This window comes from Phoenix dactylifera, chromosome 3 (assembly GCF_051530095.1).
Source record: "Phoenix dactylifera cultivar Ajwa chromosome 3, Ajwa_hap1_PhDact_Kaust_v1.1, whole genome shotgun sequence".
Classification (NCBI taxonomy): Eukaryota; Viridiplantae; Streptophyta; class Magnoliopsida; order Arecales; family Arecaceae; genus Phoenix; species Phoenix dactylifera.
In genome coordinates, this window is record NC_143192.1 from 11,454,217 (window position 1) to 11,598,395 (window position 144,179).

A 144,179-nucleotide genomic window follows, 5' to 3' on the forward strand; every position below is an offset into this window, starting at 1 on the left:
CCAACCTCGACTTGCTGAAGAAAATCAGGGAGCGAGCTTAGATCCGCATGGCGGCATACCAGTTGAAAGTAGCTCGGTCTACAACTCAAGGATCAAAAGCAAGCTTTTCTAACTTGACGACCTTGTTCTGAGAAAGGCTGAAGCATCCCGACTAGAAGAACTCGGCAAGTTGAGCCCAAATTGGGAAGGCCCATACCGAGTGACCGAAGTTGTTCAACCTGGAGCATATCGACTGGAGCAACTCGACAATACTCCAATTCCATGGATATTGAACTCTGACAACCTTCGCGTCTATTATCAGCAAGATCCATTGTAGTTTGAGCTCATCTCTAACTAAAGATCATCTTGTTATATTTCTATCTCCAGATTGGACAATCATGATAAGCATATTCTACTTGGGACACCCCGGAGATGCTTGGGCCCTAATAAAGAAGATGCCCTGTGGATGCCTGGAATCTCCCTAAACAAAGCTCGCTCGGAATTCCTTCGAGACCCTAGTTCGGAGATGAGAAGACCGAGTCTACTTGGATTTTCTCTAAGTAGACAATCTGAGAGATGCTTCCGTAAGCATACTTCGGAGATAAGAAAACTGAGCCCACTTGAATTTTCTTTGGGTAGCCAACCCTAGAGATACCTACAGAAGCATACTCCAAAGATGAGAAGACTGAGCCCACTCGAATTTTCTCTAAGTAGCCAACCCCAAAGATGCCTCTAGGAGCATATTTCAGAGATGAGAAGATCGAGCCTACTCAGATTTTTTCTAGGAGCCCACCCCAGGGATGCCTTGGAAAACATACTCTTGAAATGAGAAGACCGATCACTGCGCCAAAGGCTTGGCGAGTCAACCGACCTTTTCAAGTCGATAATGGTCCGAGCAAGAGAATCAGACACCGTGTCGAAGGCTTGGCATGCCAACCAACTCCCTTAGGTCGATAATGGCCCAAGCAAGAGAATCGGCTGCCGCGCTGAAGGCTCGGTGTGTCAACTGACCTCTTCAAGTTGAGAATGGCCCGAGCAAGAGAACCGGCTGCCATGCTGAAGGTTTGGCATGCCAACCCATATCTTTAGGTCGATAATGGCCCGAGCAGAAGAACCAGCCGCCGCACCAAAGGCTTGACATGCCAATCAACCCCTTTAGATTGATAATAGCCCAAGCAGGAGTACCGACCGCTGCACCAAAGGTTCGGCAATACCAACCGATCTTTTCAGGTCGAGAATGGACCGAGCAAGAGAACCGGCCGCTGCATCGAAGGCTTGGTGTGCCAACCGACCCCCTTAGGTCGAGAATGACTTGACCAGGAGAATTAGCTGCTGCGTCGAAGGCTTGGCATGCCAACTAGACTCTTCGGGTTGGGAACAGCCTAAGTAGAAGACCAAGCCCACTCAAAATTTTTCAGAAGCCAAACTTCCAAAAAATCAGTCGAAAAGCCCAAGACAAGCTAAAGCTTCACGACTAGGAGGGTTCGGTGAGATGACCTCAACTCGAATAAAGAAATAAACGACAATAAGTAAAAACCAAAGCCAAGTACTTCAAAAATTTTTTATTTACATTATCTTCTAGTACATGCATTAATCTCGATAGAAATAGAGCAAAAAGAGCAACAATGAAAGGTCAAGGCTTGTCGCAAATTCAAACAAAGAGCAAACAACAATACGACGCAAACCATGACTAGGGTCAAGTACTTGGGAAACTCTTTATTTTCAATAAAGTTGTAAATTTTTACACTGACCTTAGTAGAGGCCAAACAAAAAGAAGAGTACATTAAACTCGGTTCACTCGAGTGAAAAGAAAAAGCAAAAACGATGAGGTAAAGGTCTTCATTCCTCGCCTTCGCCGCCCCTGCTGCCATCGAAGAACCCAGTTCCTTCAGTTGAAAAGATGTAGATCTTCGTGAAGATTCCTGCTTGCAAGATCGTCGCCCAGGGGTTGGGTTCTCGGATGCGATCCGCGATGTCAAGGCTAAGATCCAGGATAAGGAGAGCATCCCTCCAGATCAGCTCTTTCGCCTCTCCCCCTCGGCACCTTCACCATTGCCGCTGCCAACCTCGACACCTTCACAATCTCCAAGGTCGTCGCCGTCATCGCCACCTTTTCCGCACTCGCCACCATCATCATCGTTGTCAAGACTGGAGAAGTCTATCCTTAGGAAGAGATGTTGTGCCTGAGCTCGGCATTCTACAAAGCCCTTTCCGAAGACATCGGTTGCGGTCTCCATGGCCTCTTCTTTGAGTTCCTCAGAGGCGTGATATTCCTTGATCGTCTCCGCAACCTTTGCCTTCACAAGAACAGCTTCCTCCCTCGCTTCTGCGGCCTCTCACTCGACCTAGACCAGCTTCTCGGCAAGCTCTGCGACCTTCTGCTTAGAAGCGCAGTAGGCCTTCTTGGTCAAGGACAGTTGCCCCTCCATGATCATCACTTAGGTCTGCGTGATTGAGGCATGTGCTTCTATCTATTCGATTTTGTCTTCGGCTATCTTCATCGTCAGCTTAGCCTGCCGATCCCGCACCTCGGCAGCCTCCATCCCCGCCTTGACCAGACGGGTGCACTCCTCGGCTATCTCCACCCTCGCCTCGTGCTCCGAGATGCGCCGCAAGAGTATCTTGATCCTCTCGTGCACGTAGTTGACATCGAGGGCACGTTGAAGAAAAGAGGAAGTCATTTACCGAGGGAAGTGACTTGGTAAAAATTTATGAAACTTACCTGAATAATCATGGCATAGGCCTCGTCGAAGAAATTGGTGGCATTGACGGAGAATACGAGCTCCCTATCGACTCAAAGCTGTATGGCTTGAACCAGCTCCCTTGCGACCTCGAGAGTCTCTAGAGCCAAGGCGGACTCTTCGACCACCCGATTGGAAGAGTCGGTTCGGGACATGCAGGCTGGGGTTAAACCATCCTCCTTGCCCAAGGCGGATGGCCTAGGGTCCGATCGACCCCACGTGCGAACCTTGAGAGATGGTCGAAGCGAAGGTGGGACGTTTGATCGGGGTCCAGCAAAAATCCCCTCTGGAAGGGCTGACCCAATCGGTTGAGCGACCTTGACCTTAGAGTTAAGTTGTACAATTTTCCCCCGAGGAACAGGCACCACAAGGAAAACTGCAGGAACTGAGGACTCGACGCCGACCTCGACAGTGGCCTTAACGGAAAAGGCCAAGGAGGACTGCCCCCCGACCTCTTCCATCGAGGAGCCCCATCCTCGGCAGCCACGGCTGACTTCTTCTTCACCTTCCTCCTCTCGCGAATCAGCAAGAGATCGAACTTCATGGCGGCAAGAGTTGCAAAACCAAAGACAAAGTTACTCCACAACATCGAGGAGGAAAGACAAAAAAAAACCCCAAAAAAGCTTACCTTGGGGGTCGACTGCGCTCAGACAAGTCATAATCAGAGCCTCGAACAACAGCTCCTACAGGATGGGGATCTCGAATTGAGATTCCAGAAGCCTGTCCAAGTCTCTTTAATCATTATCGGACAACCTTGGGGATCGATTTAGGTCCCTCTGAGGCACGCTCCATCTAGTGCCAAACCCCCATGGCTACTCGGAATGGATGAAGAAGAACCTCCCTTTCGATCCATAGATAGAAGAGGAGTACCTCGGAGCAACTGACGGTCTTTCTGAGGAGAAAAATACCACCAGATGCTATCTTGAGGATGCCTCTTCAAGGTGAAGCATCCTCAAAAAAAGAGGACCAAGGCCTGAATGTTCCTAAGGAAATAGAGAGAAAGAAAATTGACTAAGACCTGCCAAGAGTTCGGCACTAGTTGGGTTGAAACAAGGCAGTAGGACCCCATCAGTTGAACAACGAAGGGGTGGAGAGGAAGTCTCAGCTCGGCCCATAGAATCTCCTCATACAAGCCGAGCCGATAAGGACATGGGTTAGTCACCCGATCATTAAGACCGGCGAGCTTGAAGGTGAACTCAGGGGGCACAAAGTGTTGAGCTCGAACGAATACCTCATAGTCTGAGCTGATCAAACCTCAGACTCAGCCTTACCCAAGGATGAAGGTTGCCAACCTCGAGAAGAGCAGTCAAACGGACGACTCTCCTCCGAGGCATTGGCCTCAACCCGCTTATGGTGGCAGGAGAAAGACGAAGGAAAAGACCTAGAAAAAGATGAAGAAAGACGAAGAGAAGACAAGGAAGGAGACCAGAAAAGGGTCGAGCAGCCAAAAAGAAAAACCCACAGAACTTGGAGAAGCACGGAGGATGTCGACGTCGGAAGCAAAAGAGTTCGTCGGGATGCCACCCAGAATTCTGGACGCTCGGGTACTTAGATGGAGGGGCAGATGGTGCAAAAGGTAGAGTCTAAGAGTTAGAGACGCCCTTATATAGGGGTGCTAACGGCCCTGATCGGAGCACTAGTTCGGCTATCCGAGCAGATCGAGCCACGTGTCAGCAAAGGGTATTACACAGGCGATCCGAACAGATCGCTGCATTAATGGCGTCTTAGAGTTGCCCCGTAATGATGACTTCTTAGGATAGCCCGAATCCAACGACGCTTCGAGAAGACCGGTTGACATACTTAATGTCCTGACGAAGGTCTCGCCCTTAATCGAGGCGACTGTTCGACATTCATCGCCCAAATCAGAATGTAGTTCGGCCTCGAAAATGGAGGGCAAATGATGAGAGAAATATGGGACACCTTGACCTTAAGCCAGCCGACCCTCCTAACCTTGGACATGAACCAAGGTGAACGACTTTAACTCCAACCTAGAAGTTGCTAGCCGAGGAGAACCATCAGCATGCGTTAACTAGGCCTAACAGCCCTAACAACCGACAGCTCTATCCATCCACAGTCGTAGCAACCTCACGTCCTACATCAGACCTGCGCACACTCAGCCCATATAGACTGACCCCGCATTGTGGATGTATTACTAGCTATTGCCTGACATCATTGCCCATCACATTGGCCCAGGTAACGACAAGATTAGCTCTCCTATATAAAGGGGGCAACTTGGGGGACTTAAGGTAAGCGCCTAATAATCACTCACTATCACTTAGAGACCACTTTCTGCTGAAATTTTTTTCTTCCACACTATTGCCTCGTTATTCTGACTTAGGCATCGGAGAGTCCCTTATCAGAAACTCTTCGGCAAGTGAAATTCTTGTAGGCTACCCAACGGAGGAGACTAGTGTCGGCGCCGCAACTAGCCTGCTTAGCTCGCCTCCAACCTTAGGGTCATTCAAGCTGCACTCCCGCCTCGGTCTGGATTTGGCAGCAATAGATTCAAATCTGGACGTGCTTTTCAAATTCAAGCTATTGTCACACTAATTGATAGATGCCATTATACCAGGGGTGAAAGTAGATCAAATAATATCCGTTGGGATCTGTTTTCGTATCCAAATATATCTGAATATGGATAGAAAGTTAAGCATCCAACTAATATTCGTATCCATCAAAGAAAAATGGATATGGATAGACAACTATCCAATCCATATCTGAATATCCAATTTTACTTATAATCCTATTTAATTTTATATAGCACTCATGAAGTTTTTTAAAAAATAAATGACCACATTAATATGCTATTAACCTAATTTATCATCCATTTAGTATCTCTTTGATTTTATGGTCATAAAATTTAATTATCCGATTTCTATTCGATTCCATTTAAAATAAATATGGACATGAATTTTTGAATCCGACTAATATCCATATCTATATTCATCAAATAAATCAATTATAGATATGAATATGCTAGTACCGATCGTTTCCAATCCGATTTTAGTATTACATCATACACAATATACTCTATGTGGTTGGATTTGGTATCCTACGATTATATGATCATGTAACAAAGAGGTATCATCAGCTGCAACTAGGGCTGTTAATGAGCCGAGCTGCTCGGGCTCGGCTCGGGCTCGGCTCGGTAAAAGCTCGGCTCGGGCTCGGCTCGGTAGTCAAACGAGCCCGAGCCCGAGCCCAATATGAGGCTCGTTTACACTCGAGCCCAAGCCTGAGCTCGAGCCTGAGCAGCTCACGAGCCCAAACGAGCTCTAGTCTTCCACTGAAAAATCTTATTTCAGCACCATAATTCATAAAAATCTAATCATATAGAGAAAAATAGCTTGTTATCGAGCCCGAGCCTAAGCTCGAGCCCGATTACGAGCCCGAGCTCGGGCTCGTTCTAGAGCTCGTAATTGAAACGAGCTTTACGAGCTCAAGCCCGAGCCTTTGCTTTGTCAAGCAAGCTCGAGCTCGAGCCCAAAATAGAGCTCGTTACCGAGCCCGAGCCCGAGCTTCTGTGAAACGAGCCGAGCCGAGCTCTCCCAGGCTTGGGCTCGGCTCGGCTCGTTGACAGCTCTAGCTGCAACGGCTGTGGTATACTTACAAAAACTATGCATGGGAATAAGCCTAAACCAAATTCTGCACCGAGTCTGAAAAGTTACAAAACCAATCATCTAGTGCAATAATGGATTAGTAGGTTTGTAGAAGTTTGCAGCCTAAATCCTACACATAACCTTTTGATATGAAGCAGGCACGAAATCTAAGAAAACATTAGTATAAGAGTTGCTCAAGCACCTAATATATAATTTTTTTATTCCCAGCAAAACACAGGCCAAGTGGAATCCCCACAATATCAACTCGATATGATCTGGATTCCCGCACATCATGAGCAAGAAACATCTTTGTTGGTGTTACCATCTCTTTCCAAGAGGGAATTTTTTTTTTTCATTGCCAAAAAGAAAAAAAATGCCTGCTCAATACCTGCAGGTTACCATTTTCATGACAGAATGCACAAGATCAACTTGTCTAGCAACAAAGAAATGTCTTATTCTTCCACTAATTTCCACAACCAGACAACAAATATAAAATCAGTAGCCAAATGTCACATTATAGAGCATCATATGTCACATTATTCCAATGATTGGACAACCATAAAAGCATCTACCTAATACAATTATTTGTACCATCAGAGTGCCAGAATTCTTCCTCAGTTCTAATTATTTCATGGAAACAGAAGGGCACGATAAGATGCATGTCCTGAATATTTTATAATTCAAACAGCAGGGATCAAGGATTCATGGACTGCTACACATTATTGAATCAGGATTAGTTTAATTATGATGCATTATTTTATGCTGCTGTGGTGACCTTCGTGGATGATCATTCTAAAATATTCCAGGTTCTTTGTTTTTTTATTCAATTTGGATCATTGGAGTCAAAAACTCCAATTAAGTTATTAAAGAACAGAAGTAAACAAGAATCTGTTGAGAACTCCATTCTCAGGTGGAGGAAGGCATCATTAGCACTATCACCAAACAATTATAAAAAGGCATCTCAGTGCACAAGGCTTTTTTGGCGCACAAAGCTTTCATTCGCTGCTGCAGGGCTGTTTCGATATTTAGAATCCATTACATGCGATGTATAATGGAGTAACCTTACCATTGTATCACAATAGACCTAAATATAATGGCTCATAACAGCCTTGAAACACCATTATACTATTTTACATATTAATCATCAGCATTGGAAACATGTATTACAAACTTGGTAACTTAGTGCATGCATCATCATAGCAATATTAGCAATTGTGAGCATCTAGTTAGCAGTATTCTAGTTATATGTAACAAGCTAAGCCTCCAAATCTCAGAATTTACGTCACTAGCATTCAGCACATGCAATCCACCTAAAGAAAGAGCATACAAGGGTGAGCTCGTTGAAGCATTACTACTCTAGTAAGCCTTATCATAACAAGATAGACCTACGGAGGCATCAGAGTAGATTTTATACGAGAGCATATATTTGTTCTTATTCAAACAACATCTAATGATTGATGGTTGCTCAGAAATTGGAATTCTCTTTTTATATAGCAGAAGATTGAAACAATGATAACACATATATTGCACATATTTTAGAACATGTGTGTACTCTTTTGTCATTTTTATATTCTAATACGGCAGCATGAAAGCATACTATTAAAGTGTATGAAATAGGGTATCAAGCATATAATGTACACAGTTGGTTTTTAGTCCAACATGATGCTATAAATATTGGACAAGCATGGTGTGGCATTCATGCATGATCTTCATTTTCAAATAATGAGGGTTTCTAAATACCATATGGCATACATGGCATCATCGGCGGCATTTGTGTGTTCAAATTCCAGATAGATGTCTTCCAGTGGTAGATGGATGCTGTGCGGTGCCCATAAAAACAAGCACTTTCTTTTTTTTTAGGTTCCAAGAGTTCAAAAACCAACCAAGCAGGTGACCGCTGACTCATTGCTTGACCTGGAGAGGATTGTTTTCAATAATGCAGATTATGAAGTGAGAGTTTCATGAAATCAAGACTAAATTTAATGTACCACTTCTATCATGTCTTGCTTTTATTATTTTGATTAAAAGGCAATCAAACAATTGCTCTGTGCTCTTTGTTTAATTTTTTTTAATTCAAAAGAGCAGCTTAGTTTTTGCTCTTGTCTAATAATGGCAATATGCTATCACCAAATGTCTTATTTTCCCTTTGCTTTGAATCCATGGTTTCCAATGGCCTTCTTTGTTAATGCATTCAAAGCAATAAAAGACACTGCAATTACTGTGTTAACGAGGCATTCCTTAAAATGCAACCAATATCACCCAATAATCACACGGAAAAATTACTGAAAGCCTACCATCCAAGCAAATTGCTACAATCATCACAGAAAAGGTGACCATAATAACAAAATTGATAGTCAGTTTATGGTAGGAGCAATTTGCCATAATCATCTGATTACAGCATTATAAGTTTATAACCATACAAAAACTTAATATGAATGGCATTACATGTACAGGAGTTACACTTAGCGCGTCATCATAACTTTAGGATTCATTAGAAATGAAACGTCATGATGCAGTCAGCGGCCAGGTGATTGATTATGCTACATTAAAGCACATGCCTATAACTTAAATTTAGCAAAGCCCGTCAAGAAAAAGCTCAGGAGTTGCTTGGAATAACATTAAAGAAATGGTAAACCTCATCCCCGTCAAAGACTCCAACCTCAGTTGAGCAAACAGAGCAGCAGACAGGCCGGAATACCACATCATGTTCAAGATTTTCTGGGGACTTGTTAGAAGACATGCGGCCCTTGGGCTTCCTTGACTTCCGTTTTCCTTGCCGCAGTATCTGATCAATCTTGACCTTGCAGTTGAGAACGAACATGGCCCTGTACTGAGTCACATATTTCTCATGCCTGTGATGTCAAGATCATTAATGTAGTTAGGGATTGAACTAGATGATAACTATATCAACATGATTATTACAGATACCAGTTCAGTCATTCCCCTACCCTAGCCTGCAACCTTTCACTGGTCACATTCACATATGCATCACCTCTAAATCTAAGGCCAGAAATATCAAAAACAATTAAATTATTAGGTTTTATTGGAGAACATTATATTGACCAACTCCACGACATTGACCAAATCATAAAAACAATCAACATATGAACCTTTTGAGAAAAAGTGAATGTAAGTACCTATATAAAGTTACTTTTACATCATTAAGGCCTTCACAACTTCTGCAGATTCTAAGGCCATAATAATTCGGTGACACTATGCAAAGAGCTACAGGATGTTAGGGTACAAAAGCTAATTGCTGTTAATCCATATAACCAAGCCACTAGGCCTAATGAAACCAAGGAAATAAAACCACCAGACTCATTGTCAATGACTTGGTTTCATTCCGAGAGAGCACTATTCCAAATTTGATACATCATTAGGATACCTACCTGTGAACCTCTGAAAAAGCATGGAGTCTCGCAATTCCATTTTTTTGTTTAAGTACAAAAATCCTCACTGTTTAGTTGTCAGATAAAGTGAAAAGAGAGTTCTACAATTATAAACATCAAATGCTTCATGCCTTAAGTGCATAAATTTTTGTTCTTTGCACCAAAGCAGAAAATGGACCCTGCAAAAAGTTTCTACAAGATCTACTTTGTGGGGCATTACAACAAATTTTGCACGTCAGCAGCCTGAGAGGCCTACAGGCTACAACAGCAATGATACTTACTAGTCAGTATCTGTGCACATCTGTCACCACTCTGAAAACCCCATAAACTGTTGTCATCCATATGTTCTTGATGCAGGACTATTTCAAATTGGATCCTCAAATTTACTAATAGGTGATTATATTTTTATCCTACAATAATAATACCTCCACTATTCTGAATCGTGAAATATAATTCCAGCATTCTAATTTTGCTTTCGTAGTGGTCAACTGAATATATATTTGAACAGGTAGCTAAAATTGCAAAAGGGCATGACATATATCTGTTGCAAAACAGCAATCAATAGTACTTCATAAGAGCATACACTTCTAATTTAGTTTCATTTATGCCAAAAATCTTTAGATACTATTTATTTTGATACTGGAATCTTTTAAATTTAATTTAATACATTATGTAAGTAAAGGCTGGTTGGTTGGTACCTGGGAAATTGATTTATAATTTGAATTGTTTTTGGCAATAGTGTATTAGCTAAACAGTTATAATAACAACAATTTCATTGTGTAGCTTGTTTATGTTTTTAGTGCTGCTGCCCATTAAAACACATGTTGTTTAATAACTAATATCATCCTTCATCAGGTTTGTTTACAACAACCCTAGCACTGCAGGAGTATTTTGCATTATCCATGAAGTTACCAGTGTTTTGTAAAGTATAGATTTCGCATGAGCGGAAGTCTAAAACATGACCTGAAACTAGAACTACACCCAACTTTGTTGGGTCCAAATGGAAACAGAAGACCCAACCTATGGGCCAAATGGGTCCATCAATAATTAAATCGAACCTGATCCAATAAGATTCAGAAAAGATAAGGGTCCATGCCACACCTTCAGTTGGGTTGGGCATGAGCCATGCCACACCTGAGCCCAGCCCACTCATCAACTCATGATTTTTCATAGATTAGCCATGTTGCAAGTCTCGTACTGTTGGAGAGAGAGATACAGAGAGGAAAAAGAAAGCCACATCATGAAAAGTAACATTTCCCTTTTCATCCTTCTTTTGCAATAAAGACTACAGCAAATGAATTACCTCCAAGAGACACTCGAGATTCTTGTTGCAAATAAATATCAAGGTAATCTTGTGGAGAACAATGATATCTCTACTTCATTAATCCAAGGATATCATGAGAAATATGTGCTTGAGTCCTAAAGAAGGATAACTATTAATTCATCTTGGATTGCATCTTGCCTTCAAATGCTATCGCATGCATGCACAGGCACACATGCATAAGTACTATATATGATAAGTACACATTGGTACATATGTATAATTTACGTACGAGATGGACTTTGCTACTTCTGAAACGCAAACCATTGTCTTAATCATTTCATTATATTAAGAGAGCTAGACCCTTCAGATTTAGGGGTTCAAAAATATGCCTGTTATTCATCCTGTTTGTAAACCTCCAAATTGTGACATTGTCCTTTGTCACCCCTGATATTTTCCTTCCAACACCACGCTGACCATCATCCATTCATCAACTCAGCCAAATAGCATCACCTTTGGTACCTTTGGAGGCAGCAACATAGTGATGTCGGATGGTGATGGAGATGATAAGGTAGGAAAAAAGGGAAAGGGGATGGGGGATGGTGAAGAAGGGGAGTCAAATAGTGGCAGATGGCAAAGCAAAGGTGTCGGAGGCTAGGAGACATTGGGGCCATAGAGTTATGTTGAATTTTTTATACATTAAACTAAATATTCCTGCTAGACTCATGTAACTAATTTAACTGCACGATAATATGGCATACTCTATAGTGAAAGAGGAAAAAAACTATCATATAGTATAACATACTAACAAGAGTGATGTATCAAATTTTTTGGAGTTGATTAATTTATATGTTCATCTCGATCTGACTGCACCTCACACATATAATACCTAAAACTGCTATTAGCACAATATGATTTGTTATATTGAAAAGACCATGTGTTTCAATTCAGGTAAAGTGAGTAAATGGAAACATCTAAGTATTTTCATTTTTTATTTTGAGTAGCATTCATATGCGCCTATTAACAATTTGATACATTACAAAATGCTGATGTCCAAGTCTTGATTCTCTACCATTGGTTAAAGATATGTTAGTGGACTTGGTTGTTCACTAGAACTTTCTTGCTTACATTACACGAACATGAAATAATTACGTATTTAATTTTCATTTCATATGCACTTATATATCTAATTTATATATCTCTTATTTCTATGAATTACTAGTATGCATTTTGAATCATTTCTTCTAATTCTACATGCTTATGCTAAAGGAAATTTGTAACCAAATAATTTTCTTTTAGTTGTAGAGGGTCCCAACTAGCCCAATTGGTAAAGATGATTGGTTTTGGATATTGGTAATTTGGGTTTCAATCCTGCCCTCACCTGACTTTAGTTGCACATCCTCCCATCCTAGTGATTGTTCGAATTTCCTAGAACCAATTTTAAATCACGATTTTTTTTATTGTCTAAATCCTATTTCGAACAAGGTATCCACTATATGGGCAATGGATTTAAATACTATTGAAACGAGATGGCACCATCAATACCATGCCATTTCAATGCGAAAATGGGACGAGACAGTGCCTGGTCGTTGGTATTTGCAAAAGGTGCATTGGCTGGCCTGATTAAAACCGGCCAATACCAGGTCTGGTTTGGCTAATATGTGGTACGAACCGCATGTCTAGATAGGAATGAGTTCGTACCAACTAGTACCAAGCCCGGTCTAGCTGATACAAAGGCCATCTCAATCAGAATGATAATTTTTTTTTCAAGAAAAGGTAATGAGGAAGGGGCTATGCTAGGTCGCGTGGATGCATCTTTTGAGGCTCCATTGGCCTCTTCTAACCAGAGCAAAGAAAGCGAGAGAGGAGGGGGAGAGAGAAAATAGATAGAAAGAAAGAAAGAAGATAAGGGTAAGGAAAGGGGACTGGATGGGGCATCTCGAGCTTAGCAACTCCCTTGCTAGTAACCTACATGTCGAAGTAGGCAGTGGATCCAATGAGGCACTCCCTCCTTTTTGGGCCAAAAATTGGCAAGAAAAAGAAAAAAAGAGGGAAATTCATGCCGGTCATTTTTGTTTGGCATAAATTTTGATAAGGTGGACAACATACTACAACATAGTGATTTTTGTTTACTGAAATATGTTTTATCTTTTTACAAAACATTATTATTTCTATATTAAAATATTATTAAAAATTAAATGGGCAATTTGTACATGTTGCTACTTTGTCGATCCATGTTGGCTTAATAAGTGTTGGTATCGGCACCGGCACTTTGGCATCACCTCTCATTCAAAATTCAGTTTAAGATTTAAAAAAAGCATCATCACCCTAATATATCTATTAAGCAACAAAGACCCAAAATATTACAAAATGAAAGAAATAAAAAAGATTCAGTATCATACTGGTGCCCCATACTGTGAGTCAGTATGAGATAGATAAGTACCATATTGGCCCAACAGAAAACTAGTACCAATGTCAGTACTAGTATTTCAATCCCTGGTACACTAAATTGATTGGTTGGGTTGGACAAACTTTTGCCACTCCTATACTTTCTCTTTTCTACCAAAGATAAATAAATATAGATCCGTTTAGTGAACTGCAAATATTGCAAATTTTAGTTATTGTCTGTCATTATTGAGGGACTCCATGTCTATCTCTTCTTTTAAATTATATATATATATATATATATAATGCACTGAGTCCTTCAAAAAACAAAAGAAGGTCAAACATCCATCATGGCCTGATGTACAAGGAACTAGTCAATAACAAAAAGGAATTCTACAAACTTGATTGCCATGCAAGAGTTACAAAAGAATTAAATTTCCAATATATATAAAAGTAACAAACAAGATCCACAAAGAAAATCCAAGTAAAAGTGAGTGTTTGATAGCTTTCAATAGTATGTTAAGCGTTATATAAGAACATGATTGTGCTCAAGCACGAGCCATTTTTTGTTTTTTAATAGTTCTTCTTAATGAAGCTAACAAGACTTGCATTAGATGCTGATAACAACTCACTGATCTTCACAAGCACGAGGCTTATTTATATATCATAGTTGATTTATTATACAAAAAAATTACTTGTTATGATTATATGATGAATATAAATGATGTACGACAACTAAAATAATAGTAATCATGAATTATTTTGCAAAACTGATATATTGCAACTAGCTGAGAGAGTTTCCTGTAAATTACATCAGGAACAACCTAGGAAACTAATATATTTCAGCGTAGAAGTCCTTGCCATAATATTAGGTCTTCATAAATCATTTAAGATGATGACTATTACTGTATAGAAGATGATTGGACAGGATATAATTTGATTTAAGGCACCAAAGTCAAAGTCAAGAAAGTTTATCAAAATTAGAGTTAAACAGACTTCATATAGGATTCCAAAAATGACTACATGGTTGGTTCAATAAAGTATAACACCACTATGATAATTGAGAGGATTCAAGTAATTAGTTACAGATTTCATTATTATCATAAGGTACAAAGCCTGAACAATCAACACTTGTTCCAATTTGTAAACTCAAGTAATTAACTCTGACAGTCCAAAATTTAGCCATTCCATTGTGATCCAACACAATTAGGAACAAAGTAAATGATAGGAAGGTGTGCAACTGGGAGTTCCCATCCACCATGAGCTATCAAATTTTAGCATGTCCTATATTGGCCAAAGAATTGACACAAGGTCAACCTTACAAGCATATTATAGAAAGCTATAGGAGATGGATGTACTTCTGCAAGCTATTAAATCAAAAGAACACTCGGCGAACTTCAATTTTACAAAATGCTGATGCATACCTTTGGCAATCCAAGCAAAGAGTGGTGAAGCATGCAGGGCAGCTAAGAACAGCATCAGAGCTCTGACCTTTTCTTTGCTTATGAACCCATAATTCATCTTTATCATCAAGATTTGGATCGTAGAACTCCGGTTTAATAGAGTAGTCAACTTCATCATCACTTGAATCTAGGACCCCAAAAAAAAAGACTACAAAACATTTAGGTGAAGCAAAAATCACCATCTATACAAAGGATGGGAATGTTCAATAACGATGTGGAAACAAATTAGATTGCTGGCATGTACTTGTTAGAACACATCAACTTAGCATATTGTATGTAACAGTAGCAGCCAGTATCTATAGCTGACAAATAAACTCCCAGATTAAATATATTACTGAGGAGGTATGCTATGTTACAAATTTCATATCCTAATTGCAAACATCATTACAATGACCAATTGCTCAGAAGTTTTCAGTCTTTAAAAAAATCAATTTTATTTTCTTTTGGAATGGCAAGGCAATCACTTATCCCGTGATCCAAGAGTTGCAAAAGTTCTAGTCAAAAGACATAACTTGATGTATTTTTAGCTAGAATAAGTCCTTTTATATTTGCCTTACATGGCCGACTTTCATTTGTAGATGTCAGTTTAAGCACCTTTCTGTGCATTGTTTAGATCAAACCAAATTCACTTACATTATTTGTATCCTGCAATTTGTGGGTTGCCCATGCCGAGTTAAGTTATCACATACCATCATGCGATGACTTAAGTAATGCAACAACATGGCAAGCAAGTAAATCAAGTTCTGCAAACAAGTGCTTGCTTCATTAGTATGCCCTGTACAGCAGAACTCTAGCATCTATCTAAAATACTGAAATTTTTACTTGTCAACTAACCCACTAAAGAAACGTGTAGCAAAACCTTTGTAAATTTTTTTTGGTGCCAAGTATAGGCTTATCAATCTGGATTCTTTCAACATCATGCATCTACTGAGGAGGATTAGAATTATTAGAACTGATGAGATATTTGGATCCTTAGTTTCTGCGTGCTATATAATAAGCATATTTGATATACAAAATATAGAATGAAAACATTGCATTTTATTTTGTTGTGAAATGAAAAGGGGAAAAAAAATCAAATCAAGTTTAATGCAGGAGATAGATATTACATATTACTATCAGAGCATGGTTGATATAAGCTCATATCGATTCTTGATATATGAGATTAGACTGATCGCATTCATTCTGATTTTTTTGAAAAGAATCAGATCAACTCTTAATTTGTTTTTCTCATGATGTTTAGTTATATTACATATTGCAGGACAGCATGTTTCAAAGGTCAATGTCACCAAACCATGATGATGTTGTCACAAGGTGATTCTCAGAAATATCCTTCCAATATTTCATTTGTGATGATCCAACAGGGACATATTCCTTAAGAAGAGGATACATGCTTTCACCAATCAGAAAGCCAGCAATCTCAACTCTTTGCGCAATAAATGGCTATTGTAAAGAGTAAACTAGGACGAAAGTGCGTGCATCAAAGTATCTGCAGCCTTAGCAGAACGATACCAAATTGCTCCAGCGAGAGAAAACCAAGTGCAATTTGAGAAGATGGTGGGTCATATTATGAGATCTTCGCTTCTCAAAGTAATCTTTTATGTTCCTAACTCGAATAAAACGTAGAAAGAGAGAGAGAGAAACTTAACTTCGAAGGGGACCAATCATTCTAGTTTCTCCAAAACAAAAACACAAATTGGTCCCAAATCTCCTTCCTATTCACCGCCATTAACATCGACATATATAAATTCACAGCAATAACAACTTTTTTGATAACCACGAATCCCTAATCCTAACATCACTTTCAATCTGATAACTTCTGATCAGATAATGTGATAACATATTTTCTGCTTAATTCCGAATCGCTGAATATAATTTCGCCAAAAAATTTCAGATTCGACCGGTACATTAGAAGTTCCAAAAAAAAAAGAGAGAGAAAACAACAAGAAGTTACGAGAATTTACCGAGTTCTTGTGGGTCGGCCGCCGCCGATTCCGATACGCTTTCGATTTCCATCGCCTCTCTCTCTCTCGGGCGTTCCATAATTCCGACTCCTATTAGCTCTCCTCCTTTCGCAACCCACTCTAAAACCCGCTATCACAAACTTCTGCTCTCCGGGCGATTCCGAAGCTTCTTCCAAGATTTCATCTCCTTGCTAGTATTTTTCTGGGCTTCTTCAGCCGACTCGAGGCGAGAAGAGCCGGTTCTTTTGGAACCCGCGGCCCACCTTCCTTGCGGTGAGCCCACTAAGTCGGCCAATTGGGCTTCTTATGATAGCCTACCTTGGTGATGTGTCACACCTTGCTTCTCCGTGACATTTTTGTTATCTTATTGTGTTATTGGATGTATGGTTTGCACTAATATATGTGATATGGAGTTTGTAATTGAAGTTAGGGAGCAATTAGTTGAGATGGTATAGTTTTCACCCAATTTAAACTTCTAGGAGGATGTTTTTTGGATTGTTAAGTCGAATCAAACCTCTTGATCGGACCAATCCTAAGGAGATCAAGAATAGTACACATGACTAATCTTATTCAAATAGGAGAAGTGGTTATTGGTCGTCCATATCGTGGAATTTTAAGCAAATGAAAGAAGTTGTTTAAGAAAATTTCTACATATTCATGTAAAACATGTTTAGATAAAATATCAGAAATGAGAATAAACTTTTTTTTTTTTGATAATCAAACAAGTTAGTTTTTGATGTTGCCCACCATACATTGTTTTGCTTATGTCACTTGCGCATTAGGAGTAAGAAGAAATCTAAAGTATTCACAAAATTAATGAGTTTTTAAGTAATGTTAAAAGATTTAGAATAATGTAACCCCTATAGAATCCCTATAGATTTGTACCTTCTAAGCTTGCTAAAAAGAACGCATCTAAACTTCATTTTTAAACCATGTGTTGACACCAGCACCAATATTGTAGATAACTATTATTAGAATTTTAATTCTTTAGGTTTTATTTATAAACTTGAAATTCATCAAACAAATGTCAAGATGATTTACTAAATGCCCTTTTACTATTTTTCTTTTTTTATCGTTATTGTTGCAACACCCATCTGTGTAAAACAGTGTACATAGAAAACAACATTTATGAAAATTTTCAAGAATGCAATCAAAGAGTAAGGGAATCAAAAACAGAAATTGAAATATATTTACACACACATATATACATATAATAGATACATACATACATATATGCATTCATATATACGTACACATATATGTGTTATGTATGTGGAGAGAAACTTTACAAGCAAAATGTAGGATGGTTGTACAAAGAAAACCTAATGCATATAAAAATGTGATGCTTCAGTAAGGAGTTAAAGACATCTTTTGCAAAAAGACTATTAATTGGATCATAATATTTACTTGTACTTGTTCCCATATTTTTTATCAACTAAGAGAGGCTCAAGTGCATCATATGTCAAAAATCCTAGAAGCTAAAGTGCAGGAATAAGTATGTGAAAACTTACTCTATCCTTAAAATGATCCCAACCTATAATATCAAATTTTCATTTATTCTCATAATACCCCTATTAAACCTGCCAATTAAAAATATCTATTGTTTTTCAACCCCATGGATCATATATCCTAATTCCTAAGTTATTCTCAAATGCCCCTCCCCAAGGAAGCTCTATAATAGCTATCATATTCTTTTCTCTCGATAGATCACCGGTTAGAACATGCAAAGATTTTGTATATGTTATAAACTTGGTTTAGGATGAACTCCCTACAATCTACAATTATACAATCTTATTTGAGATGGACTATATTGTCATTGAAATCTGGCTCGACCTTGCGCAGGATGCAAGGTTAGAGAGCTTAGCATATCGTTTGCTTAGGTCGGTAGGGTTGGTCTGGGATCATTGCTAGTCTCCGAGTTGGTGTGGAAGAGCTGGGTGATGTCAGCCATGCTCGATTTGGTACTCCTATACCCAATCCAATCTGAAATAGAAAACACGGAAGTCTACTTGTCGGAGAGTGTTTGATGAGAGATTCTCCGATACCTAGGTCATGCGCTAATCTTAAGCAACAAAGAAGGTTTGAGGTAACGAAATGGTAGCATGGTGGTAGGATCGAAGAGAACTTATCTGGAGGCCTCCCAAGTGTGCTTTATATAGGCGAGAGCAGGCACCCATTGTCGCAGAGATAAAAGTGGACAGGATAATATCCGTTCGGACCCATTTTCATATCCAAATCTATTTCGGTATGAATAACAGCTTGAACATTCGACTAATATTCGTAACCATATGTTATCCATCAAGAAAAAATGGATATGGATATAGATAGACAATTATACAATCCATATTCGAATATCTAATTCTATTTGTAATCCTATTTAATTTTATATAGCACTCATAAACTTTTAAGAAAAATATATATTATTACCATGCTATTAATTTGATTTACCATTTGCTTAGTAATATCTTTAATTTTATGGACATAAAGTTTAATTATCTAATTTATATTCATATTTATATCCATACTTTCAATATCTGATTTATATCTGCATCTATGTAAAATAAATATAGATATAAATTTTTGCATCTGACTAATATCTGTATCTATATCTATATTTATCAAATAAAATAAATATGGATATGGATATTGTTGCCCAAGGTGACAACCCAAGAGGGGGGTGAATTGGGTTTTCTAAATTTTAAGGCCTCAAATTAATTTTTAAGTAAATGTGGTTTGGCCTATGTGATAATATAGGTGCAGTGGAAGCAATAGTAGTAAAGCTCTAAACAATTGTGATTAAGTTACTTTTAGAATTTAAGCTAGAGCAATTGCTTAAGTAAAAAAAATAAACCAAGAAGCACACAATGCAAACACAATCAAGTATAGTGGTTTGGTGCACCCCAAAGCACCTACGTCCACTTTTCAAGTGTTTCCTTGAGAATTCACTATAACCCCTCGGATTACAGTTGGATTGTTTTTCCGGGCTCACAATCCAAAAATCCTTACAATTGGTTTTACGAAATCACCAATTAACCTTACCGTTGGTTTTACGGGCTCACCAACAACCTATACCATTGGTTTTACGGGCTCACCAACAAACCTTACAATGAATGAAAAATATAAGGTTTAAAGCTCCTAAGTGAGCAAATATAACAAATATGCACTTCAAGAAGGGATAAGAAAATAATTATCGCTTTGAAGATCCTCTTCTCTTCTTTGCTGAGATTGCTTCACTCCTCAAGGGTTGGTAGAGCTCTTGAAGTCTCTTGAATTCTGCTCAACCACCTTCTTTCAGATTTTGAGATGAAGCAATGAATGAAACTCTCTTGGATTTTCTTTTCTCTTGAACGTACACTTCAATTTCCACCAAGATACCTTCCTTTGATGAATAGTGGCTCTTAAATACTTCTCCAACCTCCAATGATGACTTCCTAGTAGTTGGAATGGAGAAACTAGCCATTTATAGCCGTTGGGAGCTCAAAAAGTACTTCTGCAGAACTAGCCATTATGCTGTCAACCATGCTGGGGTTGACCCGAGCAAATATGGGGTAAGCTCAAGTTGCTGTTCATCAGTTGGGGTCGGCTCAAGCTTTTCTAGGGTTGGCCCTCTCAGTCAATTATAGAAAGTTGTTTTTGCAGTGGCTGAAGCTGGGGGTCGGCCCGAGCTTTTCTGGGGTCGATCCGAGTTACTGTTTATCTGTGCCATATGTGCCAGGATGTGCCAGAATGTTTCCAAAATGTTCCAGGGTCGACTCCATCTCTTCTAGGGTCAACTCCTACTCTGTGCCAAGTGTTCCAAAGGCGTGCCACTTCGTTCCAACGCGTGCTAAAGGTATCGGGGTCGACTCCAAACTAATTGGGGTCGACTCTAACCATGTTTTTCTACATTTTGAAGGTTAGTTATGTACATTGAAACAACAATATGATATTCAAAGCAAATTAGGATGCTAGACACAATAAGATTTTATTCTCTTGATAGTAAAAATTACAGAATTACCCTTTAAGGTAATTTCAACTTGAAACTTTATCATAATCAATTTCTAAGTTTTCTCTCTTGCTCTACTATAACCCTTATCTCGAAATTTACTCTTGAGAGTTGTTTTGATCTTGTATCCATGATGTTTTATGAATGTATCGAGTATGTATCGAGCGTATCGAGAATGTATCATTTCTTTCTTCCTTGAGTGTTTATGTACATACGCATTTGAGTTAATGGCATTAGCACTTCCATATGGCCTCAATGGCTTTGTAAGCATCAAAATAATACTAGAATCCTCAGATGTACTGGTATCTGATCCATATCCGATTCGATTTCAACCCTATATCGCCAAGTAAATCAGGCATGTGCATTAGTTGTTATAGTAATAGCCTGCACATCTTGCCTGAAGATCACATCCGTGCATTTTGCCTGCACTGATAGTTTTTATATCGTGCATGCAAAAAAACTGTTTGCGATTGTGAGCCGAACTATTACCAGCTGGAGGAGAGTTTGAAATTTAAAGGATTCTCTATGCTCCATTTAGGTTAGTGCATGACAGGCTCTTAATGATCACCCTATGGCTACATGATGAGCTTTTATTGCCTGACTTGTCACATCAGTTGTGATCGATTCATAGATGTGTCAGACTCAAATATTTTATTTTTTACTAACCTTGAAATCTTATCACCTGCACCATCATTTGTTTACCATCTCTCTTAATATATGGAGTGGCAATGTAAGAAAAATAGAACATGTGGATGTGAAAGTTTTATAGTCGCAATATGCCTTTATACTAAAACAACCTGCTAGACCCAACTTACGTCCCTAGTTTCTTGGTCTAGATTCATTGGACACTTGATCTTAATTGGTTTAGAGCCCTTGGATGGCACCAAAAGCCAAACTAAAAAATGATTTGGGGGGCGGGGGGGGGGGGGGGGGGGATAAAGGCCTAATGAAACGGTTAAATGGATGAACAATTATTCACAACAAGAGAAGAGGATGGATAAAGTGAGCTACAAACTCAAGCTATCTCATATATTAAATAGTTTAGTAATCACAATCTATCATTCACCATCTACGACATGGTCTATTTATACTAGTCTAAGCATTAATCATGCTCCAACTTAGTAAGCACCCATTACAATTTCCAAACCCAAAATCAATGTAATCACAACCTACTAAGCACCCATTACAATTTTCAAATCCAAAATCAATGTAATCACAACTTACTAAGCACCCATTACAATTTTCAAACTCAAAATAAATGCAAACACAGTTTACTAGAAACACAACTTACTACTTGACTTCTTGACCAAAGATAACTTTTTCTACATACATCATCTTTCCCAGGTGAGAAAGAACTCGTCCTCGAGTTGTCATCCAACATCGCTATGATACGCCAATATGTGATGCATATGAAATGCAAATGGAATGTAGAATCTAAACCCATAATTCAATTTGACTTGCAAAAATGTCATGTCCATCTTTTGCCAATAAATTTCAAAGTCTGATCAAGCCACGAACGGTGACCAAAAATCTTTGAGAATATCATCTTCATTTGAAAGTATTATGAATATCTCCTCTTGACATAGGATCTTTGGATTTTTATTAAGGAAACCATTCAATAACCTTCTGAAATCAAATGAACCCTTCAAGCATTTGAACTCATAATTTTTGAAAGATGGAGTTTGGCGCCATATCATCATGTTGAAATAATCTCTAAGCTCTTTAAAGCATTATTCTCCACACGTCTTATGAAAGCCTTCATTGAAAAGGTCTACTCCTTGAGTAGGGAGTAAGACTAACTCCTTACTCTCATCCAAGACAAGAATATTAGTATCACGATAAATTTCTTCTAATGACAAAGACAAATGTTGTGAGAACATTAGACCGTTATTCCGAATCTATTCTTCATCCGGATAAACATCATATACTGGTGGAGAATCCCAATCCACACAACATTCTCCTTTCTTAATGTCATAAATATTTTCTTGAAGATTGAAAATATTTGAACTATACCAAACTTCATTTGAATCAAACCTTAGAGTTGTAAGCACCCTATGGATCATAAGACTTTCACCTTCTTCTAGTTCAACCTCCACAAGCTCAATGTCACCTTCTTCATCATACATGGGTTATTTTGAGCTATCAAGGTCTTCTTCTTTCATAAGATTTATATAAACATCAACCTGTTTCTTTAGGCAAGTGTAGTAATAATGACCAACCTCTCCACACTTGATACAAGAATTAGATTTATTGCCACAATCATAGGAATTTGAATTAGTACCCTTCCCTTGAGAAGAGTCTCCTTTGGAGGATGGTAAAGATTTTGTACCTCCATCTTTCTTACACAGCTTAGCCTCTACTTTTAAGGCTAGTTGATACGCATCATTGAGTTTCCATAATCGATGCATTTCTACTTCATCGCGAATTGGAATTCTTAGACCTCCAACATACCTCACCACAAGTTGTTCTTCGGATTCTTGAAGATCATTGTGAGCCATTAACTTGTAGAATTTTTCGGTATAATCAATCACACTTCTAGACTCTTGACGAATATTGTTGAATTGAGAGAAGGCCATTTGAGCAAAATCCACTGGAAGGAATTTCTCCGTAAGCCTAGATTTCATTTTCTCCAAAAAAAAAGTCTTAGGTTTTTTCTTGCGAAGCCGCATCTCTTGAACTCTATCCTACCATGCCGAAGCATAACCATGAAGCCTTATAGCAACAAGCTTCACTCTTTGAATCTTCGGTGTCTCCTTGTATTCAAAAAAATTTTCAATGACACTAAGCCATTTAAGAAACCTTTCGGATTGAAGGCGACTATGAAATTCTAGTAAATCAATCTTCAAAGTATTGGAATCACGATAGGACATCCTTTTCAATCATCCTCCATGATTGGCAAATAGATTCATATCGGATTCGTCACTAGAAGACCCACGACTTGAGCCATCTCGCTCACTACGAGCTTTTCGGCGCTCAAGATGTAAAGTAAGTTTCTTAACTTGTCTTCGAAGTGCTTGAAGTTCATCATCCCTTTCATCCATCATTTGGTTGCCACATCTCCTCTGCCTCCTCGTGCCGCCATAAGAAAGAAGAGAAGAACCCAAAAGCATAATCACAAGCTTTGATACCAAATAATGAGGGGGGAAGGAAAGGCCAAATGAAAAGCATATATGGATGAACAATCATTCACAATAAGAAAAGAGGATGGATAAAGTAAGCTACAAGCTCAAGCTATCTCATATATTAAATAGTTTAGTAATCATAATCTGCCCTTCACCATCTACCACATGGTCTATTTACACTAGTCTAAGAATTAATCATGCTCTAACTTACTAAGCACCCCTTACAATTCTCAAACCCAAAATAAATGTAATCACAACTTACTAAGCACCCATTACAATTTCCAAATCCAAAATAAATGCAAATACAACTTACTCAAAATTAAAGAGATAAGACTTTAACTTCTTGACTAAAGATAGCTTCTTTTACACTGCATCAGAAAATAAAATAGTTATTTTCTAAATCTAATAAGAGTTTTTTCTATTAGAAGACATACTCCATAGAATTTTTTTTTGGTAACAATAAACGAACTCCATAGGATTCGACCATATTGCAGCTTCCATGGGATTGGCGTGCACCTTGTAGTGGGCTGACTTCGAGGGATTTAGGATAATCAATATATCTTTTAGTACATGGATCAACATGATAAGAGAAAATTTTACATATAGGGAGAGAGATAAGATCGATGTATGAGTGAGATTAATTTATCTACACAGATGGGAAAGATAGGGATCTAACTGAAAGGTTGAATAGTTGAAGAGTTAAGACAATTATAAATAGGTAATCAGTCATTAGAATGTTGATGAGGAAGGCATCACATTCTCTTGAAATGAGATGCATCAAGTTATGACACAAGTTAAGCAAATGCTCAGAAAAGCATGACGATTGCAACACTTGGTCAGAAGAAAGAACATTTTCAGTTGTCTTGTAATTGTTAATGGCCAGAAAAAAATTAGGAAACTGAACTCCCATTCAAATTTTTTCAAGGAGTAGATCGTAAGATTACTTTTAACTTCCATTTGCAGCAGAAGTAGTGTCCAACAGAAAGGGAGGTCGGATCATGCCAATTTACCACCTTTTCCCACCGAGATTCATTCCATGTATCCTAAGACATTATGCGATCAAGTGTCTACACAGCGCGCAACATGGCTTTTTGACTCATACCGGAGCAGCAAAAAATTTAAATCATATAATAAACTATAGAATATAAAAGAGATAACAGTGAAACAAATTAAAACAGCCTATATTTGTCATTTGTGTGCGTTCAAATACAGCATATGGTTTCCCTAAAAAAAAAAAAAAAAAAACTGCATAAGGTATTTTTGACAATATTACATGCAAGTGAAGATGTATAAAGAAAGTTATCTACATATCCTCTTCCACTCTTCCTAGCTGTACCTTTGCTTATTTGTCCTCACACTGCTCCTCCAAGATTTTAGTACCATTCCTAATAGCAAAATGTTTTACAAGACTTGGAGGAGGGAAGAAGAGAGAACTCTCCCATGGCCCCATGCATGCATCTCCTTCTTCATGCTACCACCCTGTGCTCGTCAGGAATGTAATTCTTCCAATACCAGTGCTTCTTCCAGACCAGATTCATCTCCTCAATGGGCACATTCTTCGTCTCCGGTAGTAACAGGGTGACGAAGAGCGTCATTACCGCGACGAAGAAAGCAAAGAGCAAGAAGAGGCCGAACTTGAGGTGGCAGAGCGCCACCAGGAAGAACTGGGCAACAATAAACGTCCAGAGGAAGTTGACGCCGACGACGATGGATTGCCCCGCCGATCGGATCTCCAGCGGAAAGATCTCGCTCGGCACGAGCCAGCCGAGCGGCCCCCACGACCAGGCAAACGCCGCAACGTACGTGCAGATGAGCACGACAACCGCATCGGCGTACGGCTTCGACATGACTCCCGTCCCGTCCACGCCGAACTTTACGCCGAGGATCGCCGCGATCGCTACCTGGCTGATCAGCATCTGCACGCCGCCCTCGGCGAAGAGGAACTTCCGGCCGAACCTGTCGACGGTGACGATCGACACGAAGGTGGCCCCGACGTTGACGAGGCCTGTGATGACTGCCGACATGAGCGACGCATTGTCCCCGAAGCCGATCGTCTTGAAGAGCACCGGCGCGTAGAACATGATGATGTTGATGCCGGTGAGCTGCTGGAAAGCCGGGATCGACAACGCCATCACGAGCTGCGGCCGGTAGTGCCTCTGCAGGATGTTCTTCCAGGGGTGCTGCACCTGCTTGGCCGACTCGCTCGCCTCGACCATGTCCTGCAGCTCCTCGCCGACGTCGTCGGTCCCCCGCACCTTCTGGAGAGTCCTCCTGGCCGTTTCGAGCTTGCCCCGCTCGATCAGGGAGTTGGGGGTGTCGGGCAGGAAGAGGGCGCCGACGGTCATGATGCCGGCCGGAACCGCGGCGAGCGCGACGGAGATGCGCCACCCGTATCCGCCCTCGATCTTGTTGGTTCCATAGTTCACGAGGTTGGCGATGAGGATGCCGATGGTGGTGGCGAGCTGGAAGCCGATGTTGAGGGCTCCTCGGAGGTTCGGCGGGGCGATCTCGGAGAGATAGAGGGGGACGGCCTGGTTCGCGAAACCGACACCGACACCGAGCAGGACACGACCGACGATGAGCATTACAACGTTCACAGCGGCACCATTGAGAGCAGAGCCGATGAGGAAGGCTGCGCCTCCGCACAGCATGGAGGCCTTCCGTCCCAAGACTCTTGTCACCGTGGATGCGAAGAAGGTGGAGATGAGCCCCGCGATGTAGAGAGACGAGGTGAAGACAGTTAGCAACTGGCTGTTGAACGAGCACCACTGGTTCTTGGATGGACCCGCATTTATCTGATCTTCGTACACCGAAGGGAAGAACTTCTCTAAGAAAACATTCATGGAAGTTACACCTCCTGCACATATCAAACAGCATTAATATCTATAATTACATCCATTTGTCACGAAATAAATCCGGAAAGAGGAAAATTAATAAATCCCAAGTATGGATATCAAACGAGAGCATTAGTGCGGAGGCAAAAATAAGGATGGCTAATTGATCACCAGATACGCCAATGTCATATCCGAAGATGAGGCCGCCGGTGGCGGCGACCATGCAGGTGACGATCACAAAAAAGGTCACCTTCCCATTGTAGTTCTTCACCTCCCCCTGCACAGCGAGCCCTCCACCAGCCATGTTGATGCTACCAAGCAAGCAAGCCTGCTCCCCCTCCTGCTGTTTCCAATGGTGGACAATGAAAGTACCCTTTGGGATACCAGAACTAAAACGTTATCAATGCGCCTCTTCTCTCCTTTATGCACTGCCTGCTTAAAGAAGGTGTTGTTGTGTATGCTTCCATCTTGTTCGCCTGCCTTTTGATGGATAAGAGGTGTTGTGTGAGGTCTTGTTCGAAATTGGTGGCGAAATATGGGGTCTCCGATGTTAGGCTTGGCCGTTGTTTCAGTTTTTCTTCTATCTTTGGGTTGTAATCCAAGAAATTCCGAAGTTGTCGGATAGCAGCCATTTACTTGTAAGGAAAAGGACGGGGTCAAAATCTTGGTAACGGTTTATATTGACTTTGTTGACTTGCTATCCGAGATTCGGGTTCGGGTCGTCCGGCACGTGGAAGCCTGAGAATTTTGTAGATTAGCTTGATAGCTTCGTGTCGACCCAGTCAAGATTGTCGAATGTTAGTCGTTTCTTTTCTGAAACATCGAGGGCCCGGAAGTTCCAAAAGTTGCGGTCTGTCTTCCAATTTGGTGAAAAGACTCGGGTGCTTGGGCTTGCAAGGAATAGGCTGGCTAATAAATAAGAGAAATATCAGAGATAAGCATGGATTTTCTTGAAAAGTTTGTTGAGAAAGACTTTGTCCATTCCATTTCATTCCCAAAAGAAAGCAAAGACAAGTTGGTCGAAGGTAAGATAGATGGCACTTGGACACATTGTTGTCCAAACTAAAGAGAAGTTAGTAGGAGAGGAGTTCAAGTGCTAGTAGAAAAGAAGACGTTTGGCTGATGATGCTTTCTACCATTCTCATTGTAATTCGTACTACGAGGGCTTTAAGATGCTCGGACAAGGATTAATGGTTTTGTTCTTCAATTAAAGCCTGCAATGTATTATGAAGTTCAAGCTCTAATATGTACTTGGCATTTTTAGATAGTTTTATATGCGAGCAAGGACCTTTTTTTCCAAAAAATTTATGTGCTGCACTTCACATCCAATAGTCTATATTTATTTATTTTTTAATTTTACCGGTCATCTTTGCCGCCATGTATTTCGAATGTAGCCAATGTTGTACACCATACACCATTGGCCTCTAATTCTATTCTAATGAGGATAAATGTTTCATAATGTTTGTTTAAACTAAATACATAATATGATAAATATTATTGTCACAACTCGATTGGCATGAGTGGGCAAGTAACAAATGATTGTACGTCCCTGACCCTCGGAAGACATGCAAGGCTTACCAAATAATTTTATAATTTCAATAATATATTTCTCCAATTAATGGAGAATAAGCAGTGGCATTTATAGCATTTTCACATTCTACTATAAAAACTTAAATAACCAAACTTTCATAATTCAAAAATTATTTTAATAATATCCAAAAAACCCTTAGCGCAATTTCAAGACATTACATAAATTGATTCAAAAATTTCTTGAAGCAAATACCATGACCAGACCGTAATCTCTCCAACACACTGCCCAACCCAATCTGCCTACTCCTCTGCATTCAAAAAAAAAGAGAAAATAAAAGGCGATCTAATAACGTAGTAAATTATGTTGACACCTTTATGGATCAAGCGTACAATATTCATAAGTAAGTTCAAATAAACACATATCAATATTTTTTTGCAAATGAAATAGAATTTACAATTTCAAAAGGAACTTTACAAAAGGCATGCGGGTATATAAATCAATATAATAATTTATTTTTCATAATGCTAGTACAAAAAGTAAGTACTTTCGGTATTTCATAATGCTGATCATTTTCTGGCTAGCTAAGCCTGAAAGAAAATAACTCCAAACACAAGTTACCAGCAATCAACTTCGATTGTCTAAGCCCGAAACAAACTAATTACTTAATATGGATTGCAAACTATTGGCTAGACCCAAAATATAATCGGATTAGATACTGTTCATTTAATTATTACTGTAAACCATTATCTCAATTACAAGTTGATCAATATAAATTTCAAAGTCTACAAACTTTCAACGATCTTCAACAACTTTAATTTTTACAATTTCATCATACAGAAGCAAATGAACATGCTCTTTGGATGCAAAAAAGATCAACAACATGCTCATGCTTGGACCCCTAAGGTTATGACACCCTCTTAAAGCTCCACAATCTAGGATCCTCTCGGATCAGCAGTGGTAGCGCTAGGAAGATAGTAATATTTTCATTTCGTGAATTTAATGGATACTCATGATAGAAAGATTCCAAACTTTAATAATATTTATAATAGTGTGTGTGTGTGTATATATATATATTCATTGTCTATAGTTATCTTGTAGACTCAACATTTTGTTAAGCATGTTTTCAATCACTAGGTAAATTATATTTGAAATTTTCAAAATTTTATCAAATTTAAACACTATTATACAAAACTAACCTCAGACATCACAATTCTAGAGTAGCAAAGCTACCTTCTTTGAACAATCAGCTCAATGTTAACATAGCCCTTCCCTGCTGGTTCACAAAGTCATGCTGACTTATTTCTAGGTTAAAGATACTACAGAAAATGAACAAAAAAGAAAGATGAAAAGCTTATTAGTTCATTATTATAATCTACAAGATGAAAACCTTGAAATACACCAGACAGCCTCAAAATCAAAGTGCCTTGCCTTCCTTTGAGCCCTCTTTGATAGCGAGAACTAGCTTGTCCATATTCGGCCAGAGGCATGGAGCTCAACTCAGTAGCTATCTCGGTCCAACCTCATTCTAGAGGAAAGCAGTTCAAGCTGAACACAAGTGTTCTTTATAAATGAGCCGAGCCTGGCTCATTAAGAACATAAGCTCGGGTTCAGCAAAAGAATTATTGGCTTGTCCATGAGTCACCAGCATAGCCTTCTTCATATAACCAAGCCAGAACAGTCCGAACTTCGGAGCGACTTAGTGTGACCAGATCATCCAATCTCATTGTGACGAATAAAGCCCAACTCAATTTTCCCAACAGACCTGCATTCCTGTTCACGATCACTAAGTTAACAATTTGTATCCACCTCTAGCACAATGGTGATATATTGATCACAAATTAGTCATTAATAAGGGTTCAATGAATCAAACTTGGCATTTCATCAAGATTTTTCTTCTAAAATAGCCATCACAGACTATGGGTAAGTAAAATGGCATATCCAACTTCTTACAAGACCCTCAGGAATGCAAACACCTCACACATCAGTTGTGCTAACAGTTGCTTGCATTAAATTTGACAAATAGCATGAATCCTGAATGTTGAAATTTTACTGTACTGTCTCAAAATGCAGTACACATAGAAGTAGCAATAAATAAAAAGGCAGGCAACCAAAATTATCATTAAAAAAAAAAAAACCTTGCCACTTTTCTTTTTTTTCAGAATTTCTGATATTTACATTCACTAGCCCTGATGCTGCGCAAAACATTCCAGTAGAACAAAAAGGCCGCATGAGTTCCTTCATCTGGAAGATTACATAAAGTCACAGTTACTCCACCTATTCAGGTTAACTAAGCATTATGATCACTGGTTTTCAAAGGCACTCAACAGACAATAGATTTTGCATCCAAGCATTCTGCATTTTGCCCTTTGTCAGCGCCGTGAAAGAAGGGCTTGAAGAGAAGTACCAGCAGTGGCACGTTTCCTCGCCTGTGGAACAAAAGGATAATGGTATCAAATATAAGCAAACTTGAAGAGTTTAACCACTATTGCAGGTCTAAGCATTGATACCTTTTCATTGTTGAACAAGTCCTCCGCGATAGCTTCAATTTGCTTACGCTTCTTCTCTTCCCTCGTGTACTCAGATGATTCGTTGCTCCCACAACCAGATTCTCTAAGAAAGTAATCCAAATTTTAGAACATTTCAGATTCCTCCAGAACTTACAGTAAGCAGAAATAAATCCAATTCTTACAGGTATGGATCTTTTGAAAATGGAATGAGATTTCTGAAGCTATTTCCAGACATTGTATTTCTCTGTAAAGGTAAACTGACAAAAAATCAATTAGAATATAATACTGCTGCAGCTATGTGCAGAAAGTTTCAAGATATCTATGATTTTCCACTGTGATGCTCACAGAGCCATTTACCTTTCTAAAGCATTTGAAGTTGGCAACCTTATCTGTGGTAGATCTACCAGGAAGTGGAGTACCAATATTTTTCACAATCAAATCTTGACTATACATGATGTCTGAATTTTCATGTCTGTCAGCAACAGCTTCCTCACTTTTGTCCACCCTTTTCATGACACCAACATTCTCAAACTTTGGGCCTGAAGTATTGGACTTGTCTGGAGATATGACTGAATAATTAGTACAGTTACTTTTGTCCTTGCGATCTCTGGTTTCTTCTGCATCTTCAGATACTTTTGTATTTTTCTCTTCATGTTCATTTAGAGAATAATTTACATTTTTTTGGGTGTCCTTGTAATTTCTTACATCTTCTCTGTTTTCAGGTTCTTTTACAATTTCATCATGTTCATATCTGAGGGCGCCCTGAAGATTGAAAATGGCAGCAGCACGATCTGACGTGGCAGTATCAATTTCAACATCAGAATCCGCTACTATAGTCTCATCAGTGGAATGTGAAGATGAAATGATAACTGCATGAAATTATCAAACCACATAGGCTTAGAGAGTACAAACTGATGGGAAATTGGCAGAGGGCTTACACAAGATAGACAAAATACAACACATCACCAGAGATACCTAGAGAGCAGAAAAGGAATGTACAACTGAATTAGGTACCAGTAGTATATGAAGAATATATTTGAAATCCCAAAGATTGCAACATGTGAAACAACACCAGATCCCAAGTTTGAAATGTAGCTCAGCAATGCATCTACAAGATAACATAAGCTGAAACTGTAGCTGCTAGGTTCTGCAATGGCACTACAGAGCTTGTCTCATTAATTATGGTCAGCTTTCATGAAAACTGTGCAATATAAAGAACTATAAATTGCGTCAAATTCTTCCTTAAGTTTACTAAGGAACCTCATTGTAAGACCCATTAAAATTTCCAAGAACATTCTTTTTGTGGGATCTTCTCATATCTCATGACCAAACCATTCCAGCCAACTTTCCATCACCTATGACTTATCATCATCTGTGGTCTGACTTTTAGGCCCACAGCAATCACTGCTATCATCTCCTTTATCTTTGCCAGGCTTATCAGATACCCACCTTGACATTTTCTTTATCCTAGTCTTAGTTTCTGTGCGGACTCATTTGATGCCCACATTTGACAAATAAATAGTCTACACTTTATTATCTAGCAAGGTTCTTCCACTCATCTCATTATCATGCTGCAAAAATATCTCTTAAAAAGCATATCTCCACTCATCTGTCCCCATCTAATTTTGTTGAATTGATGACTGTTTGTCTCTCCATTCTTCTCTTTGACAAAATAGAAAATGACAATTTTTCATGCGAGCATATTATGGCCATCAATTTTTATTGGACCCTCCTTTTTCATCCTATTCCCACTACATCCTAATTATGTATGCTATCTTTTATATCAGTAGTTCATATAACTTTCAAGGCCTCCACAAATCTTATCTCAAGGTTATACTAAATTAACAAGGTCATACCAAATCAACAACAAATAGCATATATTTTGGGCCTTCTCTTAATAGCAAGAGCTCATCTCAAAATTGTACTACAATTAGTTCTTAGGGCCAACCTTGCTTATGTAGGCTAATTGCTACAGGAAACTAACCAGTCCCACAATTGCTATTAACAATATTCACCATTCACTTATGCATGAGTTCACCCGGAGACGATTCTTTAGCATGTCTTTTTTAACACCAACCAAATTACCGATGATGTTACTACATCAAACGCTATCTCCAAGCAATAAGAATCATGAGAAGATATTTTCTCTACCCTTAACATTGTTTTCAGAAATTACCTAAGATAATAGTTCTATTGCATATTTATCACAGGATAAACTCAATTCACTCTCAAAATTGTTGTCATGGTAACACTCTTGTATACTTAATTGTTGCATCATTCCATTCCACTTCATGCCGTTGCTTAAAGATATAAATTCATAATGGTTGGTACCAAGGAAGGTACCTTCTAGTTTGGGCATAAACTTCTCAAGTCAATTTGGCATTGTTCTCATTAATCAACAACCAATTAAATAAGCTAGTTAATGAAAACAGCCAAATCTCTTGTGTATCTTTTTTGTTCATCAATAATTCATCAAAATCTAACACCTTATCCCTTTGTTTCCCAGTTCATCTAATTTCTAGATGGTACATATGTAACATATGTCCATTTAATCACATCATGTTTTACCAAGTTTTATTATTACTAGTTCTGTTAAAGTATGCAGATGCATGAGTTTTATCGAACAGTAAAGCATTAGATTGAGATGTCAAAGACTTTTATTTGGCCATGAAACTATTGTTCAGGCACAATAGACACAATATGCACAACCAGTGTATTAAAAGATGAAATATAAAAGCATATTGAATGTGCACGTTATGACATGATCACATCATTATAGGACACTGTTATCTCCTACCCTCTCCAATCTTCTTGAGCGAAATGGGGATATTCCGCAAAGAATTTAATTTGCCACAAAGTTAGAACCAGCAATGCAGCATATCTGCCAACTGATGTTGCACCAACATGGACACCAGAGGAACTCACATGTGAGTCTAATTTAACAAACGGAAAAAAGTAATATGGAGAAAGAGAGAACAATATTTTAATTGAATCAAATCCATACAAGTTAATTACAGGATTATAAAATTAGAGTAACTAGATGATTCATATCAGCAGAATGATCCCACTCTTGATTTCAAACATTTAAATAATTGTACATGTTTGTTGTGTACATTGAAAAGTTTATTGTTAAATAATAATGCTGGAAACAACTTCTAAAATATTCACAAGTATAATACATGGAATATATGGTTGTTTCTAATGTAAAGGTCATTCTTATTAAGAATGACAGTAAAGATACAAGCATGCTAAATAGCAAGTTATCTTATAATTCCTTAAGAAAGCTAAAAAAAGGTTACTGACCAAGCTTGCTCTAAGATGACTACAGTCATCCAGAAATCTTGGGGTTCAAATGCTTAAGCAAAAATCCTCTAACCATCCCTTCCTGATAACAGGGAATGCCAACCATAATTGGAAGTGCAGAGGATTAATACCAGTCAACAACTATAATCTCAGAAGGAGTCAGTTTGATACATAACCGGATGAAATTGTTTGAAAATTATGCTAAGCAATCTGCATCAATTGTTTCAAAGATGTCCTTTGTGATTCCTGAGTCCAAAGCTGTTGAAATGGTCATAGAACAAAAGACTGGACCACTAGAGTCTACCATCGCTTAGCAAAAAAGGTAGGAAGGATCAAGGACAGGAGTATTCCCTTATCATTGTCAACATCATGTTGCACATGCAAAATACAGAACTTTGCTCAAGGCTTCAAGGTTTCATGACATTTCACAAGATGTATAATACCACTATTGATTCAAGAACAACTAGAACCCACTTCTAAACAAATTGTGGTCAGATTAATCCAAGAGCCATGTTAGACTTGATATTGGAAGAGTTCAACACTCCAGTCATTAAAATCCACAATTTGTGAACCCAATCAGGATCTTGCATATCATACTTAGACTTACCAATATGTGGATCTTTGAGGTCCGGCGAAAGTTCATATAACATTACCACCAACAAGAAAAGAAATGCCAAGAATCATGGGATTTTTATATAGATAGTGGCCAGTCTTCAGAGTTTACCGAGTGAATTGAAGAGACACTAGACACTCAAGTGTGATGAAGGGAAACCTAGTACAGCAAAGCAAGATTGTAAATGAGATGAAAGCTAGATCAAGGATTAAGTTAGCAACAAGAGAGGATGCAGAATAAGACAAATTTTAAGTAGAACCCAGATAATGTCAACGAGATTACCAAGGAAGTTGCATGTAGGGAGGTCCAATGCCATCACAAAATGCCTCATGCTTCAAGGGCTGTTCATTATGACAACCACAAATCTGATGACCTTTGCTAAGAATTCTGAAGAGGATGACACAGGTTAATGTAACATGCAAATGCGATATCTTTTATACACAACTCAAAAAACTATGAGGGTAAGTTGCAAGGAGATAAAGTACCAAATAATGACATGGATAGCATGTGAGGTAGGAAAAGTCCCATGGTAGGGTTAAAGTGTAGGTCCACAAGCGATCCAACTCCAGATGTCTGACACACAAAAAAGCTTAAACTAGGTAGCCAAAGAACTAAAGGCAACAAAAGCAAAAACTATGATGCCCTGTCACAAGCAAAGGTGCTGCAACCCATGAAGCGGCATGATGGCATGAGAATAGAAGCTACAATTTGAGACTTCGTATAGGGAAAGGCCCAGAAAATAAGAATTAAAGCCTAATAACTATTTAGAAGGTTGGATAGAGCGAGAACATTAACATTGTTCAGAAGAGTGCATCAATGGACCAGATTCAAGTTAGAAGGTAGAATAAATCAAATTTTTTAAACAAAAAAAAAACAAAGAAAAACAATTAGGGATGATTATGGCATGGCAGGGCTACCAAAAGCACTCAAATCAGAATTCCATTAAATAAACGAGCAAGGTTAAGGAAAAAGTAATTTATCAAATAAGAAACAAGAGTGATATGAGAGAAACAAAAAGAAAATATGTTATTACGGCCTAGAAAAAAAAAAACTAGCCAAAAGGTATTATTTGGATTCCTTGACCCTATATAAGTACCCAAGATCTACCCAATGCATAACTTATGTAGGATTAAATACATGCTAGCATCGTTTATGACATACTCTCCCCCCCCCCCAAAGTCATAGTGTCCTTGTTAGGCTAAAGACAATCAAATCTAATCACAGATACTATAATCAACTCATGATTATTACTAAATAGGCCCATGTTGTAATATCCATTAGTCCAAGTGGGCCATGGACATGGTCCACTTTGACACCCCTTATAACCCAGGACCTCACCCAAAAACTCGGCAGCGTGGGCTTGTAACCCGAGGGCTATGAGATGACCAAACTTATCTAGGTGATATTTAAGTGTGTGTGAGGACTTGTGCAAGCATTTGTTTAGTCCCATATTGCTTATACATATTGGGTAGACCTTGGATACTTATACAAGGCTAAGGAACCCAAAAATACCTTTTAGCTAGTCTTTTCAAGTGAAGTCTTAGATTTTCAAAAAATGGTATTAGAGCGGACCTAGACATAGCCCATGTAAACTTGGGAATACTGCAGCATGGGCCTATTTAGGGTTGACCACAGTCGATTGTTGTATTTGTGATTGGATTTGATTAGATTTGGACTCTTAACCTATCGAGGATGCTATGATAAGAATAACGAGAGTGTGTGACCCATGTCGGCATATCTTTAGTCCTAAATCAACCATACACTCTAGGTAGATTCCGGATACCTATACAGGCTAAGGAATGCAAACAATACCTTCTGGTAGTCTTTTTTGGTGAGGTCTTGGTTGTTACATGTGCAAGAAGAGCAACATTAAACATAGAAAAGAATTTAGAGAAAAATGTGGATGCCAGAATTTAAGATAGAATCCAAAAAGGTGCAAGTCTAGCTCGATCCAACAAGTGGTCAAAACAAGGAAGCAACACTCAAAAAGGAATTCAAATACAAAGTATGGTAGAGTACCAAGGACCACCAAGCAAATCAAAAAGATTGGATGGTGGATTAATGAGCAGGATAAGTGGAGAATATGACATGTAGCTAAGAAATGTGGATTCCATGAGACAAATATGGACTCACAGGACATAAAGGCTAGTCGAAATGGAGTAAGGATTTGATAGCATGGCTACAAAATTCAAACCATAAATTAGGAGCGACAAGACAATTTCATGCATAGAATCAAGAAAAAAGGTCAAAAAATGAACAACTTCATTTTAAACGCATATTAGTGGACAAAGGATGAAAAAGAGGCATGTCAAAATAGACCCATAAGTCGAACCTCAAAAAGGTAATCCAGAAAATAAATTCCAGCGAGAGGGCTAAAAAAAGAAGTATATAAAAGCTAGTATATCAACTAGGTTAAAAGTGGCCAATGGGCTGGAATGGCAGTAGATAGGGTTTAATGGGGGGTCAATGTATCTGAAGTCTGAACAATGTGCACCATACATTAACAATAAAACTGTTTGACACAATGCACCAAGAAAGGAAATCATCATGATATTGTTATGGGAGTAGTGATCTTTGAAATTACAGCAACTTTAGCTAGTGGTTGGTGTGTCTGAATAACTTATGCACAATAAGTACATCTAGAAGATTGGAACCAAAGATTGTGAAGACACAAAACTAAAGGAGAATATATAGACTCAACCATTATACAAGCAATTAGTGTGCAAACGTGCACAAGGAATTACAAAATAAGAAGAAACCAGCATGCAAGGTATATTGAACTAGTACATGTTACAACATATATATATGTGTGTGTGCGTGTGTGTGTGTGCGTGTGTATGTATTGTATATGTATATGTATATATACAACGTTTTAGTCCTGGTGGGACAGGGGGCATCCTGGCCACCCCATCCCATTCCTGTGAGAAAATAGGACCAGAACAGGTTCGGAACTCCAAAACCCATCCATACGGGGAGAGAAGAAGAAAGAGGGGAGAGAAAGAAAGGAAAGATGAAGACAAGGAAAAAGTGAAAGAAAAGAAGAAGAAAAAAGGAGAAAGAAAAGGGAGAAGAAATAGAAAGAAGAGAAGGAAAGAAGAAAGGTAAGAGAAAGAAGAAGAAAAAAGAAAAAAGGAAATAAAGGAAGAGAGAAGAAATAGAAAGAAAAAAAGGAAAGGAAAGAAAGGAAGATAAAAGAAAAAGAAAGAAAGGAAGGAAAGAAAAAGGAAAAAGAAAGAAAGAAAGAAAGGAAAGAAGGGAGAGAGACGAAATATACCTATCAGGATGCATGACCGGACCACCGCTAGGACGGGGCGGGACAAGGGGCATCCCGCTCCATAGAGAAACCGGGACACCCCCATCCCACAGGATTTAAAACCTTGTATGTATTGACCACTTAATACAATCAATTAGTCGGTACTTACATATGTATGCATGTATATATGCATGCATGCATGCTCATGTGTCTACATACATACTTGTTTATGTGCATGATTGAACATGCATGAACCTAAAGCCAAATTCAACATACTCTAAACACCTGCACCTAATGAGCATGCAACATTATCTACTGGAAAAAGAAAAAATTCCAAGAATAAAGTAGTCTACAACCTCCAAACATGAAAATCAGCATCTTTTTCATATTGATATTATGATGACAAGTGGTCATCAAATACTTACAAGCAGGGGGCTTGATGATGGAAGATTCCAAGTGTCCAGATAAAATGGCAGCAACCAATCTCATTTCAGTGACTCTGGACAAAGAAGACAGCTCACGAAAGTGATCAAATTCATTTGTTCGTTCTCCAGGAATTACCAGAACTACTTGGTTGCTTTCTCCATCCGCTGAAGTCTGAAAAAGTTACAATAAGTGACAAATTAAATGTTCATATTTATTTAAAAAAAAAACTGAAGATGATGACTTTTATGGAAGGCAGAGTATGAAGCCTTGTAGCAAGATTACAATCAAGCATTCTTTTTATAAGTGCAGTCAAAGTTCCTTGACAGGTTCTGGGCAATGTTTGAGAAAATGGATAATTGCAGCAGCAGAATTTATTTTCCATCTGGAACTCCAGTGCATTATGGTCTTCAATTGATAGTGAAATAAAGAGAAACATGAATATATAAAATTAAGAGCAATTGAACAAGAAAGGGGTATTCTTGGTGTCTTTCTTATGCTTCAACAGTATGATTTTCTAATATTTGGATAATATCTGAATGCAACAACAGATTTGGATTAAAATCTAAAAAACCGATAAGGTTGCAATACTTTGTAACAAGAGTTCTCAGTTCTTTTTAAAAATATAAACATCAAAGTAGCAAATGAAACAACAGAAGCACTCAGGTCTTATTCTGCTTGAAAACCGCAAATAAGAATACTAGGTAGCCTATCTTCCAGATACCACCAGCTTTAAGGTATTTCCAATCAAAAACAAGTAGAGCAGTATCAGAAGGAACCTTATCTTAGTCTTCAAATGCATGCAAAACCCTAAGTTCATGAACCACTTGACCAACTGAACGCATCTTAAATGTTACAAATAGATATTGCACTAAGTAAATATGACTACCTAACATAAAATGCTATGAAGGATCTACAAGATCACAAAAACAGAAAAAGATATCAGCAGAGTTTTCATTTGATGGATAGCCACTGGAAAAATTAGCTAATAAATTTAAAAATATAAATAAAGTTCGCTTACCTGGCTACTTGAACAAAATTCATCAACATGGAAAGATTTTGCTCCAGCAACTTCGAGTAAAGATTGGAACTTATCACCAAATTTATACTGCACCGAAGTGGAATAAGAGGAAGGATGTCTAAATTTTAATATAAGCAGAGGAACAAGAATATTACCTTATGTGAAGATACCATAACAAAGGTATAGCCTGCTAGGCATTTCTCTCGAGACTTGGGATCTACAACCCTTACCAATATCCCATCTACAGTCAAACTTGGAATGTAGCTGAAAAATGAATCAGAAGTGATTCTGGTGAACTTCAAAGTTCAAACTTTACAAAAAGTTCAAGATGAATTATGTCCTGTGCTCATTGAGAGATACCGAGATGACGCTAGAACTTAAGAAGAAACATCAATTCTCAACTCCCAACAGAACATATTATGACTTACGAGGTACAAGAAGGAATTTCTGTGCGAATTTTTTGCTCAGCAAGGACCTGAAAACAACATATTAGCATAAGGGCAATTTTGTTGTTAGAATCAATAAAAAATGAGTAAGGTTATGCAAACAAGAGAATACACCAATAGAAATAAAATATCCTTAGAAGTAGCAAAAAGGTCATCACAGACTAAAGAATCAAAGAATGAGCCCAAATACTTGGGCTTCATTTTCAGCCAATGCCAAATTAGTTTGGTTTTCAGCAATTCCTGCAGTTTCAATTGTTTTACTTTCAGTCTCTGCAGTTTGAAAAATTACCTCAAATAAAGGAACTGCAATTAGAGAATATCAAAGGTCCTATTGGATGGGGCTCCCGTTGCTGTGGGGTCTGCGAAGGGTCTAATGAATGTAGTCTTACCCCCACATGTGGAGAGGTTGTTTCCGTGTTTCGAACCCATAACACCCACGTCATATAGAGAATATCAAGAGGCAATAAAAGAAACAAAAGTCAATAACTAAACTAGACATCATTGACTGCATCAGCATGATGAAACCAATAAAAAGGAAGAGCCATAAAGTACCTTAGTTGCACAGGGCTTGATTATGAGAATTACACAGCAGTGGAGAAGACTTGTCTACCATTGGTATAATCCTCTCAGAAGATAAAGCACTATGTCCTTGCCCACACCATTCACTTGACAAAATGGCCCCCTTTAGGTACATGTTTGATAAGCTAGCTCTTCCCAAATAAGCCCAATCCAGTGGGAGATGTTGTTAGCTAATTCCACCTAGTTTCATCACCCAGAGAGCAACAAGGGCCAAAAGCTCTCTTGCCTCAGCTAGCCTACAAGCATGTGCATATGGATTTTCCTGGTGAAGAAATCAGGGCTCTTGAAATTGCCAAGAAAAAGGTTAAGAAGAGGCAATGGAAACCGTATTTTGACAAGGCTCCTAACTCTCGAGGTAAGGGCATTGGAGTGACACCTATATCTCTAGGCGTATGATTTTTTTTTCCCTTAGGATATCAGCTCAAGTTAGGGGACACCAATAGCACCATTAAATACAGAGCCTGATTGCAGGGGAATGGATGGCAAGAGCCCACAATGTCGAATAGCTTCTAGTCATTACTAACTCCAAGCTCATTCTCATAATACTTACACAAACATTGATGCTGAGCACCGCAATTAAGGACCTTTACGGATCATGCAAATTCCCCATAGATAATTTCAATGAGAACCATTGTGTTCATGCCGCTCAAAGTAAAAAAGATCCTAGCAGACTACTTTGGATCAGTTGTCACCTCCCTTGAAATACCCCTCAGCATAAGTTATAACACTACATTCTTAAAATTTTTGGAGGCACGCCTTCAAGATCATAGAGACCAGAAATGAGTTGATATCAACCATGTCGGGAGTTGATGATGAAAAGTTTTGGCATCATAAAGTCAAGCTTCGTTGAGTTTGAGACTTTTCCAAACCATACTGATGAAGATGACCAGAAAGCAATGAAGATTGCAACCAGGTGTACTATGCTAGGAAGAACTCTTTAAAGAAGGTAATCCAATGAAATACTTTTACGATGCTTCCAAGGAATAGACTAGACACATGCTCTAAGGGCACACTCTATACTAGTGGCAAGATATCAGTCAATAGCATTGTCCTGAAGTATTCAACAAGGCAAAAGGCAAACCCCTCAACAGAAATATATCATAGAAAGGGAAAAAGTTTTGAGAGAGGGTGAAAGTTTTCCTATAATCCATCGCCTGGATAGACTCCCTTCCATACATGTTGCTCTCTTTTACAAATCACTTCAAAACCCTTCAAAAGAGAAATATGGTAATTTCTAATGCTAAACCTAAACAAAACATACTAAATGTATTTGACATGGTTAGATGATTGAATTGAATTCAAATATCATGTGGTTAAAATAATCTTCAACTGCACATTTGTTGTTTAGACAACAGAATAGAATAACACCATGTGTCTTGACATATTTTTGAATCCATGACAGGCCATTTTGTCAACATTAGTGATGACCCAAAATTCAAAAATTACTAAATTTACTAGTTCGCATTAGTACATGCACAATTTTCTAGTCTATATTGATCTAAAAGATGTATTCATTGCAGAAATAGCTTAAGCTATAGAAATTATAGAGCAAGTTCAAATATTTCATTCTCACCGGTAAGCTTATACAATGTTAATTGTACGTAATTCTGTTAAATGATCATGCAAATAGCAACTCCAACATGTTATTTGGAACCTAAAGCTACCTTTCAATAATAGAAATGAACCATATAATACTTGAATAAGATATTTTGCTAAAATCAGAGAGAAAAAAGTGCCGACCATCATTTGCAATATATTATCATGTCTAGTACATTAAATTAAAGAAGATATTCTGTTGGCTGTACTCATGCTAGAGTAGTGTAAGCAGCCGTTGTACCAAAAAAAAATAAAGAAGATATTATTTAGTGGCATTTTCACACAAGAAAAGATAGGATAGGAAATAAAATCATTCATAAAAGGTAGAGGTAGCACTGATTGAGAAAAAGTTAAGAGAAAGACGACTTAGATGGTTTGGACATGTACAATATAGGTTGAGAGATACACCAATTTGAAGGAGTGATTTGATATATATAGAAGAAAAGATGGGTACATGTAAAGCAAAAATTACATGGGATGAAGTAGTGAAGAAGGAATTAATATCGCTACATCTTTCAAAGAGTGTGACCCTAAACAGAGTAGTGGAGGAAAAGATTCATGCAGCCGACCAACTAGTTTGGGATTAAGGCTTAGTTGAGTTGAGTTGAAATTGTTTAATAGCATTTTCACAAGTATATAGATGGCATATCCTTGCTTGATTCTTTCTCATACATGTAAAAATTAGCCCACTATTAAACTTCACAACATTTATCACTAGTCATGTTAATCCACTAGCACTCTCATGTCAACAAACAAGGAATATATAAATATAATATATATAATATATAAATACAATATAATATATATATATATAATGTGCAAACCTCCTAGTATGCTCTATTTTGCTTATATTTTCTAAATAAATGACAATCAAGAAAATGGATATTTAGAAAAGAATAATAAATTTAGGAACTTTTCCATGCCAAGAAACAAATATATAACTAAGGAAACATAAAATAATAAAATCAATAGAACAGGCAGTAAGCCCATGTGATGGTTTATTCAATAGATTTTTCCTGCCAAAGAAAGATATTCAAGAGAATATTAGAAGATACCTCACACCAATCACTGAGGACAACTGGTTTCTTAGAAAGAATTGCTTCAATAAGCTCAAGTGTTATTGAAGAAGATTCGTCAACAAGAACATGTGTGCACTCATTGCTCCAAGTACAAGTAATGTTCGCCCCTTAATTACAGAATAGAAAGCATCAGCATAATTTAAAAAAAAAAAGGGCTAGTTCAAGAAATCATAAACTTACAAGCCTTCATAAAACAGTGACTTCAAGAACAAGGAGACCCTTAGTTTAGAAAAGTGGTCAAGGTTAGGCAAACATTCGAACTAATCTTCACAATGTCTTTATATCATTAAACATGTACTTTAGAAAACTAATTTTCACAATGTCTTGATATCATTAGACATGTCCTTTTGAACCAGTGATTAATTATATTGTGTAATTTGTAGGAAGAAATTACAATATGGCCACTTGACATGTCATGCTACATCATAGTAGGTCCACAAACAAATGAAAAAGCTTTTTCTCGGGTTATACTTTTTACCTTTAATTTCTCTATTCCTGTTAAATAACTTTAAACACAAGTTTATAAAAACAGTAACCTATTATACAGACTGATAATAAGCTATAGCCCCTTTACACAAATATCAAAATGTTTATACACAAAGCAACTGTGTATCATTATAGCTTTAGCACCTTCTAACATGTTCACATCACCATGTTTATACATGATGCAACATCATAACTCCAGCATTTTAGCATCTGCTGACCCCTCGTCACCCTGCCCCCAAAGAAAAAACCCACCCCACCACAAAAAAGGAAAAAAAAAAGAAGAAGGGGAAAAAAGAAGAAATAATCAAGTTTAATATACGTTTAATTGTCGCATATTATTTATAAACATTTTCCATGTTTCTTATGACATCAACTACGAAAAGAAAGAACTCTCATTATATTTCCACCATCACAGAAACTTGAAAAGAACTGCAGTCTTATTAAAGGAAATTAACAAGCCTTCACTGGAAAGAGTTAGGTCAGATACACATTCCAGAAGTGATCCCTTTTAATCAGCTGAGTGACATGCATCATCATGGAAACAACTTGGCAGTAAAGAAATTGTTGAGTTATTGGAAAAGGATAATTATATGATCAAACTGATGGCCAGCTAACTACCTTGTTACTACAGAAAGAGGTCTATAAAGTACAGAAGACATACTACAGCTCAATTAACAGGTATGATAAGGTATTTTAACTTCAGGGAAAAAAAACAACATCACTTAATAAATGACAAATTCAGAAACAGAATAAGAACAAACCAATAGATGAAATGCTGGCTTCAAGTGAACGATTTGCTTGGATGGGCTTTGAGCAATGAAGAAAGATTACAAAGGGCACAAAACAAAACCTGCAATGAAGGCCAACAAGCAATAAGTTAGATAAATAAATAAGCAAATCATTAAAAAACCAGAAGAGTACTTGAAGTATACAACACTAGCAGCACCTGCTAAAAATAATAAACCACAGAATAAAATCTTAGATATTAAAAGCAACATTCTAGGTAAAGTCTATGCAACAGAGCATCAACTGACCATTATCACTAAAAAAGGCATCATTGTGTCATATTCAAAATTATTACTCACCTGACGGTTGCATTGCCGGTTCCAAATGTTACCAAATCCCCATCTTTAAGTTTTGCCTCTTGACCTTTACGCAAACGAACTCCCTCAGCCCCAAATTCTCTATTAACAGATGTACCGTATCTTGAGCGATCAACGATCCGGACATAGGAGGGAAAAGTACCAGACCCACTATGAGAAGGATCAATAAAAGTCATTTTATCAACAATAATCTCTGCATGAACTCGGGATACTGATGTGTCTGTTTGGACAATAATATCACAATCTACAAAAGAAAATTGTGAGTTCAATAAGCATGAAAATTCTACAATAGAAGAATGTATATCAGTTCCATCTTCACTTCACAGAAGTAGAATTAGGTTTTTAACTCCATTCAACAGCATTTATTTTGACTTTGTCCATTAATTGATAATATGAGCTGTAAGATCAGTGGCATCTAAGAAAAGAATCATTTAGAAACACACCATCATCCGAAGAACCCATGGTCTTACATGACTTCCCACACCACCCATTTCCACACCACCCAAAACCAACAAACATATCGCGGTCATTTCAACAGTCAATTAGTAGCATCAAGCTGTGACATTACCAACTGGGTGAAAAGGTGGTGGCACGAAATGGGCCGTGCGAACTTCATTTAAATTAGTCCAATAAGAAAACTACAAAAATAACCAAAAAAATATCGGTTTTTATTGTTCTTTTCTCAGTTCCTAATTTTTTTCTAAACTTCCTTGAAATTTACATAAGATGGGAGGAATGCATTTAAACCCTCAACCTTAAACTCCCATCATAAAAGGGGAACGAAGGCACCTAGAAAGGCCGAACCTTTTCGACCAACGTTGTATGTTCCCTTGGAGAAGATGTAGTACTTCTGTGCACCTGTCAAACCGAACAATCACGCCAAATAGAATCCAAGAAAATCGTGGAACTATCAGCATAAATCGAACAAACATATAAAGATTTGCAGATGCCAAACATAACAGATCAAATTGAAAAAGAAATGACATAAGAAGCCAGCAGAATCAATCAAAAGAAAGACGAAAAAAAAAACGAGAGAGTTCATGAAAGAAGGATACCTCGAAGGGAATCGACGGGAATCAATCCCCAGACCATCTTGGGATGTTTAGGGCGTGGGATCTGCGAGCATTAGAGGAAGGAATTGAGTTGGGAGGAGCGAAACCTACTAATATGAATGAGAGACAACCCTACGCTTCGCCTATCATCTTCCGTCTCCCCGCCAGCTTAAAATCGGTATTGGAAAACCACAAACCCACCAACAAGGTGGTAGCACGGCTGGGACAGGGTTAAAATTTTAACAGAGTGGCTCAGATTCGAAATGCATAGGCATCGATTAAATACGGAGAGTCGTCTTTTAATCTGCCGGTACTTAGACGATGCTGGTGTGACATACTCACATATAGCCATGTTGGTGGGGCTCCCCCGCACGTGGAGAGGGTATGAATAAAATTTGTCTGCTCATATCGAATATTCCCCAGCAGGGGATTGCTACGTGGGTGATGTTCTCCTCAACCCCCTCTTCCCTTTTTTCCGGCAAAAAAAAAACCACAAACCCTGGAAAGCAAAAGCGTGCCGTGCATGCGACTCGATGTGCAGAATAAATATAGCAGTGAGCACAACGAGCAATGTAGCATTAATTTTCAAAGATTGTGCGTGGTAGAGGAGATAAGTTTTAGATGGATAAGTTTTTTTTAGATGCTCCAAATTTTAGATTTTTTGACCTGTCATATATATGAACACTAGAGATATTTGGAACAATTTGTAATACTTGTTCGCACTCATACTATTAAAGAATTATGATGCTATTTTTTATTACAGATTTACTTATGGCGCTTCTAAAAAAAAAAATTAATTCTAACTTAATAGTTAACAACTATTTTATCAAATTACATGAAATTAAGAAGCATAAATCTAGCCCATAATTTATTATATGCATGTATAAGTACAAATATATAAATACATATAGATAATACGAACGTGCTTTTAGGTTGAGTTTTAGAATATTAATAGATCAATTTTTTTAAGATACTCCTATTCTATCCCGGTAGTATTGACTATAAAAGGAATAGATTATTCTATATAATAAGTCTCACTTAGGTTTTTGGATTGTACGATAAGTGTGAGGAATACAATACATCAATTTTTCCGATGATTTAAATTTTACCATAGTGACAAATTTACCCTCTCACTTTTGAAGGGAATAAGTTTTTCCATCTAAGGTAACAAAATAGAATTATTTTTTTTATCTCTTACTCTTTGCTCTTATCTAAATATGCTTACTGTAGAAAACTTTTAGAGTGTCGGGCAGGATATTTTCCCGTTTTGGGAATATTCTCTCTTTTTGGAGATATTCTCTACCAAGTGCAACCTAAAAAAAAACCCATTATCACAAAGATGTATAAATTATTATAAAAATTTAATTGATGGGACATTCATAAATTGTCAGCATATCCATTGACATACTTATATTGTATTATTTTATTATTTAAAAACACTTTCAATTTGTCTTTGTATTCATGGATCTTTCTATTTTTCCATAGAAATTTATCTAAAACCTTTAAAATATTTTCTATGCATATTTTTGTTATAAACTATTAATAATAGAGATTTGTGTTTAATCAAGTAGGCAAATTGACAACATATATTAAATTTAGATGTCATACTAGTGCTTTTGAAGAAAACATAATTTTATGTTGATGTGAGTATCAAGCATGTCGAATCAATTAAGATGTATATGGTCAATTAGGTGAAGTGTGTTGTATATATATATATATATATATATATATATATATATATATATATATATATATATATATATATATATATATATATATATATATATATATATATATGTCTAAACCACAAAAACTTTGATATTTTTTCATAAAAGTAATTTGCAAGAGAAAACCAAATAAGGCAGAAACAAAACCCGATCAATTGCTTGAGATAAATAGAGTATTTGAGATAGATGGTTGATTTATATATACTAGTTTATCGATAAAGATTTTAGTATTAACTGGACCTTTGCATAAGAGATAAAGCTCTCTATGTAGAGTATAGTAAAGACATATAAATACAATTTACATCTTATAAATATTAAGTCTTTGAATATTGTTTACATTCATATATGATAGGCTTATATTAGATTGGAGAAAATAAATAGTGACATTTTATAACCAAAAGTAATTAAATATTGATTTATAATTAAGGCAAGTTGCCTATGCAATTTCTAGCACATAATACTTCTGGATTTTCTCATCTTTTTCCTCCCGAATTACATTTTAAGGAAGCTTATGCCTATGGTATCTGCATTAGATAGCTAAATGGATAAGGAGCTCCCAAGTTCGCAACTAGGTTGGCTGGTTATCATGAATTTAAGGGTCACCTAAGTGTCCAACTCCCCGCATCCAAAAAATGACTCAAATAACCCACAAGCCAAATCTTCTTTGGGCTATGGGAGTAATAGTAGCACACGCTCAAGAGTAGATATGAAATTTAGTAACAAGGATCAGAAAGAGCGTTTCCTCCGGTCATTAGAAACCTCCAACTTTCATCATGGGTAATGAAACTAATGCCTGTAGAAGTTTGTTGAGCAAAACCATCAAAAATTATCTTCCCAAAGCCTAGTTTAAGAGGGTTCCTGAGTAATGTAGGGTAGGTTAAAAGAAGAACTCTTAAGGAAGAATCCCAGGCACTAGCCTTTTGAGACATAAAGATAGTAAATAAAGCCCAAACACTTACTAAAAAGAGAAGGCACCAATTAAGTGATGACTACTAGAGAAGTGTTTTTCATCTCAAATCCTTCAAGGTTGCGGGCCAACCAAAGCTCCTAAAGTTATTAGCAACAAGCGATTCGGTGACAATAATAATATAATATCTAGTTATAGACATGCTTCAGCTATAATAAGATCAAATAACTTCTTTACTAGGTTGCATCATACCCAATCCTACTCAATCAAACCGATCCTACTTGATTACACCCGATCCTAATCCTAGCTACTTAATCCTACTCGATCATACCCAATTCTAGCCAAACACACCTGATTATACCTGGACAAACCTGATCATAGACAATCTGATCTAAGCCTAGCTACCCGAATATGCTCGATCATATATTACCTATTATACTAGATCCTTGCAATCCTATTAATCTTAACCCGTCCAGTTGCCCAACTCTAAGGCCAAGCACAACAAATATACTTAACAAAACCTAGAGTGATTTAATGATTATAATAAATTAGGAGGGCTAGAATTGCATAAAGAGGAGAGGGTTTGGTTTGAAGGCAATATTTGAATTTGAGATGGTAAGATCCTATTAACTAAGGAGAACGAGAGATGATTGAAGAGGTAGATAGTAGAGATTTAATGAGGATACATTTGTTTAGTTGTGTTTCTTCGAAAAGCTAATATTATAGGAGAGAAGAAAGGGCTAGGATTAGGGGAGGGAGTTTAATCTAAGGATGGGGATATAAGCTAGGTGGAGAAATTTGATCGGATCTTTCCTTCCTCAAAAAAATAGGTGAGGTGGAGGGTATCCAGTGGTATAGGTTAATGATGGCATTGATGTAAATATATTAAGTTTTGGGGAGAATTTAGGGTTATTTAAATCTTCTAAAGAGGATAAAAGGGCTAAACATGGGCGCCAAAATTAAGCCAATGCATTCAGAATTTAGTATCCAAATGGATAAAGTTAGTTATGAGAAAAAATTTACAATTTGTTATTTAGTAAAGCTAGGATTAGATACAAGGTTGGAAGTATATAAAAAATTTATGAGTGTCGACATTGCAAGAGAAGAGCAAGGGGAATTAAGTTAGTTGGGAGAAATGATGAAGTGAAAGTCTCTTATGGCACTTGGCAAGTGATCCCACGAAGAGAAAGAGTTATAGTGGGCGGAGATGGGAATGGTTATATCATAGTGCACGTCCATAAGTAAGAGAAGATTCTTCTTAGGATGCACTTATAATAAGAGGATATGGGTCTTGAGGTGAGGACACGAGAGATCCAATGGCGGCTTAGCTAATCCAAACTTATATTTAATTCAAAGAGAAGAATCTTCTTAGGATGCACTTATAATAAGAGGGTATAGGTCATGGGATGAGGACACAAAGAATCCAATAGCGGCTTAGCTAATCCAAAACTTGTATTAAATTCATTAAATATTTAATTTCAATGCAAGCATAAAATTTAGAGACTAATTAAGCTCAAATGCCATGATTGATCCTCAAATTGGGATAAATTAAATTAAGGAAGATAAGATAATCCAAAGAAAGGGTTCCCTAAGTCGGAAAGTGTTTGATCAATGAATCAAGCACAATCAGAGGAGTTGATTGACTTGGATTTTGATAGGGTAGGGTCAATTTAGGATCAGGTTGGATCAGCTTAGCTGATGCTTGAGCTTGCTCGAGCCGGGAGGCTTGGGTTTGAGTTGGATAGAATAGTGTTCAGGTACAACTAGCTTCCTTGATGCAAACACATGTGCAGTTCCAGTGCCAACAACAGTCAGCCTGCAAAAGAAGGTTTAAAAAATCACATTAGTACGAGAGGTCTCAACTCTCAACCTGCAACTGCAGCAACCGTTGTGCATAACCTAACTTGCAGGGAAGTGGATCTGGTGCAACAAACGTATAACACTGCTTGCATGATTTTCCTGGCACCATATGACCTGAGAAAAGAATAGGATTAACTCGCTTCCCAGGACATTTTAACCTGCACCAACATACAGTAGTTGTAGTAATCTGACTGACCAATAATTGATAGCTAACCAATAGGTGAAGGCAGGTTGAAAAGAGACTCACCGAGATTATTAATTATTGATGAGTCACTCAACTGAAAAAGAGATTCTTCTTGCAAATCCAAGGATTATTTAGACATTTTAACCATTCAATGAGGCACAACATGTCAGAAATTTTTGTCATCTTGAAAACATGTTCTTCAACTACTACAGGTCAACCAAGCAAATAACAAAATAATTCACTCTTGCACTTCAAAATACAAAAGAAATAGAAAAGCAGATGCATTGGAAAATATAATCCTCGCATAGAAATAAAATTTATGTTTCCAAATTTGGTTGTCATTCAAATTCATACACTCATTGCCCTGAAGAAAGGAGGGTGGGATTTCTGCTCTTGTATAAGTGATTCCAAATCTCAGAAGCTAAAGATTCAGCTATATACATTTACAGCCAGAGCCAGAGCGAATTTAAAATTCTGAGTGGTCCTCCCTTCTAAAAAATCATGTACATGCCTCCTAGGCACTGTCGCATTGCTCGGTACAGATCTACAGCAGGACAAAGCTTAAAACATCAGTAGCCCAGTTTGCAAAGTACTTTCTGGACCCTAGGCAGATTCTTCCAATGTCTCATTATTCCCATCAAGCAATGGCCTACGGTTCGATCTCTCAACAGGAGGAATGCCATGCTCACTTTCTTCGTTAAACCTGTCCACACTGTGAAGAAAGATACCTGCCCAAGCAATGCAAAGTTTTACAATCAATTTGTTGAAAACGAAGCCAAAGAAACACAAAATAGAACAGTCATGAATTGGAAATATGGATTTATGCAACAAAACATGGTATAAGGTTCACCGAGGATAATAAGGCTGCAGAAAACTGTCTGATAGCTTTCAGAAAGAGTATAATAAAGGTTGTCTTGATGAAAGCTACATCTCTTGATAAAAACTAATGAAGAAACATGCTCTTAAGGCCAATGGATTAAGCATAATGTAGCTTATGCTGAAACTTGACAGTCAGATATTTGTGACTGAAAAAAACATGCGGAGACTCAATGCCAGACCTTATACTTTCGGCACTCATACTACACAGATTCATGAACCTGCACCATCACTAAACTTATACCAACTACTACATTTTTTTCCTCACAGGTGACAATTAGGATTCACAATAGAAGGCATATAATAGTCTGTATATCAGAACAAAACTGGCTGATCAAGCCATCGGTGCACCTGTTGACATATATATTGAAAAGAAATAATTTTGAAGTTCACTGAACGAAACATACCTATACACCATATTACAGCTGCAATGAAAAGAACAGATGTTAGTATAAGAGCACTTTCTCTCCAGTTCTGGACATAGTCCTGCATCATCATCCAAGCCAATATAAACTTGTGTAAGCGAAAAAATACTTCAGACACTGTCACCAATAGAGAAATGAAAGTGTATCACTAAAATTAAAAAAGAGGAAAAATAAATCCATTCTAAGGGAATCTAGAGGTAAATGAGCCAATAATATCAAAAAAGAAAATAAGATTATTTATTTATGTAGGAAAACAAACTAGAATACAACTCAATCCACCTCCTCACCTCCCCCATAGCTAACAAGTCCATTCCAACATCTGGTATGTCCAATAGACCACCTTCAGTCCATGTGATGACCTAAATATCCTTCAACCATGGTCATCAATCTATCCTAAAAGCTCTAGTTTCTGCAAACTTGGTTTACATCATCCAAGAGCTCTGTATTTTACACATTCATATTATCAGATTTTTTTTCTTTGGCAGTGCATTATAGAGAAAGAAGCAAAAATAAGTCATATGATAAGCCCGATAAATCCAGCTAACAGCAAAGACAATCCAACTGTGACGAAATTTCTTGAGGGTTCAACTCAAGTATTGGTAGTTTTGGTCAGGACAAGTAAGGATAACAACATACAAAACCTTGACCCATTCCTGACCCAACCTGATATTGGGTCAAGACCACTCAACCCATACTCAACCACAGGTCATTTCAGGTCACTTGTTTGACCCTAATCTAATCTCTTTTGCAAGATTCGATCCCTAATAAACCTAACCTAACCTAAGAAATCCAACTGTTACAATGCTCTGACTGATTTTCAAAATGATTTAAAGAACTAGTAATTTAGAAAATAACTAACCACATCAAAAAAATTTATCCAAAATTATGGCTCTACCCAACCTAATTTGTTTTAACCCAAATAGAATTCTATCCTCATGATCCGAGTCAAGTCAAAGCTCTGACCCACACCCACCCCATTTATAGTTTGGTTAGAAAATTTGACCCATACCCGACCGTAAATAAAAGATCCTTGACCCAAACCTGACCCAAATAAGGGTTGGGTCAAGTTGTTTTTTAGGTTGGGTCTATTTGTGCTGCCACTAGTTACATGAGATTGGAGCATGTAATTGGAGTATGTAAAGTGATTGTACTAAAACTTGATGTTGATTTTCAAAGATTACAAGTCATAAGATTTATGCTATGTGTAATAGAACAAAAAGACAATCGCCCAGGATTTTAAGTTCTGGTATGGGTTTTTCATCGAAATGGTACGATATCATTACAATACCAGAATGGCAAAAAGCAACCAATATAGTATTGTCTATACCGAACAAATACAGTTGGTATATATAGGTCCAAGCATTTTGACATCCTGAGGCCTGTATAGCTGTTGGTTTTCCATCAGAACAATATGGTACCGATCGTATTGTCCCGTTTTGATGGATTCTAAAACCTTGGTGTTCCCCTTCATCTAATGCATACTCATGGATCAAGATTCATCCTGTTAATGCATGGATGTTGTAGAGTATCGGGAGACTAAGACCAACTACTTTTTTTAATGAATTATATCACCTTAGTGGACAACCTAGCTAATTACTTTCCTAACATAGACAAGGCATGAAGGAAGATAATAGACAGTAACAATTTTTTATGTTCTTATATGGCTACAACCAATGAGAGTACTCCAATTTGTCTGTATCTTTAAATTGTCAAAAGAATTTTGGTAGCTCCTCCTTACTATATGCTACCATCAACATTGTAAATGTGTCTATGCGAGGGAAAAAAAAATTCTGACATATATGACAATACTTAAACTAGTAAAGGCATTTACTGCAAGATATTTGGCGGTAAAAGTCCATCCGAATGCAATTTTCAAGATGCATTTTAAGATGCATAAGAAGGGTATCAACATCTTGATATTTAAACTTCCATGCAATGAATTTGTACATCTATTTCGTCAGCATATATTACCATGAAGTATCATTTTTCTAACAGATTATAGATTTTAATAGATTTGAGGGGTTTGAAGATTGGCTTTGCTTCAAGTCATATTCATAGATTACATGCATTAGTCCTTTACTTATTGCAACCATTCCAATAAGTCTCTGTTGTAGCACAAGCTAAACATAAAATATATTATTTTTAATTTCAAATTGAAACTATAGTTGGTTTTGCCGGAATTTCCATAAGTATATATCAGAAATTCAGTCCAGATAAGTTGAGACAATAAACCCAGTATTAGCAATGAATAACCTTGCTACCACAGTCATAAATTTAATTTGATGAATCAGAGCAACCAAAGTGCTATGACAAACCTGTAACAACCCAACTAAGGGTGAAGATGGTACATCACCAAATATGTGGATAGAAACGGTGGACATAGCCATTGATAGCGGTCTCAAGCTAGGTTTAACACAGTGAAGACATACATAATTTACTGGACCCTGCAAAAGTATACAAAAACCATATAAAACAGAATTTGCAATATAGCAGTAACAGACTTTCTAAATTAATGATAGCACTTTAGTGACCTTCTACAGGGCAAGATATCATGGAAAATCTATAAATGGTAAGCTAGCCTTGAACAAAGAGCTCAATTTTATATATCAGTAAGAATAAACAGGGCACAAAATAGTAGTGCATATATATTACAATTAAAATAAATTTTTTGGTTCTTATGTATGCATAAGTAAATAAGAACAGCCTAAGAAGCATGAATTTCAAAGTACTGCAATTCTATCACTTGTTTTATCTCATAACATGGACATTCTGACATTCAGATCGTCACATAAATACTAGATACAATCTGAATACCAGACATGCATTACCAGTTACTCTCTACGGCTGAAGAATGAGCGTGTTCTTGGGCCTATTGAGCGCAGCTAAGCTAATATGCGCCAATATGGCGAGTGCTACATAGACATTAACTGCCACATTCTGAATTTCCATGTTGCAGATGTAAGACTGACTACTCAACCCTAAGTTTATAAACAAATTAAAATATAAAACACATGACTAATGATTAAAGTGCAGACTGTGCTGGTTGGCATGGAACAACACATACCATGCCAGGCCTGACTGACATGTGGCACAACTGCATGATAATGAGTACCAAGGCACCGCATAACATACAAAATAACAAGTGCTTGGCTTGCATGGCACCAACATGTGGCACTACATACCTTTCATATGACTAGCTTATTGCAATTATGATCATATCAAATGCTCATACTAGTTGTGGTGATATCAATAACAATTACTCCATCCACGATTCTGAACCGTTGTGCCATCAAGGTCTTAAATTTGGTTTTCAAGCTCATAAGCACAGCCATAGACCAACAATAGTCTGCATGCATATAAACATGGTTCATAAAGTTCAAGGAAAATCTAGCTAGTATCATCCCCCTTTGGGCTCCCAAAATTGTTCTGGTAGACAAATTGTTGCATTCTAGGCAGCATTTTCAAGCACGCGATTCATCAAATTGAATTAAACAAGATACCATAATTCACTTCATCATCTAGTGCATGGTCTCAGTAGCCAGAATTTGGAGTTTGTGCCAAAGCACGGAAACACACTCAAAATAATTAGGCTGTGGAAGCACCTAGGTTTCATATATACATAATAGTACAAAAAATATTGAAGCTATTAAGATCTACTGCTTGGCATAGTATGATGAATAACATAAAAACATATCACATTTGCCCAGAACATCCTCAGATCCACATTACAAGATAAAGCATTTAATAAAAGTTTCATGTCTTCAATTACAATTTTTCAGACGGATAAGTGCTCCCAACACTTTCATCCAGGTAAAAAGTCCCTTACCAGGAATTGGTGTTAATGGCCAATTGGCCATAATAATGAGGGTAGCCAGGAGATGGTATACTCTTGGGAAAAAAAGATTATTTAATTGCTGTTTGGGAGGCTTCTTAAGGACATGTCTAGGTAGACTAACCATGGTCTCTTTTTTATGGATTCCTTTGGATAAAGCTGCTTGTTGTGAACCACTCAAGTAACAATCCAAATGTTACAGCCACTATTGCTGATTAGCTGATGTATAGATGAGGGTTGGTTGATATCTTTGCATTTTTATTTTGATAAAGGGAAAGAAAAAACAATCTTAAGCCAGGACAACTTCCAAGAGACCATCAGGGTTTACAACGGGAGATAGAGGCCTTTTAAATATGGAACTCTTAACTAGAAAGGTCAAATTTTTCACAAGTACTTCCCCTTCATATACTAAACACTGCCTCGTCCAAATCCAATATTAGCACAACTCTCCTTACATTTTCAGATTTGTCATTATTTAATTCTCCCTAATAAGGATTTTTGTTCTACTACTATTTCAGATGAAAATTCAGCAAAATACTCCATTACATATTGCATGTATTTCATATTAAAAAGGAGACGGCATGCCCTCTATTAGAAGGTTTAAGTAGAATGTACAAAGTGCAAAATTCCAAGTAATAGACTTGCATCAATGGTTCTTATGTGGATCACATACTGAAGTGAGTCAATGTTGATAATTGTGACATCTCAACAGCTGAGAGAGAAACTTTATTCTAGTGTTTACACTTTACATGATGAAGTGCACACAACATATACTTGCTGATACAAGACTTGTTTTGTTAAGAAATGGACATTTTGAAAGTTGATCTAAGGCAAATTCTGTTTGCCATACAACTATACCTGTGTTGCAAAAACTAGAAGTTCCCCAACCGAAAACAATGCTAGGAAACCGTAGAGGCTTTTGAAGCAGAAAGCACCGAAACAAAATGCAGCCCCCAAAAAAGTTGCTCCAGAAAGAAGCTACAAAAAAAGTTCAATTTGCCATGGTAAAATATATGAAGTAACTAAAGAATTAAGAATTTCAAGTAAGCATAGTAATTTTAAACAAAGATTTTGCATAATACAAGATATAAACTATTACATAAGTCTAACTTTTGCACTTAGATAGAAATCTTTGACAAGTTACATATAAATTGATGAGAAATGTGTAGTAATCAGGAGGTCACTTAGTGTGGACCCTCCAATGCTACATGCACCAAGAAACTTTTGACAATCAGCAGCTTTGTTGAAAATGGTCTCTGCATACTCACAAGTTTTAATAACTACATTGCGATTGATGTGCAATAAAATCTGTCAGCCATTAGGCAGATCATGATTTTTTACCATAAGAACACCACACATGATGAAGCACTAGAGTGATGAATGTCCTAAATGTTGGCAATAGTATAAGAATGTGAATCTAAAGTAAGTTAATCTGAGTAATTCACCAATTATAAGAGGGTCTAAAAACTAAACTCATATATATGAAGCATTTCACTGAACCCATCCAAAGCATGTTGCTTTGCTATCTGATTTATGCATAATTACTAGAGAAAATTTAAAGATCGCTGAACAAAAGACCAGAGCAGTTATTAATGACAACAGCTATGAAATGGACTTTGGACTTTGGACTTTGCATTCATTTCATAGCTATTGTCATGGACTTTGGACTTCTACCCAGTTCAAATCCAATGACTTTTTGGGTCATTAATGAACCTTCCACACTATACCAAAAGTTAATTTGAGTTCAAGTTGGTGGATGACTCAATGAAAAGCTACTGTCGAACCATATTCATTTCTACAGAGCTATTTTGATCTGCAAATTCACAATAATCAAAAATATGTAGAAAAGATGATGCCAAGAGAGAAGGTGCCTCAAGCAAAAAAAATCATAAAATTAAGAAATAGTGACAAACAAGAACCATCACAAGGAGGATTTTCTGTCACAAAATCTCCATTTCATCAAGGAGGCTGCTTCAAAACAAAAGGCATATATATCTTGCAGTTTTGGAGAATCTTTTTCAACTTTTTAATTTTACCAACAATTAGACCTTTTTCCCTAATTGAAACTACTAAACAAATACTCTCCATAATTATGTTCTACAGCTGTTCTCAGGAGAACAAAAGAAGAAAATTGGTTGGTGAATAAGTGATTATCCAACTGAAACCATCAAGTTAAATCCTTATAAATCTGAAATGACTGTCTTTCTTTATTCAGGCATTTCATATTGTACAACTCATATTCATTTTATCAGGGTCGATGGAACCGTCCCGAACCGGACGGTTCGGAGAGTACTGAGGCATACCAGCTGCGAACCGTGATAGTTCTGGCAATCGAAACGAAAAGCTGTCAGAGGGGGAGAAGGAGGAGAAGGAAAGAGAGGAAAAAAGAGAGCGAGTAGAGGAAGGAGGGAGAGGGAGAGGAAGAAAAAGAGAGGGTCCCTCCTCCACTCGCCGGCCTCCGCGGTCCTCCGCACGGTTCGCCGGCCTCCGTCGCCCTCCTCTCTCCCCCTTATCTCTCTCTTTTTCTCCTCCCGTTCTCCCTCTCCCCCGCCTCCTCTACTGTGTCGGTATGGGCCCGGCAACAAGGGCGTACCAACCCATGACGCCGGGCAACCAATCCGGGCCCCGGTTTTGGCACAGCAAACCTTGCATTTTATGCTTGTATCTCATTCATCAATCTCCTATTAATGCATGAGTCATGCTTACAATTCAATACATATGGATCCCAAATGCATTTAAATGACTACTTAACAATCTCATCCTCCAGTAGCATATGCAAGGACTTTGAACTGAATGCCAATACACCTCCCAACCAACCATAATATGAATTTACTTGTGAATAACACATGAATCAAAGCAACATCAGATTTACAAATAGATGGAAGCAAATTAGCTCTTCCTTAAACTTAGTATTCTCGATATGTTGCAGCCAAAAAGATGCAGAAAGACCCTTATTAAAGGTAATGTTCTATCAAATTCCAAAATTTCAAACTTATCTCCATGAAGAACATTGCACTGAATAGCCTGTATATATTTTGTCAAAGCAATAGGAAGTATTACTTTGTTTCTTCTCTGGTATTGTTAACCCGAAACCATGACTCGACATATTTTACCATATCCTCATAACCATGACCATAATAATCAAGCCTTATCCCAATTTTTTTAGGTCGGCCTTATGGATTCTCATCTGCCAAGAATGGCCACACCCAAGAATTAAAGTCTCGGCACCAATACCCATCTTGGTTTGGTCCTTGTTTGTTATGGTACCGGATGGTCAAAATTTATCAGGATCGATTGAAACAACCACCAACAACATGAATAAAGAGGATATATATATACACACACACACCAGAACACCAAGCCATCCCAAGAGTTGAAACATAATCATCATTGTCCATCCTGCCTACTACCAACCGGGGCCAGTTGTTACATCTTGGTTCATAAGCAACCATGTACCAGGGACATACTAGGTATTGTTTTCTTGTTAGAACAGTACAGTACTAGTGGGACATACTAGGCCATATCATTAGATGAATCCTTAGCCACCTCTTATATACCTTCAAGCATTACCATATCTTTTTCACAACCATTATCCATGTCATCTTAGGTTGTCCCCTATTCCTACATCCTTCAACAAAAATTAAAGTATCCTTTTTACTAGAGCTTCCTCAAAATCTTAGATCTTTATTGTACATGCATATGCCATCTCAATCGTTCTCCATCACTTTGTACTTAATTAATACAACTCCAACAACTATTCTAATAGACTCATTTCTCAATCTATCCTTTGTAGTTTTATAATACATCCATCTTAACATTTTCATAGACGCTAAACTTGTTTCCTAAACCTTCTTTATTGCCAACATTCAAAGCCATATAACATTTTAGGCTTTATTATTGTTCTATATGAAAATTTTCCATAAGTTTCTAAGGTATGCATCAATCACATAATACCCCAGAAGCACCTTGCCAATTCATCCAATCAACTTTAATCCAGTAACATATCTTTATCTATCCATCAATTGTTTTTTTTTTGCAATAGGTCCTAAACAATGAAACCTATCAATTTGCGGTATCTCTTTTCCATCAATCTTAATTGCAACCTCATCTTCATTTCTATATTTAGTAAAATTACATAACATATAATTTGATTTTTCTTTGCTGATTTTTAAGTAATTGTCCTCTAATGCTTTCTTCTACAAATATAATTTTGAATTCGATCTACTTTTCTCATCAACCACTAGTATATCAACTATGAATAGCATATACCAAGGCATCTCTTCCTAGAATTTGGCCATAAGTTCATCTATAAATGTTGTAAAAAGATATAGACTAGCATTGATCCTTCATGCAAACATATTATGGATTTTTTGTTACTGGGAATCCATTTGTTATACCAGAATGACACCAAACACTCGACAAAACTCCAACACACATATGACATATCTTTAATGATTTCAATGGCTCAATCATGGACACACTTCCTTCTTGAAGCCCATCAAGTTACCTTTCCTGGCACCCTATCACAAGCAAACTCCAAGTCAATTTAGACCACATGTAGATTTTTTCCCTTTTCCTTATATTTTCTTACCAATTGTCTAAGAAAGAATATAACCTCTATTATTGACATTTTAGGCATAAATTCAAATTGATTCTCTAAGATTTTGTTCAACTACTCTTTCTCATTACATCATAGAGCCTCACAAATTTACTTTCCTATAACTTCTGTACATCATCTTCAGTCTCATAAATAGGCAATAAAATACTTCTAGTCTAATCTAGCATTATCTTGGTTCACAAAATTTCATTGAATTAGTAAGCCAAATTAATCTAAGATCACCCATGACTTTCTAAATCTCAATAATTATTTCATCTAGCACTAATGCCTTACCTTTTCAAATTAATCCCTATCCTAGTTTTATGAGTTGTAAAAAGAAAATCCAGACAACTCATTAATTTATCTTATTAAAAAAAATATCTCTAGTAAAATCATAATTTAAAATTCTGAAAATAGCACCTCCATCTTTCTTTAATTTCTTCACCTTCTAGCTATCCTATTATCCTCATTCTTACTGTATCTAACTTGATCAATATTTTAGTTTTTTTCTTACTTTAGCTGTTTTACAAGCTTTATTCTCCCATTCTTTTGAACCCAAGCATCCTACAGTTTAGCATGTGCTATATACTTAGCCATATTTATTATTACTTTTGCATCAATCTTAGTCTTCTATGTCTTTCGAATTACCCTACATCTGCCATTGTTTAAATCAAATGCTCTTTAGTTAATTGTCCCTTGTAACTCATTATTCAACCATACACTTTATTTGTGTATATCTTCGGCCCTGTGACCCCCCTCCCCCTGGGACATCTCTATTTACTCTTTTATACAATCAATCATTTGGTCTTCAACTTGGTTCAGTTCTTAAGTACTGGTTCCCCTGCTTTAATAGTTTATCCCTGGAAATGCAATAGTTTCTTCTTTTAAATTTCGGCATCTTATCATTAGATACTTCTCAATTTTGTTTCTTTTCTGTTAACTTCCTATATACATCTAAGACTACTACCCTGCATTGTGTGGTCAACTCTTCCCTACCACAACTTTACAATCTTTGCATGTCAATCTCTCTATTCATTGTTTAAAAATAATTTATTTATGAAAAAACTGATCCATTCTTAAAGGTTATTATATGTTCATCTCTTCCTTACATATATATTTGCAATCACTATCTCAAAAGCCACTGCAAAATCAATAATGGAATCTCCCATTAGATTGCTATCACCAAAACCATATCCACTATCTTCCCTACATATCAATTGAAGCCAACACCTTAGAATACCTTGCATTAGTCCATCAATCTCCTTCTGAAATTGCCTTTTAATCCTCTCCTCGAAGCATTTGCAGGTGCATAAATATTAACAACATTAATAATCTCCTTATATAATATAATTTAATAGCTGTTTAGCTTATCACTTATTCTTCTTACATCTACTATTTTATCTATCATTTCTTCATACAGCAGTATTCCAACTCTCTTTCTACTATTATCCTTTCCTTTTTAAAGTTGCAACTCTCGCCAATATCCCTTTCTATTTAGTTTCTCATAAATAAGCAATATTATGTGTTATTATATACAATAGTTGTCTACTCTTTCCGGTCAAAGTTCTAAGATTCCAAGAAACAGATCTACCCCTCTTCTTTTGCATAATTAATTTCTTTTGCAATTTGCATGCTTTTCCTTATTCGATGTGATTGCTTGCCAGACTACTACTACAACTACACAGAATTTTGCCACATTACTTCTAGAAAACCTGAACAACCGTTGCATATTTGTCAAAATAGAAACAAGCTACATTATTGTGTGCCACTTACAGGCAATGACAAATGACCTAGCCAATTCTTGCTCATTTGTCACCACAACCATGTCAAATTATGACGCACAGATTATAAATGATGACCTTGCTAACTTTTTCCTACTTTTAATCACAATTGGGTTAGGTTGTGGTGCGTCGCATGAAACAAGTGACGCTTTCACATTACGACTTCCTTGTTAAGCTTAATGAAACCAAGTTGCTAGCATCACAACATTCACTAGCTTCATCACAAGCAAGCCTCTTAGTTTCTCATAACCTACAAAAGAAGACAAATGAAAATAAAGCATTTAAGTCTTGATGGGACAGCAGGGCATCCCACCATCCCGAGTGTCAGGACAGGACAATGATGGGACAAGGACCATGACGGATCATCCACCATCCCGAATGTAGGGATGCATGTGTCATTCCACAAAGAACCCAGACAACACCATGAACCTTGAATCAAAACATTTGACCAAATAAGTCCAAACTTGCTTTCGAGCTTTTTCGCCCATAGAAAGGGGTGAAGGTGATTTATAGGACATGATCTAACCTTCCACCATCAAAGCCTAAGCTTGTCCCCTACAAGCATGCTACAAGATATCCAAACAACACCACACTTCAAGAAGTTAAACAACAACATTCATGTGCACATAGAGAGACAAAAATGAGAGTATTTAATCCAAGATTTGTCAGACAAGTGGTGGGTTAGGTAGAGGAAGGTTAGTAGCTAGTGATCGGTTCGGTATAGTACAGGTCCATACCCTACTATGCTTGAGCATACCAAATTAGGTAGAGGAAGGGGGAGAGTTGCAATGAGATGGTAGGAGGGAGAGAGGGGAAGAGAGAGAGAGAGGGGGGGACGAGAAGAGGGAGAGAGGCGGAGTGGCTTACCTAGGCATTAATTGGCATTGAAGAGGAGAAAGAGGCTGTTTAGCGTTGAAGAGGGGATAGAGAGCGGTGAGGGAACCTTTTTTGAGAGAGAGAGAGCAAAAGATGAGGGTTTACCGGGCAGCGTCGGCCATTGTTGAAGAGGGGAGAGAGGCGCTGATTAATGTCAGAGTGGGGGGAGATAGAGCACAAGCAAGAGAGATCGAAATCTCTTGAACCTTTCACCAAATATTGTTAAGAGGCATGGTCTGCCGTACCGGCCGATACGTACCGGTCCGGCTTGGGACCAGTGTCGGTAGCTTATCATTGGAGAACTGGTATAGGACCAGTACGGACCGGTACGGGACCGGTATGAAACCGGTAGTACCGGTCCAGGCCACCACCGGTACGCCGACCGGTACCGATACGACGGACCTTGTTAAGAGGATTTTATAAATGAATCGACCCAAACTGCTGAACCATCTCGAGCTAGTGTTGGTTCGGTTCGATACAAGACTAAGGTCAGTTCGGCGTTCCTTGAATTTTAATCATTAGGGGAGACAATAAATTGAAATTTTCTTATTATCCACAAATCTTATGTGCTTGACCTGCCTCTCAACTAGCTTACTCATTAATCACCACCACCAACACACCCCCTAAAGATGCATGCATGCACGAAACATAAAATGAAAAACAAACACCAAACTAGCTCTTCTCATTGAGGACACATCTACTACATGCATATTGAATACATGGAACATGGTAGAGAATATTCTTAAAGGACTTTGGCCACAAGAAAATGTAACAATCACGGAAATGATTCCTTTTATGTAAGCTTTTCCTTCTTTCAAAGAGCTTCTTTTCAGAAAATATTTTTATATTCATTTTGTACACAACTTCACAACAAAACAATGGTTTCTTTTACATCTTTCCTTCCACATGCTTCCTCCTAATATAGCTTTCATGATTCTTAGCAGCAGAACTTATTAGCAATAAATAGAACTAGTTCAGCTTAACTGCAGCAAACATGCATACAGATGAACTATTTTTATAAGTTCATATTATGTGAGAAATCATTGTAACACAATATTGTGCAAGAATATCATTATAGACTGATTGCATTCTAAATACAAGACAAATAACTTATCAATGTCGACATATCAAGCTTTCTTATGTGTAAATAAGCATTTGACACATGAAAAAATGCATGATTGAAAGCCAGTTCATGCCACGAATGATCTAAAAACAACCAAATTGATGCCTTGTATTAGAATCACTACCTTGAAAGCATTAGAGATTGTAGAGTTCATCCAATCGAGAATATAACCACCAGCTAAAGTTCCAAAGATTCCACATATTATTGTGACACCTCCAAATGTCAAATCTGCATTGCTCTGACCAGAAAAGAAAATAAAGTAATGAAAGGCAGCAGCAAGGTCTTTAATCCAACAAACAATTAGTAAAGCAGTGTATTGGTTCATGCAATAAAATTATTCATTACTTAAAGAAATGCTCACACAAAAAGATTTTTTCAGACTCAGTTTTTGAAGAATAATATGATTTTTTTGAAGAATGGATTTGGTCATGTGGAGGTTAGCATATTCATTTAATAATCATATAGCTGAAGCGTCCGATTTTGGGTTTTGGTGGATAGTTTCTTCAGAGTGGCGACATAATTAGGTATAAAAATGATTGTTAGTTCGAGGCTGGCAAATTAAAATTCTGCTAAATATCATCTTGGCCTTCTCTGAAGGACTGGTATAATGATTACAAAAAAGATGACAATTCAGTAGGAAAAGTCCACAAGCTAGTTTTATTTTTAGCAACTACTCTCCCCTGCTTAAATATGCGCTAGTTGTAAAAGCATAACTATCTTCAATCTCCTATACATTTTGCATCTCCTTGCATTAAACAAGGATATGTAGACATGGAATATACTTAAAGCATCATAATTGTTTTTGTAAAGGTAACTCATGTATTTCTAAATTAATTATAATACTGTTTCCTTTTCATGATGATATGTAAAACCTATCCGCAGTAATGCTTTCAAAAGGCACACATCAGATCTAAGCATAAAGAAGCCAAATAAAAGTCAAGGGAAAAGAAGGAAAGCCCAGATGCTGGACAAAGCAATCACGAAATATGTCATCAAACGTTATTTATGATTTGGCAGCAAATACAGTTTTTAAACCCTAATTATCGGCTTGATATAGATTTGGCAACATCGGCACATAAGGAAGCAGGAAATCCTGGAAGTGGCTGGCCAGAAATTATTTGGTTGAGGTTTATGACAAGAAGGAAACAATACTCAGTATCTGAGCTGCAAACTAAGATGAAAGAAATGGGAATAGCAAGTAAAAGTATACCAATAGTTGCTGGAAATGTTGCTCTGGTTTGCGTACTTGCAACTAAAAGTTTGTAATGATTATAGAATTGTAGATATTTGAACAAACATAGGATTTACTGATTTAGTAACATGCAATAGAACCATCACACTCAAATGTAGAAGGTTACCATATGGTAGATATCATAACCAGCCTTGGGCCCCCAGTATGAATAAGCTCCTATGACAAAATTGTATGCAATATAACCTGAAATGGTAGAAGATTTCGGCGATTAATATCATCAAAGAACAAAAAACAAATCTGTAGAATAATTAAGCTGAACATTCCCTAGACAAACAACCCTTATGTTGCAATCTTCTAATTCCTTTGTATTAATATTTTTGATAGATAACAATAAAGAGCAACATAGTACACGAGGCTCCTGCCGCTGTAAGGTCTAAGGAGGGTCAGATATATACAACCTTACCCCAATATGTCAAGAGGCAATTTCCCTGTTTCTAATATATAACACCTAGGTCATAATGGAGCAACCTTATCATTGCGCCAAGGCTTACCCTCTGATTGATAGCAATAACCAATATTTATTTATTCTCTTCAAGCCTTCTTCACTGTCACCTTCCATCCGCACCACGGTCCTAACCAAGGTCTGCTGAACCGACCGGTTCAGCCTGTACCGTAACGGTACTGGCCAGCACCGGTACAGTGCAGCCATAGAATTCATGGGGTCGGAACCGAACAGTTCCTTGCCCGTATCGGTACGAACCAGTGCAGTTCCCACCGGTACAAGCCCGGTACCGGTGCGAACCTTGTACCGGTGGGAACCGCACTGGTTCACACCGGTACTCGCAGGAAAGAAGAAGAGGAAGAAGAGGAAAGAAGAGGAACAAAGAGGAAGAAGAAGAGCAAGAGGAGAAGACTACCAGTCGAAGGGGGGAAGAAGACCTCTCTTGCGAGGATTTTTGTCTACCGGGCCTCTTTCTTCCTCCCGAGCACCTCGTGGCGAAGAAGACTACCTCGCGGGAAAGAAGACCTCCCTTGCTCGCGGGAGAAGGGGGGAAAGAGAGGAGAAGAGAGGAGGAGAGGGGAAGAAAAGAGCAGCTCGGAAAGAAGAAGAGAAGAAGAGAAAAAAAAGAAAAGAAAAAAAAGAGAGGCCGGGGCAGCGCGCCGGCGCACATGAGTGGAAAAACGCGCCCCAGATGGAAACCTCCCAAAACCACACAGCCATGGCACTCAGCCAGATGAGGTCCAAGCAACACTCAAGAACCAGATCGGGCATTTGATGAGCCTAGAGGCTGACCAAGCCTTAGATGGCCAAAAAGGGCAAAGGCAAACAGCCACATGCGCAGGCCAAGACCAGCGCCTGTGCGCAACGACAACACCAACGGCAGCGTGCAGGACCAGCCCGCGCGCCAGAATTCCCCTATCAGCACAATGGGCACCAACCGAGCAAGGCAAAGGCCAAGGGCGCTACGCATCAGTGTCTGTGCGCCCAGCCAACCGAGCGCGCCCGACCAGACGAACGCGCCATCCAAATGAAGCAACGGCCGTGCGCGCTGCGCACAAGTGCTCGTGCGCCCAGCCAGCCGCGCCCGCCAACCAAACCAAGCAACGGCCTAGCGCGCAACTCGCAAGCTTCTGCGCACCCGACCAGCCGTGCGCGCCCTTGTGCGCGCTCTTGCCAAAGCACACAATCTACAAGCTTGGGCGCAGCCATCCAGCCGCGCGCGCTCTTGTCCGACCCCAGCGAGCAATTCCTTCCCTACTACCCCAACGGGGCATCCGGCCAAAGCTCACCCCGAAGGTTCCAAAGTACTAAAGGGCATTGCAAATGGGTCTGAACTAAGCCAGACCGCTCGGTGGCCTTGGCCGTGCGTGGGCGCTTGTGGTCGTGGCCTTGCACGGGCACGCCGCAGCAGTGGCCTCCTAATCCAGCAAGGCATCCGCCCAAAGCCCACCCCGAGGATTCCAAAGTCTGAGGAGCATTGCAAATGAATTTGGCCGAGCTATGGCCTTGGCCGTGCGCGGGCGTCGTGGCCGTGGCCGTGCGCGGGCGCACCGTAGCAGCGACCTACTATACCAGCAGGGCATCCGCCCAAATCCCACCCCAAGGGTCCAAAAGACCGAGGAGCATTGCAAAGAACATCGCCTGGGTGCGCACCCAGCTTTCCAAGATGCGCGGCCCGGTCAGCCGGATCCCGCGAGCCAATGGCAGCCAACCTTGCAGTTTATAAATATCCTTGAAGGACAGAAGTGTGGGGATCCATCCAGATTATAAAGAAACATGTGGAGAGTCCACTTGTATAAATCAGCCTTAAGGCTTGGGCTAGGGAGGGCCACATCAAGTTCTCACTAGATTAGACTAGCTAGAGGAATGTCTACCTCTGCTAGATTGGGCTATTAGGAATTCCTTTCGAGTTCTTAGTAGATTGGGCTAGTATGGGAACCTTGTATACCTCACTAGATTTATTTATTTGCACTTGTATTTTGTATTCATCATTCATTCTAAATGAATAGCCACTGTGCACTCAATTTCCATCCATCCAAGTTGTGTTCCAAATAACTTAGGCATAGAAATCTGCTGCTATTTCCAATTCCTACAAGCAACCCTTGGCATTTATCTTCCTATCGGTCCACGGCAGCATTACAACCCGGCTAGAAGCCAAGAAGCAAAGAAAGGCAATGGTGTGGGGCTTGGGGACCGAGAGCGCCCCCCATTAGTCCCCGACTCACGCCCACGCGCGTTCCACACGGTACGAACGGCGTATCCACGCGTTTTCTTTTCTTTTTTTTGGAACCGGTTCGGTACTCGTTCCTGAACCAAGAGGCCAAACTGATTGGTTCCTCCCAGGATGGGGTCGATACGCATCGAATCAGACAATTCGTGTTAGTTTGGCAGATCATGGCTAATAATGAACAATAATTTTAGATTTCCATCATGCTCATTATACTTACATGCAATGATCAATGACTCAAAAAAATATATATTTGTTCAGCATCAATTTAAATGGCAATCATAATTCAAAAAAATTGAACTAGGTTTGGGTAGATTTCTTGATGGTTTAAGCTTGATCACCCTATGACCCTAGTAAGAACATCCAACCCATGGACAGGTAGCATCAAAATTTGACATGTTAAAAAAGTCAAAGTTGATAGTAATAAGAGAGAGAGAGGGGAGATAGAGAAAAAAGAAAGAAGCAGCTCATTTTATTTACAACATATCTAAGTACACAGTTTGATATGTGCATCAAATTATATGTAACAAGAACCACATGATCTGTTGCTTATATTTAAGTTACTATTGTATGCACTCTCTTTTTTCTAGAAATTTTGCTCCCCATGTTTTTTCTTCTTTCTCGACAAAATGGAGTAGATGGAACCCCAAGAGAAGTACATTTGTCAAAGAGTTGAACATTATATATGAATCCACGGCCAAATGTAATGTATACATAAACATGCAAAGGAATGAAGCTCAAGAGAGTGAGACCTAGCTCAAGATCGCTTCATCTTATAATCGAGCCAAGAACAAGCAAACTCATTTAACTTTGAGATATACTAGAATGGGCCATGAATGGCTTGATTAAGAGATCAAGTGAGAGCCCAAGGCTCCTCAAGACTTTCAAATTACATTCTTTTAATGTCAACTTAGTTATTTTTTCAAGATAAGTATCACAATCATCTTGCCTTCTTCCTAACTATTGGACATTGGCTTTATGGATCCTCATTCGCTAAATATTCCTATCTAAGGCCACCCCTGATATTATTCCAAGCAAGGTTCGCTGTACCGATCGGTACCGGTCAGTACCGAGCGTACCGTACCCGTACCGATGGGTACCGGTATCGGTACACCAATGTCGGTACGCCTGGCGTACCGCATACCGTACCATACCGACACTCGGTACGCCTATACTAGTGCGGCACCGGTACGGGGTTCGGTACCGGTACGGCGAACCTTGATTCCAAGTTTCTCTATAGCAAGGTCCGCCGTACCGGTACCGGTCGGCGTACCGGTGGCCGGCCGGACCGGTACGGTACCGGTCCGGTCCGGTACGTACCGGCTGGTACCGGTCCCGTACCGGCCGGTACGCAGTGGTTTCAAAAACCACAGCGCGCGGCGCTGTGGTTCTAAAAAAAAAAAATTTGTGCCGGTTCCGGTACGAGGCCGGTACCGGCCGGTACGGGCTCCGAACCGGCCGGTACGGGCCCGAACCGGCCGGTACGCACCCGTACCGGCCGGTTCGGATAAAAAACCGGGAAATACCGGTTTTTTATCCGTTCCGGTACCGGTCCACGGCCGGACCGGTACGGCATTCCATGCTCTATAGTCTATATCTTTCCTCACAACAAATGTTACTTGAGATCAAGGTACGCCGAACCAATACCAATCGGTGTATTGATGGCAACCTGGACCGAGTCGATACTGGTTCGAGCCGTACCGAACCGGTACCTACCCGGTCCGCCGTGGAAGTGCGCCTGCACAGTTCCCAATGCACGCAGGCGCGCTTCTGTTGAGGACCCCACTTGGCCGAGCCAAATTCATCACATGCATGGAGGCTTGGAGGAGCACACCTTCGGTAGGACTGATTTTGGGCAGATCATGTCCATGGAGACTAGCCAACATCCGACCGGTCAAGGGGACCGGCGACGATATAAGGAAAGAAAATAATGCACACTTAGAGAGGATAGAAAGGATATTGGTAGGAGAGAGAAAGAGCTCAAGAAGAACCTAGGACGCATGCCTCACGGCAGGGCCAGGTTAGAGATGATAGGGAGAGCAATGAGAGCGATGGGTTGAGAGAAAAACCCAGGGAGATAGGAAGAAGAGGAGGAAGAGTTAAAAAAGAAGATGTAGTGGTTGATAGATGGGCTGAAGGTGTCCATGAAGAGGATTGGTTAAGGAGGTTGTATGAGGAAGATAGTGAACCCGAGAGACATCCTCACGCTCAGAGGCCACTTGGCCATAGGGAACATGAGGATAGGAGGAATCGGGCTGATGATGATGATGATTTCAGAGTTTCAGGGTTCCAAGAGAAGAGGCTTAGAAAACCCAAAATAGACTTTCCTACTTTTGGTGGTGGTGATCTATGAGTGGCTCGACAAGGTCGAGCAATATTTCTATGTCTATGAGATCCCACAAGGAGAATGGGTAACCCTAGCTAGTTTTCATCTAGAGGGTAGAGCCAGTAGATGGTGGAGGTGGATTTGGGCCCTATATGAAAAAGAGGGAAGGAGACTGGGCGGACAACTTTTGTGAGGAAGTTCATGTCCCAATGGGGTCCGTCCCCAGTTGTAAACCATCATGGCCAATTGGCCAAATTAAAACAGGAAGGCAAAGTGCAGGGCTACATCGACGAGTTCCGGCAACTTCAGACCATGGTGGATGGTTGGTCTAAGGAGGCCCTACTTGGCACTTTCATCGACGGGCTTAAGCCTTGGCTCGCCAAGAAACTTAAGCTCAAGCAGCCGACAAGCCTTTAGGATGCGATGCGCATGGCCGAGATCCTTGACCAAAGCGGCTACACCGACCGACGACCGGCCAAGGAGAGGTCCAGCGGCAAGGACACCAAAACCTTCCAACCGGAAGCCAATCATGCAGCCACAAGCACTTCCAAACCACAAGCCAAAGAAGTCAAGAAGCTTTCTCGCGAAGAGCTTCAAGACTATATCAAGAAGGGCCTTTGTTTCAAGTGCGGCGCAAAGTGGGAGAAAGGCCACAGATGCAATCCCGGCCAATTCTTCCTACTTGACATCGGCGGCGAAGATGACACCGACAATGGCATTGCAATTTCAGATGGGAGCAACGAAACCCGTAGGTGTTTAGTCGACCGAAGCCTTCAGCGCCTCAGCCCTAGCCTGCGGTCAGGATGCCGTAGGCCCTTCTGCAGCACTCAGCCAAGAAGAACCGGCTGCTGCAGCCTATTTTGCAGCAGCAGCAGTTGCCGAACCCCAGCCGCCCGAGGCCGCAGCGACAGCAACATCCAAACAGCCTGCGGCCAAGCACTTCATGGGTTCCGCACCAGTTACTGCAGAAGTTTCAGCTACTTCCGTAACACCAGAAATTTCTGCAAGCCCTGCCGCAGCCAACCAAACCAAGGTAACCCTTCAAATCATGGCTGCGGAACAAACACTTGCAGAAATTCCAGCAACCAAGGACGAGCCTGTATACACGGCCATCAGCGGAGCCGATTGGCATATTTGGGATCGCATCCGTGAAGCTATCAAGCTCGACGTCCGCGCCCAAAAAATCAGCGAGAAGATTGAAGCCGCAGCTGATGGAGTCGCCAACTTCAAGTTGAGGGACGGGCTCATCTTCTACAAAGGGTATGTCTATATTCCCAATGTTCCAAACCTTAGGAAAGACATACTTGACCACTTTCATAATAGTAAAGAGGGTGGTCATTCAGGTTGGCTTCGCACTTATGTTCGTGTGAAGAATTTTTTTTCTTTGGGGAAAGGTTGTAAACTAATGTAAAAAAGATTGGTTGCCCATTGTGATGTATGTCAAAAGATAAAGTATGATCCTAGGGCACCATTGGGGCTTTTGCAACCACTTCCTATCCCCGGCATAATTTGGGAAGACCTATCCATGAATTTTGTGGAGGGCCTACCAATCAGTAAGGGTTTTGAAGTTATTCTTGTGGTGGTAGATTCAAGTACGTGCTAAACCGGCCGGTACGGGCCAGTTCAACATACCATGCTTGAGATCTTCATTTTCTTTTTTTAAAACCTTCAGAAAAAATAAAGTACCTCTCTTTATAGCAGCCTTCTAAGATCTTCACGATACATGTCCATGCCATCTCAATTGATTTTCCATCATGTTGTCCTTAATCTGTGACTCCTATAGTCCCTCAAGTATATCCATTTCTGCGACACTTAGGGGTTATTTGAAGTCCTTTAAATGCAACTGCATGTAGCTCAAATTGCATGTTCAAGCAAGCCTACTTGATTGGATACCTGCAACCCAAATTGCATAGTATGTTGAGTTGCTTGTTAGGCTATAACCTAGGGCTATCTTGTAGGAGGTCGAGTCACAATCAAAATGGCCGCTGGACAAGTTGCAGCCGTTCAAATATGTATCTTAATTAAGAAAGGATTCTCTCTTTCCTTCCCTTCTCTACTCCTTCACAACCGCCCACCCCCTCCACCTCTACACCTCCATGCCCGCCTCTAGCCCCTTGACCCACCCATCTCCTTCACCTTCTCCACACTTCTCAAGGCTTGCACCACCACCCAAAGTATGTGAAACCGACCGAACCAATATACCGATGAACGGTACCGGTTCAGTACCGATTGGAACCGGTACCGGTTCCAGTTCGGTACCGATTGGAACCGGTACCGAATCGGTTCTGAAAAAAAAAAGAAAAACGTGCGGACACGCTCGCGGACGCGCGCACGTCCGCGTTATGCTACAAAATGGCACTCTGCCGCATTAAAAGCCCACACGGGGCAGCACGTGGGCTCGCTGCCCCGCGCGGTTCCCCGCGCGTGGACCGTGATTCCCACCGCATGGACGCGCACGGGCACGAGTCGAGGCGCCCTCGCGGCCTCTCTCATTTTTTTTCTTTTCTTTTTTTTCCTTCTCTCTTCTTCCCTTCCTCCTCTCTTCTTCCCTTCCTCTCTTTCCCCCTTCTCCTACGAGCAAGGGAGGTCTTCTTCCCCGCGAGGTACTCGGGAGGAAGAAAGAGGCCCGGTAGCGCGAGGTCTTCTTCCCCTATCTCCTCTCTTGTCCTCTCTTCCCCCTTCTTCCCCGCGAGTACCGGTTCGCACTGGTACCGGGCTTGTACCGTACAGGTGGAGACTGGTACCGGTCGGTTCCGACCGATTCAGCAGACCATGCCGCCACCCCTCCCTCACCATGGGTGCCAAGGTCCACGGCCAAGCCCTCGCCCCCAATTGCTTCATCACTGGACTCTTCATCAAGAACACCCTTATCTTCGTTCGCTCACAAGATGTTCGATTAATGTCTATCAAAGATGCCCCTCTTTTCCCCAAACTCTCTTCCAACCATAAAAAGTAAGCTTTCTTGTAAATCAACTATTGCAATTTATGTTGCAATGCAACTTCAACTATAGAGCTCCAAGCAACCATTTAGTTTATTTTCATGTACTTTTTTCACTGCCTAGCACCCATACAAAATTGCAGGCCCTTTTGTTGTTCTATATAATTTTCCCTTGTCTCGAAGGATTTCACCTATCGCATAATATTCCAAATCCACCACTCCACTTCATCAAACCAATTCTAATTTTGTTACATATATCTTTACATATCTCCACATTATTTTGTATAATAGATTCTAAACATTGCAGCTAATTTAACACCACCTTGTTAGTCCCAAGCCAAGATGAGAAACGTGGAGAGAGAACATTGGGTATGCAATCAACTGTAAAAATATGCCAAAAACTATGAAATGGATCCAAATTTTAAGTATAAAAATATTTTATTTATAAATAGTGAATAAATTAGTACATAATATATATCAGTCACTCAATCATTTATTCTTTTTTTGATCTTAGTCAAGCAAAGCATGGCCAAGCCAAGCCTAGCTCCAGATCAACTCGTTTACTAATCAAACAGGCTAAAATCAAGCCAAATATTAGCTACTCAGACATGCTACTCGCTTGTGACAATTGGACACTGAGACATTTATTTCTCTCCCTAAGAATCAACAACAAAGATGACCCAATCTTGCTATATTCCTTTTATTTATTTATTTATTTAATTATTTTATTTATTTATTTATTTATTTATTTTGCTGGAGTGGGCAGTAGATATATATTGGTGAGGTATGTAAATTCACACTTATGCCTATATGGGCTAGAGCGTTTCTCACTCATTGCACTAGCATAAATTGTGTAATATTAAGCCACAAATCTTATTCAAATATACCTTATATACGGATTAACACTGATTCATATGTGTTGAAACCACATGGAGAGTTCACATAAAAATTTTCTTGGAGTTTGACGGATTATAACTCAATTCCTCTAACTTAATAGATACACATGGATTGTTGGCTAAAGCTAATAATGAAATTCCAAAAGAAAAAATTGATTATGAAATTATAATTATTTATAAACCATGATGGATGATAGGATTTTACTATTTTTAAGAATATAACAAAAATCATCCACTTCACATTGTATAGGTATCAAATATACTAGAATGTTAATAACAAAATTATCATGAATGCTTAGGAAGCTCTTAAACTTAACAAACATATCATGCATGTTCAAACTCTATATACCATGGAATGCCGTACCGGCCCGTACCGGCCGGTACGGGCCGGTACCGGAACGGATAAAAAACCAATATTTCCCGGTTTTTTATCCGAACCGGCCGGTACGGGTGCGTACCGGCCGGTTCGGGCCCGTACCGGCCAGTTCGGAGCCCGTACCGGCCGGTACCGGCCGGTTCGCACCGGTACGATTTTTTTTTTTTTTTTTTTAGAACCACAGCGCCGCGCGCTGTGGTTTTTGAAACCACCGCGTACCGGCCGGTACCGGTACCAGCCGGTACGTACCGGACCGGTACCGTACCGGTCCGGCCGGCCACCGGTACGCCGACCGGTACCGGTACGGCGAACCTTGCTATATACTTCATTCAACAAATAAATGGTGATTCATTAACAACATGCAAATCCTTTGCATGGCATGTATTACATCTATGCTAGTGCTTCACACACTTGGTACACATTGGTGTGACAACAAGCCATGCAAGGGGATGCAGCCAATATCATGCCAATGCCAAATATCAGTAAAGCATTGGCATAGTACATATCATGGCATGCTATGCCATGCCAGCCAGAATTAAATCCACAATTTTGAGTTACAACCATGGTATGTTGTACTGGACCGGACCGGACGGTACCGGATGTACCGCACCTTACCGGTTCGGTACCGATACTAGTACCGATGGCGTACCGACTCTTGGTATGCTAGGCATACTATATACCATACCGACACTATGATAGTGTGGCACCGGTACGGGGTCCGGCACCGGTACGGTGAACCTTGGTTACAAAATCTAATCTAAATTGGTCACATATTTATATTACTCTATTTCATAACTATCACAAATGATGATTTCAGTCAATTAAACATGGAATCAAGTATCATGAGAATGGTAGTTTCTATTGGTTGGTATTTATGGGCATCAATCATGACAGGCCTGATATTAATGTCATGTCAACTATAGGAACCCAGACCCGAAACCAAGTCAGTACTTCAGTAAGTATGCAATTAGTTGATAAAAAGTTATTAAGGATATTCAATATAGAGTTATAAGCCTTATCAAACCACCCAAAAAGAAAAGCAGTATCTAAATGGCCCTAAGTTGATAAATGTAGAAAATATTACCTAGAACATTTACGACATAGACCTTGTCCAGCAAAAGTACTTTCATATCTTTCCAAAATCTTGCAAGCTGAACTTGAATCTTCTGGGAATTATTTGACCTATCATAGATTAAAAAAAACAACGTATGATGTTAACTAGCATTCTGTTACCAAAAATTGTCACATGCCTTCATTGACGGAAAGTAGTCAAAAATAATTAAATGAAAAGAATATACATAGTGATTCACCAGTAAAACAACATTACTAAAATCTATCCAATGCAATCAGGCAGATGGATGCAACCCTTTGGATTTTTCAGAGGCATCCACATACATACCATGGTCCTAATAAAATAATAGCTCAACAGAAAGGTAATTGCTAGCAGCCATATTCCCAAAACAAGTACTTAACAAGAACTTGTAGCTAAACCTACTTAAATATTATTCATCAACTCTGATAAGCACATTGTTGTTACATGTTGCTGCTTGAGTGCCTGGGCAATTGCCTAGGCAGAAGATGAGCCATTGAGCACCTAAGGAACTCTGCAGAAACTGCCTTGATGTGGGTGCCCCCCATGTATATGACTCTGCCTAGGTAAATTAACAAATAATTTGCAGCAATTATCTATTGGGCAGTCATCTATTTTTTGTATATGCACAAGTCTATGGATGTATACGTGCACCTGTATGTGTATATGTAGTATTGTATTGCACTATTATATTACATTTTTTATGCCTGCATATCTATATATATATATACTTGTGTGTGTGTTATGGCTATTTATGTATATTTATATAGTGTAGACCAAGGTCCGCTGTATCGGTGCCGGTCAGCGTACCGGTGCCGGTCAGCGTACCGGTGCCGGTCAGCGTACCGGTGCCGGTCAGCGTACCGGTGCCGGTCAGCGTACCGGTGCCGGTCAGCGTACCGGTGCCGTCCCGGACCGGTACCAAACCAGTCCCGTACCGGTCCGTACCGGCGGCGTACCGGTCCTGTACCGGTCTGAACCGGTCCGTACCGGTCCGAGCCGGTTCTTCAACAATAAACTACCGGTACCGGATTCCACGCTGATCCGGTACCGGTCTCAGGCCGGACCGGTACATACCGGCCCGTACCGGCCGGTACGGACCGGTACGGCAGACCATGGTGTAGACATTTATGTTATGCATGTGTATCTCATTATTTGCATATACAACAGCAATCTGGTTTGCCAAGATACTTCTGGGATACCTTCACGATTGAGGAGGGCTTTTCCTTGCCTTTTTTATGAATGTTAACCTTTTAATGATGAATGGATAATTTCAGATTTTGTGATACTGACACTAAAAAGTATGTCTATAAATCTGAATGATGAATAGATGATGTGTTTGTAAAAAGTTGATACTAACATATAAAGTATGGACTATGTTATTATGATGGCCTAATATGAAGGAAACTAATTGAGCCAAGCTTGTTTGAGCTTGGGCCTGATCAATCTTGGGTTGAAGTTTATTTCAAGCATAAACTCCGATATCAAGTTTGAACAATCTCAATTGGAGATTATTTCCCAACCCAGCCAAACACAAGCCTAATTGATCAGTTTGATAATCCTAAAATGAGCTGATATCAATTCAAGCTTGAATCAAGCTTTGTTCAAGTTTGAATCAAAGTCAAGCTGGGTTCAAGTTTGTTTCAACATTTAATAGATTCAAAGAGTAAAAAGATAAAATGAAAACCAAGGTCTGACGAACCGGCCCGCACTGGCCAGTTCGGACCGGTCCAACTTGTAACCGGTATGCCGGAGCGGTGGAAACCGGTACGAGCGGTTCTGTGCTGGAGACGAAGAGAAGGAGAGAGAGCGCGGGGAAGAGAGAGAGGGAGGAGAGCTGTGGCCGCCATCGAAGAGCCGCGGCCGCGTCCCATATTTCTTTCGACCCCGCGGGTTCCCTCGTCCCTCCGCAGGCTTCGCCGCCCCTTCGCGGCTCTCCAATGGCGGCCACAGGTCTCCTCCCTCCCTCGCTTTCCTGCGCTCTCTCTCGTTCTCTTCTTCCCCGGCTCCGGTGGGGAAAAGCTGGCCGGTTCGTTTGAGCCTGTTTTGGTAGTTCAGGCGTGGTTTGTTTAGCTTCCAATCAAGCTTTGTTTGAGCTTTTCTCGAGCTTGAGCTGCTTGATTCGTTTGACATCCCTACCACGATGCTTTATGTCTGCTTTTTTACATATATATATATATATATATATGAAAATTGATAACCTACTCTCTGTTATGGTAGGTTATCAATCTACCCATTTTTCCGTCGACAAAAAGTACCCTTACTTTTTATAACTCTTAAGGGTATTTTATGTCTTTTTACAATCCCACATTAACTCACCCTCTCAACCCCCCCAATTAATAATCTCTCTCTCTCTCCTCGAATATATATATATACACACACACATATATGTATACATATGTAGGTATGTATATGTATGCATATATATATATATATATATATATATATATATATATATATATATATGCATACATATACATACCTACATATGTATATATATATATATATGGATACATGTGCATATATGTAAATACATACATATATATATATATATTAATATATATATATATATGCATATACGTACGTATACATACATACATATATCTATCTATATATATATACATACATCTATATATATACATGTATATCTATATACATACATACATGTATGTATGTTTGTATGTATGTATGTTTATATATATATATATATATATATATATATATGAGAGAGAGAGTATTAATTGGGGGGTTGAGAGGATGAGTTAATGTGGGATTGTATAAAAACATAAAATACCCTTAAGAGTCGTAAAAAGTAAAGGTATTTTTTGTCCAATGAAAAATGGATAGATTGATAACCAACCATAACAGAGAGTAGATTATCAATCCCCTATATATATATATATAATACATATATATTTACTGTTCTATATCCAAATTTTTCAAAATCTGTGTCCACATATACATATAATGTCATATCCATATGCTATATCCATATCCATGCTTCCTAGAACCTAGCTTCACATGAACATCTCAGAAGTTCAGTTCAAAATCCATGACTTGTATAAGATCCATCATCTAGCAAACTGGATGACCAAAGAAGTTGAGCAATGAGCAGAAGAATTTCAGGCTTCACTGTATTTATACTGCCAAAAATTCAATAAACAAGTAGTAAACTGCATAACCACCCTTAAGAAGAATAACATTTCAATCTTTCTCAGCTCTAAGTCACCATTTTTCTAATTGGGACAATTAAACTACAAACCTACAAGTGGCCAGCATGGCTCATTTGGGAGGTTTAGTGAACAGTAGAAGGTGTCACATGCACAAAATAAATATGTGGTCACTTTCTGTAAGATTGTTTAATTATATTCATATTTACATACCAACATTGACTACATCAGTCAAGGAATAGTATCTACAGGATCAAAATAAGTCACAGAAATCAGATAGAATGAGTTACCTATGATAGAAAAAATGTGTTCTAGATGACAGAAATTAAAGAGTACAAAGAACCAAAAAGGTCCAAATATCACCGACGGTCCATTTGGTAATAACACCCCAGTCATAGACCATCCAACAGAAGGAAAAAAAGAAAAGAAAATCATGACTGCCTGGTGAAAAAAAATCAAGAAACAATGTTCTAGAGAAAAGATGATTTTTTCTGAATGCATGTACAGATATATGTTCTAGCAAAGAAGCCAGATGTCAGATACCTTTGAGATGCTTTATCAGATAAATCCTCGTTACCAGCTGATGTCTCCCGTTTAATAATTTGCTCGCCTGAAATAAAAATATAATCAACAGCTGCAAAGGAGAAAAAGAAAGAGCATCCAACTAAATAATTGTCAAGAATATAAAGGCAAGTTCTTATGCAACTTCAGGTGGCAGCAGAATTGATGCAGCAAACATATGGCAGCTTTTCATTGCAGCAAGTCCCAACACAAAACACAGTCACTTAATATGATCCTTTTCCTTTCTTCTAACATTAAAGCAAATTGCGGTTGCTGCCAGTTTCAAGATTTTGAAAGATTTAATCAATTGCTGATAAACATTTCTATTTTCTGAATTGACTGGGTTTCATTCAAATAAAGCTATTTTTTCTAAAAGCACATACTGTAAGAATTAGGCATTTAACATTTAACAGTCATATTAAGGCAAGCATTTTAATAGTTAAGACACTAAACAAGTTGCTGCTTGTATCATAGGGAGCATTACTGCGAGTCCCAGGCTTGGTTTAGTTAAAAATTCAGAAAAATGAAAAAAAAAATTGAAATGGTTTGGAAATTCTTGAAAGCTGGACAGTTTTGTTTATGAATTATGTGTTAATATATGATAAGATTTTCTTTACTTGATAAATGAAAAAACAGTCAATCTTGATTTTCATACAAGGTTTAGTTAAAAAATTCAAAAAAAAAAGACATTAATCAACTAGCATTACTAACAACTGGCTGATTTCGACAAATTCATGCATAATTTGGCTGGCTTCAGCCAATTTATGAATTGATTTGATAGGAAATAGATCATGCATTGGTTTAGGTTTGGTTTGGGATCTCCCCACCATGAAAATGTGAGAATCAGGAAGTTCAAACTAGCTTTTCTAACCATGACAACAAATAAGCTATCCAACCAATGACCATGCAATGTTATTTTGCTCATGTCTTGTAGAATCATAGTGCCAAATAATCTATTAATGCCATGTTAATGCTACAAGATTGGGAAAAAGGTTTGTTCAGTACATATTATAGTAATAGAATTAACAACTGAAACAAAAGTATGGGAGCTTCCGGACACTGTGGGAGGGCCAAATTGGCGTAGAAAAAATAAACAGTCAAAGCAAGCAAGTATAAGAAGGGAAACTGAAATAGAAATGAGATTCCAAACAACATATATGAATTTTTGGTGTCATGACTCAACCAATATATACATTCATCATACTCTGAAAATGTAAACTTCACAGACATGGGTGCTGAAAAAATCATCTCAAAACAGCTTTTCTTCAAAATATATAATGCATGTTATGACTATGATGTATTGATGATTTTTGGGCATGCAAGCAAGAAATTTTGGAAGATCGGAGGATCAAATATGTCCACAAGTAAAGTAGCATTCAGATATTTTGTAAGCACTGACGCATCTTTACACTGTCAACTCATGAATTGCTGAACATGCAAAACTAGCATGCTGAAATTTATGCATGCTAAAACTAATAAGAACACCATGGAATAAGCATGGAATGTAGGAAGCTTAGGTAGTTAGGGGTAAGATTTGTAAACAAAGAGTGGGGAAATGGTGGGCCAATGATAGTGATAAAGGATTGTTGTGTTCAGATTGAAGAGAAGGATAGGCTTGTTAGTTAATTGAGGGTGCAGCCACAGGCCACTTCAAGGACTCTCCTTGGTCATGCAACTGAAAGTATGAAAAAAGAGGATGCCCCAAATAAAATAAAATTCAGTGCTCAGTGAAAAATGAACTTTGGTGTATCATGTGATTGTTAAATACTAATTGATTAAAAAAGAAATTTACTCACAAGACCATTTTCATAATATCGAGCAGAATGTTGCATAATGAGAATGCACATCGGAGATGCAGTGTGCTAAAACTAGGATGGATAAATATAAAAAATAAGTATAACTGAGAAATCTTAGGAATGTAGGAAATACAACAAGAAGGATAAATTATTGGAGGAAGTGTCAATGAGGATGCTGTCTCATATGAAGCCTCGGCTTTTCAACCTTTGTATCTTTGTATTGCATGGGGGTGGGGTTTTAGCCAAAGAAGACCTATATAAAAGTAAATGGAATCACTTTAAGACACTTCCATTTGGAAGAACTAGCTTTGGTTGGAGAAGCATGATCCATGAATCCATCTGCCAACCCAGCTCACTCCATAACGGGAACAGTGTCCCAAAAGATGAAACAGCCTACTGTCCTGAGACACCAATTTTTTTTATTTTTTTCATTTCTTTAACATCTTTCTTGTTTTAAGGTTTGTTTAGGACTGGCACCTGACCATCCACATATCATATCAACCCATTCCTACTTGGCAACTGTTTCTACAACATGTATTTCACTAGATGGATATGAAGAGTAACTTAGAAATAATAGTACATGCAACAAGAATAATTACATACACTAGGTCCATAAAATCAACCTAGAAGTATTTGCATGATTTAAGTAAGAGGTCATGTACATAGAGACATACCAGCACCACCTTGAACTTCTTGAGCAATCACTTCACCAACATCGTTTGCTTTCTTTGATTCAGAAGAAGTGAATCCTGCATTCAGAAATTGTTAAGGGACACACAGGAATATTTAGCAAACCTGTCGTCTCCAATCACATATTCTAACATCACAAGGCACTGCAACCAGGCACCTTTCAGCTTCAAAGGCCTTATGATAAATCCAAGGATAGCAAATGGGAGCATCAGGATAGCCTCTCCCCAGAATGCTGCCCGCCAATGAAGATGACTTCCTACCTGATATTTGAGAGAAGCGAGAAAAATGTCAGGCCTTCCATTTAATAAATCAATAAACAGAGTCTAGAAAATGCAGAGATCAAGGCATCCATATTGTGTAAGAAATCCTCAGTTCATTGACATCTGGGCAGTAAATCTGCAGAAATATTCATCCAAGCACCAATGACTGAGAACCCCTTCAGTTGTTTAAAAATTGCATTCTGCTATAGATACATTTCCATTACCAAATCTCTAAGACTTGAACAAATTTTTATTGGCCCCAGAAAAGCCTTAACTGGGAATGACAAAGTTATGCAACAGACGATTCAAGCAGTAAAATTTCCCTATAATATGATGGTCTTTCAACAATTGGTGAACAATTTATAATCAAGAGGAAACATGTTTTCATTTCATATGTAACTATCAAAAATACTAAGTGATAAAGGATCACATTATTTATGTGAATAAAGAATATATCTGACTGACTATCTTCTGTTATGAACTTAAATCATCGTAGCATAGGAATCCAGCACTGAGCACAAATATGCCCTAAAGCCAGACTAATAGCCAATTTACAGATCAACAAATGAAAGAATCTCGGAGGTTTTCTCTGCCTGATTGATTGGTGATTGCTCAAAGGCACCTTTCCCTTCAGCTGTTTGTTACAACATATACTCCCATTAGTATTTTAGCGGCAGCACATGCCACACTCTCCTTGCTAGACTTTAACTACCATAGATGGTCATTCTTCTCCATGTATGGAAGAAAAAAGATTTGTCAGAAAAGTCAGCATACTGGCCAGCTTTACACCACAGTGATATGACAGGAATTGAAGATGCCTCCCGTTGTTTCACAAGGATTGGCATTGGACAAAAATCTTCAGCAACATTGTGTCCAACAAAACAGCTATGACAGATATTGCTACTTGTGTATGTTTATGTTTCATAACATGATAAAACTCTAGCAATCTGAAATATGCATCAAAAAATATTCTTCATGATTCCTGATTTGAGTGGATGATATTCAGGGAGCCCGGATAATTAGATTGCCAGATGGCTTCTAGTAAGCAGGGTCAAAAAGATCCACATATCAGGTGGCGTCATGGAATAATGGGCTCAGACGTGACTATGGAATTATTGTGGCATATATAATAAAGGAGGTGGGGACACCTAGTTGAAGCAGCATCTGCCATCTGACGAGTGGCTGTAGTAATGTGCAGAAGTATACCAAGGTGCCAGGGGAGAAAAGGCGAGCAACGAGGGACCAACTGTGGAGTCTAAAGCTGGTGGCCAGACATAAGTAGGCTTGGCAGGACCCCAAGCAGCTGAGATCGATGACCAATGCCGCATGGATAATGAACATAGTGGGAGTAACCAATCTGATTGAGATGACATGGAGGCTGCTGAGATGCAGGAGACTGTCCAGGCCTCCAAATAGGCATAATGGAAGTAAGAGGCCATGAGGCATCATGGACAGCTTGGGTCTTCGCATTATGATAGGGGTAGTTGGTGCATCTAGGGACACATTCACAGGGATGGCTGGGGTAGAACAAGTACCATTTGTATCCACATCCACCGCATTAGGAGCCACAACCATGTCATTATCCAACATCTTATGACTAGCAGGCCATCCAGATTGGTATAATGTTACAAGCCAGGACTACTAGCACGACCCAAATATATATGAGGCATCAATATTCTACATGGGATTAAACAATTAAAGTGAGTTGTGATTTTCTTTTTTCAATACTATATTTGCATTCTTCACTCGTAAATGATATTCGTTGATCAATAACTGAGTGCCTGAACCAATATCGACACCCAACTATCACATAAGCTTAACTTCCTTTCAATATTTAAAAATATAAAACAAGCTGGCCTAAACATCTTCATCATGCATGAAAACTCAAAAGGTAATGAAAAAGAAAAATAATTAATTTCTAGCCATCCGTCTATGGTACTGGTACGAAGTCCCATACTGACTGCCGGTATGGGATGGCCTGGTACCATAATGATCCAACCAAAAACCAGTACTAGGCCGGTACAAGGTTTTTAAAAACCTTAACACATAGTTTCCCATAAATTGACCTCATGGCTTTGGAGAAATTTTTGTTATGAAGCACGAACATGGATATGATTACAGATACGACAAGATAAAGATAACCAATATGACAAATCTTGAAAAGTAGGATAGAATATGACTAAGGTATACCAAGGAATATATGTATACATGCATACACACAAATACATTATAAAAAAAGCATTCACGATGCATAGTAGGTTATCAAAATAACATAGTCCATACTTTATAGTTTATACAGTAGCATTAACTTTCACAAGCTCATCGTTAGTCATTATTCCATAAACCATAATCCATGTTTCATTTTTAATACTAATATCAATAGATTACAAAATTGATCCTCCTTATTTTTTGAGGCAACAAGGAAATATGTAAACTACATCCAGAAAGTATCCAAAGTGTTTTTCAATTTTGAAAAATATGATACTTAACTCGGATATTGGACATGTATCTGAGAAATATCTAATGAGTATGGGTATCCGATGTCCTTCCCTGAGCGCACAGCAGCAGCTTTATTTGTATGACTGCACTCGCAGCATGGAAGATTGGATTTGGTATTTTTCATTGATTCTTCTTCGAAGACTTTGTTCAATTGTTCCCTCTAACAATATGTAATTAGTAACTACTCACTATCCCCCCTCCGTTGGTTCTCACCTCTTCTCAAAAATTTGGTAATTATTTCTGCTTCTCCAAAATGTTATAAGTTATAACAATATAATATAGATACGGCATGTGATCTAAAGTATTTGTGCTTCCTAGTGTTCTGGGCATTGCAATTAAATACATAGCACAACTTTCCCTGATAGAAAGAGAGAGTGCAAATGCTATACAAGTAAATACATACCATTACGCTGGTTTACTATTAACATTTCGTCCATCACCGAAACCTATCTTCCCCTAAGCATAATTTGTTAGTTTTTCCTTCTATGTATACCAAGCATCCAACTCAACACCTTCACTACCGCTACACATCTTTTGTGTGCAATTCCTCATTGATTGCCATCAGGGCAATACAAAATTTAATGATTATGAAGGGTGATTGAGGTGAATACTACTACTCTTCTAACAAAATGATAGCTATAGACTCCTCTAAAAACCTAATCTTCATTTTTGTGAACATTATAGGGCCAAATACTTGAATTCCTGATGCATCATTGGAGGCCCATCTTACTTTTCTTGGTTCACATGAGTCATCTAACTCAACCTTATATGTCACTAAGTACATTCTCTTCCTATCAAACCTTTGCAGTAAGATATGCAGTACCGGTACCGGCACCTGTTTTGATTGGTTGGCGATATGGTACAATATAGTATCGTGTAGTTCCGTTCCTGCACATACTGACAAAGTGAATGCCAGCAAGGGATGGGGAAAGGGAGAAGAAGAAAAAGGAAGAGAGAGAGAGAGAGAGAGAGAGAGAGAGAGAGGAAAGAGGTGGGCTGGAGGAGGCCAAAGGAGGGCCAAAGGAGGACCGCAAAAGCGCTTCCGCCCCACTACCGATTTCACTTAAAAACTGCAAAATTAAAGAAGGGCACCTTGCCGACTTCAATTAAAAACTGCAAAATAAAAAAGGGCCCCCTGCCGACTTCAATTAAAAACTGCAAAATGAAAAAACTGCCGACCCCAAGCCCTAGTTTTGTTTGAAACAGAGGAACCAAGGGCAAAGCCCTCTTCTAGTCCTCATCCAGCCTCCTTCGACCCTCCCCCTCCCTCTCCCTCTCTCTCACCCTTCCTCTTCTCCTCTCTCTCCTTCGACCATCTCGCCCTCCCTCACCAGTTTCTCAAATCGAGGAGCCAGTCCACCCCCGGTATGACTGGGTACGCCCCAAACCAGATGGTTTGAGGGGGCACAGCATTCCATGGTTTGCAGTTCTAAATCAGTTTATGAATAATTCAGCTTTCATAAATTTAGTGATACTAAGGGGATTATAAATGGAAGTGCACATTAGTAAGCCACATAACCTTCGTGAAATTTAAAATCTGGTTTCACAGTAACTGGTCATAACTTATACAGATTAACAGAATTACCGAACAATCAGCAACAAAACATTTTTGCTGCATATCACTGTCTTTTCAATACTGCAGTAGCATTTAACTTTTCTATTGAAAAATTATTTAAATGAAAAATGACACTGTAGCTTGACAAATCACAGAAATGCAAGATCTAATATCAGAAAACAATAGTTTTCATTGGAAAAGTAAATGGATGGTTATTTATATTGGACATATTTCCAATAGAGTTATTTATTTTGGATGGCACGGAGCTAAAGACAGCTCAAATAGACAGATACAGCAGACACTTAAAGTCTTAAACCCTCTAAGCTATATACAAGTAAAAGGTTGATCAAGTGTATTTCATCTTCCAAAGGAGTATCACTACCAGAGGCCACCAGAACCATCTTAACCGGTAACATTAACGTTCAAGCACCAACACATTTTTAAGGTTCCAAAGGATGCCACTTACTAGTTAACTCAGATCAATTTAAGGAAGAAAACAAACGAGGAAATGTAATAACATGCTAAGAGAAGCTCACCAGACCACCATATACATAACCAACTGCAATTCCAGTTGGTATACACATGTAGAAGACTCCAAGCCATGCTGTTTTCTGATGCCATGACATTGAACAATGTAATCAGTTGACTTGTTAAATAAAGATTAGGAGGCAAAAAAAAACTCACAAATAGAACAAAAAAAGAAATATACACAGAACAGCATGTCATAAATCTATAATTAGAATATTGGTGATTAAGATCAGTGTTTAAAGTGGAATGGGCACTCATATGTTGGTTGGAACTTAACTACAAATTTTCAGCCCATTATAGCAGGACCAAATATTTGTAAACAGCTGCATAAGTAACCAGCTCTGCTTTAGGAGCTTTTTGGTTGTAATGCCACCAAAGAAAACATGGGGTTCTATTTAGTAATTACAGAGATTCATGGTAATTTGAGTGATCGGGTCAACAGACCACCAATTTCAGCTCCATTCTATCTCTCTCTTCCTGTTTATCTCATATTCTCTTCTTGTTTGCTTCCTACAACATTGTAAACCCATTCTTTGTTCTTTAAATATTCTTGGGAAGATTATCTTCCCTTTTGTGGATGGCATATAATATTATATATGGATGCTGGTTGATTCATGTGAAATTAGTTTTAGCAAATAACGTTTCTCCATGTTGTTTTATTTTAATTAAAGAAAAGCATGACCATTAGTAACTTGAGAGCCAAACTAGTTTCAACTTCAAAGCAATAAAGTAGCTAACCTTGCACTGGGTCTCAGATTGGTGCAACCTATACTACAAGTGTAGATTGATTTCATAATAATCAATTATGGTGCGATTGATTAGACACTTCAGCAAATACTCATCATCCCAAAAAAACATCATAAAGGTATGTGAACGCAAAATAGAACATAATAAATATCTTATTAATGAAGCCTAATCAATTAAATATAACTAGTGCAGCAAACTAAAAATAACCACAACAAAACATTAAAAAAAATACTGCCAGTAAACTTGAGTTCCAAGGATGTGATAGATGGCAACGATGGTAATGATGATGGGTGGAGATAATGATTGATGGACCAAGAAACGTGGACTAGGCAAGAGATGGTGATAGAACTAGTCAAATAATTACTTTTGCGAGTTTGGTCCCTCCAATCCAATGAGAATCTTCAAGCCGCGTTCCACCAAGGTATCGAGATGAAGGATGACGGGGTCAAGAAGGTGGCTCCAAGAAGAAATAGGTCAAAAAGCAGGATGAAAGTGGAAGAAAAAGGGTCTCTCAGGGCTTCACCCATGGTGGCACTCACCTTTCTAGAATTTCTTTCTTCCCTTTTTTTTGGCTGTAGTCCTCTCTTTTTATAGGCCAAGTTACTGTTCCGTGAACAATAACGGGTCGGATTACTATTCCATGAACAGTAACAGATCAGGTTACTGTTCACGTGAACAGTGTTTTTTTCTCTATGCTGTTTTCTGCAGATTTCTGCATATTTCTGCAGATTTATGCTGTATATATTTTTTTTCTTTTCTAACTTCCTTCTTCCCTTCTTCCATACATTCAACATGCACAATTCTATTTCCAAGACTATCATCCATCCTCCTCCGTTCCTAAGATGAGTGATGGTTGTGGGCATTAAAGAAAGGCCAAAGCTCAAGCAATTAAGTGTGGTGGTTTGGAATTGGGTTAGGCTTCCTATCACACCTAGGTGAACCCTTTTTACTTGGCAGTCCTAGTATATGACTCGACTGAAAATCCAAGCCTAAACATGGCTTTGGATGGAAAGCACAAAAACAACAAAAAACATAAACTATATCCAAGATAGAGCCCTGAGACCAAAGTTCGCGGTACCGATCGTACCGACGTATCGGTCGGCTCCGGTAACGGTACGGTACCGGTGCCGAACCGAGCCAAACCGATACCGTACCGGTGCCTGGTTTCGACCCCCTCTAGCCAACGCTGTGGCATTTTGAAAGTGCCACAGCGCTGGCACTAATTTTCAGCAGCGAACCGGTGCGAACCGGCTCGGTTCGGCACCGGTTCGAGCTCATAACGGTGCGAACCACTCGGTTCGCACCGGTTCGAACATGTACCGGTGCGAACCGAGCCGGTTCGCACCGGTACGAAGCTCAAACCGAACGGTGCCGACCCATATTGGGTCGGAACCGTTTTATACCCCTGTACCGGACCGGTGCCAGTCAGTACCGGTCCGGTACGGGCTGAACCGACCGGTACAGGTCGGTTCAGCAGACCATGCCTGAGACTACATCATAGGTACTGTCTAAAGTAAACTGATGTACTTTTGGAAAATTTTGATACAGCAGATAAGTGAGAAGGAGAGAGGATAGCAGATCCGTTAAAGTTTTGGAAAATTTTGATATAGCAGTAGTTGGAGTTTACCATCCACAAGGACTCTAAATTGTTGATTTCTTCAATATCTCTCATAGAAATTTGATGCATAACACCCATGGCATCCATATCATGATGATGGTGATGATTCAGATTGTTTCATGCATGTAATAGATTCTCCATGACCATGCATAGATGTACCAGTTAGATTTATGATCAAAAAAAAATTTAGTACACAAGGAGCTTTTCCATGGTTCAGGAGGGAATATGTGATTGAAAAGTCCAGTACCGTTTTCTCATTGTGTTCGTACTAATGGAAACCAAAAAAACAGGGAGGCCTCAGTGACTAAATATGAAAGTTGCTATCATGTCAAAAAACAATTCAACAACTGCCTTTTTACTAAAAGTGTATGTATGTATGTGTGTGTGTGTGTGTATATATATTCATGTCTTTTTATCGACTAAACTAGATCATGTCATGTGCTACTTACATGTAAGAGAAGTTTCCCTCTTAAACACCAGTGAGTGTTTGGTTCATTGTTTAATCCTTTCCAAATTTTGAGAAAGGTGAGAATGATCAGCAGACTTGGGTGTTTTCCTCTTTCCTGGACTCTTGACTGCAGCGATAATCCTTCACTTGGTTTAATTGGGACTTTCAACCAAAGCATTAATTTCCAAACAAACTGATTAACATTTCCTTCTCAAATGCGATTCCGAGACACTTGAGACAGCTGAACATTTGATGATGGACACCTCAACAACTTGATTGTTGTCCTTATGGTAATGCAGCAGTGGTTATCTCAAACACTACAATTATCCAGTTTAGGATATATTCCATTCAAGTTCCCAAGCTTTAAAGTGCATTCATAAGTTTAATTCCATTCTCAATAACCTTGCTTTGAATATATCAGTATCATAACACTTCTCCAATCAATTTATGTATTCTTATTTATTAAAGTACAAGCCTTACTAGGGAACCCCTTTCATAATTCCCATATTACCATAACAAACCATCTAGTCCAATGCCTTATCATTTTAAATTTTGAATTTGGAAAACTTTATTTACTTATATAGTTTCACTAATTTTCTGAATTTCACTATCTTCAGCAAATATTTCGATAGTTATATGTGTCTGATCATGTTAAATCCTCTTAAACGGCTCACCAATTTTATTCATGTAACTTCCCTAGAGCCCAAATTCATTACCCCAATAATCACCTCACTAGCACCTTCCAAGACACCCCTTTCTTTCAAGTTTCATTATCTTTTTACAAAGTTGAACTCAAGTAATACATTGTCTATGAGGTGCTGCTAGCCAAAAAGATTAAATCATAAATTGTAAGGAGTACTTTGATGATACATTTTTCTTACTAAAAGGCCATTACCCAATAATGGTGCCAGCAATTTAGAGTCCTAGGAGGGGTGAACTAGGAACAGACCTAACTTTTGATATTTTTTTTGCACAATTATTTCCCTCATACTCAAACCACACCATTGCACTTGTCCAGCCAAGCCTTTACCATTGCACCAAGCAATGGCTCCTTAGTTCTGTTTCTTACTATTCAAGACAAACTATTGTATAAAAAACCTGAAAACCACTTTAGGCTAATTTGAGCATGAAAGCATTCCTTAGTTTTTTGTCCTAGAAATATTAGGAAGCAATAACTATAACGTGTCTAGCTGCATGTACTTTTCTTATGCATCCGTAATATTTTTTAAAATAGAAATTTAAGCAATAAATCTTATTCCATCCATATAGGTCAGCTTCATGGATCAGCATATTTTCACTCTAATGTTGGCTCTCATGTCAATCACTAACCCTCTAACTTTGATGAATTTTTGTCCAAAATGACTTTGGGAAAGAAAGGAGCCTACCAAGAAGCTTAGAAGGCCAATTAATAGTTTGGAAATGTCTTGTTGGTTGAGCAATTTACAATCAGACAAATGAAGAGATTCCTACCAAGGATTTGAAAATGGTCTAGGTGAAGACTAAATGAGATTTCTATATAGACAATCGCATAAATATTAAACATATAACTGAAAAAATTAAAATGTTATAAGTAATTATTGGATAGCACGCTCTGATATTCTTGCAAAATGGGCTTGTATTCGAGACGATGCTTTTCAGTTTCCTGAGAAGTCTATGTAAAGTAGACAAATACCCACTATGTCACTTATAATATCTTAAAACAATCTGAAACTACCGTTATTTAATGGAACCAACTAATGAAGAATCTCTTCATAATCCAATCCTGATTCCATCTACAAACAAAAATCAACCCCTTTTTTCTGTATATAGTCATGGATGCATATATCTAGCTGCAATTTCCTCATCTTGGAGACAGAAATATGTTCAACTCATCAATGCTTTACTCACACATTATACCAGTAATTAAGGGGAAAATAGATGTTATCAACTGCTAATCCTACATGACCTAGTTAGCCAAAAAATGAAAAGCTCAGGTTACCGCAGGTAAAATATTATGTCATCTCAAAATCAACTCAGCCAGAATGTCAATGGCCTATGACTAATACAGCAATATCTTTAGCATTTACTACCAAAATGGGTGTATTGCTAAGTCAGTAATGCTAGCATCCAGGATGCAATAGTGTTATGAGCAAATCCAACATGCAAAAGGACATTGGCAATAAGTAAAATCACCGAGAAACAAATAAATGCCTTACATAGAGGTAAAGCATACGCAATGACAGGTCAATAGTAACAGTATTTTCTTAAACAAACAACATATTGTGAATTTCCTCAACAGAACAGAAAACAAACCTGAGCGACAGGGGCATGGTCATCAATAAATGGAGCTGCAAGACTTATAAAAGAAGCCTCACCCACACCTACCAACCTAAATGCAGAATGCACTGCATTGTTAATAACATTGGAAGCTTCATAATTAATCATAAATTCCAATAGTTCATGAACAATCAGTTAAGGAACTCACATCCGGCAGATTGTGATTGACCAAAAATCAAATGAACAACCACAACCAGCTGCAGCAATAGTCCAGATTAACAGTCCAACACCAACAAGCCTAAAAGGATTATGACTGGGGAAAAAACAGCAGCAACATCAGAACCAAAATAAATACATGGAACTGTTTCTCACAACCCAGAAATTCCAATTAGAATCTCCATAGAATCAATACATGTTCTATCCAAAAGGCAAAAAGAAAAATCAAGCATCCAAATCATAGGCATATTAACTTCCAATTATTCGATATGACTTACATGGCATACTCACTGTCAAATATTTAAGTGTAATTTCTGATGTCAAAGGAGTCAAATGAAAAAAACATCATAATCACGGCTTTAATGAAGCAGCATCAAGTAGAAGTAAAATGTACAAAAACAAAAATTGGGAAATCTAACTTTAAAAGATAGCTATCTAAAAATAAAAGGATTGGCCCAGAAAACCAACCTAATGTAACCTTAAAAGATAGCTATCTAAAAATAAAAGGATTGGCCCAGAAAACCAACCTCTTTGCTAATGTTGCAAATATTGGAGAAGCGACTAGTAGCCCAACCATGAATGCCGATGACAGCACACCATCCTCAAAATTGTTCAGGTTAAAATCTCCTCTGTACAGAATGGGCAATAGTAAGCAATTAACTGAAAATTAACCAACAAGAGACTTGATCGAGTATGGATGAAGGGCTAATGTCATCCAGATTTGCTTGTACTAAATAGTAGCATAATTGAAAAGTTCTTGTTGACTACAACAACGAAAGTTTTACTTTATATGTGAAATGAGTCCTGCTTGCTTAACAAAGTACTAAGATACCATAGTAAAGAGTTTGTGATTTGCACAGGATATGATATAAAATATTAATAAGAATATTATCCACCTATTTCAATAATAAAGCAGTTAAGATGTTAAACTCAGAATAAGAGAGTAAAATACAGCAAGAAACAAGACAAGGCATCCTGAATAGGTAACTGACTGATGCATGCTTTGAAAATTCTTTCTTTTCTAATGTTTTGTAATCATTTCCTTTTATTTAGATGATATATGAACAATCAAATGTTTACTAAGCTTATGTTATTGCAATTAGAAAGATAGTCTACTTGCTATTATTATATGTATTGTTGTGATTCAAGCTTCCAATTCCTCAAATTGCACCCATATTTCACGCACATGCTGTACATACCTCCAATTCCACCCATATTTTACACATGCTATAGATTCTTCCATCTCCATCATACTTCAAACATATGTTATATGGTGAAACTACATAGTTCCTCTTAACTTAAGAAGTAAAGAGTATGATTTAGAAAATTTTACTAGACGAGTTAGCCTTCATAGTGCCTAGGTCATGCATATACTATCTTTGTATTGTTTTGTCATCACAGCCTTATGTTCAAGGTACGCCATCTCATTACCAGGCCCCATACCGGTGCCACCCTATCACTGCATCGGTACGTCCGGTACGGAGCCTGATTCGGCGTACCGAGTGTCAATACGCCCTCTATATTGTGTACTGAACTGGTACGATATGGTACGCCTCGTACTACCCAGTTCGGTATGGTATGGCGTACCACACTTATGTTGATGATCTACAGACCTCGTGCATGCTAAATTATTGCAACTAATACTACTTTAAATTAAATTTCTGCTAGAATAAAACTGGCTCAATTGCAATTGAACACAACATTTTTGTTTCCCTAGTGACAATTCAAAGGATTCGCACTTAAACAAGATCTAGAGGCATCACAACAGACTTTTAGCAAATATTTTGATAACACAATGATCTTCACTACAATCAAAATTATTAAATTACTTCCAAATTCCCACCATTATCAAGGGAGGCATTGTTGATGAAGACTTGTTGCCGAAGATAAAAATAGTGGAGTTCAAATATGGGAACTGATCTGTGCATCAGTTTGGACCTTGGCGAGCAGTGCCAGATCCTCTCAATTCCAGGAAACAGGATTTAACAACAGAGTAAGTATATGATTCAATATGATGCCCATAGTAATATCTAGAGAACATTAAGTCTTAGCAAGAAAACAATGCAGACCTAAAGGTTCAGAAGATATAGTCTGCAAAAAGTCTATCATGCATTATGTCCAACATCACACATTTAATCCACAATAGAAACATCCTTTTTGATGCATATAAAAAGATAAAAAGCCTGTAGGGACTTTAGGTCATGGTCATTTGTGTCAAGGCAGAAAACACAGGGTACAACTACAAATGATATATAGGCTTTCTAACAAGCAGGACTAGTCAAACCTACATAAGTAAATATTTGTAATAAAAATATACAAGAAGTCTGCATATTAATTACTTTGGAATAAATAATAAAATTAATATAGGGCATCAAATATTTGTTATTCCATTAAGAAGAAAAAGAAAAGTTGCTTAAGTTTTCCAATTCTAAGAAAACATATAAAGTAAAGTAGGAAATCCTTTCTGATAGAAATATATATTAGCTTAACAACAATATTTTACAACACTAATTAGCATGAAAATTATCAATATTTTGGAAAAAGATTTTCAAAATGGATACAACATGGTATTACTTCGATTATTATATCTGCCTTCTGGCAGAAGTTCCCAACAGCTACAGTCAAAATCATCTCAGCCTTAACCACGTTGGTAGTATACATTATTTAGTTTCATGTCTATAAACTTCACAGAATATTAAAAGGCACAACTTAGATCATCACTTTTGCATTTCTTGTAATTTTAACAAGTTAAAATCGTTAAACCATATATGACATACCAAAACGCATAGACGAAAGAAAAGACAAACCCCGTCTAGTGTTTAAAAGCAGATCAAAATGCATCAAACCCTAAACCCCAAAAATTGAACCCTAGACACAGCTGCTATCAAAATCACCACAGCTAAACCATGTTGATAGTATTCATTATTTAGTTTCATGTCCGCAAACACATTTGTGAAAATATTAAAAATCGAAAGTTAGATCCTTCTATCTATCACTTTTGCCTTTTTGGTAAACTTAAAAGTTTGGATGCTTAGACAACATATAAACATATCGATAGTGCAACAGTAAAATTTAGAGGAAGGAATAGAACATTTAACCCTGTCCAGTATTTCAAAGCATATCAAATTAGATACCCTATGTCTGAAGTGAATTCATTAAGCTATAGCATAAAGTCATCTGATTCCTAAACTTCAATTAATTAAATTAATCATAAGAGCCATCTGTAATATTCTAATTCCTCTGAAATCACAACAATCCACAAATACTGCGTCCACTCGAATTTGTCCTTGTAACTTAAGTAATGGGTAACATTTCATTAGATGATGAGAACATGCCCATCCAATCAGTACTCTTTGCACTTAGTCAAATGCATTGTACATTCACATAACATATCATTTTCTGTGGAAATCATAGCTTTCCGATGGATTGATAAGATTACAACTGTTAACAAGCAATTCCATCCTTTTTAATCAATCATGTTTGTTGCACTTATCAACATTTTGCCAATTGATCAGATTAATTATGCATTATATACTCTTTGCGCTGCAATTAGCAATCTAACACTACAAGAACCAAGCATAATTCCATTGGTTAATAAGATCGCACTCCTCCAACATGTACTCCTTGAGTAGTCACATGCTTGCACATGCTACATAGGAGTACATACACATTTTCTATAATTGGTAATGATGTCAACAAATGTCCAAAGCCAATATCTCATTAACTCACTAAGGGTCATAAATAACCTCAAACAATATTAGTCAAGGTCGGAGGAACCGGTACCGGTCACTATATCGATTCTCTGGCGGCATGAGCCAATACGGGCGGTGCTGGGCCTGTACCGACGAGCGAGGACACGGTACCATGGGAGAGAGGAAAAGGGAGAGAGAAGGAGGAGAGAGGGAGGGCCGGCAGAGGCCACGGCAGGCGAGGCCGCGGCCGGTTTTCCTATTTCGAATGAAATAGGGGTCCGCCCACGGCTTAAAAAATTTCGTGATTTTTAAGTGAAGTCGGCAAATCGCTTGCCGACTTCACTTAAAAATCGCAAAATTAAAAGCCCTTTTCAACTTCAACATATTGAAACAATAATCGCAAATTGCATCTGACATGCTTTACCTTAAGATAGACAAAGCATAGCAAGATTATAAATAACATTTCTAGTTTTACTTCATTACAATAATAAGATAATAGTGCTAAACTAGATGCAATTGGGTGCTGCATATCTCTCACATGTTATTAATATTACTCAACAATTTACGTATAACATTTAAATTCATAGATACTCTAGTATGTACCAGAAGCAATTGGCTACCATAAAGCAATTGTGCCAACATGACATATTATACCTGATAAGAAAAGGTCAAAGTGTTCCAAGCATTCAGATGAGAATCTCATATCAATTAGTGAAGGGATCAAAAAAATTAATAATCATATATTCTAGGTTAACATTTTTGCAAATTATTAGAGCTTAAAAAAGTCCAAAAGATTTTAAGCTGTCTTACTGAATTCCGGAACCCGAAGTGCATGTTCCACTTTCCGTGCAAGTGCGACGACTGCCGTTTACACCATTACTCGCTATTGCTCCTCGATCAACATAATTTAACATGTTGATAATGCAAAATATCACAAGGAGTCTGCAAACAAAATACAATTTGTCTCAAGCTAAAGGTCATGACCAACTGTGCAAAACGAACATAAAGTACAAACAGTATTCCAAAGTTAAAAGAGGAATGACACTAAAGGAATGATTATTTGCTTAAGAATTTGTATGTATGCACGTATAATGCACACAGACACATATAATAAAAGATAATGAGCGAGATGCTCGAAATTAGAATAAAGGATTTAACTACTTATTATGTACTCATACGAAAAAAATTTCACAAATAATGGTGCAGTTTAGCCACCATAATTAAAACAAACAAAAAAACTCATAATAAAAGCTTTCCAAACTCAACTTTGACAAGAAATGTTCCCTGCTGCAAATAGGGGGATGTGACTGGCTGGTTCAGGGACATGCCCTTAAACCATTGCAACAAAGAACACATATTTCCACAAGAGTTTGGGCATGCCATATCAAGTGCCCATGAACCAGCCATTTCAGGGGTGAAGTGAAGCTGATATGCCCAGACAACTTGATCCCAAAGCAGCTCAGTTTGTTCAGGATGCAGTTTAGTCGGCTCCCCCTTGAACCGAGCTTGTGAGACCAAGACAACCTTGGTTTGGTATTAATCGATTGGAGCTTGCATCCTTGATCCTCAAAGGGATGAGAGAGAGAGAGAGAGAGAGATCAAATATATCTGCTCAATACAGCCACCTCACACACCTCTCCAGCAAGACCCTGACTTTACTGCTTGCTAGGCCCCTTACCCTCTTCTCTTTTGCCCCATTACCCTCTCCCCACATTTTCCTCCATCTTATCTCCTCAGAAAGATGACCAATTTGGACACGGATGTAAGGCTCCAGTGATAGAAAGGAGAAAAGGGTAAGGGCTTAAGCTCGATCTCGGAAGGGCAGCATACTATCACTGTTAAAGATAGTTTAAGGCTATTGCAAGTGACACGACACTATTAAGGGCCTAGGAGTTCAAGTGGGCATGTGGAATAAAAGTTCTAATAATTTAATTCATTCTATAATTAATATTGCAATTTATATTTCCTCATACTGATAAATCACGAGTTCATTTTTTAGTTACCATACAACATAAAGATATTGAATACACATATGACTTAAAATTTTCTTGCAGCATAAGATGGAATCTGTGGTTTATTTCTCACAAACACATATACTTCATTGAATAATTTATGAACTTTAGATAAGATTCTGATCAGGCTCTTGTTAATCGAAGACAAGGCAAGAGAGAAAGATAGTCATGCCATATAGCAGCGGTAGAGCGACGACTTTTATATACAAGATGCAAAATGCTAAGACTTTGTAACATTCAATTCATCTTAAACTAAAAATATATTAAAAATTATCTAATGAACAAGAATTTCAAGTATAAAATATTGTTCATTGTATCAACATTTATCATGTTTGTCCATGATGAGTCTATGTATTCTGGAAGTGTTGCATATTCATTTATTGTGGCAATGCTATCAAAAATATCCTTCTCAATATAAGTGGGTAAACTTCATCCACTGATCACCCATTCAATTACCCAATCCATTTTTCACCACATTCATGGCTCCAAGTGAATTTCCATTACAATAAGCTCGATTTGAGTCCTTGGACATGCATTGACAGATTAATCCAAGCCAATATTAATGAGGTTATGAAAATTATGGGGATTGTGCATCCCCAAGTTTTAGGATAGGTGAACTGACAGAAAGAAGCTTTACATTAATTCACTTATTTTCTAGAAAGCCTGCATTTTATTTTGAAATATGGAAGGACAAAAGGCATCAATTATGGTGTCTGCATATGAGAGTTAGAGAGAAAGAAGTTTCAATTTTTTCATGAAATTTATTTTTGTGGAAAGTAAAATTCATTTTAATATGAGAGCACCATGGGTGTTAATGGGGTTGCTAAAAAAAAAGCATTAATCATTAAGAGGATTCATGGACGAGAACCACATCTTATATCCACCATGATTTGTGGAGCGTTGTGATGAGTTGTTTTGCAGAACAACTTGGAATCTTTATAGTTTGGGATTTGGGTGGGTTAGAAGTCTTTAAAGGTTGGGACTTGAGCTGGGATGGGAGGAGGCCACCAATTGATGAAGTCTGCATTGAGAAAGGGCTAAGATGTAGTGTCTTCAAGGGAAAAAAAAAGGATTTTACCAAAGTCAGTGGGAGGGGGGACATTAGCGCCCTCCCCCCCCCCCCCAACAAAAAAAAAATATATTATAAATTCGCCAATCAATATAGCTTAGATTTGCATATTCCCATCTAGATAAATGCTTCCCAATACAGTAGATGCATGCAAAGTGCAATATATATATCTATATAATGGATACATATATATATATATATATATATATATATATTAAAAGATTATAGCAATAGAATATTTGATAGGCAACCATTATATATCCATTACATATCTGATAGGGACACTGCTAGTTAAGTTGCCAAGTACATAGGTCGCACTTCCCAAATGCATAATCAGTTGCCATCAACAACTCTAGGCTAACCACTCTCATAACATCATTACTTTATGGTGGATAGTTATATTTACATATTTTTACCAACAACGTTGCACCAAAGTCATGGTTACTTATTGAAAATACACAAAACAATTGACGTTTATCAGTCCAACAGGAAGATATTCCTAAGTAGACATGTTAGTAATTCAACTATGCTAAAATAATTAACCAATTGCATGAAAATAACTAGTCCACTATTTGAAAATTACAGTATTATGCATTCATAAAACAAGTGATTTTCACCCTCAATGTTTGTTGAAACAATAGGACACACCAATTGAAAGGGATGCACAGTCTGATGCAATCATATTGCATAACTACTAAGCTGCTCGAGTGCCAATAAAATTTCTTTGAAAGAAATGATGATTAATTAGCCAGATAAAATTAGCAGTTCATCATAATACCATTATCAGTCAATTATTTGAAGTTCCCAGAAATTTTGATATATCAGTTCAACTGGTGGCACTTTGTGGTCGTTAATATTCTTGACAACGAATGCCTTATTCCTAGTGGGTACTCAACTTAAGAGTCCCTTACAGGCAATGTCATATTGATATCATGCTATATTCAAGTTCACCTACTTACATGTCCTTGACTATAGATCTTTGAATCTAATGACAATCATGCATGCAGATGTTACAAGGTTGCTTGACAGAATCTACTAATCATATTTCAAAATTTACTCCACCTATTTTGAAAAGAAACATTAGTGCACCCATCATGCATACATCCAACAGGTTGCACTTCATGTCGCTATTTATTTGCAGAAATGGCAACCAATCAGTCACTGAAAATGTCATTAGTCTATGGCAATCAAGCCATATAGGATACAGATACTCGTAAGTTGCTAAACATTATGAATAACATGGGCTGAAGTCACCAATATCCTACACCTAAGATACTAGTTGATAATACGAACATCACGTGTGCTAAAGTTACATGCCCCATAAAAGATTGCAGGCACCACCTTCAAGACTGTTAGCTCCCAAGCTTTAACCCCTTTCGTCCTCTCTACAGCTACAACCTTCCCTTGGAGCCTTTGCCCTGGTACCTCTCTTTACCAAGGCTACCATTTTGCACAGCTCCACTGTCATTGCCTAGCCAGCTCTCCTGAACGAGTAGTTTGCCAGAATGTAGGCGGAAACAGCAAAGAGAAAAGAGGGATGGACAACAAGAACACCTGGATTCAACTCCTGACGTTCATAACTTGGAGATCCAAGTCAAATACTCAAAAACTTCCACTTCCAACCCCATCTAACCATGGCATGGCTGAATCCCGGATTCTCCCAGACTGGTCTCGACATTTACATCAATTACATGTCGGAAGCACTAACCATTCAACTGTTCCTTTTGCAGCATTCGAGACACATGCCCTAACCATAAATCCAAGAATTCGCTCGATACCATGACTCCCTCATGAATTCCCTCCTTCCTCCTCAATTTCTCGCTCCAGAGGAAAATTCCAAGATTCAAACCGAACATTTCAAATCATATTCCAAAAACAAAACAACACCAGAATCCCCTTTCCATGCCGATTCCATCAAAAACCCCAAAAACCATGGCAAACAAAACAAAACCCCTGGAATGATGACCTCATCAACTGGGAGAAGAAACGAGAAAAGGGAGCGCAAGCTCGTACCTCTTGGGCGTGAACCACGAAGGATCGGAGTCGGCGTCAGGGTTCGGGTTCTCATCTGGATCCTGGGAAAGAGCGATCGCCATCTCCTTCTCGGGAGCAGTAGGAGGACGAGGGGCGGGAGCGCCGGCGGCAGCGTCCGGCTTGGAGGGGGGAGAAGGAGCCGGTACCTCAGCGTCCGGCTTGGACGAGTCCGCTACCGAATCGCTCATATTATAAATAATAGGAAATATCTTTTCCTACTGCGGCGTAGAATACAAGTTTTGTCCTGGGCGGTAAATGCTTATTTTATTTCACCGCAGTTCGTTTTACCTTTCTCAACCAGCTCCTGATGGCGATGGAGAGAGAAGGCGGAGGAGGAGGAGGACGAGTGGGAGAGGGAGAGAGCGATAGAGAGGGGATTTAGGAGTTCGGCTCCTCCGGTCCTCTCCTACGCCTCGCCTTGGAAAGGTAGTTGGTACCGGACATTATTAAGGAGGAATCGTGGGCTTCCTGGATTTACGCTTCCCAAATTGCATCCCCGAGGAGGCTGAAAACCGCGATTTGGGGGGGATTCGTGGAGCGTATTGTTTTCCTTTTTGGGGAGAGCTGGAATTCTGGGACTGTGGACTGGCGGACAGGTTGGATTTATCTGGGTGGACGGGATGAGGCTGATGTGCGTATGCGGAGAGAACTTTGCGCGAGTCCGGGATCTGCCGTCCGAATGGACTGATGATGCCATCTGGTCCATTCGATTATCGGGAGAGAACAAAGAATAGTTTGAGAATAATAAAATGCACGTGCTAATGCACGTGCCCAAGAAAATAATAAAATGGATTTGCTCGAATTTGTTAGCTAATAGTTTGAGAATACTTGAATCAACAAAAAAAAATATATATATATCATATATTCGCTACATTCCATCTTAAGATGGATTTGATCAAATTTGTGCCGTCTAACTGTAAAATCTTTATTAATGTAAAGATACCACTATTGTAGTTTACATATCCAATAAATCTTGAACATATTATCATCTTGGCCATGTGGAGAGGAGCAATTCACACATAAGTCTAGAAATCTAAAATCCGGATTGAAAAATAGTGGAGTAAAAGGGCAATTTAGAATAAATATTTATTTTAGAAAAATGGAGGAGAAGTTAATCAATGCCATGCAACCGGTAAAGCTTGAATGTATCTTAGTTTGGATCTACAATCTTTTTTTTCTTGATATACTATAACGGATATGGCAAAAAATATTATAAAATGTGTATGGATAGAGCGAGAGTTGCAAGCAAGATAAGATACAACATAATGGTAAAAATATTAAACAGAAAAGAAAGAAAATTATTAAAGTTTTTTCTCAAACTTGGTTAGACACACTATACTTTTTCAGCTACTAGCCAAGTGGGCTTCTATTGCACCAAAAAAAAAAAAAGAATTTTTCAAATTGATTATGTAGTGTCATATATTTTGATTGCACCAACTCAATAGAACCAGCATTGTCCAATCAATAATTTTGCTTACAAGTATTCCATGTTGACAAAATTTAATAGTATGGTATTTGTGATAATGTGTCTAACTTGCATAAAGAACACTCGATAACCATGATTTTAACATTATCTTATTTAGAAGGATTTAGACATTATTAGGGTAATTTGAACCACTACCTTTCAAATACTTTTAGCTTACTCATGTGCATATCATATGTGTCACATACTTCATCATATATTCCTGGGTTTTAATTTCCTACATCACATAAACGAGATAGAGGTATCGGAGTTTAGATTTCGGTTGTCCTATGCTATATTGCCTATTGTATCCGGTTGGCTAGGCTATTTGAGAACTTTAATAAAGGCCCCCTAGTGACTATAATGAATGCTATGATCGATGCCTTGGACTTCATTTGAGCTAGAAACTAGGAGGGGTCATTGATAGGTAAGGTAATTTGTGGTCCCACACCTACAAGTTTTACATTTTATGCGGTCTTTTCACTTAGGAACCTCCATCTCCTAGCTTCTTCAAGATCAACTTTGATGGTATTACGACAAATAGAGGGTAGTATGGTGAAACTGATTTTATTATTCATGACTCCAATTCATTTCTGGTGGCAACTAATGGATCCTCAATGTAAGACATGAATACCAGTTAATGCAATTCCTTAGAGTAGAAGAACCCCTTAATTCTCTCTTTGTGAAATCAACTGCTCCATTTGCTTCTGGTGCTAAAACATGTTACCACACTAGGAAAGTGAAAAAATTTCTACAGTTCTCTTTCATGTACACATTTGGATGATTACCCTCCAATTTTGCCTCAAACCTAGTGTGAAGCCTACTGGGTACCAAAAAATTCTCTTCAAACTCGTTTGGTTCACGAAAAAAGAATTTCCTCACTAAAATGTTTTTCTTGAGAAAATAATTTCTAGAAATATGATACCTACAAAAATGGTTTTGGCATGTTTGATTGATCATGAAAAAGTGGTATATTTTTTTTAGTACAGTAAAGTGGCATATTCTAGAGTGACTTATATTTAGTTGAGTATCTACTTTCTTGAAAGAATTGTATGAAATACCTATTTCACCCATAATAAAGGAAAAGACCCTACCGATAGATTTTGATGGCTTAAGAGTACTTTTGGAGAAAAAAAGAACCCCAACTGCAAATCGGTGAAAAAGTAGCTTTTCCATATCTCTTATAAGTTTTTCTTTTTCATAAAACATAGGAATCTTATTCCTATAGGACTACTACTTTCCTATTTCTCTTCTTTGAAAACTTCAACCAAACAAGAGGTATTTCTTTATTGTCCTGTTGATCGCACTTTTTCCCTGCTTTTCTTGCGAACCAAATGAGTCCTTCATTCTTCCAATAAATCATCAACATACTTACCTGAATGTATACTGATGCAAGAGGTTTCTTTAATACACATTTATTCTGACTTAGGCCAAGCTAGATGGCTAAAGTGACCTGAGTTCCTAATTGGAGGGGATGCTTGGGCTTGATGTGTTGATGAAAACTCTCCATCCAGGCTATTTCATGAGCCATGAAGAAACTTTTAAGCATAACCAAATGCTTGCTTTTTCCTCACTAAGTCACTGATATTTTCTCCTTTGTTGTGCTCCACGTTATAAATTGCATCTCTTACATTTCTCTGTTGTTTCCAACATCATTTAAATTTTCTTAAGTGAGTACATATGAGTGATTCTAAATTTCCGATTGTTAAAATTTTGCAAAAGAAGACGAAGACAAGAGAAAAAGTGAGAGAGAAAAGTGATTTTATTTTTTTTCCATCATATTCGGTACATCTTAGAGGTTATATATACTTGTGTACAGACTCCATACAAAAAAATAATATAGGCTAATATAGGATCACACTAATAATGAAAAATATTACTAACTGATACAAGTTGTTATGTGATTCCTAAAATCACTCTAACAAGATCATGCTAACAAAAGAAAATAATATATATTGATACAAAATCATGTTAATAAAGAAAAATATTATGAGTGATGCAGGTTATTACATGATCGTAAAATTATGCTAACATTCCCCCTCAAACTCAAGATGGTACTATAAGTGCCAACTTGAGTTCGAAAACTGAATGACAAATATACCGAAAAACTAATGTACTAGATAAAAAGCTGGAGTAGCAACTCAGACACTGACATGATTGACCAAGAGTTGACATAGCAGCTCAGAGACTGATATGGTGGTAAATCAAGAGCTGATGTGACAACATAGGGCCTGATGTGGCAGAATACGAGCTGTTATAGCAGCTCAGAAGCTAATGTAGCAGATTAGAAATTAACATAATAACTCAAAAGCTGATATGGCAGACTGATGTGTCTAACTAACGTGATAGACTAACCTGTCTGTCGATATGACTGATTGACTTGTCTGATGATGTGGCAGCGAGAAGATACATAGATGATGATAGTTGCAGTGAGGACAGAGCTCAGAGAGAAGACAACCGAAGGTCGACGATCCTCGTAGATGGAGGAACCATAGAAGAGGAGCATTAGTTGATTGGCTTGACTGATGATGTAACAACGAGAAGATACATAAAAGATAATAGTTGCAGCGATAACAGAGTTCAGAGAGAAGGCAACTGAAAGTTGATGATTCTCATAGACGAAGGCATTATGGAAGAGGAGCAAGAGACTTCGAATTGGATAGTGAAGGAACCGGACAGCAAACGAAATCAGAGATGGAGAAAAAAAGACCAAGCCACAGTAAGGAGAGACGACTGAAGATCTGAAGCTAAGAAAAAAAAGTGACGGAGAGGGGCTGCGGATCCATTAGAAAGCAAAATAACTTCGGGTATTAATCTACCAAAAATAGAGGATGTGCAAGGAAATAGAGAATCTACAGATCTACAGATCTACTAAAAAATAGAATATCTTCGAGTGTTGATTCATTCGAAAATAGAGATTGATAGATTGAAAATGGGAGCCTTTAAAACTTCTAGACATGGTAACGACAGCCACAATAAAGACGGAAGAGAAGGTGGCGGTAGTTAGGTAATTGGTGGCTCTAATACCATGTTAATATATTTGCAAAAAAAGACGAAAACAAGAGAAAAAGAAAGAGAAAAAAGTGATTTTATTTTTATGTTTCATCATATTTTGTACATCTCAGAAGTTATATATACTCGTGTATAGACTCCATACAAAGAAAATAATATAGGCTGATATAGGATCACACTAATAATAAAACATATTGATGACTGATACAAATTGTTATGTGATCTCTAAAATCACTCTAACAAAATCATACTAACAAAGAAAAATAATATATTTTGATACAAAATCATGCTAATAAAAAAAATATTATGAGTGATGCATGTTGTTACGTGATTCCTAAAATTATGCTAATACCAACATCATTTAAATTTCCTTAATCATAAAGGAAATTTAGACTCATATTTTCTCCTTCGATGTTATGAGTTGCATCTCTTACATTACTTCATTGTTATGAAACAGAGAGAAGTAGTGATGACGGAGACGAATACTTGTTGATGCTCTAAATCACACCATGGAGGCCCATTGCCTCAAATTAATTCTTTCTTCTTTTCATTTTGCTGCTGGCATGGTGGTATTATAGGCATGGCAGATGTGATGGAAGAAATGGTGGCATTCATAGTTTCCATATTTAAGCTGTGACGAGTGGCATTCAGGTAAAAAAAAAATCCCATTAGGAGGCTTATCGGATTTTACACTACATACGTTACAATTATTGTGCTAATATGGATGTGTTCATTTTTGTTTTGCCATAATTATATCATGTACATAAGATGTCCCCACTGAAAAAGACCCATCTAATCACAGACAAGTGCATATTGGAACTGGATAAAATCCTCACACACATAACTAGATATTTTTTATTCTCAACGTATATCTAGAAATTTATGACAGCAATTAAAATTTAGCCGTGATAAACAATGAATTATGTAAGTTAATGAAGAGTTATTTAAGTCTCCTAGATAGAGTATATGAAGAGTCATGAAAAGTTTTCTAGAGTTAAACATTTTCAGGAGTTCAAATGACCATGAACTTCTCCATAAAGGATATATAAAATCACATCTAAATACCCAAAGAGTCACTAGGATCAATACATACTTGGAGTGGGTTCAGTCTTTATAAACAACCAAATGGTGTATTAAGCATCTCCAGCATCAGTCCTATTATAATCTTATATTCATTTGCTTCTCTAATCTGTCCATGTTATTTTATTTAGTCCCACTACAACAGTCATGGATGCATTTAGAGTAGATAGCTGCACTTTGAGAATGGTTTTACATTCCACAAGATCAGTGCTCAGAACTGAAATAGATGTCTGGTAGATCTCTTACATTACTTTTTAGTAACAATGCTACAACATATACTTGAAACCGAGCTGTACCTTCTGATGGTGTAGATCCCAGCAAGTCGAGAAACAACAACCATAAGTTCTGAAACACATACTAGAAATCTTTTACCAAGGCATGGATGAGCATAAATAGCCCACGTTCGCACATATTCTTGAAGATTGCGGTCCAGCTGGTAAATGATAGATTACAAACAGCAGATATGATAGCGAGGACTAAGATTTTTGTGAATTTTCTGTCTTCGCAGCAGAAGCAAATGAGACTGGGTTCTGTGGATGGTCTTTAACAGTCAGAGTCAGCACCTCAGGCCTTGAATAGTGCCCAACCACATCGAAGTCAAACTTGGCTCTCACAATTTCTCCAAGGTCTGCACATCATGTTGTTTTTTTTTAAAAATAAAAACCTCAATTAAATCCACAGTAACAATATTGTCTAAATCACTGAAAAAATCCTCAAATTTTCAAGAGTATTTAATTGCCCGAATGATTTCTTATTCCCAGGAAGTAAAATAATTTACAAAGTAGAAAATGCACAATATTTATAAACAACACAACTTATTCGCAAGCTACGACTAAATTATTCTTGTTCTATAGGCAAATGATTTTATAAGCCCTTCTCTCTGTTGTTGCTCTTGCATGTTGTCCTTGCCCCTGAAATGATTGACTTCCTATGAACCATATCAAATCTTCAGTACTTGTAAAACTTCATTTCTTCATTATTTATTAGTTTTAAGCTATCTAAATTATTGTTGGACCTTTCTAGTTAATGTCCCAAAGTAGTGTTTGAGAAACTAAACTTGCGACTATGATTAATTATGCAAATGCATGAATACAACTTCTTCCATCACGTTGTATTATTACATTCTGCAGAATGTAATATAGGGCAAAATACATCATTTGCAGCAGTATTGGTCATACCTAGGTCAGCTGAGATGAGGGCCTCTCCTTCATAGTTCGGGCCTGCTAGAACTGCACCAAATGGTGAAATGATGACGCTTCCTCCTGCACATACAACAGAATCTGGTGGAGGCTCATCCTCTACTCCTGCAAACACATAGTCGGGTGGGGGCGGATAATCTTTTCTCCGGCAAAACTGGTTAGCAGACAGAACAAAGCATCCACCCTCAAGTGCAATGTGGGTCATTGAAGCCTGCCAGACATCCCTGGCATCAGCTGTAGGAGCACAATATATCTCAATACCTGTGGCACATCACGAAGAATTTATTAGCAACTGAATGAACAATTGGACTAGTTATGAGAAAAGAAGCTTAAAAAAAGAATGTGAACTCAACAACAGCTAAGCTTGATACATTTGCAGCATATATTTCAGCACAACGTTCAAGTTGCTTTCACTTCATCATCTGTGCAAATTGCTTTATATATGCTTTAACACATTGATTTAATAGACAGATCATCCGAATTTCAATGACAAACTCATGTATTAAAATCTAATTCTCTAAAATTCAAGTTGCCCTCCTCTTTCAACTAAAACTTACGAGGCCAAATTCATTGTGTACATGAGCTACTTATTCCTTTTATTCCTTTTTCATTTTTTAAACATACGTAAATATTTCATCTTATTTTTTTTTTGAGGAAAATTATTCCATCTTGTTTATGCTCCAACAGTATTTTGGGGGGAAGAAATCTCTTAACTTATGCTCAGCTTTCCTTAAATTAAAATATCATAAGCATCTACATATGAAGTGGATAATACACTGTACATGTAATTTTTTACAATATATATTTTCAAAAAAAAAAAAAACGATTGTCTTACTGTGAAAACACCGAAATGATACATTGAAAGCTCTCGAGCAATATAAAAAATTTCTAGAGATGTGGAATTTACTTTCTTGACTAATTTCATTTTTAATTATACCTTCTATTTTCCTAGTATTAATTGAAATTTCATCAACTAATATTAGCAAAACTAGAGTCAAATCCATTGGAACAGCTTAAGTTGTCAAAACCAAAACTTATAATTCCAACCAAAACAAACATCAATCCGAGTTTTCTAACCTTGTTTATAGCGGCCTAGAAAGCTGACCAAGCATGCAACTGGCCAACTGCCCCACTGCAGAAGAATACTGAATGACAGAAAAATTTAAAAGAGACAAGGAGTAGGTATTAGAGATTTAAGGAGGAAAAGGGGTTTTTACTGGATTCCTTCCATGCTTAAAATATACTAGGGTTCAGTTATATTTGGGGTGGAAAAGAAATTATGCTATAGAAGGAAAAACTAAAACTTGATTACAGAAAATTGATTATATAGATACACCGTAGGCCAAATCCATTCTAAGATTGACATATGATTGGATATCTTATGGATTCTAGAACTTTAAACTAACATGATCGGGGCTTGAATAAGAAATCCTTGGTACTGTGGAGTTTCATTAAGCCTTTCTAGAATTTAGAGCAGGTGTTGATCAAGGCTCGAGGTATCATTTTAATTATGAATAGGATGACTAGGACTTGATTAAGGAATTTTTAGAATGGAAAAGGGTTGACCGAGGCTAGATTAGAGATCCGGCATGCCTTCACTTTCCCACATGCCTTACCATATTTGTATCTTTTTGTATCCATCTTAGCAAAGAATAGACAGCGACTTCTAAGAATGACTCATTAATTCAAAAAGCTCGATAATTGCCATAATTGGATCTCCTTTTTTATTCTAACCTAGACTTAACCAATTTAACTTAGTAAAATAAGATTAATCCCACTCTTTGTAAAGAACCCTTAGTCATCAGCTACTGTCTTTCCCAAATTAAGACTAAAGCCGGAAGATAACATTAGAAAGCAAATTACATCAAAGTACATGGGCTCAACAATATATAGCTCACCAATTTACTTCCAACACAAATATGAAGCCCTACCCCTAACAGACCATCCAAAATCCACAAGACACAAGTACCCTTATCATTCCACAGCCTAAAGTAAAACCCTTCCACAATATATGCTGCTCCTTGCCTTTACTCCTACAGAATTCCCACAGTTCTACAATATACACAAACAAAAGAAGATTCAAAAACAGTCACTCATCTAGTCACTAACAACAAAGTGATAATAAAACACCATCCTCAACCATACATCATGGTGTTAAGTATGAAAAAAAGGGAATGTGAATTATCACCAATCTGGCAGGGATTTTGTATCATGATAACCTAGTTTGTTTGGCAAAAAAAGTTATATACCAAGCCTTCTAGACTTTCTTGTCTTATGCAGATAGTAGAAGTGTGAGAACGTGTGCCTTCGAAATAGAGAAAGGGACAAAGTTTGTAATAAAAGGGTCTTTTATAGGCAGAGGTTGATAGGTGTAGTCATGTCGTGAACTTTGGATGGTTTAAGTAGGGAGAAGGGCTTCCTGTATGAATCAGAATTACATGGATATATGTATCTTCTTAAACCTATGTATTATGTGCAGAACCAATTCGAACTTAAAGTTGCGTCAGTGTATATTTTGCAAAATGTTCAGAAAGGCAGAGGTAAGACAGCTGAGGCTTCTTTAAAATGAGAGGGCAATCTCTTTGGACTGAGATTTTTGGCTGTGTATAATCAAACATCAGCGATGACTCATTAACATAAAAATTTCAAGCTGTAAATGGGTCAGACTAACTTAGTTTTTTCCTTTTTTCTTGTCAACTCCCAATCAAAACGGGCGTAAAGAAATATGGCAAAGCATGCCAAATCCGTAATCAAACTCGAGTTTCTTGTTTTTAACAAATAATAAGAAAATAATAACAACAATTGTAACCCTTTCTCTCCCCTATCCATTTCTTTTCATAATTTCATTTTCTACCAAATTCCTCGCTGAGCCTAAATAACTCTTTTTTCAAATTCTAAAATGCCCCCTTAGTGCCTTCCAAGCCTTAATTATACTTATTTGAGATTTTACTGACACTTCAACAAAGCATGATGGTGTCAACTCATTCCCTTTTATTTGTTTCATTGATCTATTTTCCATTTTCAAACACTTTTTAGTTGGTGTTGTGTTTGACATTACTTGTCTAAGTTCTAACACATCTTTTGATGCTTTGTTTGGACTCTTAGTAGACATACAGAAGCAGGATGGAGTGTTAAAAACTAAGTTGTCACATTCATGTTAAGTGACTTATAATGCGACAAGTAGGACGTAAAAATTAAAACATGCTAACATAAGATTGGCAGTCAAAAGTAGATGGATAGAAAGCAATCTAAGGTTGTATGGAAAGTAGACAGGTAGAAAGCAATCTAAGGTCATCTGGAAAGTAGATATTAGGGGGGAAACAAGAAAGGCAAGTGACAGAATGGTTCAGCCTCGATTACATGTTGCGAATATTGGGTTCAGAGAATATGCTACACGAATTATGAGTGCCATCCCTCTGCATTCCCTTCTCCTGCATCTTATTGAAACACGCTGCAATACTGCAATCTAATGTAGTTTGAACTACAAGGCTAAACAACGGGACCATGTAATAGAAGCTTTCAGAATAGTATTATGATAGTAAAAGATAGGTATCATCAATGAGCAAACGGTTCAGTTGACAACATGCATTTTAATCAAGCCTGATAGGTAATTGTGCATGGATAACAAGATAATCAACACTTTAAGGAGCACAAGAGTCCAGTGCAAATGAACCTACTGAACAGCCTTAGTAAATGTAGAAACTTAATAATATTGTGCTGGTTGTAGGTCCATAAGCAAAAGTATAACATTTACGACCAATTGCAAAGATTAAACATTTTTCTTTGCATGTACGAATCAACTTAACATTTTGCAATCCTTAGTGGAGTAACCAAGCCCTAATACTTATCTACAACAATTATTAAGGAAAAATAAAATAACAATACTAAATAACAAATAACATTGAAATGTTTACCTTTACCATACAATGCTGTCCTTAAAAGTGGCATTCTATTCTCCCAGCAAATGAGAGCACCAATCTTTCCCAGTGGAGTTTCATAAACAGGAACCGTAGATCCATCTCCAAATCCCCATATTACACGTTCCAAAGATGTAGGCATGAGTTTGCGGTGCTTCCCCAGGTACAGACCCTGAGGGTCAAAAAAGAGAACCGTACAATAGAGTGTGTATCCGGCCCTTTCAATCACACCCATTACTAAAAAGACCTTATATTTTCCAGCCATTGCTGCCAAGCGGTCGACTTCAGGACCTGCACATTAGATGTAAATATTAAATTAATATGACAAATCTTCAATGAAAATTGAACTGATAACAATATGCAAGTTCATGGCATTTCTTGGTTGGTGGCTCAGTGTAAGTCAGATGATCAATTTAACTAATCAAATATCTGACTTTTGAATATACAATATAGTTATGGAGAGATTCTTAGTTAAAAGGGTTCTAAATAATAATCGTAAAACAAAATCATTGCAGTACTAAAAATTTATAATTTACATTCATAGTTACACTATTAGGTGAAGGTTGTTTGTTTCTAAACTGAAGCGCTGAAGGTTCTGGGAAGTCATGATCTAATCATGCACAGATCATCAAAAAACACGGAACATATAGAAACAAAATTTTGGAGTGCTGAGAATTTGAACTTAGAGAATATCTAAAAGCTAACCAAATTGACTCAATAATAAGCATAAGGTTTTTCAAGCTGTCTAAGAAGGCATTCCTTGCTGCTTTTATCCAACAACAACAAGCAGGCATAATGCATGATGCCAGCCGCTAGTTTATCTACAGAGAATTAAATACTATTTGTGCTTGTGTCCAATTAAAACAATCAGTGGGAAATCAAAGCTGAGATTTGGGGCAGGTGCTTTCCAGTTCTGATATCTAAATAATCCACATGAGAATAATCTGAAAATCAAAAATAAGAGCAAAGCATTTGAGACAACCAGCATAAAAAGGAGGCCTATTCAATGGGAATTTGATGAGATTATATTGCTAAACACTTATTGGAGGAAGCAAATTATGCTAATTTAAGTGCGAGCTTTTAAATATTAGTGAAAAACATAAGAATTTAGAAAAAATACCCTTCATGATAATTTTTTATAGAGAAAAATGCAGACAATTTTAAGAAAGTTGTAGATGTATATTTAACCAAAATGATACAGGCTTTAAGTCTAATATTTTAAGGATTTCGAAATCCAAAAATTATGACAATATATAATCCAGAATAAAGGGGTACCTGCAAACCTCACTTCAATATAGAAGAGCTTGCACCTTCTATGACCCCACCGAGCCATACTAATATTACTTACCACTTTATTCCACAAGTCAAGGTCATTGCAGTAAAGGCTCCAAATTAATTATGCATACATAACTCTAGAGAGGGCGTACTGCATGCATGTATATGGGTGTGCGCATAACATATTATTCGCAAATGATAATGTGGTCAGTAGCCAGGGGCTTTAAGGATATCTAAAGATGCAAATCGCTATGTCCCGAAGGCAACAAGTCTTAGTATAACCCTCTATCCGGATGAAGACATCCTCGTAGCTTCCCTTGTTTGACAAAGGCAGGCTGAGGGATCATAGGCAAGGACATTCTAAGCATCTCAAGAACCACAGGTGAGAGACTTTTTAGAAGCACAAAGAATGAGCCTATGGATGTGTCTGAAAGTAATAAATTTGAAAAGACATTCTCTAAGAGAAGGTGACTTGATTAGTGTCATTCTCTAATGGGGAGATTTACACAACAGGATGCTATTGCCACCAATTTAACTAGCCTCCTCAAACTTCCTTATGTTTAATGTCGCTAATGAGATAATAGAGAAAATTATTGTCTTCAGATAAATAATTGCTCCTCTGTCAGCCACCATCCAAAGACATGATCCTAACCAATAGCAAGTTTTTGTCAAGTCCCTTCTCATTAAAGTTCACTTGTCCTCCTCTCTTTCCATCCCTAAAACTAAAATTAAAAACCCTTAGATACAGGTATCACTTTTGTACTTCACTACAATCAATCTCAATCAGTACCCTCTCAACATATCATCAATTGTTTCTAAACTTAAATCCCACAAATGCACCATTTTATCCAAGCCGACAGCACCCATAATACAGATGTGCACGGAAAGATGTATCTTCATATATATATATATATATATATATATATATATATATATATATATATATATATATATATACATATCTATATACATATCTATATACATATATATATACATATCTATATACATATACATATACATATACATATATATATACATATATATACACATATACATATACATATATACATATATATATACATATATATACACATATACATATATACATATATATATATATATAATCAAGGTACACCGTACCGATACCGGTAGGCGTACCGATCGCCTACCGGACCGGTACAATACCGGTTTAAACCGGTACCGAACCAGAAAATAATTTTTCTGCGCACACAAGCGGAGGAGCACGTGCGGACGCGCACGCCCCACGTTAAATGCCACAGGGTGGCATTAAATTTTCCACAGGGGGCAGCACTCTGCCTCGCGCAGGCGAGCTGCCCAGTGAGCGCCCACGCGGGCGCAGGAAAACGCGTGCGGGCTCGGAGAACCGCGCGCTAGGCGCATTTTCCTGCGCGCTGCCCACAGAGTGGCTTTAATTCTATGGCATTAAATGCCACAAATGCCACTCTGTGGGCGCCAGTTCGTACCAGCCGAACTAGACGGAACCGGTCCGGTTTCATTCAGTTTGCTCTTGTACCGACCGGTACAGGCTCTTTACTGTTCAGTTCGGCCCGAATAGGGCCGGAACCGTTTTCCACAGTTGTACCGGACCGGTCCAGTACGGGCCGGTTCAGCATACCATACATACAATATACATACAATACACACACACACACACACACACACACATATATATATATATATGCATATTCATTTATTTATGTGTTCTTGGTTTGGCTCCTCCAGGGGAGGCTCCTTGACCTCAAATGGGATACATAACATGTTTTAGTTCATTGCCAGCTGCAAGCTTTGACTTTCATTTGAGAAAATAAGGCTGAGAAATCAGGAAAGGGGTGAATCTGAAGTGCAGCCCATCCAAGACCAGCTAATCCTTCTCTGAGGGCGAAATACCAATGAATTAAGCTATGTGCATAGGGCCCACAAGCACTAGGTAAGTATAGTCTGCAAAATTAGTGCAAAGATATAAATTTCTCAAATGTTGCCCTGGACAATGCAAATGCAAGAATCTACTTTGGCCATTTGAGAGGAATCTTGAAAGTTGTAGGGCCTTTCTTGTAAAGAATGGACCCCTGGGATAATCTTGAAAGTTCTAGGGCCTTCAAAAGTATGAACAAAGTCTCAAATGCTTGACACAAAACATTCAGTAAGACAAGGTGTTGGGAGCAAAAGTATTTCTCTTATGCAGTGATTTCCAGTCTGCAAAATATAGCAAGCAAATAAATTGTTATTTTAGCTCATTGCATGGATATTAGAAGTGAAATTGTCATTTGCCATCCTAATTCCAGAGACACTTCATGGAAATGGAGGGTGGGAGGTTGGTTTATTTGCTAGCTCGCTTAAGGGGTTTAATTATAAACGGAGTGGTAGAATTCAAAAGGTTCTTTCCACAAAATACTATGATTCCCTCTAATTGCACCTTTTGTCGGTATGCAATTGATGGATGATCAAGACAGAAGTTCCATATATAGGTGTTGATTCTAAGTCTTAAAAGAAATCATGGTAATTTGTAATTAAAGTGTCATTAAAGAAATTTTATGTGGCAAAGTCTTTTGTTTGAGTGTGGTTACCACCTTAACTTGAAGATAACTATAAACTTAATGTAATCTTGGTAATTTTTCCAGGCAAGCTAATCAACATCGATAAACCAACAAGTAAATGGTTGCATCAACAACTTCCACTGCACACAACCATTCATCATTGAGCTCCTTTACATGATGCTAGCTTAATCATCCAAGAGAAGGGCCAAAATTGAATCAAGTCAAACATAAAGCCTTTATTGCATGATTGCAATTAAGCATCCTCGTAGACAAGGTTTTAAATACCAACGGGACAGCAAGGCGTTGCATCGTCCCTAGTGTTGGGATGGGGCACTAACCCAAAGTGTTGCGACGGGACAAGTTGGAAAATGGACAAATGAACTAGGACCTTACGAATCAAGAAATGGGCCAGGATGGTACAAATTAGGAAATGGGCCGAGACAGGATGGGACATCCACCGTCTCAAGTAACAATACACAAGAGTGGGGCATCCTGTGCCATGGAAAAACTAGAATGGCCCCATCCCATGGTATTTAAAACCTTGACTATAGATGTGTTAATGTCTAGTAAGATATTTCCTCTAGAATTTTTCTTTGGTCTCCTGTCATAAACCCTCAAGCCAGGCAACTGACAAGGTTGACACATTAATATCTAGCCATTTTTCAAGATTAAGTTGCAAGGGAGCTAGCCCCAAGGACAAGGTTGACACCCTCTTTTTTTGAGAGAGAGTAACAAGGTTGACACATTAATCCAGTGATCCAGCCCTGTAAGATGGTCCTTTTTCTAAATGTACCCATAAGCCCAACCTGAATTTAATGGTCCCTCGTATTAGCAAAGACCTTTACAACATCAAGTGGCCAAGTAGAAAAGGGCATTTTCAACATCAAGTTACAATATACATAGAAGCATCTAGGTAGCCAAAATGCTAAGAGAAGAATGTGCAGATGTAAGAAAGCATGACTTATTGTGGGCTCAAGGGGCAGGTAAGATGGTTTATCATAGCCATTTATCAAGTGCTTAATATGTAGGGCAAACTTTTTTTGTACTTGACAAACTACTCACATTCTTATTATATAGAAGTGTGCAAGGCAAAGTGAGTCCCAGGGATAGTAGAAGCACTAAGGTCGGTTGTCTCGATCCAAACCGCCCAGTTCAAGTCATACCAATCCGTTACGGGCAAAATTCGAGTTGAGACAGAAGTTCGATTCGAAATAGGCCTTGAACTAGCATGAACCATGAATCAAGCATGAATCAAGGCTAAGGCTAGAATTTCAATGAACCCCCTGCCACTGTCTCCTACGATGACTACAGGTACATGCTTCACCCTTTCTATATCTCTCTCTCTCTCTCTCAGTCCCTCTCTCAAAAATGATAACCCTAGCAGCTTCATCCTCTCTCTCTTTCCCCTCTTAGTCTCTCTCTCCCAAAGATGGCAAGGGCCCTGGCAGCTTCGCCCCCTTTCTCTCTCTTTCCCTCTCTCTCTTAGTTTATCTCTCTCAAAGATGACGACAATCTCAGTGGCTTCGCCCCCTCTCTCTCTTCCTCCGACTCCTCTCTCTCCCCCCATTCGTCTCCCTCCTGCTGGTTCCAATACATTTCAGTTTGGTACGATATGTACCTGTACCATATCGAACCGATTGCCGCCCGGTACGATCCTCCGTAACGTTTCGGTGGAACTTAAGAAGCATTCATGAGGATTAAAATAGGAGGTATCCTCTCTAATGGTTCATATAATAGATGATATCCTTTGTAATGCTTCAATTTTTCATAACAGTCTCTTGGGTAGCAGCAAGCTTTGCTGCTATTTAGAAGGGGAAAAAAATATGATGATAGTAAATTTTCCTAGATAGCATCTAGATAAAGCTTCTGTCTCGTGACTTGAGAATATAATTATCTACTATGATACAAGTGCTCAAATTCTTCCTAATTCACACAATGGAATTTTTTGCTATTTGCTCTAGAAATGAAATAAAGTTTGAAGAGCCAAGTGAGAAGGCTTCATATAAAGTGGAGTAAAATTGCAGAATGGCTTGTTAGACAAACCAGACTGCAACAACAAACTAGTACAATGATTATTCCAACTAATATTTTGCAAACGGTAAATAGATGACTTCTGCTTGGCAACTAGATAAACCTCCGTGATGATAGAATAAAACCAGCAGCAAAGAAAAAAAAATAAAAAATAGCAATAGAGAGGTTGAAGTTATGTTCAAAGTATCCAAAATTTCAGAAACATGCAACTATAGAAATGTCATGTAGCAAATATATTTGCTCATGCTAGAGGCATTAAACATATTATTGGATATCATGAATCATTCTTCTAGCCTCTGCATTTTGAGAGGTTCCTTATTAAAATTACTAGTCTGGATGTTTGCAAACAACTTATACAGACAAGCAACACCCAATATAGTATACTAATATGCCGACAATCATGATTGCATATCTAGTGCCTCAGGGAATGATGAATGTAATATGTCTGATGTTTGAGCATACCAGGCACATCAATTGCTGCAGCATGATACTTCCGAAACTCCTCTCTACCCTTGACTGAACGACTACCTATGGTGACACCAAAGGTAGAGCCACGGGGATAGCCACCAATAAATGCTTCTGGGAACACGACTAATTGTGATCCATATGCAGCAGCCTCTGCGATTAGTCTCTCTGCTTTATCTGCGAGATATAATTGTGAGAATTAGTTCTAGATTTCATATAACAAACACTTGGAATTAAAGCCTTTATCAAACAATAAGGTAAGAACAAGAAACATGGTTATTTTGTCTTATTATCGCATACCATGGAGAGGCTTGGACTGATACATGCATCAGTCTTAGGTTCAAAACCTAGAGAAACAGAGGCATAAATTTGATTTCAGCACATTGCAACTGGAACATTGTAAGGAGTTGAGGATTTAGGCTCTATCGGTCCCTAAGAAATAAGGGAAAAGAAAGCACTTGAAGATGAATTTTTCTTTAATTATTTCAAATTAAAATGAAAATTCCAGGCACAAAGAATATCAAGAAAATAAGCAGCCAAAATTTTCTCTACATGTCCTAAATCTTTTTATCTCATAGGTTGTAATTCTGAGGGAATGACATCAAGCAAGTGTCAAAAGATAGTTTCCATATCTAACCACTTTCTCCAAAACTTCCCGTGCAATATTATCACTTTAATTAACAAGTTTTTTTTTTGACCTTGTGGTTTTCCAATTTTTCTTCCACTTGCACAGCAACAAAATGAAGCGTTAGCCCATGGAGGTGCAATAAGTTTCCCGAGTATAGTAAGAGAAGTTTTATATTGGTTTTCAGCATAAATAGCTAATAGGGTTTCTTCTGTGTAATGTATGATGAAATTTTATTCTTCCATGTTTTATCAGTCTCACCGGCCTACCATCACCAAGACATTGAAAAAGGAGAACCAATTTCCTCTTCATGTCGATTTAAAGTAGCTATCTAGCAGCTTCTAGAAGAGCCAAAAAAAAAATAAATAAATAAATAAGGTCATGAAATCTAATATCTACCATATAACATATGCAATAGCAGAACTATAAACCCTTGTAACATAAAGCATCGGCTCTCATCCCTCATATAAATTATTAGGATTGTAGTTGAAGCAATCTATTGCTCTTTGAACGATGTCTCTACATGACTTACTACTTAATTGATAATTTCCATTTCATTCAGTTTTACGTAACACTTAACAAAATATGAAAAAGCTAGAGATCAGCAATGTCAAAACAATAATATGATATTAGTATGTCCAAGAAGGAGCAGAATTCCAAACAAGGATATACATTCTCAAACATATCATTACCCATCAGCAGATACAGGTTAGACTAGCTACACCATATAGGCAACCAATAATAAAGAAATGAAATATAATTTTTCCCTTTTCATTGTCATGAAACCACTAAAACAAATCATTCTGGTGCCCTTCAACATGGTTTCTTAAATTTTCCAGGATTTTACCCAAAAAAAGATTTGAATCGAAGAAAGAAGAGAGGTAAATTTCTTTCACAGTGCCATATAATTTTATATATGGTGACCATATAGCTGACATTTATTATTGATATTTATATCATATTATTGTGTTCTGCTGGTGAAATTTCCAAGCAAATGTCAGCTTCATACTATTTATCATCTTTCTCATACTATTTATCATCCTTCGCCACTTTCTTATTTCACAATAACTCAATGACACGCGCAACAAAACCAAAAACTATCAATACATCCAAATTCCCCCAAAATTTCCACTCACCAGTAGAACCCTAAGTCATTTTAACAAAAATGACTTTCATTTTGTCAATTTATTCCAAATATGGTATCATAGCCAATATATTTCCCTATTAGTGCTCTTCCCGGTGTCAACATAAACCAAATAATACAGATCAAAGAGTTACAATTCTATCCAAGTACTCCATCCACATATCATCAAGAAATACAAACAAAGAATCTCAACTCATGCATATTTCCTTCTATTCACAATATCCAAAAATTAACACGCAATGGAAGTCCCCTTGTCGTTTCACTTGCTAAAGGCATTGCCAAGAAAGTCGCAAGAAATACGGTAGAGAAGGCACAACAACAGCAATGTCTCATTTATCACCACAAAGCCAACAAAAACCCTAGAAAATAGAAAACCCTAGAACCCAAACTTCATCAGCTCCAAAGAAAAGAAAAAGAAAAAGCAAATAAGGGTGAGAAAGACTACCGAGGGTTGCGGGGGTGTCGTAGAAGACGGTGGAGGCCTGCACGACGGTGGCCCGGACGGTGACGGAGGACGGATCGGAGCCGCCACCCATGTCCACCTCCGCGATCACGGGAGACTCCACCGAGGTCGAAGCTGGAACCAAAGCCATCGATGAGCGCAGAGGCGGCCTGGAAGCTGCTGTTATTATTTGCCACCGTCGTGCTTCTTGCGGAGGTAATCGAGGACCAATTCGTCGCGGGCGCGGGTGCGAGCTTGCTGGGGGGCGATGTGGACGTAGGAGAGGTGGGCGCCGGTGACGAACAGCGCCACGCCGGTCAGGAAGCAGATGAGCGTCGTGGCTGCCTGCTTCGGACCAGAGGGAGAGCACCAACCCATTCCACGCCGTCTCCACAAGTCCAAGCCCATGTAGAACGCTGCCCTATTTTTTATATTTCTTCATTGGCTTTTTAATTAATGAGGTCAGCGTGCGGGTTCGGGGGTTTGTCTTTTGCGGGAAAGAATGGTTCACCTTCCTTCGCGACATCATCCCGCATCACCGGTTTGATCCCACAATTGCGATGCTTCGACAGTTGCGATGAGATGGAATAGTTGACGTTTTATTAATAAAATATTCACATTTTATGTTTTTTTTGGGTCCCTATTCTCTATTAGTATGCAAAATTCATTCTCACCTTAGTAACATTTCCGAACCAACACGTCACGAGATATGATTATTCTGATTCTCATTTCAATTTATTTTGTTTTCGGCCGCGAATCAAACATGCCCTCAAAGTAATTTGATCATCTGAATTTATAAATCTTAATGCGGAAAAAAAAGTTTTAATTGATGGGAATTGGTCATAGCCATAGCTTATTAGACTGAGTAATGATGGAGATTGGCCTGAAAGTTCTCCCAGCACGTACTCAATCACCAGCAGCTAGTTTCTTACTCTAGGTGCAATTTATTTTTGTTTTATAGATACTTTTGGATATATTGTATATTTTTTATGTGTATGGGCGATTTGAATTGTTTGCTCATAAAGCTTTATTTCTCATATATCTTCTTGTGAGTGCGAGGATCGACCTCTTCAACACAGCAAAAGGCAAAGAGGGCGTCCCCTACTTCATGTCTATAGTTGGGCAACGGGCCGTGCCGGGCCGGCCCGGCCCAGGCCCCCCGGGCCAAAACTCTAAACGGGCCGTGCCTGGCACGGCCCGCTTATGAAGCGGGCCGTGCCTGGCACGGCCCGTGAGGCACGGAAGGCAAGCCCGGCCCGGCCCCCGGCCCGGCCCCCGGCCCCTCTATTGGTGGGCCGGGCCGGGCACGGCACGGCACGGGCCGTGCCAGGCACGGCCCGTAACGGGCGGTAACGGGCCGTGCCAGGCACGGCCCGCAACGTCTCTAAACGGGCCGTGCCTGGCACGGCCCGTCTGGAGAGGGGGGAAGAAAATAGCCGTTTCCAACGGCTATTTTCGGGAAAAAGACGGTTTTGCCCCTCCCAACAGTCCTATAACGGCTGAATTGAGGGGTATTTTGGAAAAAAAAAATTTTTGGGCTTCTATAAATAGCCCATTCCTCCCTCATTCTCACCACACCAAACCTCTCATTCTCTCCTTCTCTACTGCTATTATTTCTCTCTTCTAAAGTGCTCTTCTAGCAATTTAATTTTTAGTTTGTTCAAGTGCTACACAAGAGGAGGTTCCTGTTGAGAAGAGAAGGTCGCTTCTGTTGAGAGCACAAGAGGAAGCTCGGAATCTCGGCGCTGCCTCTGCCCTCCGACCCTCTACTCAATTCCTCCTTGCGGTTAGTTTTTATTTTTTGAATTAATCATAGATATGTCATCTTTTGAGGAAAGTCAGTTTGGCATTCCTGTTTCTGAGGGGGAAGAAACTAATCCCCAACCCCCTGTTCCTAGTTCCTCTAGAACTGGTGAACCGAGTGAAGGTCAAACCTCTTCTCGTAAGAGGACTAGTACTGTATGGAATGAATTTGATAGAGTTATGGTTGAGGGAGTCTGGAAAGCTAAATGTAAAAAATGTGCCAAACTTTATAGTTGTAGTAGTAGTGGGGGAACAGGGCATTTAAAAAGACATCAAGAGAGTCATAGGATGCATGATTCTCATGCTCAAACTCAAAGTAGCCTTAATATACAAGGGGGATTACTTGTAGGTAATTTTGCATATAATCATGAAAATCAAAGAAAAGCACTTGTAAAATGGATAGTTAAGGATGAATTACCTTTTAGTTTATGTGAATCTTTTAATTTTGAAGAATATGTTCAATTAAACCTACAACCTGCTTACAAAAGAACTAGTAGGCGTACATTTAGAAGAGTAGCTATGACCAATTTTTTAGCAATGAAACAAAATTTAATTGAAACACTTTCTACTTTAAATGTAAAAATTTCATTAACTTCTGATATTTGGTCAGCATCTGTAGGTAGTAATTCTTTTATTGCCATTACTGCTCATTATATTGATAATGATTGGCAATTAAATAAACGTATTCTTGCTTTTCGTGCTTTTGATTTTCCACATTCTGGGCAACAAATTTCAAATATAATTTATCAAACTGCATGTTCATATAATATTAATGATAAAATTATGTCTATTACTTTTGATAATGCATCTAATAATAATTCTGCTGTTGTATTATTAAGAGACTCATTGCATCCCATATTAGATGGAAATTTACTGCATATTAGATGTGCATGTCATATCTTAAATCTTTCTGTTCAAGCTGGCATGGGCATGATTCAAGATGTGATTTCAAAAATTAGAAATGCAGTTTCTTTTATTCATGCTTCTAGATCAAGACTTCAAGAATTTAAGAAATTATGCATAAATCATGATAAACGTTTTAAAAAATTTAAACTTGATGTAATTACTTGTTGGAACTCCACATATAGCATGATACATGATGCATACCCATATAAAAATTTATTAAGTGCATATATTAATGATCGTGGATTAGGATTTACATTGACTGAAACTGATTGGAATAAAGGAAAAATTTTGGAAGATTTTTTGCTTAGTTTTTATAATGCTACCAATGTTCTTTCTGGTATTTATTACCCTACTTCATGTTCATTTTTACAACAAGCATATATAATTAGTCAAAAATTTGCAGAACATAGATATGATGATGTTTTAATGCCTATTATTCACCTAATGGAATCTAAATGGAATGAGTATTGGGACAGGATATGTCCTATGCATAACTTAGCTGCTGTATTTGATCCTAGAGTTAAATTAAATGGCGTGCTAATTTTACTTGATGCATACGCTGAAAATATGAATCAAGATGCTGAATCTGCTAAAGATGAGGTAAGACAACTTCTTTATGATATTTATGCTATATATGATGAAAAAATTCGTGGATCTAGAACACAAATACAAACCTCTATTCCTCCTTCTAGTAGTTCTCGTTCGTCATCTATTTTTTCATTCATTGCACAGAGAAGACACACACATGCTTCAAGTTCCTCTTCATCTTCTTCATCTTTAAGTAGTAAACTAGAATTTTATTTACGAAATGATCTTCAGTCTGCATATGATGAAAATCAAATAGAGAATCTAGATGTATTATCTTGGTGGAAGAGTGTTAGAAATCAATATCCTGTTATGTCTGCAATTGCACGCGATATTTTAGCTGTGCCGATGTCCACGGTACATCGGAATCCGCTTTTAGTGCAGGTCGGCGTGTTCTTGACGAAAAGAGAAGTAGGATGACGGGCGAAACGGTGGAGATGCTTCTCTGCTTCAAGGATTGGCTGGATGCTGAGGCAAGACTTCAAGATAAAGGTGGACATAATACAACATCCTCTGATGATGATGATACAAACACTACTGAAGACTGAAGACTGAAGACTGAAGAGTGAATACTGATTCACTGAATCACTGATGATTAGTAAGATTTCTTAATTTTTTATAATTGTACATTTTTATTGTATTCTGGAGGTCAGACCAAGGTCCAAACCTCGGCCCTTTCTTAGTTTCTTATTGTATTCTAGAATCTAGAGGTCAGACCAAGGTCCAAACCTCCCTTCATGTACCATTTTGATTGAAATTAATAAACTGGTAGGGGTCTATGCCAAACCCCCCACCATTAAGGTGGCTTTATATTCATAAATCAAGATTTCTTAGTGTTCATAATTTATTAATGTATTAAAAAAATTTTATCGGACCGAGCCGGGCCCAGGCCCGGACCGTGCCAGGCCCGCGTGCCAGCCCGGCCCAGGCCCTTATGGGCCGTGCCGTGCTGGCACGCGGGCCGTGCCGTGCTTGGCCCGCGTGCCTAGACCGGGCCGTGCCGGCCCAGGCCCGAAGCGGGCCGTGCCTGGCACGGCCCGCTGGCCAGGATTCGCTAGCCCAGCACGGCCCTATCAAAGGGGCCGTGCCAGGCACGGCCCGTCACTGTAGCTGGCGGGCCGTGCCAGGCACGGCCCGCTTCGTGCCGTGCCGTGCCGGGTCGTGGGCGGCCCGGCCCAGTGCCCATCTCTATTCATGTCAATAGAAGCACCCCATGTTGTGGCATGAACAAGAGCACTAATAGCTCTTATTGGAGCATAGCCAGGTTTAGCCATGCTCGCTAATAGTTCCCCTCCTTAGGACTTGTTGGTGGCAGTGTAATACCTAGCCCAGCTAATAAGAAACTGGGTCTAGTCCATTTAATCGGTCCATATATAAGAGTTGGAGTAGAAGATATAAAAAAAAAAAAAGAAAAAAGAAAAAAAGATAGAGCTCAGTTCGGCTTAGAGTATGAGATGGAAAAGAAAAAAAAAAGATAAAACCTTATTCGACTTGGAGTAGGAGAAGACTCCTCCTCCATCTTGATTTGCTACGAAACCTAGCCTCCATTGACTATTTAAAAACCTCTCATCATCTTTCGCCTCATCGCCAACAAGTTTTATCGATCACCATTTCTAAACCACCATTGGTTCCTTTCTTTTTCTCCTCTTGGCATCCAACGGCCTTGGCTCATAATACTGACCGAAAATTTCAGTTGAGCACTAGCTGGAGTCTTACATTCTGCAAAAAAATTTTGAAATTATTTGAACATATAGTTTGGGTTCACTCGCAAGGTAAGTATGTGACCATTTTTCTAGATTTATCAGCAAATTAGAAGACTATTATCTTAATAAATTTGAATCATACTATTCATAATGCATGAATTTGACGGATGGTATTTTATTACAAAATATGCTTAATTTTGGCATATTATAATGATGCATGGTTGGAAATATTGAACTCATTCAATGGATTTTGATATCGCATTATTTTTGTATTTTTATTGAGCAGAGATATGAACTGCATAATTGTTTTGAATTCTCAGCCTGGCTATATTAAGGACTCCGCCAATGAAGGCTAATACTTTGGCACTTGATTTGTCCTAAAAGATTTATGTCGCAAGAAGATACGCGACATACCACAAACAGATATGTGGTCTAAAGGACTTTATCGTAAAATGATGCACAGCATACCGCAAGAAGATATGCGGTATTATGATCCAACCACTAAGAAAATACGGTCATAGCTCATGATTGACGAGATGAACATGATGATTTAAGTGAATTTGGATTTACGAACAAAATTCGATCTTGAAAAAGATTGAATTTGGCATGCTTAATGTTTTAATAATGTTGCATATCTAGATTTGGTTTTGAATTAATAAATTCCAAATGCTTATTTTCTATAAATAATTATTTAAATTATTTTCTAATTAATATGGTTAAGTATTCATTGTTTAATGGGCTATTTAACTCATTATTCCATATCTTACTGTTTTTACATATTCTAAGAACTAAGATGGCACAGGGGTACGATCGAAAGAGTGACTAAAGACAAAATTTGACGTCTTAAAATTTAGATTAGGATTTGACTAGAGTTTGATATAAGATCTTCTGAATATTGTTGGTTCTTTAAGATATTAAAATTTGTTTCTAGTTTATTTAAATTAAAGTTTGAACATTAGTTATTTAAATTTATTGTGCTGTTTGTTTATAATATCATGTTGAGATACCTTAAATGTTTGTGGGGAGAGTTGTCTATGAGTATGCAATGGTTGTCACAACCCCTAGCTCATGATCTCGAGTCGGAGGTGTGACAATTATTTTGGTATCAAAGCAAAAGTGGATGAATTGTAAGTCATAGAATCAGACAGGACATGAGTGTAGGTTGGTAGAAGGAAAATATTCTTCAAGGTTTGAAATTATATGTGGATTATGAATGAAACTAACATATAGAAAGAAAATATGCTTGGACATATTGCAAATAGACCTATTTTTTTATTAAAAATTTGATTTTATTTGAGATGGTAAAATATTCATCTTGGTGGAATCATTAACAATTTTTTTATTAACATCTTTGGACCCAAATAATGGATATTATTTATGTCTATCAAAGACTATGTGGTGTATATAAAATTTTAATTCAAAGTTTGGGTTTATAAATTGATCTAAAGATATCTTTTTGCCATTGTTGTTAAGATTGCTGTTGAAATCTAGTTTTGCATTAAGAATTTGAATTTAGAAGCTTACATGATTATCATGAAAGATTTTTGATAAATGCTAAAGCTCTCAAACTTCAAAAGAGATGATTACGTTGGTTTTACTTATATATATTGACTTGAAAATTTATTTTTACTTGTAGGAGTTTGACTTGGAAACGTCTAGTTGAATTGACAAGAGAATTAAGATTTTATTCATGTTTGAATGATAGTAACTAGCCTATATGATGGTTTTGAATGCGTCAATTGACTCGAGTGCTAATCTAGATGGATGTGCTTGATGCATATTGGGGACGCGATCTAAGAGTTCCTCTTTGACTTGGAATTTAATGTTCATATATTTTTAGCTCATAAACAAAGTAGTATTTTGATTGAAAGTTATTATTGAATCTATAGAATTTTGGTGGTTTGAATCAGAGTGCGTAGCAGAATTGTAGAGATTTTAATTATTTTTTAAAGTCGATTAGAATAATAATTTGATCAAAACTTATTTTTGGAATTAGATGGTTGCTGAGGCAATAGCCTTTAAATTTTGAAGACTTTAGTACGAAAATTTTGAGGACGAATTTTTTTTTAAGGAAGAAGAAGTAATACCTAGCCTGACTAATAAGAAACTAGGCCTAGTCCACTTAATCAATCCAGATGTAAGAGTTAAAGTAGGAGATAGAAGAAAAAAAGATAGAACCCTGTTCGTTATGAAATAGGAGACGTAAAAAAGATAAAGCCTTATTCTACTTGGAGTAGGAGATGGACTTCTCCTCCATCTTTATTTTCTACAAAACCTAGTCTCCGTCGGCTATTTAAAGACTCCCATACCCTCTTTCACTTCACTGCTGACAAGTTTTGTCAATCACAACTACTAAACCACCGTTGGTTTCTTTCTCTTTCTCCTTGTAGCATCCAACGGCTTTGACTCACAATACTCACTGGAGATTTTAATTGAGCGCTCGCTAGAGTCTTAGGTTCCGAGAAAAAATTTTAAAATTATTTGGACATATAGTTTGGGTTCACTAGCAAGATAAGTAATGTGATCCTTTTTCTAGATTTATCAGCAAATTATCAAATTATTATATTAATAAATTTGAATCATACTATTCATGATGCATGAATTTGATGAATGATATTTTATTACTAAATGCTTTATTTTGGAATATTATGATGATGCATGACTAGAAATATTGAACTAATTCATTTGATTTCGATATCGCATGATTTATTATATTTTTGTTGAACTAAGATTTGAACTACATGATTATTTTGAACTCTTAATCTGACTATGTTAAGGATCCCACCAATGAGAGGTAATACATTGGCGCTTGATTTGTCCTAAAAGGTTTATGTAAGGCTGCAAATGGGTCGGGTCGACCCATGACCCGATCCGACCTGTGTAGACCCGGCCCGATCCGAATTTTAGGATCCACAGGTCCGGATCGAATCCTAAAATTAGACCCGAATTATTTCTTAGATCGGATCTAAGTTTATCGATCGGATCCGAACAGATCCGAACGGACTAAAGAGAGAGAGAAAAAGCAAAAGTTTTCAAGGCAGACAGGAAGGAGATATGAATTTCTTAGGAGTTTGTTAGCTTGCTCCCATGGCCTCATTATTCTCTAAGGGATGGAAAATGCGAGCCAATGAGGAGGAAAAGCTTTGTACAAAAAAAAAAAGAAGGTGGAGGAGGAAAAGCCCTAGGGGGAGTAGGGCTCAAGCGTGGAAGGATAGCAACAAACATTGGTTCACAGAATCCAAAGGAGCCTCGGCCCGTTAGGATTTTCTCTCGATCTATTACACTGTTGATACCTCTGGTTTCTCGGTAGCTGGCTCTTTTTTTTCTTCGTTCCGTTTTTTGGTTTTTGTTTCTTTTAACTTTTGAAGGGAGAAAGTGAGGGAACACTGAACTAAATATGGGTCGTGTGCCAGTTTTCTGCAATGGAATTGGATTTTGGAAGGTGGTCTGGGATTTTTTTTGTCCTCCCGAGAGGGGAGCAGGGAGACGCCAAGTTCCGTCCAATCAGTCATATGGATAAAAATAGTGTGATATGAAATTTGGCTTGTAGACCGACTTAGTTCGTAAGTCATGGGTCCCCTGTTCTGACTGGAGGTCCATTGCAAATCTTTCAAGTCATGAGTCACCCAGCACCTCATAATCATAATATGACCAAATTAGATTTGCCCAAATTCTTTCCCAAAAATACAAAGAAAGTGGTAACATCTGGCCCGGACCCGACGAGACCCGATCCGATCTTCAACCGAGTCGAATCTAGATACAAAATTAGGACTCAAACAAAAAAATGGATCAGATCGGAGTCACTCAAGATCCGACCCGATTCGACCCATTTGCACTCCTAGGATTATGTCGCAAGAAGATACACGACATACCATAAGTAAGTATGCAGTCCCGAAGGACTTTGCCGCAAGATGATATGCGATATATTGCAAGAAGATACACGATATTATGACCCTACCATAGAAAAAATATGGTCAAAACTCATGGTTGACGAGATGAACTTGATGATTTGAAAGAATTTGGATTTATGAACGAAATTTGATCTTAAGAAAGATTAAATTTAGCATGCTTAATGTTTTGATAATACTGCATATCTGGATTTAGTTTGAATTAATGAATTCCAAATGCTTATTTTCTGTAAATAATTATTTAAATTATTATCTGATTAATGGTTAAAGTGTTTATTGCTTATTGGGCTATTTAGCTCATTATTCTATATCTTACTATTTTTACAGATTTAAAAACTAAGATGGCACAAGATTATGATCGAGAGAGTGACTAAAATCCGAATTTGATATCTTTAATTGGATCAGAATATGATTAGAGTTTGATATAAGATCTTTTAAATATTGTTGGTTCTATGAGATATTAAAATTTGCTTCTGGTTATTTAAATTTATGCTCAAATATTAATTTTTAAATTTATTCTGCTAATTGCTTATGATATGTTGATGAGATGCCTTGCATACTTGTAAGGAGAGTTTTTTATGAGTATGCGGCAGTTGCTGCGACCTTTGGCTCGCGATCTCGGGTCAAGAGTGTGACAGACATCAATTTGATTAGAGGAGATGGAGGCCGTCATCTCTGTCCTCTATTTAAAACCTAATGAGCCCTCCCTCCTCCTCTATCCCTTATACTATATATGAGAACGGCCGGCTGCAAAAAGAGCCCCTACCCCATCTGTTTCACGACCGAGTCTCCACCTTCATCACCACCCTAAGAAGCAGGCTTCAGGCCCGATCTCTCCCTCTCTCTCTTTCTCCCTCTCAATTTTCCTACCCTCACACCACCTTTGCTTTAAGACAATAGAATGGAGCATGCTCAATCACCCAAATTTCAACATTACTTTTCTTGTGGATTGCCCTTCTTCTAGACCTCCCTAGGCATATTTTCTAAACACCAATCTAAAAAACATGCTAGCTTTGAAAGAAACATTGAATTGATACACAATTAGATAGCTAGTTTGCTTTAAGCATACTTGAAGGTGCCTCATTGACTGCGATTAGATTGCTTTCGAGTCAGTCAACTGCTAAGACTTTTATTACTACATGGTTGTTGGAGAATGACCATTTCTCCTTTGTCTTATGACGTGCAACATGTCTATAGAGAGACTAATAGTACGGCCAATTGGATAGTAATATATATGGGTAATCATACGGGAACTACTATCTAGACTGTTGCGTCCGAAATTTCTTCAGATTTTTTGTATATTTTATTTTTTGATTCACATGGATGTATTTTTACTAGCTTGGTTTAGTAAATTTGGTTTTACCAAAAAAATTGGAAACAGTGAATTTGACGAGCTTTGCATTTCAATTTAGAATTATTTTCTAATGCGGCCTAAATTATCATTAGTTAGGATCTTCTTGGAACTTTGTTTTGATAAAATCTGAACCATCCTTAAACAGTTCCCCAATCAAATTAGATTCCTAGTTACATATAGAAGGAAACAATGAACCTTTTAGAACTAGGACTATGACGGGAAGTCCAATAATAGCTACAAATGCAAGGCTCCTGTCCCTCTCTCCGCTCAAAAGATAGCCCTATGATGAATCCCTATCAATCCTCTCACGACAGTCTGATCGTGAGTAAAGAGAAGAGAGGATCATCTGCATACGTTTTGCTACGATACTGAATTGCATGGAACAAGAAAGACCATGTTGCTAGTATAGGCTTCCTGCTGCAAGATACATTCTCTAATTCCAGTTGACTTTGCGACTACATTCTCTATTTCCAGTTGACTTCACAAAGTTGCTTGATCATCCTTTCATATAAGATTCTTGCCGCATATTCTAGCATTCCAAAAAGAACTCAGGAGACTTCGCTAACTTCCCAACTATGAACATGAATGAGCTCTATATAAACTTAACAGCTCCTCTACCATATCCATGAACTAAACTCTATATAAACATAATATGCCATATCATACAGAATTAAATAGGAGGATAACTCGTTCATATGCATCTTATTTTTATTTTCCGAGCCTCTAGTGAGTTGGCACCTAACATGCCAAACCAACTCGCAGATATTGGATGTACCAATATAGTAATAAAATAGCATCGGTACGGAGCTGGGTACAGAGACAAGCCACAACTCTACGGTGGTAATTTTTCTACAAACGTAATCTACCTTTAACTTCTCTTCTTATTGAGCATTTCCTTTGCGAAGCAAAATTTTAGCTTGTTGAGATTCCTCCATTGAGATCAATGAAAGGGTTCACCACCATATCATCAGCAAGATATATATTTATAATTAAAAGTCAAGAGCCATCCTAAAGAGGGTTAGGTGATCATTAACTAGGAACAGGCACAGTTTATGCAAATGCAATACAAAAAACTGAAACATATTTTATCCTGGATAGCTATACTTATCAAGGATAAAAAATCTTACGAACCTTTTCACTTCCTTTTCCTAAACCCAGTTCAAGAGTGCTACTCCAACTCCAACTGTTGTAGCAAACACTTGTGGTTGCAGTATCCTGCAACCTAAACGGATTCCTTAATCTAATTAACCCTGACCCATTTTGCACTGAGCTCGCCTCCTAGCATGACCAGAGAAGAATGGATTAGCCAAAATTGGATGACAGAGAGTTGGTGTCCTTCAAAATAAAGGGGATAACTTCCTCTGCCTACATAGGCTATCTGTCGAAACTTTTTGAAGAAACAAAAAGCTTTATACAAGACAAGAAAGGAGATGTAATTAACAGCGGCCCTGCCCTATTGTTGTAAGCTCTCATAATTGGGACACAGGTTTTTTTATAGAGGATGGCCATGGTAGCCTAAGCAGTAACAGCTAACAAAAGAAGTCCTGCTTGAGCTGTCGAATCCTCTTCAAGCAAGCCTCTGCCCGTTTTATGGCTGCCTCCACCCTGTCCTCGCACTTCTCATCAACCTCTCCACCCTGCTGTTCCGTGTCTGTTGACGACTTCTGTACCTTCCGCTGCTCCCACCCATCACTCCCCTCCTCTTGCATCTCACCACCCTTCCTCTTCCTGTTGGAGGACACTACAGAAAAAAAAAAAAAAATTAAAGAAAGACATCATGCCGTGCTTAAAGCGACACAACAAGTGCTGTTATTTGAAAGCTCAAAGCACGGCAAAAGCAAAAAGGTAAGCCAGAGTAGAGAAAAGGATGCGGATGGTGAAAGAGAGAAAGAAAAACACACAAGCATGCTTACGTACACACCTTGGGTTGCGGCAGGGGAAGAGGAGGGACAACAGATGGGTTGGGAGATGATAGATTTGAGCTCGAGCTTGAGGTAGTCAAAGCGGTTGGGGTGCTGCCTTTCCAGCAACTGCAGCTCCTCTGCGGCCCTCTCCGTCACCCAGGATTCCATGGCCATGGCGAAGTGGAAGAAACAATATATATATATATATATATATATATATATATATATATATATATATATATATATATATATATATATATATATATATATATATATATATATATATATATATATATAGGTGGAGAGAAAAATAACAAAGATAGGGAGAGCAGGGATTTGATGTGGGAAAGAGGAAAGGGGGAGGTTTGTCTGCCTCTTTGTTGGATTTGATTAATTTATTAAAGAGCAAAGAGGTGAAGGACAATATGTAAAAAAAAAAAAAGACAAGACAATGTGGAACTATATCTTTCTTATTGTTATTATTTATTATTTTGCTGGAGGGAAGTGGATGGAGTTGGGTTCCGAGCGCCGAAGAGGAAGCTGCTTGGAATTCGCGCAATTTCGTCGGGCGCAGGCCTCGGTATTTGCTGGGATTTCTTTCTTCCAATTCTTTTTGTTTTTAAATCTCCTTCCCTTGAAGTTTCCGGAGTATTCCCCTGGTCTTCGTTTTCTGCTGAAGCGTTCGCGAGTGAACCCACCCGGATTCCGATTTGGACCAACTTCGACCCAACTTGATTCTAATGAATTATCCAATCTAATTAGATTAATAAAAAATTATTTATATATTTATTAATTTTTAAGTTTTTATGTATAAATCTTTAACTATGTTTGAGTCTTGCACTAACTATAAATTACATATATCTTTTTTATTTTTTTTACTAATCATTTGTTATATGGTTAACTATCAAATATTTTGGGTGTTGCAATTTAATTTTTGAGGCATATAATAAACTTCTCGAAGTATAGGTTTTAGCTTGATCAGTTTTTTTAATCGAAAAAAATAAATTTAATTTATACCAACCTAGAGAAAATATATTCCTGTAAGTCAAAACAAAATGTGTTAAAAAATAGGAGGAATGTCCTACAATACAATCCACAAAGCTTGATTAATTATTCAAGATATATAATTTGGTCTCGGTAGAAATCTAAATTTATTATATTCAACCTTGGTTCAAAACCTACATAATTTTTATTATATTTTTATTATCCAAATCGAAACCTGGCTTCCTTTTATTATTATTATTATTTTGGATAGGCCAGATATATCCAAAAAAATTTTAAAAAAGTGACAGATAATAAATTTGGTCTCGTAGCAATTTTAAAGTTAGCCATCAAAATACCGTGCAACATACGAGACGACTCAATCAGCTGTATTGTTCACCTCTCGAGATTTCATTCTCTAATGAGCTAGGTTTGGAACAATTGAGACTCTTGTGGCTTGAGACTATTGATACTTTACCCTACAATTGATCCCTGTGAAGTGCATTAATACCCTCGAAGCCATATGGGTGCAGGCATGTTTTGATAACAAGGCCAGCATGAGATATTTTGATCATAAGTTCACATGGGGTGTAGTATCAGCCCGGCCTATACTTTCATGGACATATTTTATGGATGACTACAACTTCATTTGATTAAAGATTTTATTTTTATTAAAGTTATACTAAGTACAACCCACTCTTAGTTTTTCGTGTGATGTAAGAATAAGAAGATTACAGGAATTGGTGCTATTGCTGGAATTTGGACCCAGGGGCGAACAGCGGCTGAGAAGGAGGAGCTCCGGCGTGAGATAGTGGGTGGTGATCCGTTGGCAGACGGCGTTCTCTGGAGGACCTGCAAAAAGCCGGTAGCCGGGATTTCTGGCGCCGGCCCTCCGATGCTTAAGTCAGAGGGGACAAATATGTAGAGGGAGAGAATATATCCCAGAGTTTCAGCGTCCAACCCCCCTCTAAGGGTGAGGAGTTTTTCTTTTATAGAGGGGTACAGGTGTACCTGTGATGTGACGGGGCGAATGGGTTACCGTCATGATTGAGCATTATGAATTAATGCATGATCGTGTGAATTAATGCATGATCGTGTGAATTAATGCATTGCCGTAGCAGATCAGGCCAGAGCCAGTGAGTCGTCGTGGTTGGTCGGACGTAGCTGAGTGGGTTAACTGTTTGCTGTGGAGGGCTTGAGATCCGTGGACAGCGTGCGCATTAATTGTTGAGTGAACCGGAGGTCTGCGGAGGCCATGCGCATTAACTGTTGAGTGAGCCGGAGGTCTGCAGAGGTCATGCGCATTAATTGTAGACAGCGGTAGCAGGGCATGGTCCTCGATCGAGCTGCAGAAGGATGTGACCGCAGTGGGTGGATGGTGAGGCCGGGCTTCCGAGGTCAAGAATGCTAAGGTTGGGTGCCCGGGTCGGACGTCTCGAAGTCGAGCGCCTGGTCGGGGGCCAGGTCGGGAGCTCTAATGTTGGGAGCCCTGAAGTAGGGCGTTAGGTCGGGAGCTCTGATGTTGGGAGCCCTGAAGTCGGGCGCCAGGTTGGGAGCTCTGATGTCGGGAGCCCTGAGGTCGGGCGCCTCCAGGTCGGACGCCTCCAGGTCGGGCGCCTTCAGGTCGGACGCCTTCAGGTCGGGCGCCTCCAGTCACGTGCCGGCGATGCGTCCACGTGTTCTAGGGCGATTCATTTTTCTCCAACACTACCTCCCGACTTTCGAGTTCGAACTGTTTGTGAGCTCGGGCGTGAGAAGTAGTTGCCTTTATTGCATTAGTGGGGGCTAGGGAGCCTTAAATTATTCCGGCATTCCGCGTGCTTTGGGGGATTCTTAATGGGAGGAGATGGGGCGGCGCCTTTTCGCCTTTCGAGGTTGCCTCGCATCGTGGGCTCATGATGGGGCTCCAGGATCCGATGGAATGCTGCCTTGATTCTGTATTCGAAGCGTCAATCCAGATTAAAAATGTCGCTTCAGTCTTTGGGGCTGACACGTGGCACGATCTGGATAGAAGGCGGGATCCGGACCTGAAGGATCTGAGCCGTCCGGAGGTCCTATATAAACCTCAGACCTGGCCCTAAAAGTTCTTATTTGACTGCCGCATTCACTGCTCCCCCTTCTTCCCTCGTCTCTTTTCTTCTTTCACAGTCGCGACCGAGTCTTCCCGGCGGCGCCCTGAGGCGATTTCCGGCGACTCCACAGTAGGTTATTTTTCCACGTTGGCTCGGGGGATCCTTCTTCTTCTTCCTCTTTTTTCCTTCATTTCTTGTCTTCTTCTTCGTCTTTCCTTTTCTAGGATGGGTTGTGGTCCGGGTGAGGTCGGGTCTAGCCTGACTGAGAAGGAGCTGGAGCTGGTCCGTTTTCGATTTTCCTTTCGGCCCGGATTTCGTCTCGAACCGGCGGGGTCGGAGGACCGGGTGACGAGACCTCCTCCAAGTCGGATCGGGGTGTACGTTGAGACACTCTGTGCCAGCCTGCGGTTTCCTCTTCACGAGTTCGTGAACGAGTTGCTGGTGGCGTATCAGCTCGTCCCAGTGCAACTCGCTCCGAATTCGTGGAGGACCATCATCGGGTTTCTATCCCTTTGCCTTGTGCATGGGATACCGACCTCGGTGAACGTCTTCCGCCGGTGCTTGATGTTGAAGTTAAACCCGGCGGACGGGAAGTAGCTCGATCTTGCCTTTCGAGGTGGTAGGCCACTCTTTCGAGGTGCCCCTTCCTCCATCCATAAGTGGAAGGGGGGATTTTTCTTCCTTTCCTCCGAGCTCATGTGGGGATTTGACCCGAGGTGGGGGCATCCCCAGCTGAAGGTCCTTAATAAGCTCCCCTAGCTTTTAGCGGACGAGCAGAGGGTTCTCGACGCTCTGCATGGCCTCGGGGGGGATATCCTTCTGACCGATCTCCTGAGCGGGTAGGCCCTGGTGAACGTCGGCCTGAGCTCGGCGCGCCCCGAGGATAAGAGCAGTCACACTGCTCCTTCTCTATTTTGCTGTCTTTTGTCTTATTCGCTTCTTTCCTTCTTTTTTTGGTGCTGATCTGATACATAGAAATTTTTTCCTCTTTTCAGACATTTCCAACATGGTGACCAGCAATACCGCACTTTTCGCCCGGATGAAGAGGAGGGCGGCCGAGGCTGACGGGGCTCTTCCCGAGCTCAGGAAGAAGGCCAGGTCGGCCTCAAGTTCTGCTCCTGCCGAGGCGAGGGGTTCTGGGGTCGGAACTTCCGGATCCGTCCGAAAAGAGGCCCCAGCTGCCGAGCACGCGAGCTCGAATCCTAGGAGGGTGGCGAACTCGGCGCCCCCAGCCTGCCCCGCCCCCATTTCTCAGTGACCAGGTTAGCCAGTCATCCGTCTGCGGCGCTCGAGCCTCGAACCGAGCAGGGGCCCTGGGGTTCCGAGCTCGGGTAGGCTGAGTTCGTCGGGGGGCGGAGATCGCTCCGAAAGAGGGTCAGGCGACCCAGAGTCCCCAATCTATGAGGGCAGTTCGGCCCTCCGCGATAGTGACGTCGCGCGCGAGGTATTTCGCCGCGGTTGCTCCCAGCCGACCGGGCCGAGTTCGAATCCATCTATCTCGGCGATCTTGTCGATCAAACTTATTGCAATGTTGCTCGGGTAAGTTGCCTCCTTGTTTCGCTTTGATTATTGGCATTTTCTTCATCTTTACTTATCGTTATTTTTCCTGCAGCATCTCCATGAGATCGACACGCTGGTATTCATAGCCTCGGAATGCCAGAATGAGGCTCGGAGGGGCCAAAGGCAGCTGGAGGTGGCCGAGAAGAGGCTTGCCGACTGAGACCGCGCGGAAGGAGGCCGTTGCGCGGATGGAGGCTGCCAAGGCCGAGCGGCGATCGGCAGTCGATCAACTTGAAGAGGAGAGGGCCGCGCATACTTTGGCAAGGTCGGAGTTGCGTGCCTCCGAGGCGCATCTGGTCGAGGCCCGTGCCGAGGCCGCCGGCTACCAGTATGAAGGTCGAGCAGGCTGAGGCCCGAGAGAAGAGGGCACTGGAACATGCCCGGGATGCGATGGAACTCTTCAAGGAATCAGAAGTTCCGTGACCTGATGGAGGAGGAGGCCGTGGACGGATTCCTCCGGGGCTTCGAGAACTTTCGGAGGCAGATGCAGCGGTTCTGCCCCCAGCTCAATCTCACAGGCATTCGACCAAGGATGGGGGTCGGCACGGAGAGCGAGCTTGATGTTCCCGCGATCCTCGTGGCTAAGTTGGAGGTTGTCGAGGCCGAAATTGGCGCGGCCGAGCAAGCGGCTCATGAGACTCCCTCTGGGGGAGTTGCCAAGGGCGTTCCCGAGGCCACTGGCGAAGCCCCGCCTGAGGCCGTCGCGGAAGGTTCCGAGCCAATTCCTGCCGAGGACCCCTATGTGATCATCGTGGATGACCCTGAGGTCGGTGCTGATGAAGCCGCGGCCTCTTAGGACTTAGCCTCTTCTTTTTCTTTTGTTCTCCTTTTTGTAAGTGGGGTCGGCCTTCGAATACGGCCGAACCTCAATTTTGTACTTAGCCTTCGGGCTTTTATCAATGAAGAGTTTTCTTTTTCTAAACTTTTGCCTGCTTCTGTTTGCATAGTGGATAAACCTTTTTGGCTGCTTGAGTTGGATTCCTCTTTGGTGATTTCTTCAAGTCTTCAAGCACATCTAAGTCTCTATACTTAGATTCCGGTAGAATTCGCTAAGTTGTTAGGCTCTGCTCTAAGAGGAATCACGTCGAGGCTCTAGGCCTAGACTTTAGAAAAACTCGCCAAGTCCTTGAACTCGGATTCTAAAGAAGTCTTGTTAGGCCTTTAGGCCCATCCTCCGGAAAAAATTTGCCAAGTCCTTGGGCTCGCCTTCCAGAATAAGCTTGTCGAAGCTTTGAGCTCGGGCTCCGAAGAAGTCCCACTAGGCTTTTAGGTTTGTCCTCTAGAAAACTTTGTCAAGTCCCTGGGCTCGGCTTCCAGAATAAGCTTGTCGAAGCTTCGAGCTCGGGCTCCGAAGATAACATAGGCCAAGGTCAGGCTATCGTTGGAGCCTTCATACTTTTTGATCTCGGACCCGGTCGGAGTGCCATCAGGTAAAATTAGAGCTCATGGTGAGTGACTCGGCACTTCCGAGCTCGGCTAGAACATCATCGAATGGAGCTCAAGGTCGTCGTTACAGGCCGTCTCGGCTTGAGTCGACGTTCGGACTTGACCGGGTCCTCGTCCAGAGGAGTCTGGAGCAAGTAAGGGTTGAGCCAAAGATTGGTGGTGAGGAGCTTCTCGCGCTTGGTCGAGAGATCTGCACGGGGTCGGGGGAACCTCGGCTTGTGGTCGATTCAGAAAAGCATCCCGGCCTTGGTCGGGAGGTCTCAAGCTTGGTCGGGGTTTTGTTGACCGTCCTGCAACATAAGCAAGTTAGCGCAAAGACGTAGGTGCTGGGTAGGATATACCTCTCGCACTATCGGAGCCGGGCATCTCAGGTTGAGGTAAGCGATTCCGATTGAGGTCGACTTCCAGTGGCGTTCTTTGGCCTATAGTCCGCTTTGGGTGCGCTTGCACACCAGGGGGTCCGCGTAGGTATTGTCCCGTCGTCGAATGCCTTGGGGGTCCGCGTAGGTACTACTCCGTCGTTGAATACCTCGGGGTCCGCGTAGGTACTATCCCGTCGTCGTCGTCGTGCACTATGGGGGTCCGCGTAGGTACTACCCCATTGTTGGATGCCTGGGGGCCCGCGTAGGTGTTAGCATCCCACATATGCCATGAAAATTCGAAATAATTTTCAGATTGCAGCGGAAAAACTATGCGGGATCCGTTCATCGCATGAACATATTTTAAAACCATTCGTTTGTAGATAGATTAGAATTAAATTATTTTAAACCATTTTAAAATCATTAAGAAGATCAGATCTTCACCTTGTGCGGGTAGATGATCTCCGCAAATCTGATTCACGTGGATTTGTAGAAGGTTCAATGGAAGCCGCACACGCGTCCGGCCTCTACGGGTATCCACACGAGGTAATGAGTCGATCGAAACCTTTGGATCTTCCCGGAGTGCTAGCTCTCTTGCAGAGATGGCTTTAGATGGCTGAGGTCCTCTCCTTTGAATCAACTTTTGATTGGCTTCAGAGGAGGAAGAAGAAGGAAATGCCAAGGAAGAAGAAACAAAGGCTCTTCGCAGCCTTTTCTTTTTGTCCTACGCTGGACCCAAGGAAGAGGAAGAAGAAGGCCACCCTACCCTTTCTTTTTCTCCCTTTTCTCTTACGGCTGGAAGGAGGAATGAGGGGAGGAGGGTTGCTGCTGTGAACACCCAGAAAATTATGAGAGGAGGGGCCAAAAAACACCTCTTCCTTTTAATTTCCCATGAGATAAGGATGAGCTCCTATTTTTTAGGAGCTCACCCTTATCTTTTTTTATTCGGTAGCAAGGAGGGGCTTACGCCCCTCCTTTTCCTTCCACGCATTTCCCAAGGGGAGGGGCGTGGGCCCTTCCCTCATAACCCCTTTAATTAACCACTTAATCAAATTAAATGGTAAAATGGTTTGGGTCTAATGCATGGGTCTAATCCTAGTCAAAATAGGATTTATATGCACCTATTTCAATTTCCTCCAAATCCTAATCAAATTAGGATTTAATTGAACCATGACTCTATTGAACTCTTCAATCCTAATCCAATTAGGAGTCATGAAATTAATTAGATTAAATTTAAAATTAATTAGGACTTAAAATAATCCTAATCTAATTAGGACTTATTAAATTTCAGCCCTAAGATAATTAGGACTTTAGAAATCCTATTCTAAATAGGATTCTAATTTAATTTGAAATCCTAATCCAATTAGGACTCCATGAATCCCACTCCAAGTAGGACTCATGATCAAGTCCAATTAATTAAATTCAATTAATTAAATTAAATTACAATCCGATTGCAATTATTCCTTCTTCTAACCACTAACTCTTAGCGGGTTATCCATTTATCAATCTAATTGATTATTTGTGATTCCTAATCACATTCAACCATCGGATCGATTAATACCTCTAATGTGTGTGACTCCATAGGTTCTATTCTGACTGGTAGTAAGATATATTGTGATCTCAATCACAATATCATTGAAAACTCCTTTAAATGGGTTGAAACAATTCCAACTCAACTCACCAGAGATTATCAACCATCGAGATGATCCCTGTGAGTCTCACCATCCACCAGTGACTCCTAGCAGTATGTAGTGGCTACCTAGCAGAATAGAATGATGAACCTCTAGGTGCAGTTATCGTATGATACAGTCCTTCTATCGTGGATCCCTACAGACCGGAGGTCATGGATAACTCGTCAAACCCCGTCGTCTGTCATATGTCTAGATTTATTTGACTTGAGTTCGATAGTGGAAAACTCTTTCTCCACTGTATATTACTGCCCTGGCCAAGGTCTTAGAACTCAGTCTAATAAATCATACAGGATCACTCCTCTTCTATCAAGGTCGATAGATTCCATGTAGGTGCGTACCCTACTCCTACAGTAAACTTACTGCAACCAATCTACACTACAAGGACCCATATGATTAGAGACTATGTGTATGTGCAGTCAAACTACAATAACCTCACTGTGAGTAGCCGAAGCACCGCAGGTCAAAGGACCAGTCATACTACTGCAACATCAAGCAAGTCACTGACGAGTGGATAGAAATCCAAGTGACTTCTTGTCTTGGTCACGCTCAGTACCCTTGTTCTCTAACAAGCACCTGCACTATCACTTTAGTGTCCCCACACTGTGGACTCGAATCTCGTCCATCCATAAGAAAAGCGATCTGTGCACTGATCGGATCGATCACCGTCCTCGTGATGATCTATTGATCTGGAGCATTTAGAAATTAATCACCAATAATACATGGCTCAAATTCTCAACTCTTGAGAATATGTATCATCATCTTATTAATTTCTTGGACGATTCATAGACACATAAACAATCTGAATGAAAAGATGCCTATTTATTATTCAATAATAATAAAGTCAAGTACAAATTTATGTCCCAGAATTAATAATGTGTCAGCCAGATTGGCTTCTAGGGCATACATCTAACAATCTCCCACTTGCACTAAAGCCAATCAGCCATATATCTAAGTCCCATCTTCTCAAGGTAGGCTTCAGTCTTCTGCTGACTTAGCTGCTTAGTGAGCGGGTCTGCCACGTTGTCCGTGGAGTCTACTCTCTGCACCTCGACATATTTCTTCTCGAGGTAGTCGCGTATAAGGTGAAAGCGCCGCTCTATGTACTTGGACTTCTGATGAGACCTTGGCTCCTTAGCAAGAGCTATGGCGCCATTATTATCGCAGTAGAGTATGATGGCATCTGATGGCATTACATCTAGCTCTGCAATGAATTTCTTAAACCAGAAGGCTTCCTTTGCAGCTTCAGAGGCGGCGATATACTCAGCTTCCATGGTAGAATCAGCAATGATCGGTTGTTTGGAACTCTTCCAATTTACCGTACTACCATTGCACAAGAACATATATCCAGATGTAGACTTTCTATCATCAATATCAGTTATAAAGTCTGAATCTGTGTATCCTTCTACCTTTAACTCCGATGCTCCTCCAAAGACCAAGAACAAATCTTTAGTTCTTCTTAAGTACTTAAGAATGTTCTTCACAGCTGTCCAGTGCTCTTCGCCTGGATTCAACTGATATCTGTTAGTGACACTCACAGCAAGGGCTATATCAGGTCGTGTACACAGCATGACATACATGAGGCTCCCTATTGCAGAAGCATAAGGAATCCTGCTCATGCGTTGAATCTCTTCAGATGTGTTGGGGCACATCTTTTTGGAGAGATGAATCCCATACCTAAGGGGTAATAGACCCCTCTTGGAGTTTTCCATACTGAACCTCTTCAGTACCTCCTTTATGTACATCTTCTGTGATAGGCCAAGCAGCCTCTTAGATCTATCTCTATAGACCTTAATCCCCAAAATGTAGGATGCTTTCCCAAGGTCTTTCATGGAGAACTCTTTTGACAACCAGACCTTGACCGAGGTTAGCATGGGAACATCATTCCCAATCAAGAGGATGTCATCCACGTACAGTACGAGGAACACGACAGCACTCCCACTAACCTTCTTGTAAACACACAGTTCCTCTTCGTTCTTGATGAAATCAAACGATTTGATTGCATCATTGAAACGAGTATTCCAGCTCCGAGATGCTTGCTTTAGTCCATAGATGGACCTTTGCAGCTTGCAGACCTTGTGATCTCCATCACTGGAAGTGAAACCTAAAGGCTGCTCCATATAGATATCTTCATCAAGATATCCATTCAGGAAAGCAGTTTTCACATCCATCTGCCATATTTCATAATCATGAAACGCTGCAATGGCAAGCAACGTTCGAATGAATTTTAGCATGGCTACAGGTGAAAAAGTCTCCTGATAGTCAATGCCTTCGCGCTGACTATACCCTTTCGCCACTAGCCTTGCCTTTTAGGTCTCTACCTTTCCATCCGAACCTATCTTCCTTTTGTAGATCCATTTGCATCCAATAGGTACTATACCTTCTAGTGGATCTACTAAGGTCCAGACTTGGTTGGAATACATGGATTCTATCTCTGACTTCATGGCTTCCAGCCATTTTTCGGAATCGATATCAGATATCGCCTCGTCGTAGGTATTGGGATCCTGTACATGTTCCCTATCTCCCATGAGGAACATTTCCTCGGTGTCCTCTACTAGTATACCTAAGTATCTATCGGAAGGATGGGAGACCCTACTAGATCTACGAGGTAGAGGAGGTACTACGTATACTGGCTCTGTATGAATAGGTTCTATAGGATCCATGACTCGTTGCTTTTCAGATACTCTCTCTTCAAGCTCAATTTTTCTCCCACTGTCTCTATCAAGGATAAACTGTTTTTCCAAGAAGACGGCATGTCGGCTCACAAACACATTGTGATCCTCTGAGACATAAAAATTGTATCCTAATGACTCTTTAGGATATCCAATGAAACGAGCACTTATGGTCCTAGACTCTAACTTGTCCGCCTGTAGTCGCTTGACGTGGGCCGGACATCCCCAAATCTTGAGATGACCAAGACTCGGCTTCTTACCATGCCATATCTCATACGGTGTGGTAGGAACGGATTTAGAGGGAACTCTATTCAATAAATAAATTGCGGATAATAAGACATCTCCCCAAAGAAACATAGGTAGATCAGTGAAGCTCATCATGGATCGAACCATATCCAATAGAGTCTGAGTCCTCCTTTCTGACACCCCGTTGAGTTGAGGTGTACCCGGAGGCGTCCATTGTGAGACTATGCCATTTTTCTTGAGATAATCCCGGAATTCCCCACTAAGGTATTCTCCTCCTCGATCTGATCGAAGAACTTTAAGGGTTTTTCCAATCTGTATTTCTACTTCATTTCTGAACTCTTTGAACTTTTCAAAAGACTCAGATTGTATCTCATAAGATACACATACCCATATCGTGAATAATCATCGGTAAAGGTAATGAAGTACGAATAATGACCCCTGGCTGACACATCAAATGGGCCACACACATCAGTGTGTACTAGGGTAAGTATTTCAGTGGTCCTCTCCCCATGTCCTACAAAAGGTAATCTAGCCATTTTTTCTTGAAGACAGAATTCACAAAATGGATATGACTCAGAAGTCAATGGGCCGAGAAGCCCATCTTTCTCCATTTTGCTCATTCTGTCCTCTCCAATATGGCCAAGCTTGAGGTGCCACAAATACTTCTGGTTTATCTCATCTCTGGATCTTCTAGATCCTATGGCATTCACCACTTGCTCAGACATATCACAGACACATCAATATGCAAGTGATAGAGACTGTCAATTATGAAACCACGTGCAACTAATTTATTTCTGAAATAAATAGAACAGCAGTCTTTATCAAATGTCATAACATGACCATCCTGTGCTAAATATGAAATAGAAATCAAATTTCTGCTAGCAGCAGGGATATAATAACAGTCTCTAAGTAATAAACTAAATCCAGACGGTAATCGCAGAGGATAGGTGCCCACAGCTACAACAGCAACTTTTGCCCCGTTGCCAACCTGAAGGGTCACTGCACCTTCCACCAGCCTCCTACTTTTCTTTAGACCCTGCATAGTAGTGCACAGATGAGCACTAGAACCAGAATCTATAACCCAACTAGAAGTAGAAGAAACCGTAAGGTTAGTTTCAATTACGAGCAAGTCTAACATACCTTCAGAAGGAGTGTCCTTTTTGTTCTTCAGGCTCTCGAGGTATGAAG

The 144,179-nt window shown here is 38.8% G+C and overlaps 7 protein-coding genes across 14 annotated transcripts; all 7 read right to left on the reverse strand.

Annotated features, from left to right (window-relative positions):
• Positions 1-8,634: 8,634 nt before the first annotated feature.
• On the reverse strand, positions 8,635-17,035 carry LOC103705197 (E2F-associated phosphoprotein). Of its 2 annotated transcripts, none has more exons than XM_008788832.6 (3): positions 16,779-17,035; positions 14,779-14,944; positions 8,635-9,171 (listed from the first exon to the last, which is right to left on the reverse strand). In XM_008788832.6, exons 1-3 carry the CDS (start codon positions 16,855-16,857, stop codon positions 8,916-8,918), a joined length of 501 nt encoding a protein of 166 aa, XP_008787054.4. In that variant the 5' UTR covers positions 16,858-17,035; the 3' UTR covers positions 8,635-8,915. The 2 variants fall into 2 exon arrangements, with proteins under 2 accessions (XP_008787054.4, XP_038973893.3); XM_039117965.3 differs by having other exon boundaries at positions 14,779-14,965; positions 16,779-17,032.
• An 8,119-nt stretch (positions 17,036-25,154) lies between these two features.
• LOC103705198 (sugar transport protein MST6-like) lies at positions 25,155-27,071 on the reverse strand. The gene is made up of 2 exons (XM_008788833.6): positions 26,891-27,071; positions 25,155-26,742 (listed from the first exon to the last, which is right to left on the reverse strand). Exons 1-2 carry the CDS (start codon positions 27,021-27,023, stop codon positions 25,352-25,354), a joined length of 1,524 nt encoding a protein of 507 aa, XP_008787055.3. The 5' UTR covers positions 27,024-27,071; the 3' UTR covers positions 25,155-25,351.
• A 3,030-nt stretch (positions 27,072-30,101) lies between these two features.
• Positions 30,102-45,960, reverse strand: NBS1 (nijmegen breakage syndrome 1). Of its 7 annotated transcripts, none has more exons than XM_089929458.1 (14): positions 45,715-45,938; positions 45,464-45,517; positions 44,642-44,903; positions 44,318-44,406; positions 43,047-43,177; positions 39,799-39,845; positions 39,526-39,634; positions 39,371-39,457; positions 38,352-38,523; positions 31,115-31,626; positions 30,940-31,001; positions 30,758-30,860; positions 30,576-30,676; positions 30,102-30,491 (listed from the first exon to the last, which is right to left on the reverse strand). In XM_089929458.1, the coding sequence occupies exons 1-13, from the start codon at positions 45,749-45,751 to the stop codon at positions 30,620-30,622; spliced, it is 1,722 nt and encodes a 573-aa protein (XP_089785584.1). In that variant the 5' UTR covers positions 45,752-45,938; the 3' UTR covers positions 30,102-30,491; positions 30,576-30,619. The 7 variants fall into 7 exon arrangements, 6 of the variants coding, with proteins under 6 accessions (XP_089785584.1, XP_089785585.1, XP_026659718.1 ...); XM_089929459.1 differs by having other exon boundaries at positions 45,414-45,517; XR_603756.6 differs by having other exon boundaries at positions 30,102-30,676; positions 30,940-31,014; positions 45,715-45,940.
• Positions 45,961-50,673: 4,713 nt separating this feature from the next.
• Positions 50,674-101,206, reverse strand: LOC103705201 (Major facilitator superfamily protein). Its single transcript, XM_008788838.6, has 16 exons — positions 100,577-101,206; positions 96,293-96,424; positions 92,318-92,419; positions 91,783-91,887; positions 91,611-91,686; positions 86,514-86,588; positions 81,821-81,923; positions 81,648-81,722; positions 79,160-79,226; positions 75,441-75,538; positions 65,258-65,334; positions 64,024-64,137; positions 56,381-56,500; positions 54,006-54,134; positions 51,673-51,751; positions 50,674-51,117 (listed from the first exon to the last, which is right to left on the reverse strand). Exons 1-16 carry the CDS (start codon positions 100,783-100,785, stop codon positions 50,993-50,995), a joined length of 1,686 nt encoding a protein of 561 aa, XP_008787060.4. The 5' UTR covers positions 100,786-101,206; the 3' UTR covers positions 50,674-50,992.
• A 5,121-nt stretch (positions 101,207-106,327) lies between these two features.
• On the reverse strand, positions 106,328-119,955 carry LOC148714243 (bifunctional nitrilase/nitrile hydratase NIT4A-like). Its single transcript, XM_088717788.2, has 5 exons — positions 119,808-119,955; positions 117,591-117,770; positions 111,265-111,558; positions 107,330-107,611; positions 106,328-106,779 (listed from the first exon to the last, which is right to left on the reverse strand). Exons 1-5 carry the CDS (start codon positions 119,953-119,955, stop codon positions 106,628-106,630), a joined length of 1,056 nt encoding a protein of 351 aa, XP_088573914.1. The 3' UTR covers positions 106,328-106,627.
• On the reverse strand, positions 106,328-120,212 carry LOC103705226 (bric-a-brac protein). Its single transcript, XM_039117966.3, has 5 exons — positions 119,808-120,212; positions 117,591-117,770; positions 111,265-111,558; positions 107,330-107,611; positions 106,328-106,779 (listed from the first exon to the last, which is right to left on the reverse strand). Exon 1 carries the CDS (start codon positions 120,210-120,212, stop codon positions 119,991-119,993), a length of 222 nt encoding a protein of 73 aa, XP_038973894.2. The 3' UTR covers positions 106,328-106,779; positions 107,330-107,611; positions 111,265-111,558; positions 117,591-117,770; positions 119,808-119,990.
• Positions 120,213-130,957: 10,745 nt separating this feature from the next.
• LOC120105464 (uncharacterized) lies at positions 130,958-132,141 on the reverse strand. Its single transcript, XM_039117954.3, has 2 exons — positions 131,985-132,141; positions 130,958-131,804 (listed from the first exon to the last, which is right to left on the reverse strand). Exons 1-2 carry the CDS (start codon positions 132,139-132,141, stop codon positions 131,593-131,595), a joined length of 369 nt encoding a protein of 122 aa, XP_038973882.3. The 3' UTR covers positions 130,958-131,592.
• Positions 132,142-144,179: the final 12,038 nt, after the last annotated feature.

Coding starts and splice junctions, on each gene's coding strand:
- LOC103705197 (XM_039117965.3), bottom strand. CDS start 16,857: ATGGAACGCCCGAGAGAGAGAGAGGCGATGGAAATCGAAAGCGTATCG. Junction 14,966..16,778: donor GGCCGACCCACAAGAACTCG/GTAAATTCTCGT, acceptor AATGTTTTGTAG/TCTTTTTTTTTGGGGTCCTA. Junction 9,172..14,778: donor CTTTGCTTGGATTGCCAAAG/GTATGCATCAGC, acceptor TTGACATCACAG/GCATGAGAAATATGTGACTC.
- LOC103705198 (XM_008788833.6), bottom strand. CDS start 27,023: ATGGCTGGTGGAGGGCTCGCTGTGCAGGGGGAGGTGAAGAACTACAAT. Junction 26,743..26,890: donor ATATGACATTGGCGTATCTG/GTGATCAATTAG, acceptor TGATATGTGCAG/GAGGTGTAACTTCCATGAAT.
- NBS1 (XM_026803917.4), bottom strand. CDS start 45,751: ATGGTCTGGGGATTGATTCCCGTCGATTCCCTTCGAG. Junction 43,178..44,317: donor AGCCAGCATTTCATCTATTG/GTTTGTTCTTAT, acceptor TCTGTAATTAAG/GGGCGAACATTACTTGTACT. Junction 31,002..31,114: donor ACTTCAAATGCTTTAGAAAG/GTAAATGGCTCT, acceptor TTACCTTTACAG/AGAAATACAATGTCTGGAAA.
- LOC103705201 (XM_008788838.6), bottom strand. CDS start 100,785: ATGAGCGATTCGGTAGCGGACTCGTCCAAGCCGGACGCTGAGGTACCG. Junction 96,425..100,576: donor TCGTGGTTCACGCCCAAGAG/GTACGAGCTTGC, acceptor TTTTGTTTGCAG/ACTCCTTGTGATATTTTGCA. Junction 79,227..81,647: donor AGAAGTTCAAGGTGGTGCTG/GTATGTCTCTAT, acceptor TTTTTATTTCAG/GCGAGCAAATTATTAAACGG.
- LOC148714243 (XM_088717788.2), bottom strand. CDS start 119,955: ATGGCTTTGGTTCCAGCTTCGACCTCGGTGGAGTCTCCCGTGATCGCG. Junction 117,771..119,807: donor CGACACCCCCGCAACCCTCG/GTAGTCTTTCTC, acceptor TATATCTCGCAG/ATAAAGCAGAGAGACTAATC. Junction 111,559..117,590: donor TGCAGCAATTGATGTGCCTG/GTATGCTCAAAC, acceptor TCTAATGTGCAG/GTCCTGAAGTCGACCGCTTG.
- LOC103705226 (XM_039117966.3), bottom strand. CDS start 120,212: ATGGGCTTGGACTTGTGGAGACGGCGTGGAATGGGTTGGTGCTCTCCC.
- LOC120105464 (XM_039117954.3), bottom strand. CDS start 132,141: ATGGCCATGGAATCCTGGGTGACGGAGAGGGCCGCAGAGGAGCTGCAG. Junction 131,805..131,984: donor TTCCCCTGCCGCAACCCAAG/GTGTGTACGTAA, acceptor TTTTTTCTGTAG/TGTCCTCCAACAGGAAGAGG.